The sequence below is a fragment of the Theobroma cacao genome, chromosome 2 (assembly GCF_053813885.1).
Source record: "Theobroma cacao isolate CCN51 chromosome 2, ASM5381388v1, whole genome shotgun sequence".
Taxonomy (NCBI): domain Eukaryota; kingdom Viridiplantae; phylum Streptophyta; class Magnoliopsida; order Malvales; family Malvaceae; genus Theobroma; species Theobroma cacao.
In genome coordinates, this window is record NC_142640.1 from 3,754,387 (window position 1) to 3,890,806 (window position 136,420).

The 136,420-nt window shown below is 36.5% G+C and overlaps 19 protein-coding genes, 1 non-coding gene and 2 pseudogenes across 40 annotated transcripts in view; 9 read left to right on the forward strand and 13 right to left on the reverse strand.

Moving 5' to 3' along the window:
• Positions 1–7,824: 7,824 nt before the first annotated feature.
• On the forward strand, positions 7,825–10,776 carry ADC2 (arginine decarboxylase 2). The gene has a single exon (XM_007041956.3). The coding sequence runs from the start codon at positions 8,332–8,334 to the stop codon at positions 10,528–10,530; it is 2,199 nt and encodes a 732-aa protein (XP_007042018.1). The 5' UTR covers positions 7,825–8,331; the 3' UTR covers positions 10,531–10,776.
• A 2,371-nt stretch (positions 10,777–13,147) lies between these two features.
• On the forward strand, positions 13,148–16,354 carry LOC18607683 (ubiquitin fusion degradation protein 1 B). Of its 2 annotated transcripts, none has more exons than XM_007041958.3 (10): positions 13,148–13,289; positions 13,679–13,732; positions 13,901–13,978; positions 14,154–14,178; positions 14,264–14,296; positions 14,404–14,525; positions 14,662–14,792; positions 15,120–15,343; positions 15,667–15,914; positions 16,032–16,354. In XM_007041958.3, the coding sequence occupies exons 2-10, from the start codon at positions 13,730–13,732 to the stop codon at positions 16,125–16,127; spliced, it is 960 nt and encodes a 319-aa protein (XP_007042020.1). In that variant the 5' UTR covers positions 13,148–13,289; positions 13,679–13,729; the 3' UTR covers positions 16,128–16,354. The 2 variants fall into 2 exon arrangements, with proteins under 2 accessions (XP_007042020.1, XP_007042021.1); XM_007041959.3 differs by lacking the exon at positions 13,148–13,289 and adding an exon at positions 13,328–13,521.
• A 526-nt stretch (positions 16,355–16,880) lies between these two features.
• Positions 16,881–20,840, reverse strand: SULA (NAD(P)-binding Rossmann-fold superfamily protein). Its single transcript, XM_007041960.3, has 13 exons — positions 20,651–20,840; positions 20,491–20,544; positions 20,214–20,289; positions 20,063–20,122; positions 19,721–19,839; positions 19,221–19,265; positions 19,008–19,086; positions 18,731–18,792; positions 18,560–18,662; positions 18,129–18,189; positions 17,802–17,872; positions 17,376–17,515; positions 16,881–17,273 (listed from the first exon to the last, which is right to left on the reverse strand). The coding sequence occupies exons 1-13, from the start codon at positions 20,735–20,737 to the stop codon at positions 17,166–17,168; spliced, it is 1,065 nt and encodes a 354-aa protein (XP_007042022.1). The 5' UTR covers positions 20,738–20,840; the 3' UTR covers positions 16,881–17,165.
• Positions 20,841–21,100: 260 nt separating this feature from the next.
• Positions 21,101–21,597, forward strand: LOC18607685 (30S ribosomal protein S31). The gene has a single exon (XM_007041961.3). The coding sequence runs from the start codon at positions 21,215–21,217 to the stop codon at positions 21,479–21,481; it is 267 nt and encodes an 88-aa protein (XP_007042023.1). The 5' UTR covers positions 21,101–21,214; the 3' UTR covers positions 21,482–21,597.
• A 749-nt stretch (positions 21,598–22,346) lies between these two features.
• LOC148763934 (uncharacterized) lies at positions 22,347–24,112 on the reverse strand (annotated as a pseudogene). The gene is made up of 2 exons (XR_016024577.1): positions 23,429–24,112; positions 22,347–23,061 (listed from the first exon to the last, which is right to left on the reverse strand). The product of XR_016024577.1 is annotated as an uncharacterized LOC148763934 (transcript).
• Positions 24,113–24,251: 139 nt separating this feature from the next.
• Positions 24,252–27,450, reverse strand: CIB22 (LYR family of Fe/S cluster biogenesis protein). The gene is made up of 6 exons (XM_018115267.2): positions 27,309–27,450; positions 27,166–27,207; positions 26,758–26,839; positions 25,851–25,906; positions 25,115–25,188; positions 24,252–24,504 (listed from the first exon to the last, which is right to left on the reverse strand). The coding sequence occupies exons 1-5, from the start codon at positions 27,438–27,440 to the stop codon at positions 25,147–25,149; spliced, it is 354 nt and encodes a 117-aa protein (XP_017970756.1). The 5' UTR covers positions 27,441–27,450; the 3' UTR covers positions 24,252–24,504; positions 25,115–25,146.
• On the reverse strand, positions 27,390–36,019 carry LOC18607688 (kinesin-like protein KIN-7E). Of its 11 annotated transcripts, XM_088803429.1 has the most exons (16): positions 35,232–35,487; positions 34,921–34,969; positions 34,734–34,844; positions 34,384–34,643; positions 33,919–34,008; positions 33,717–33,817; positions 33,502–33,615; positions 33,348–33,429; positions 33,190–33,257; positions 33,009–33,074; positions 32,799–32,923; positions 32,030–32,369; positions 31,108–31,212; positions 30,012–30,950; positions 29,581–29,897; positions 28,441–29,110 (listed from the first exon to the last, which is right to left on the reverse strand). In XM_088803429.1, exons 4-16 carry the CDS (start codon positions 34,610–34,612, stop codon positions 28,789–28,791), a joined length of 2,898 nt encoding a protein of 965 aa, XP_088659555.1. In that variant the 5' UTR covers positions 34,613–34,643; positions 34,734–34,844; positions 34,921–34,969; positions 35,232–35,487; the 3' UTR covers positions 28,441–28,788. The 11 variants fall into 11 exon arrangements, 10 of the variants coding, with proteins under 10 accessions (XP_088659555.1, XP_088659551.1, XP_088659548.1 ...); XR_016024576.1 differs by lacking the exon at positions 34,921–34,969 and adding an exon at positions 27,390–27,590 and having other exon boundaries at positions 28,325–29,110; positions 34,384–34,844; XM_088803425.1 differs by lacking the exon at positions 34,921–34,969 and adding an exon at positions 35,882–36,019 and having other exon boundaries at positions 34,384–34,844; positions 35,232–35,371.
• Positions 36,020–41,773: 5,754 nt separating this feature from the next.
• Positions 41,774–44,992, forward strand: LOC18607689 (B-box zinc finger protein 19). Of its 2 annotated transcripts, XR_001926661.2 has the most exons (7): positions 41,774–42,157; positions 42,644–42,740; positions 42,856–42,971; positions 43,071–43,316; positions 43,443–43,537; positions 44,105–44,347; positions 44,742–44,992. XR_001926661.2 is itself a non-coding variant. In XM_018115410.2 (6 exons), the coding sequence occupies exons 1-5, from the start codon at positions 42,065–42,067 to the stop codon at positions 43,530–43,532; spliced, it is 642 nt and encodes a 213-aa protein (XP_017970899.1). In that variant the 5' UTR covers positions 41,775–42,064; the 3' UTR covers positions 43,533–43,537; positions 44,742–44,992. The 2 variants fall into 2 exon arrangements, 1 of the variants encoding a protein (XP_017970899.1); XM_018115410.2 differs by lacking the exon at positions 44,105–44,347 and having other exon boundaries at positions 41,775–42,157.
• Positions 44,993–45,739: 747 nt separating this feature from the next.
• Positions 45,740–48,236, reverse strand: FBA1 (fructose-bisphosphate aldolase 1). The gene is made up of 6 exons (XM_007041966.3): positions 47,944–48,236; positions 47,127–47,396; positions 46,896–47,005; positions 46,699–46,789; positions 46,333–46,602; positions 45,740–46,225 (listed from the first exon to the last, which is right to left on the reverse strand). Exons 1-6 carry the CDS (start codon positions 48,118–48,120, stop codon positions 45,947–45,949), a joined length of 1,197 nt encoding a protein of 398 aa, XP_007042028.3. The 5' UTR covers positions 48,121–48,236; the 3' UTR covers positions 45,740–45,946.
• Positions 48,237–49,215: 979 nt separating this feature from the next.
• LOC18607691 (uncharacterized) lies at positions 49,216–51,381 on the reverse strand. Of its 2 annotated transcripts, none has more exons than XM_007041967.3 (2): positions 51,230–51,381; positions 49,216–50,083 (listed from the first exon to the last, which is right to left on the reverse strand). In XM_007041967.3, exon 2 carries the CDS (start codon positions 50,079–50,081, stop codon positions 49,332–49,334), a length of 750 nt encoding a protein of 249 aa, XP_007042029.3. In that variant the 5' UTR covers positions 50,082–50,083; positions 51,230–51,381; the 3' UTR covers positions 49,216–49,331. The 2 variants fall into 2 exon arrangements, with proteins under 2 accessions (XP_007042029.3, XP_007042030.3); XM_007041968.3 differs by having other exon boundaries at positions 49,216–50,091; positions 51,230–51,376.
• Positions 51,382–51,479: 98 nt separating this feature from the next.
• Positions 51,480–51,552, reverse strand: TRNAE-CUC (transfer RNA glutamic acid (anticodon CUC)). The gene has a single exon. It is a non-coding gene; the product is annotated as a tRNA-Glu (tRNA).
• A 2,962-nt stretch (positions 51,553–54,514) lies between these two features.
• Positions 54,515–57,702, reverse strand: LOC18607692 (endoglucanase 24-like). The gene is made up of 4 exons (XM_007041969.3): positions 56,897–57,702; positions 55,732–56,031; positions 55,484–55,645; positions 54,515–55,378 (listed from the first exon to the last, which is right to left on the reverse strand). The coding sequence occupies exons 1-4, from the start codon at positions 57,320–57,322 to the stop codon at positions 54,770–54,772; spliced, it is 1,497 nt and encodes a 498-aa protein (XP_007042031.3). The 5' UTR covers positions 57,323–57,702; the 3' UTR covers positions 54,515–54,769.
• A 3,430-nt stretch (positions 57,703–61,132) lies between these two features.
• On the forward strand, positions 61,133–64,980 carry LOC18607693 (uncharacterized). 2 transcript variants are annotated; one of them, XM_007041971.3, is made up of 4 exons: positions 61,133–61,341; positions 62,730–62,941; positions 63,670–63,762; positions 64,249–64,980. In XM_007041971.3, exons 2-4 carry the CDS (start codon positions 62,817–62,819, stop codon positions 64,790–64,792), a joined length of 762 nt encoding a protein of 253 aa, XP_007042033.1. In that variant the 5' UTR covers positions 61,133–61,341; positions 62,730–62,816; the 3' UTR covers positions 64,793–64,980. The 2 variants fall into 2 exon arrangements, with proteins under 2 accessions (XP_007042033.1, XP_007042034.1); XM_007041972.3 differs by having other exon boundaries at positions 61,133–61,321.
• Positions 64,981–65,982: 1,002 nt separating this feature from the next.
• NERD (GW repeat- and PHD finger-containing protein NERD) lies at positions 65,983–77,448 on the forward strand. 2 transcript variants are annotated; one of them, XM_007041974.3, is made up of 10 exons: positions 65,983–67,818; positions 67,905–67,984; positions 69,915–70,087; positions 71,423–72,344; positions 72,448–72,575; positions 72,998–73,057; positions 73,171–73,221; positions 73,588–73,658; positions 74,878–75,029; positions 75,117–77,448. In XM_007041974.3, the coding sequence occupies exons 1-10, from the start codon at positions 66,209–66,211 to the stop codon at positions 77,270–77,272; spliced, it is 5,403 nt and encodes a 1,800-aa protein (XP_007042036.3). In that variant the 5' UTR covers positions 65,983–66,208; the 3' UTR covers positions 77,273–77,448. The 2 variants fall into 2 exon arrangements, with proteins under 2 accessions (XP_007042036.3, XP_088659581.1); XM_088803455.1 differs by lacking the exon at positions 69,915–70,087 and having other exon boundaries at positions 67,511–67,818.
• A 757-nt stretch (positions 77,449–78,205) lies between these two features.
• On the forward strand, positions 78,206–80,558 carry LOC18607695 (uncharacterized). The gene is made up of 5 exons (XM_007041975.3): positions 78,206–78,510; positions 78,624–78,793; positions 79,350–79,413; positions 80,054–80,123; positions 80,243–80,558. The coding sequence occupies exons 1-5, from the start codon at positions 78,333–78,335 to the stop codon at positions 80,352–80,354; spliced, it is 594 nt and encodes a 197-aa protein (XP_007042037.3). The 5' UTR covers positions 78,206–78,332; the 3' UTR covers positions 80,355–80,558.
• An 881-nt stretch (positions 80,559–81,439) lies between these two features.
• Positions 81,440–84,345, forward strand: LOC18607696 (coiled-coil 90B-like protein (DUF1640)). The gene is made up of 7 exons (XM_007041976.3): positions 81,440–81,727; positions 81,987–82,118; positions 82,214–82,273; positions 83,452–83,528; positions 83,618–83,674; positions 83,773–83,839; positions 83,921–84,345. Exons 1-7 carry the CDS (start codon positions 81,587–81,589, stop codon positions 84,038–84,040), a joined length of 654 nt encoding a protein of 217 aa, XP_007042038.1. The 5' UTR covers positions 81,440–81,586; the 3' UTR covers positions 84,041–84,345.
• Positions 84,346–84,988: 643 nt separating this feature from the next.
• Positions 84,989–86,203, reverse strand: LOC18607697 (allene oxide cyclase, chloroplastic-like). Its single transcript, XM_007041977.3, has 3 exons — positions 85,795–86,203; positions 85,573–85,694; positions 84,989–85,481 (listed from the first exon to the last, which is right to left on the reverse strand). The coding sequence occupies exons 1-3, from the start codon at positions 86,024–86,026 to the stop codon at positions 85,080–85,082; spliced, it is 756 nt and encodes a 251-aa protein (XP_007042039.3). The 5' UTR covers positions 86,027–86,203; the 3' UTR covers positions 84,989–85,079.
• Positions 86,204–87,190: 987 nt separating this feature from the next.
• On the reverse strand, positions 87,191–89,128 carry LOC18607698 (cytochrome P450 84A1 pseudogene; annotated as a pseudogene). Its single transcript, XR_016024538.1, has 2 exons — positions 88,166–89,128; positions 87,191–87,962 (listed from the first exon to the last, which is right to left on the reverse strand). The product of XR_016024538.1 is annotated as a cytochrome P450 84A1 pseudogene (transcript).
• Positions 89,129–108,265: 19,137 nt separating this feature from the next.
• On the reverse strand, positions 108,266–109,942 carry LOC18607699 (GATA transcription factor 3-like). Its single transcript, XM_007041979.3, has 3 exons — positions 109,786–109,942; positions 109,375–109,670; positions 108,266–109,272 (listed from the first exon to the last, which is right to left on the reverse strand). The coding sequence occupies exons 2-3, from the start codon at positions 109,666–109,668 to the stop codon at positions 108,598–108,600; spliced, it is 969 nt and encodes a 322-aa protein (XP_007042041.1). The 5' UTR covers positions 109,669–109,670; positions 109,786–109,942; the 3' UTR covers positions 108,266–108,597.
• Positions 109,943–114,504: 4,562 nt separating this feature from the next.
• On the reverse strand, positions 114,505–120,161 carry LOC18607700 (subtilisin-like protease SBT3.9). Its single transcript, XM_018114500.2, has 11 exons — positions 119,569–120,161; positions 119,377–119,468; positions 118,902–118,999; positions 118,642–118,797; positions 118,402–118,513; positions 117,127–117,670; positions 116,382–116,479; positions 116,050–116,289; positions 115,596–115,710; positions 115,304–115,526; positions 114,505–115,219 (listed from the first exon to the last, which is right to left on the reverse strand). The coding sequence occupies exons 1-11, from the start codon at positions 119,653–119,655 to the stop codon at positions 114,648–114,650; spliced, it is 2,337 nt and encodes a 778-aa protein (XP_017969989.2). The 5' UTR covers positions 119,656–120,161; the 3' UTR covers positions 114,505–114,647.
• Positions 120,162–123,794: 3,633 nt separating this feature from the next.
• Positions 123,795–127,073, forward strand: LOC18607701 (SH3 domain-containing protein). Its single transcript, XM_018114466.2, has 10 exons — positions 123,795–124,043; positions 124,667–124,789; positions 124,867–124,936; positions 125,032–125,183; positions 125,404–125,505; positions 125,858–126,058; positions 126,150–126,212; positions 126,311–126,460; positions 126,553–126,627; positions 126,742–127,073. The coding sequence occupies exons 1-10, from the start codon at positions 123,984–123,986 to the stop codon at positions 126,856–126,858; spliced, it is 1,113 nt and encodes a 370-aa protein (XP_017969955.1). The 5' UTR covers positions 123,795–123,983; the 3' UTR covers positions 126,859–127,073.
• Positions 127,074–130,883: 3,810 nt separating this feature from the next.
• The window catches only part of LOC18607702 (squalene synthase-like), a 7,014-nt gene continuing 1,477 nt past the window's right edge, over positions 130,884–136,420 (reverse strand). Inside the window, exons 1-14 of one of the 4 annotated variants that reach the window (XM_007041985.3) lie at positions 134,847–135,192; positions 134,571–134,613; positions 134,212–134,301; positions 133,967–134,042; positions 133,753–133,822; positions 133,180–133,323; positions 132,971–133,075; positions 132,626–132,772; positions 132,389–132,464; positions 131,984–132,072; positions 131,704–131,795; positions 131,572–131,617; positions 131,425–131,492; positions 130,884–131,325 (exon numbers count right to left, since the gene is read on the reverse strand). In XM_007041985.3, coding sequence (XP_007042047.3) covers position 131,325; positions 131,425–131,492; positions 131,572–131,617; positions 131,704–131,795; positions 131,984–132,072; positions 132,389–132,464; positions 132,626–132,772; positions 132,971–133,075; positions 133,180–133,323; positions 133,753–133,822; positions 133,967–134,042; positions 134,212–134,301; positions 134,571–134,613; positions 134,847–135,041 — 1,242 coding nt within the window. In that variant the 5' untranslated portion in view covers positions 135,042–135,192 and the 3' untranslated portion in view covers positions 130,884–131,324. Of the gene's footprint in view, positions 131,326–131,423; positions 131,493–131,571; positions 131,618–131,703; positions 131,796–131,983; positions 132,073–132,388; positions 132,465–132,625; positions 132,773–132,970; positions 133,076–133,179; positions 133,324–133,752; positions 133,823–133,966; positions 134,043–134,211; positions 134,302–134,570; positions 134,614–134,846; positions 135,193–136,420 lie in introns of those variants that run through there. The other 3 variants (XM_018116283.2, XM_088803430.1, XM_088803431.1) reach the window with 3 other exon arrangements.

A 136,420-nucleotide genomic window follows, 5' to 3' on the forward strand; every position in this document is an offset into this window, starting at 1 on the left:
CTTAATTAGTGCACTGCCTCAATCGTCATTCAAGATAGTGGGAGGGGTTTCAGTATATTAGACCAGTCGACACATATTTGGCGATGAAACCAAGTACCAGAAAAAATTAGGTCACGTTTTTGTAAGCTTGTAAGGAAGCAAGGTTGGAACCCCACGTTAAATTCATCCTTATCTCTTCTGCCTTGGTCTGCCTTGTGCTTTCCACATTGCATCCTAGGCCACGTCTTGAACTCATCAGTCTCTTGTTTTTCTTTCTTTTTTGTGCTCCATTTCAACATGGTTTTTTCTTTTTTATCGCTTGAGTTTTCAATTTCAACTGCACTTATTACCTTGTCACGAAATGATTTCTTTCTTCCAGGAAACCTAATTCAACATCCATGCATGCATGCTTTGATGGTTTGGCTTCTATATTGGTACCATGTAGATGAACATGATTTTATCGTGTTTGTCTTTAATGGAACTTCTGCAAGCAAAGGACCAGTTTCTTTTTTTCACATTGATATAATTCGTACGTCTAGCAGGAAAGGAGTATCAGTAGACCGTAGTCATTCTTTCTTTACAGCTTATTATTTAGGGTAAAGTATCTCTTAATATTAGCCGGAATCTGTCTCTTTTTGGAGCATCATTAGTTTGTAGCCGAAAAAATATAGTATACTTTAGAACTTGGAAAGGGCGAGATTCACTTATAAAGAAATGATCACTTTTACTTCAAAATGTGTGGCAGAGAGATCTCAAGACAAGCGTCAATTTAGGTTAAGTCATTTTTAAACCCAACAAGATTAAAAGTACTGTTATTATATAAACACTGAAGCAGACATGGAAGATTGCATTGGATCACTAACCACAATTTCTGTGAAGGGGGGCGAAACTTTTGATCAACATCAAAATTTCGGTACCCTTGGGTCATCATCAATGCATTTACAAAGAGCAAGGGATAACGTTTGTCTGGAGATGCATCTTACGTTGGAAACCATGGCACTTTGTCTATATATATCTAGAAAAAGGTTCTTTCCCTTTTATAAATGCCGTTTTAATCGCCAGCATGAACTTGAAGTGCTGTTTCTTAGGTCATTTGCAAATTAAGGTTTCTACCTTTTTTTGGCCAAGAGGGTCGTGATTCATGGTAAAGTTGCTTTATAATTATATACCAAGTTGGTTTGGTGTGTGGTCCAACGGCCAGAAAGCCACTAGGAAATTGGTGAAGTGCCTTTTGAATCATAACGAAGCTTAGCCAAGTAGTATCCCCAGAAGAAAAAGGAGATGCATTAATTGGCCAACGAATCGTCAGGATGCTGAATGCAAAAGTCGATAGTTTACAGTTCTCGAGACGTCCAAAGACCACATAAGCTGTCCTTGATCATTTGTAGCTAATTCACATCGGCCACGTACATGCGGAAAAGAGTTCAACATTGCCACCATGCAATTTAGATGCCAAACCGCTCCCGTGTACTCCCTTTTTTTTTTTAAACCAAAGTGGAGGCCGGGCCGGGGGGAGGAGCGGAGCGGTCTCTTTTGTATTTGGTAGATGAGGCAGGACGGTTATGACATATGGCTGTCCTCTCCTTTATATTATTATTCATTTTTTATACAAAGAGATTTTTAATTAGTTAAAATTTAAATATTTTAAATGAATTTGAAACATTAAAAGTTATCATGGACTGTGATTTATAATTAAAAATCGACTGTTTTGTTAAATGAAATGTCTTTTTGCAAATGAAAATTCCTCGTATAACAAACGGATTCTTTTATTAGATTTTAAAAAAATAAAAAATAAAAATATTAAGGAGGAGTTTCACAGAAATACCAAAGCATTAAAAATTTGAAGTTTTCCATTTAAAAGTTTCGAGTCGTAGTTTTAGAAATGAAAATAAGATTTAATAGAAATGAAGTTTATATATATATTTTTTTTGTTTGTTTTGAGTGAAGGAGAGTGAAAAGGATAATAATATTATCTCTCTTTGTATATTTCCATTAAGGAAACTTGAATGATGATTGATGCATGCGTGATTATTGTAGGTTTAAAAGGAAAGGTTGTTTATATTATATATATGACCTAACCTAACCATTAGTTTATAAAAACTTTGATGCCCAAGCTGCAAGTAGGCAGGCTAGCATATGTTATTACTAAAAGTGTCACGTGAAAAAATAATCAGCCTTTTCTTTCTATTGAAAAGAAAATTCAACATAGGAATCAAGGTTTTTTTTTTTTTTTTGAAGTTATGATGACTTAATGCGTCGAGATCTATAGCATTATCATTGATTATTAATAATATATAGTTTTTATTTTTTATTTTTTGTTTAAATATATTAAAAACATTGGATTCTTGAATATACCACAAAAATTGTTTTTTATTCTTTAATTAAGAGCTTTTCAAGACCCAAAAAAGTCAAGAATATTCACACAAAAATTATTAAAAAAAAGGACCTTGCCGGATCCCATGTCTATGCAATCAAAATGCGTGAATTTTATTTATAATCAAGTAAATACCATTTAATTCATATGGACTCTAATGATAGTTGATTGATTATTAATCCTTGAAAAGTAATTACTCCCAAATCAATTTAAGAGATGAAAACAAATTCGAATTATTTTAATGGTGCATTTCTTGTTTTTGAATAGTTAAACCCAAATGTCACGTGTTTTGTTTTATTAAAATATCAAAAAGAAACAAAGGGATTATTACTTTTTTATTGGACAATTAGTAATTACATTGAATCTCCCCATATGATAAAACGGCTAGCATCTTGGTACATTTTTGTTATGTAGTAAATCGGAGCCAAAGTTCATAACATGTAAACTCGTATTTAGGAGTAAATATTCACTGCTTTCTTTTGGTCAGCAAGTGTATTTTCATTTCTATTTGACAATTAATACCGTCTCCCCGTTAAACATAATTTTCATAAGGAAAAATTCTATTTATATCTTTTGTGATTTTAATTTTTTTACGAAATTTTACAAATTTTTTCTTAATTAATATACTGTAAATAATTTATGTTCTCACAAAAAATTGAGTTATTAATTTTTTTAAAGAAATTATTAAAATAATCTCAATTTAAAATTAATTTATTTATTTACTTTTAAGAATGTTTTTGTCATTTTATTATGAAAAATTAACAGTATAATTTTTTTTAACAGAAATTGATCAAAAATTACTAATTAAAAAAATTCATTAAACATTAATTGTGAAAAACAACAGCAAACGTTACGTAATAAAAATTAAATAAGTAGTGTTTTGTTTCCCTCTCCCTAAGGGCACGCACACACGCAAAGCCAAAAACCAAAACGGTGGGATTCCGACAAGGGGAAAAAGACTGGAGAGAAGAATTAAATAATACACGCAAAGTTAAATCAAGCAGTGAATCGTTAATCATGAGCCGCAAAACCATGACTTTGTTTCCATATTTCCCCCTTATAAAACGTTAATCAATTTTTCATTACCCCGTAGAGTCGTGAATTAATCGCGATGGCATGATAACATAAATAGCGTGAAAGCCGCCGTATCTGCGATTACACGTGTCCATCGCATGGACTGTACCTTCAGCCCCCCACCCCTGCCCAACTTATAATCAAAAAAGGAAATTTCCTTCTAAAAATATAAAAGGATAGATAAATAGTTTCCCGGGGAGAGGGGGGGTTGGGTTGCGGTGTATGGACCACAAAAAAATAGGGAAATTACCTAATAGTAGCAATCAGGAACACTAATAAAATCCATACATTTTGGACCTTGGAGTTGGAGGACACCAATTTTGAAGAATCGGTGATGCATGGACTCCACCAACTCCTATCTCTATCTCTTTTCTTTTTTGTTGCTAGTGAGTAATGCAAGCACCCATTTTTATACAATTTTTCTGAAATAAGTAAGGCAACAAAAAAAGGAAGAAGATACGTTTTTGTGATTTCCTCGTGGCTTGATGATTTTATTTCAGGATTCAGGTTCTAGATTTGATCCAAGTGTCATATAATTGATACTCTAATAATATGTTTATGTTTATTTTTTAAATATGAACAAGGATTAGATTGAGGGTCAAAATCTGGAATATATCATTATTGTCAATGATGCCACCCACCAACTTGTGTATACATGAATTTTGTTAATAATCATGTTCTAAATGTCCATTTTTACATGTGTCTTTATGGCTATGGATGATTTTATATGTTAGGATTTTAATAATGTTAAAATTCTATAATTTTAAGATGCGGTTTGGTTCAATGAAACCTAGAAGCTTCAATTATTGATTCAATCAATATCTATGGAATCAAATTATACAAAATTTATTTTATATAATGAACAATTCAAAATAAGTAGAATATTTCGAGAATTTACATTTTAGGTAACATCAACAGCAAATCATGGATGCTCGAATCCAAAATCTCTTATATTGGACATTGAGATAAGATTTTTTTTATATAATGTCAACAAGTAACACATTTAGAGGTGTCATTATGATTGGGAATTGAATTATAAAGAGTGTGGCAGATTTTTCCCAGCGGGTGGTTTTTATCTGTTCCAAAATCACGGGTCTGTTACAGTCCAAAAAGACAAGAGAGGGGAGGGGAGGGGAGGGGAGCATGGGGATTGGTAGTGTCTCTTTAAATACTTCTTTCATCTTTTTGCTGGGTTTAAACATATTTGAAATCCGCAGTGAACCCCTAGAATCTAAAAGGAAGCCCCCACCTCTTGACCTTTCGTAAAATGGTGGCATTACGAAAATTACAGAGCAGATCCTCCGTCAACTTCTGGTCCCACTCCTCCCTGCATCACAGCTCCGGAATAACCGCATGAAATGGCTTTTAAGGGTTGCTTGGATTTCTCTCATCCTATCAGATCACCCCACGTCGGAAACACCTTTTTTCAACCCCCGGCTCCGCGTGGCAGACGTTGCAGCTCCACAGATCCTTCTTTTTCTCCCTCTATCAAATGGGAATGGAATCCGCAAAAGATCTTCATAAAATTATTATTTGGACTACTTCAAATGACATTAACTTTACGAAATAAATCAGAATATAAAGAAATTACCAAAAGACAATTGAACCCTTGATGACGAGATAATTGGTTAGGCAGATTTCAGTCACTCCACTTGATCCGTGTCGGAAAAACTAAACACATTAAAAACAATTCTTCAAAAACAAAAAACCATTAACTGTAAGCTGAGTTGTCGCCAATGATTAGAGTGCGTTTGGCCCATGTAAAATCAACATCGGCTAGGACACAATTAATTTGATACCATGTGACAAAGCCCAAAAATACACAAAAGAAGAAGGAAAAAAGTATGTATATTTCCTATTGGCTAAGCCATATTCCTAAGTCAAATGGTCAATTACAAAGAGTTGCGGGTAAAACCTGAATGTCATGTTCAACAACTGGTCCTTGGCACATGGAGCACGGTCTACTTGGTCCTCACGTTTGCATCGCCATTTTCTTCCCATTCGCTCTTTGTTCTTTTTCTTTGTCTTTTTTTTTTAACGGTCTTCTAAATACTAATCAACACTCCCACCAACTCTGCCATCGTCTTTAGCTTGCCACACCACCTTTGAGATTTTTCTCCACAAGGTGAATCATCCCCTGAAAAAATAAATTCCAGTTCTTGCCTCCACTCTCTTAAATTGATGGATATTATATTTTTTAAAGTTGGAAAGACGTAACCTTTATTTATCCTATTATTAGCTTCAAGTTAAAAATAGATAAATATTTAATTTAATAATAAATATACATATTTTATTATCAAAAAGTTAAATTTGAATTTAACTTTTTAAATAAAAAACATAAATAAACCGTTAAATCCAACATTTAGATGTAATACGTTGATACTTTGAAGTTTGAATGTACTATCATGCCCCACTAACTATACATATTGGATGTGAAGGGATAAAAGAAGGAGACAGGAGTAGGAATAAGATTAGATGAGTTATAATTGTGGGGGTGAGGCAGGGCCATCCCGAGGGCGTGACGGCATGTTATGTAGAGCCCCCTCCCATTATGATCCGCAAGATCAATCAAAATCAGGCTAAGTGTGCTGGGTTGGGGGCAGCCACAAAAAAGGATAAAGGTCAAATTTGTAACTTCGGATTTCGGTCAACCCAATACGCAAGCCCTGGCGTCGTATGGTTTAGAAAAGAAATTTTACGGTCACCGTCTAGATTTTATTGATAGACCAAATAAACCTGGCCAGGTGCAACCCTAGCCATAAAGAAGGCCAGAGACCATCAAACCTATTTAACGTGAAAATCTTGTTCTAGATCCTAGAAGGGAGAAAAGAAAAGGGGAGCGGGGTAGCTTTCTTTTTCTACTGCTTTCCATTGTTTCACTGATTAAAGCCTGTTGTTTCAGTTACAGATTTTGAGAGGCTTTTTGGTTAGTTTTTCTAGAGATACCCGACTGTCATTTTTAATGTAAGCAGTTACGTGTTTGATGCGCGTCAAATAAACGGCCGTCAGGTACGTGTCGAGGTGTCAACGTTTTTCGAAACAAATTTAAGAGTCGCAAAAAAAAAAAAAAAAAACTTGCAGATTCTCTCCCCGGGATAAGGTTACGGTCTTAACAGCAGATCATCGATTCAATGCGTTGCTTGACCCCACTTCATTTTCTCGCGAGTTCTTTCAATGTTTCGTTCTATTCTTCTTCTTGGAGCCCCGCTTGACATTGTCGACATTTTGCGTTTGAGGGTAATTGGCAAATTTAAAATTGATTTAATCCCAAATAAAGGGATAAATGAACCTATTGTTAGCAATAGCAAATATATATGGAATATTTGACCGAATTGTGCTGGACACTCATTCTATAAGGAAATATTTGAATATGGAAAAGATTATGATTTGGGTTAATAATATCTTAGCATGCAATAAATAAATTTAGAAAGCGATTTAATTGTTATCCTTTCAAAATTTGATGTTCATGAACCCTAAATTAGTATTTTTGCACCTAACATTCTATTTAAAGAATAGTTTAATACTAAACTATACTACAATTAAATTAAGATGACTGAAAAACATTATTTATTAGTATAAGATCTATTTGAATTAATCGTTTACAAGGGAATTGATAAATTTTAATTTTAAATTTATTCATTAATTATATTTTATTGATGATAAAAATATAAATGTAATTAAGAAGTCAAACTTTCTTTTCGTGAAAACATAGCATAACGAATATTTAAGGAATTTCTACCTTGTCAAGTAGACGAAGGATTGGACCAAAGAGAAGAAAAAAAGAAGGCAAGTCAAATTTAAAAAACGCAAAGTACATTGGACAACTTGTGCAATCCGACTAGGAACCAGTCCATCCACTAATGAGGGGTCCTAGAGGACTCCATTCCACGTGACGTCCACGTGCTTATCTCTAACAACACCTATTTAATTTTTTTATTAAATTTTATTTATTTCGGCGGAGAAAGCCAATCAATTGTCGACCAAATTAGCAAAGGGGCAACCATGCCAGTGACTACGTGTTACAATCGCATCCGTTTATGCAAATCCACATCACACGAAACTTCCGGCTGCTTTCCTCCCTGAAGACATCACACGATATTTTCACGCAAAAAACTCAGCTGCCAATTTCTCCTGAAGAGACCCCACAATTGTCAAGGCCACGCGGCAACTCGACGCTGATTAATCGTTACCAAGGGAATCTCAGTACCGAAAATAAATGTTAAAACTCAATAAACTAAAATAGTGCAAAAAAGAATTTAAAAAATTTTTTTTTTTGAGTGTAATGAAAATTGAACAGTACACGAGAAATTGACAAGATATTTGTGCGGGTACCCAAAGGCCTAGCCCGCAGCCCAAGGAAGCCCGCGAAACCCCCTATATAAAGGAGCATCTCCATTCATGCAATTCTCGCTCACTCCAACCTTCGTTAACGACTTCTTTGAAGATAACACCTAAACCCTAATTGTCCTCCGATTTTCCCTCCTTTTCCCAGAAAAATCAGTTTCTTTCGTCTTCCTCATTTAATCAATCTCATTTACTTTCCTCTTCCCTGAATCTCTTTTCTTAAATTTTCCATTTTGTGTTTTGAGATCTGCATGGTGAAGTTCTTTTTCGCAACATAAATTTTGCTGCTTTACATTAAAAAGAAAAGAAATTTTAAATTTTAAATCTGTTAAAAATCTTCTTCTGAAGGGTCGGCTGGGGATTTCGAAGTTTAGGGTAAAAAGAGGGTGTTACTCCGGTTGTAATAGGGTCTTCTACTGCTTCGTTTGAGGGGGTAGCCGGGGCCTCGGCCTCGGCGGGTTTTAAAGCCCCCACCTTTTGAAAACTATCGAATCTACCATAATTTTTTCCCTTTTTCTTTTTCAAATCTTCTTTTAGATCGTCGCGGATTTATTGTAGGGATGCCGGCCTTGGCTTGCTGCGTAGATGCTGCCGTAGCGCCTCCTGGCTACGCAGCTTTCATTGCCGGGGACAGCTCCCTTCCCGCGGCGGTCCCTTGTTCTTCTTCCATCACCACCACCACCGTTACCGCCGCCGCCGCCCCTAACTCAAACTCAACCCATTGGTCCCCTGCTCACTCCTCAGCTCTCTACCGTATCGACGGCTGGGGCGCCCCTTATTTTTCCGTCAACAACTCCGGCAATATCACCGTCCGTCCTTACGGTACGGACACTCTGGCCCACCAAGAAATCGACTTGTTGAAAATCGTTAAGAAAGTTTCGGATCCGAAATCGGTGGGCGGACTCGGGTTACAGCTTCCCCTCATTGTTCGCTTACCCGATGTGCTGAAAGATCGGCTCGAGTCGCTTCAATCGGCTTTTGAATTGGCCATCCAAGCCCAGGGCTACGAGTCTCATTACCAAGGCGTTTATCCGGTGAAATGTAACCAAGACAGGTTTGTTGTAGAAGACATAGTCAGATTCGGGGCGCCATTCCGATTCGGGTTGGAGGCTGGGTCAAAACCCGAACTTCTTCTTGCCATGAGCTGCCTTTGCAAAGGAAACCCAGAAGCGTTATTGGTTTGCAATGGTTTCAAAGATGCTGAGTACATTTCCCTTGCTTTGCTAGCAAGGAAACTCGCTTTAAACACTGTTATTGTTCTTGAACAAGAAGAGGAGGTGAATATGGTTATTGATATAAGCAAGAAGCTTTCAGTTCGACCAGTGATTGGAGTCCGAGCCAAGCTGAGAACCAAACACTCGGGCCATTTCGGGTCGACTTCAGGTGAGAAAGGGAAGTTCGGGTTAACAACGACCCAGGTTTTGAGGGTTGTTAAAAAGCTCCAAGATTCAGGGATGCTTGATTGTTTGCAATTGTTGCACTTCCATATTGGATCCCAAATCCCTTCAACCGCTTTGCTTCAAGATGGAGTTGGTGAAGCTGCACAGATCTATTCTGAATTAGTCCGTCTTGGTGCCGGCATGAAGGTTCTTGACATTGGAGGTGGCCTTGGAATCGATTACGACGGGTCCAAATCCGGTAATTCGGATCTCTCTGTTTCTTATGGTCTACAGGAATATGCTTCAGCCGTTGTTAATGCAATTCGGTTCGTTTGTGACCGTAAATCTGTTAAGCATCCGATTATTTGTAGTGAAAGTGGGAGAGCTATTGTTTCTCATCATTCTATTTTGATATTTGAGGCTCTGTCTGCTACTGCTCCTACTACCCCAGCAATGAACCATATTAACATTCCGTTTATTATGGAGGGGCTGTCTGAGGATGCTCGTGCTGATTATTGGAATTTGCGTGATGCAGCAATGAGACATGAGAATGAGGCCTGTTTGCTTTATGCTGATCAGTTGAAGCAAAGATGTGTGGAACAGTTTAAAGAAGGCACTTTGGGGATTGAACAACTTGCTGCTGTTGATGGGTTATGTGACTTTGTTTCCAAAGTGATTGGTGCATCTGAGCCTGTTAGGACATACCATGTGAATCTTTCGATTTTCACTTCGATCCCTGATTTCTGGAGTATTGGTCAAATTTTTCCTATAGTCCCGATTCATCGATTGGATGAGAGGCCTGAAGTGAGGGGGACTTTGTCTGATTTAACTTGTGACAGTGATGGGAAGATTGATAAGTTCATTGGAGGCGAAACAAGCCTGCCTTTACATGAGCTGGAAGGTAATGGTGGTGGTAGTAGTGGTGGTGCGAATGGGCGGTACTATTTGGGGATGTTCTTGGGTGGGGCTTACGAGGAGGCCCTCGGTGGAGTCCACAACCTGTTTGGCGGCCCAAGCGTCGTTAGGGTGTTGCAGAGTGATGGTCCACACAGCTTCGCGGTTACGCGGGCGGTGCCTGGCCCATCATGTGGGGATGTCCTCCGGGTGATGCAGCACGAGCCCGAGCTCATGTTCGAGACCCTCAAGCATCGTGCCGAAGAATTTTTTGGGCAGGACCATGCTAATAATGGCGTCAATGCTGCTTTAGCTAACAGCCTTGCTCGCTCCTTCCACAACATGCCTTACCTTGCGAAGGTGTCTTCCTGTTCGTTGACTGCCATGAATAACAATGGTTTTTACTATTGCAATGAGGAAGATTACAATGCTGCTGTGGAGTCTGGGGCTAGTGAGGACGAGCAGTGGTCCTATTGCTGCGCCTGAGGCAGCGTTGTACAATTTGCCTTGATGCATGGTTTGTCAGTCCTTGAATGTCTCGTTGTTTTAATTTTTACTTTTATTGTTAATTTCCATCTTTTAGTGAGCCAAAAATGTTATCAGACAGGGGCTTTTGCATTTGTCGGGAAAGAGGGATGGGAACCGAATCCACCCTTTTCTGTAAACTCGGGATCTTATTCCCTCTTGTACCTGTTTCTTTTAAGTAGACTTTCTCAGTTTTAGCTTTGAGTATTTCATTTTTGTTCTTATTCTCACTCCTCTGGCTGTTTCTCCTCTCCTCTATTCTTCATTCTTTGGAGGTTTGAGCCTATATGCATGTTACCATTACAATTTTCTTCCAACTGACTTCGGGTTGCTGATTCATGGTCTGCTTTTCGGAATTTTGGTTGCTTTCTCTAATCTCGTCTAGGGTCTTAATACGGTTGGCTTAGCTGGGTTTCCTGTTGTGTAGTGCAAAAGAAGTGTAAACGGGGGTCAGACCCTCGTGGAAAAGGTTAGATACCAAGATTATGAAATCATGGTATGTAGGGTCTGGGTGTCTTGTATCTTGTCCTTGCCTGAACTGCCCATTTGACCGCAACAAGAGCCCGACCGATTGCTTGAAGCTTGTAACCCTGTTTCAATTTTGAATTCGTTGAATAGAAGATGTTTTTCTTTTTCTCCCTCTTTTGCAACGAATGTGGGGTGTTCCATGCCTTTTGTGCGTTGTGAAGCATAGTTTGATACGGCCCTCCTGAAGTCCTTTCTGGTTGCATTTTGTTGACCACAATTTTGTGGGCTTCTGGTTAGCCTCAGGTCGGCATTTGTGGTTTAGATTGGATGTTGAGCTAACTTAATGGAATAATAGATATGAAGTTTCGGTGCTTGTGGAGTTGTGAGACACACAAACTTCGTGAAGCCAAATTCCTTCAAAATAAAAATATAAATTCTTATCACCTTGTAAAAGAGCAGTAGCTCAGGATCTTAATATAAAATTTGCTTCATAAGAGTAGATTGAGATGGGTCCAAATAGCAGTCACATGGTGAGTTAAATTAACCCAAGGTTGGAGAGCACAACTCTCAGGAATCTCGGGGTGGTTGTCTTTGGGATGATGCAAAGAAATCCGATGAAGATTGGAGATTCCAATCAAAACAAAGAAAAATGAAAATTGAACGTTTTATGTATAGGTGTTTGGTCACATCGAATATACGAATAGTTTTTTAATGAGAAACAATCAAGATCCTATGATTTTTCTTTATGGAATGGTTAAGCCTTAAAAAAGCTTTAGTTGAATAGGATTGTTTGCTTCCATCATAGGTAGTAGTTTTGACTTGGGATGCTTTCCATGCCTCTTGTGCTTTGCTTGTTAACATGAAAAAGTTTCTTCAAGTTTGCACAACTGCTCTTCCCATTTATGCTTCATGAGTGATTTGAGAACCAGATAAATTCTCTTTGTGGGTGTAGAGAGAATCAGACATCTAAAGAGTTGAACATTTGCAAAATATGAACTTTAATTTCGATGAGAACTTGGTATATACTTTTCCAAAGAAAGAAGAAAAGAATATTTTAGACAGAAAATATAGTTAGTACAATAATTTTTGAGCAGGTGTCAAATCAAGGATAAACAGGTTGCTACCTACCTGAATTATTGGAGAGATTACTTTAAACCTGGAAATAGGCATAACATTTATTATTGCCAAGTGCTAAGCATGGAATAAGCATAAACCGAAATATATGAAGCTTTTATAAGTAACATACTATGGTAATGGTGAACTGAATCCAACTACACTCGTGATATTTTTACCCCTTACTTTTGTGGCATGCTTTGACATCCACCCATGGACCAATCTGTTCCTTTTGAAAGGTCAGTAGCTGTTTTAGCAGGCATAGGGAAGAGCATAATCTTAGATATAGATTTGCTGAGATGTTTTCTGCCGGAATGTCATATCTTCCTCCAAGGGTTAAAAAGCAAAGCATGTAGGAATATTTGATGGGAGACGTATCACGGGGAGGCATTGCTGCTAGCATTTGACTTCAAAACAATGTACAAAGATATTAGATTCTTTCATGAGAGCTTTAACGCAGTGCTTTGATTCTTGCTAAGTGGTATGCTGAATCTGTTTTGAGTTTTGTCCTAGACCAGTAATAGGAAGGGGATGGAGATGCCTTTGTCTTTGCCTATCATGGTACTCGCAGTCAGGTTGAGGTCTAGTTACTGTGCATTTGAATATTTAACTCAATAATTGATACACGATGCTTTATTCAAATCTTTTTTTCAAAGTAAAAAAAATTGATTTAGACAGAAAAAGCTCGATCGATGCAAGTTGCTGGGTGATTCTGCAATGAACAACCAAGTTCCCTAAGCTTAAACATTTTAATTCATTGGGCATCTTCATAGTTAAAGGCCCAAAAAGTAGTCTAATCTCATCTCCTTATTTGTTTCCTTGGGGCCTTCTAAACATTCTCTTGGACTAATTTGGCCCAAAATGGAAGTACATAGTAGTGCTGTAGGCCCCGAAAGAGGGAATCAAGCCCAATATGGACCATCGAAAAGTTTGAAGCACGGCGGTTTTAAAACGGATACGTGGCGGAATATGATGTCGCGTGCAAGGAACGCAGATAAAGCGCATCTTAGGAGATTCCGTTCCCCCAGATTACGTAACGTTTTCCTTCCCTTAAACTCTTCAATTTCTCTTCACCTCACCGATCAACACACCTCGAAACGCCTCTCTCTCTCTTTTCTCTTCTCTCCGTTTTGTCTCAGGTATATTTACATTCTCGTTTCTCGACGACTCTTTTTGTCTGTTTCAATTTAATCTCAGATCTGTTCAATTTGGCCCTTTGCTTACCCTTCTTATCCCATGAATCAAACCCAATTTTCTTTTGGTAACGGACAAAATTGACTGATTGAAAGGATTAAATAAAGTGGAAAAAGTTTTAATTTTAGTTCAATTTCACGCCCCCTCCCCCAGGTTATATGAGCTTTCCCTTTCAAGGTATTTTTCCTGATATTATTTGCTGCTCTTTCGATTCTGAAGAGAAAGAATTGTAGAAGTTTTGTGCATATGAATATATTTGGACGATGTTCTTAATTTTAGTGAATTTATTTGTTTTTTTTTTTTTAATTTGAGCCGTTTGATCTTCTTCTTGTAGGGAACTTGAACAATAAGTTATCTGGTTTGACCGGCTATAAGCAAGTACAAAATGGTACGTTTCACATTACGTTTTTTCATTGGTTCGATTATCTATTGTTAGTGAATGGCTGAATGCTTTTTGGGTAATTGCAATTATTATTAACTCGGCCAGTAATTTTGATAGTTGGGGTGACTGTACGTACTAGTAATTTTTAATGTCTACTTTTGCTTTGTATTGCAGTTTTTCGATGGATATGGTTATCATGGAACATCCTTTGAGCAGAGTTATCGATGTTACCCTGCATCTTTTATTGAAAAGGTTCGAAAAGTAGAATGTTGTTTTTAGTTTTTTTATCTTGTCTTGCTACAGATTGCTGGTATGCTTAGTGATACTGTCCTATTCTGTTATTGGTTTTGTCAAACCAATCATACTTGATTAGTTATTTCCTTTCTCATGATTTTGATCCTATGCATTTTTCCTTGTCTCCCTGCAGCCACAAATTGAAAGTGGTGATAAAAGTAAGTTTTCTGACCTGCAGTAGTTGTAATATGTTCCTTTTACCGTGCAACTTTCCTAATATGTATTCTTTCATTGTTGCTTTAGTTATAATGCCTCCATCAGCCCTTGATCGCTTAGGTTAGTTGTTTTAATTGTGGCATAAATTAAACTTTTGCAATTAGTCTTGGTTGCTCCTAAGTCATGACCTTATAAACCAGAATGCTAATGTGACTAAAATTATGCAGCATCTTTGCATATTGATTATCCAATGTTATTTGAGCTTCGGAATGATGCTGCTGAGCGTGTCTCCCATTGTGGAGTGCTTGAGTTTATTGCAGAAGAAGGCATGATCTATATGCCATATTGGGTAGGCAGTGCATCTTTTGGTTTGTGCATGCTACACATTAGTAGTATTCTTGTGGCATTGCTTTAGGTCCGCTGAGATTCGAGAAACCTTCTACTTATCTGATTCATGCTGTGTTGTTTTCAATGGTTTCATGTAGATGATGGAGAATTTGCTCCTACAGGAGGGGGATATTGTGAGGGTGAAAAATGTGACTCTTCCAAAGGGAACCTATGTTAAATTGCAACCCCACACAAAGGACTTTTTGGATATTTCGAACCCAAAAGCTATGTGAGTGGATTATTTGTGAATAAATGTATGCATGAGTCTTTGATGTTTGATGTTCAGCTAGAAAGGGAAGTTCAATATTGAGATATATGTTGTCATCAATTCATGCTTGAATCATGTATGCTGACATTTTTGTGTAATTTAGCTTCATGTAAGCCAAATGAGTTTCCGTAAATGGCCTGGACTGGTGAGAAACATAGCGCCAAGAATCTGTTTTTGTCTCCAGCCATATAAAGTTGCTGTTATGGACTTTTTCTTTTTACTCTACGTGTTGCTATTCAAGTATGATTTATACTCTCATTTTTAATGTTACTTTTCTTTTTAATGCAGCTTAGAGACAACCCTGAGGAATTATTCCTGTTTAACCACTGGGGACAGTATTATGGTGGCATATAACAATAAGAAGTATTACATAGATATCATAGAGACAAAGCCATCCAATGCAATAAGTATCATTGAGACTGACTGTGAGGTAGATTTTGCTCCTCCCCTGGATTACAAGGAGCCAGAAAAGCCTCCTGTAGCTGCTTCTTCAAGCAGGGCACTGTCTCAAGGTGAAAACCTAATATCTTCGCTAGACATCATGGAATGGTTTATCTTGCTCTTATGTCATTGTTCAGGGTTTTAATGGTTATCTTAATGTGTTTGCTTTTCCTTTTTCATATTTTAAGGAAGTTACTTTTTAGTTACTATTTTAAGAAATTTGAATGTTTTTACAACCATGCTTAGTTGGGATATTTTTTTATCTTGTTGTAATCTACTTAATTCTTATTAATAAAATTTATGGATCTCTGTAGGTTAGTGCACTCAAGTTCATATAGATTTTTGTGATGGTTTATATTCTGTCTACTAAGGAAAACAATCTTTGTTCTTTCAGTTGAAGAAGCTCCAGCTGAGCCTGAACCAAGATTCAGCCCCTTTACCGGTGCAGGAAGACGCTTGGATGGGAAGCCTCTGAAGCAACAGCCTTCACCAGTTTCTTCCTCAGAGTCCAAAGACAAGGGACCTGCTGTTTCCAATGGGAAGAACAGCGAACCTTCTTCACAATCTAGTTCACAAAGTATTTCACGCCAGGCTCAGGGCAAGCTTGTATTTGGATCAAGCCGTCCTAAGGAAACAAAACAGGTACATGGTATTTTTACACTCTTCCTTTCATTAAGTTGCTTATGATTACCTAGCCTATGATATTCTCTTTTATGAAAAGAATGAAGATGTAAGATGGTTGTTTCTTGGATTTTGCAGGAATCTGGAAAAGACGCTAAACAGGAGCAGTCTCAAAAGAAAGAAGATCCTAAGTTCCAGCCATTTACAGGGAGAAAGTACTCATTAAAGGGTTGATTAAATTAATCCATAATTTGTTATGTTTACTGGCACTTTGTTGATTAAGGAAAGCAACAGAATTATATGTTCATCTGGGATGTTGTATTATCAAATGATTGAACTGTGGGTTCGCATGTCAAAATGAAGAAGGGGGGGTGGGGGGCCAAACTTATATTCCGTTTTGTGGTGAATCTGAAGAGTACCTGTTCAAAGAAAAGAAAGAGAATCTAAAAAATTTGATCTGCTATTGTTTGCACCTGTATTTATTGCTTGTAGGTCCTTTGCATCTTTATTTAGCATTCTGTTGATTTCTTGAATTTGAGGATCTAACTGCAGTGGTATACCGCCAAATGGATGTGTGAAGTACAAGTATGAAAAATATGTGATTGGGATGTTCTCGTTTGGTAGAAAAAAGCAGGTTAAGTGGAAAAGATTAGCCATACCGGTGCAGTGCTGCTGCCTGCTGCTCGAGTTTCTCATATCCTGGGGTGTTTAGGAATAAAAATAAGTTCTTGCCCCATGCAATTATACTCGCACCTCGGCCGCAGATTGTGATTGTTCCTTATTAAGATCCATGGTGCGGGTAACCTTTGTCCTTGTTAAGTCTTTTAGAACCCGATTGGCTGAGCGGCACGGTACGGTGGGGGTGGGTGTTAACAGCAGTTTTTGAGCCTCAGCACTCCAAACCCACAGTTTGTGGGTGGAGCCAAACGGGGCGTTAAGAGGTAAAAAGAGCTCTAATTTGGTCAGCAGCTGGTAGTTACTATGAGATTGTTGCGAAACAGAGCAACATAAATATTAAACACAGGAGCAATAGATGTTAAGGAAGGGATTTACAAGCACATACAATTATGCTGCCATACAATACAGCTCTTGCTTTTGAAGGACTGTTTGCTAGAAGATACAATCTAGGGAAACAAAGGGAATGACATATGGTAAATCACAATCTCTCTCCAGTATTAGAATTTTAACTCTGATCCTCTGGTGCTGGGAGAATCCTTAAACCCTCTATCAAAAAATAAAGAATACAATGCAAGCATATGCATGTCATATCTTCTAGCCTTGGGAAAGAATGGATTTAAGTGCATCCTTCACATACGAGTACTTGAATGGGAAACCCAACTCCTTGGCTTTTGCAGGAAGCACCTTTTGCCCCTCCAGAACCTGCAATAAACCCAATTGGATGTGTTTGGATGAATGTAGTTAGAGGGAACACATAAAAGAAGGAAACAGAAGAACAAAAAGAATTAGAAAAAATACACCTACCACTGAAGCACCTTCCCCTAATACTGCTTTGAGGGCAAAGTCTGGCACAGGAAGCCATGATGGTCGGCCCATGGCATTTCCCAAATGCTCACACATCTCTGACAATCGGATGGGGTTTGGAGCAGTGCCATTTATAACTCCTGACGTTTCGGCAATTAAAGCAGGATGATGAACCACAACCATTCTCATAATAATATAACAGCAAAGTGAATGAGCGTAAAAAATACACTCTTAAATGGAAAAATATCAGTGAGGACAGAACAAGAATCATGATCTAGCTGATACCATGTGGTAGTACGCTAATAGCATGATATAACAAAGCATTTAGTCAATTTCAATTCCGTTTTGCTTCTATATCAATGCTTAGTCAGCCTGATTTTGTCTTGGGAATTTTCAAATTAAGTACATTGATGCATAGAAGATTACCTTTATAAGATGGATTGCGTAAAGCTTCACATATCAGGTTCACTATGTCATCCAAGTGAATCCAGGAAAACCTATCAAGAAGAAACATGATCAACATGTTGACAGGCAAAAGCAATATGAGCAGAAGGAAATAAATCAACAAGGCAATTTCAACAACTATTTGACATCCTTTAAAGGTTCTTATATTAGCTGTTATAAGATCAGGAGTATAAGCATTTTAATAGCAAATTGATGAAAACTTTTCTTCAGAAATGCTGATTTAATGGTGCCTTAGCAGCATACATATGTCAAACATGAATAAGTTGTTTCTTTCAGATGATAGCATACCATTGCTGTCCAGAGCCCAAAGGTCCTCCAGCAAACATCATGAAGAGAGGGATCATTTTAGCTGCAAAGGCTCAAAGATGTAAGATTGAAAGGCACTTCTTTCTAATTTCTTAAAGTTGATGAAACTGGATATCAACATACTCTTAAATAACAAAGAAAGAATATGCATGTTTTGTTGTTCTTAAAGATTTTATCAACCTATGCAGCCGAAAAGAAAAACTTTCTAAGATAACCAGCTGAATGCATAAACCATCCTTTCATTGGGCCCAGTTAAAAGACACCAATGCCTTTGAGTTTGTTGGGAAATCATATCTAATTTTTCTAATAAGTAAATAAGACTAGCTAGATTGGCTGAGACTCCCTTTTGAATTTACTTATAAACAACGTGTGTGGGGGTGAGAGAGATAGAGAGAGAAGAACATCAGTTATACCTAGAGCACCACCATCTTTTCCAAGTACCACTCCAATGCGAATAAGAGTTAGTCTCACATCCTTACTTACTTTAAGCGCTGTTCCTTCCCATTCCCTACAAACCTGAGCAAACAAATTGCATTAGTAAAAGGCAAGAACAATGCTCGGCTAAGTAAATATTCCTTTCTTACCTGAGCTAAGTAATCATTTCCAGAGGGACTGCTCTCATCAAATACTTGTGTTTCACTTGTGCCTGAGCATCCAGGAAAGAGAAACAGATGAAATTAAGCATATTAGAGGAGCCCCGCTGCAGTTAAAGGTAAGCAGCATTTAATTTCTCATGCAGCAAATGGACTGTGTTTAACTTCTTAAAAACCTTATCAAAGCAATGAAAAAGTTGGCCATCCTAGATCAATGTTTCATGATAGTATAGAGGAAAAAAAGTAGTAAATTGTGCCAGATACAAACCATAATAACCAACGGCTGTTGCACTAACCAACACAGTAGGCCGAACTCCTTGAGGTGAATTATTTATCAAATCTACAACCTTCAAATTCAGCAAAAATGGGCAGTGAAAAAACAGTTAAGAGGTTGTAGAATGTTATTGTTTAAAAGAAAAACAATGATCTTTCAAGTGCTTCCAACATGCAGAGAGCGACAATGAACATGATAAAGACTAACCTTAGTAGTGACTCTGACCCTGCTTTGCTTAATTTCCATTTTAATCTGCAATACATAAAAAGAACAAAGGATTTATCCAGCACGCAAAGATGTATGAAAAGATGCAGACATATCCACTTTAACAGTGAAGTTGAGAGAGACGTAATTGGAAGAAACTAGAAAGTGATATTGATGCTTAATTTAAGAGTTGTTAAAGATTGAAGAAATTTCAACATCCGTAGCATCACTTAGCAGATGCCATCAATCAAACGAGTGAGTGTGTCAGTGTGTGTGTGTGTGTGCATCAGGCTGAGAATTGTGTATCCTTGGATTGTCTGAAACCTTTGACAAGAAAAGAAAACCAAAATAGATGAAATATAGGTCTCAAGAAGTGGGACCTATGCAGGAGGATATGATAGCAAATCATACATTGGGCAGAGCTAGTTTCCTAATGTGCTAAAAGCTTATGTCTATCTAGCAACATATATGAAAACTAGGATGAAAGATCTTCCAATACCAACCTCAGGAGACCATCTTGTGCTTATGGGCATTCCAGCCAAATTCACAACAGCATTTGATCCTTCAATGCAATCCTTCCACCCTGCCTCCTCTGCAATTATGATTCCTGGAAAGTCCTTGACTGCAAATGACAGGAGAACAAAGAATTAAGGGTAAAGAGGTGCACATACAGGGTATAATGAAACGACATGTAAGAACATGTATGTCTATGCATGCGTGTTAGGTATGTGCATGTAAACATCTGTATGTAAAAGTTCACCCTTTTCTGGCAATAAAATTTTTATTAACTTCTGCATGTAGAAAGCAATGTAGAGCAAAACCAAAGGTACTTATTACCTTCTTACCCGAAAATATTGACTCTGCTTTGGATCTTGAGCGTGTCAAGACACGAACATTATGATTGTCTGCATTTCAATTATATTATAGTTAAGTTGTGGGTAAAAGATCAGAAACAAATTAAATAAAATTGAAATGTTCAATTATAATTTTGGTTACCTGCATGCAGTCTTTGAACCAATCTTCTACCTATAAAACCAGTAGCTCCTGTCACTGATACTGTCATCTGATTTGCCTACAACAACCTACAAAGAGTCAACAAAATCTCCAAGGAACCTAATTGATCCAACATGACAAATTCACAACAACCAATATGAGCATGAAGCCGTATCACATTTGTGGACCCTGAAATATAATAGTAGTTCCCAAATCTTGGGAAACAAATATGAAAAGGTTGCTTTCAATTTAACAAAAGTGAGAATTTGTTAGAACAAACCTTCTGGGACTGAGCAGCACCACCAAAAACCCTGAATTTATTAGTCTCACCCACCTAAAAGAACACAACCAAAAATAAAAAGAATTACCACTTCAAAGAAAAACCAATGTATGTTAGAAGAGGGGGAAAAGTGGTGAATTTCAAAGTAGTCAGAACTTACAGAGAAAGAGTGAGGGATGTGAAGAGAAGGAGAGATGAAGTGAGTCCATGAAAGAGAAGTGGGACTGCAGAACACCTCCATTTTCATGGATTTTCTTTGCCAAGGAACCTGTCCTCTTAGGCTGTTAGCTGAAAAGAAAAACTATTTCATGCAATGCTAGTTTCTTGGTTAGATAAAGTATGCTTTTTTGTATGTTGAAGAGTTGAACAAAAAACAAGAGGTCGTGTTTAATTGGGAGCCACACCAAACCAAACGCCATCCCCTTCACCCGTTTCCTGGAGTGGACTCTGGCACTCGACTAAGCCAAACCGGACAGACGATTTCCTTCTAATAACTGACCTCTACCCGGAAAAATATAATTAAAAATCGTTTATTCCCATTGGTCCAAACCCGAAAACTTTGGACCAATGGGACATATTTGGACCCATGCTTGGTTCATAGCGAGCCCATTTTATTAAAATCAAAAGAAACAACAAGTCCAATTAACGAATAAATGATTCTAGGCTTCTATCGTTAGCCTCTGTCAGTGGTACGGTAAGTGAGAAATTGTGAGAAGACAAGAAAATGGCGATGATGCAATTGTGCGGCGCTGTAGCAAGGAGAGTGATGACGTTGCAGCGGCCTCCGCTGACATCTGCCTCGATGAGTGGGGTAGCGGCGGGAGCGCCGATCCTGTGCGGCAGAGGCGACAAGAAGACAAGGAAAGGGAAGAGATTCAAAGGGTCATATGGGAACGCTAGACCCAAAAAGGAGAAGATGATAGAGCGTATCAAGGATAAAGTCGAGGTTCCCAGGTCTACCCCTTGGCCTCTCCCCTTCAAGCTCATCTAATTTTTCTTTTTCTTTCTTTTTTCTCATGTTCTCTCTGTGTCGCTTTTGTAATAACTGTAGTAATGAAGCTAAAAATACGTGTTAATGATTATGACTCATGAGCAGAATTTGAACAATTTTGTGGCTGTTTGATTGGATGAGTTACTTTATTTTTCTGGGGTTTAAGTTTTAGGTAAGGGTTCTTGTTTATTTAAACTGTTACTGTGTATTAATTTCAAAGTTTATCTTTTTAGATCATCATTTTCCTTGTTAAAAGGTATTATATCTAGAATACAGAGGAGTATTTAGGAATGAAGAACCTGCTGACTGCTGTCAATGGTTGCCATTTGAAATTCCCCCATGCCTTCAATTTTTGCTTAAGAGCAGAGAAAACCATAATTGAAAATGCAACAGTTGTTACTGGGTTAAGGAAGCAGAACATGTTATTTATGTAATCTAATACTTAAACATAGATGGTAAGAGTAAACAAGGCTTTTTCATCGGTAGGTTTAGAATGGTTGAACAAACCCTGAATAGATAGATAGCAATCTAGAATTAATGCTTTTTGATTCCAGCAGACTTGCTGCTCATGTGTTAGAACTGGAATTTATGAGGGATATGATTTTTATGGTTGATTAATTCTGGACTGAAAATCGAAAGCTGAGGTGGACCTAAAACTTGGTTTGGTTAACATCATATCAATGCTTGATTCATGGTTTTAGCCTTTTAGGAGGAAAAAAAAGGTAATGGCTCAATAATTGAAGTCTGATAAGGATGTTGGAATTCAGAAAGGAAGGATATGAAATCAATGTCAAGGTTCTTAGTTGGTTTCGTATGCAGTATCAGATAGTGTTAATATAAAGCATGGCCTTGCATATTCAAATAATTGACCAGGGAAGATATCCCACTTAAAAGTTAACTTTAGTTGTAATCAGATTTTGGGATAGGATGTGATGCCTGAATATGGCTCTATACAGATCAAATCTAGATGGATATAGCTGTTATTTGTTTCACAGGATGAAAGGGCACCTGCTGAATCTAAAACAAAAGAAGAGATGAGAGATCATTCGTTTATTGACAATCCTCTGTGCTAATAAGAAGAATTTCCTATCCATGCTTCCAAAACATTGCTTTCTTATCTTCAACCTCTGCTTCTGTGTTTGAATGTCTGATGAAGCAAGTGTCTAGTCAGCAGGAACAAGCATCTCCTTCAGAGCTGAAGGTTCCAGTGGCTCAATTCTCCATTAATCTCAGTATTACCACAAGAAAAATGTAGGACAAGTAACAGTAATGTCAACGAAAACACCTAGCATCTGCATTGCAACTGTGATGAAAGCTGGTCTCTTTTTTCTCTTTCTGTTGTGAACGGGTCCACAAATCTAGTGCAACCTCCAAAACAATGGCGAGTCCAATGACGAAATAAATTAAGCCAAATAAAATAGTGGTGACTCCAATTGAAACCGTGAGGAGATAATGCTTGCTGTCTCCTGATTCAGTTGCCAGCCTAAATCCAGTATACATCGCCCATATGATCATGAGCATTGTGATTACAGTCATGAGGGCCTTGGCAATAGCTTTGGAGATAGTCCTTGTCTCCTGCCCTGTTTCATGGGAGAGAGAAAGGGGGTAAGTAGGCAATTAAAGCAATTAAGGTGGAGATGGAACTGCCGGTAAAAGAAGCTTGCAAGGCTTTCTTGGCATGGCTTCTCTCTCTCTCTTATCCTATTGCTTAGCAGTACTTTTAATTTGGTTTATCCCCTAAATTTGGTTGTTTCTATTTTCTATTCATCCCCGAAATTATCAAGTTCTGTAGTATTTTTTCCGTTATAAGATGTGTCTCAAAGCCAGACTTCCTAGAGACGTGAAATGTGAATCGGCCATGGGTGTAATGCATCGAAGCAAGACCCATAAAAGTGAAACAAACTAAAAATAAAAGCGTTAAAAGTACAGTTGTTTATATGTATATACCTTGATGTATGCCTGATAGCTTGGGCAACTGTTCTGATATATCCATAAACATGCCTGCCAGAATGGAAAGCCCGAGTACCAGAAACAAGAAGCCGAAGACCATCGTAGTGACTCCAACATGGAAAGCCCGGGCAGCAACGGCAGTGTATCGCCATGGTTCCATTGTCAGTTGAAAGCCCCAGCAGATTGTCCATAACAGCAAAGCCATTGTAACCAAAAAGCCAATTGCACGCAGCAATGCAGGTGTAGCAGTAACATACCTGCGTTTCATCTTCTTCATCCTCGTCCTCACCTTGTCATCATCCATCTCAGTTGACAAAATGAGACGGAGGAGCTTTGCAAATGGGGAAACTTGGTTTTCTTGTGTAACCCAATTCTAGGAATCACCCATGGACGTCGAAATCAGAGTCGCTTTTCATCGTTTTTGTTGGCTAATGCCAGTGGCAATGACTTGCAAAAATGTAATTTTCAATGAGGGCGGACAGAGTATGAAGGTTGCATGGTAATGGGCATACGAGTTCCAGCCCAGGATTTGTCATGTCAAGTTCGTTTTTGCCTGTCGCAATTACTGTGACCCACCAAATTGCAAAATTTGCAATCAGACTTTTATTACCTTCCTTAAAACATTTATGGTGTTTACCACATTAGCGTGGAGGGAATATTGCGTTTTGTATTGTTTTGTTCTATGGCCTACAGGGACGTTCTGTCCCATCTGACATGGTGTACATCGTTCCAAATTTAATTAACTTCAAAGGAGTCAAGGCATCCTAGATCCAAATGTTTCCTAATGGCTCAATTGCCAATTAAATAAAATACCCACGGAAGCCCTGAAGATGGAAAGATGCATAAAAATATTTTGAAGAATTCATCATGATCATCGTACTTCTATGCCTCAACAAGCATTTGATACCCTTCAATCTGAGCTATGATCTTATACAGAAACCCAGACACAAAGCAATAGATACAAAGGAACATCCACAAGAATGTTATTAAAGCTTTCATTTGCATTCACTTGAATAAATGCAAAGTAGATGCCGCCCTTGATCCCACATTAGACTCAAAAGGATCCTCTAGACCTGCATCAATGGAAAATTAAAAATTCAGACACCAAAGAAATAACCAAATGGGAAGAGCAGGAGAGAGACTCATTTAATCACTATCTATGCGATTCTTCATAGAATTTTCTCATCAGAGAGGGTGCGTAGGGAAGGATTGGCACCCTATGCAAACAGAATTGAAATTTGAGGAAAAACCATGTCACACAGTCCTATAAATTCGGTTCCAGGTGACAAAAGAGCACATTAATTACTTCCTCGATAGACTAGAATAATTTCAGGAAAATATATCACAAAAATCTTTTCCATTTCAAATCGAAAATAATTTTTTCCTACTTCCACATTACTTGATTTCAAACCTTAGCCATGCAACTTTTCTAAACTTACACATTTTCATGCTTACACCACTCTCTTCAGGTGCACAAGCTCCTTTCTTAGCATGCATATTCTAAGATATTGAAACAAGAATGTACTGTTTTTAATATAAATCCAAGAGATTTTTGCAGCTAAACTTTAAGGAAAGTGCTTCCAACCAGTAGCCAACCATTTGAGACAAAAGCTATCACCAAACTATAATTACGAAATCATACAATCAATTATGTAAATCTAAATAACAAACTATATGACTAACCTTTATTTATTGGGACAGAAAAGATGCATGTTTTAGTCATTGTCTTCTCGACCATAATCATATGCAATCTCAATCTGCATCAAGAATGAAAAATCAGAAATTTGGTGATAGGAGCTGACAGCACCAAAGATATCTTCATATGCTAGGTAAGCAACAACATAAATCAACAAGAAGCAACACAGCACATTAATATTTGGATATTTCAAGCCCATTATTGGACAAGATGACTTCCCCTTTTCCTTTTGTCCTACTTCCTCAAACAATATAAATCAAGTTTTGACACTTAGAAAGGTAAAGACAAAAACCAACCTACTTAAAAGGGAAAGATTTGTAAAAACATAGTGGCAATAAAGAGCCTTACTACCCACTAAAAAGTAGCTGTGAAAGACAAGCAAGCAGGCCACTTTAGTTACTTTTCTTCTTCTAGTCTGCAGTTTAATGGATAACTATAAAGAAGGGCAATGGCAGAACAGCAGGGAATGGAGCAATCCCAGATTTTCTGGCCAAAATACTAGAATTTGGAAACGATGTGAACAATACAGAAGAAGAAATATGAACAACTAGAGCACATATCTACTCTCATGCAAGAAAGGTCAGTTACCATAGAAAGGTTTAGACACTTGAATACTTCAATGAAAAGAAATGCACTACGTGCAACAAGAATTGTGGATAAGTGAAGTAACATGTGAAATATGAAAAAGAGCATAATGATTAGCAAGTGAATCATAACAATTACCCCAGATGGTGGAACAGGGTTTCGAGTAAACTTGGAACCACCAGGAGCCCAAGGAACTGCAAATGGAATATTATGTGAGCTTCAAACTGCATATTAGGTTTAAAACTGGAAATAAGCACTTCAGAAGAAACCTAGCTATATTTTCACAGTCAAGCAATAAAATGAAATAATTAAATCCACATGCCATAGCAAGAGCAAGATCTAAGCAGTCTGCACATTATGCATAACAAATAAATTTTACATGAACATTTGCATCAAGAAAAACATATTTCTTTTCATGTCAATGAACTTATCCATACATTTATGAGATCATGGGAAAAGCTTTGAGGATACCTTAACAACATTGAGCAACCAACTATAGTGTCATCACTTTTCCAGAAGTATTGCTAAAAGATATGGTGCACTGGGTAAGAAGCTCAAACGCTAAACATTTCCTTAAGATGGAAGAGGAACAGGACAAAATGTACAAAAGCATGTCAAGAATAACCAGCCATTGGTAAGCAGATACAAGATTTACAAGTGGAAAAGAGATGCCTCTAGAAATGAGAGGAGAAGCGATCAAAAATAGTGTGGTAGCATTTCTCCTCACCTATATCTGCAAGCCTTGGCCCTCATGTATCTTGTTTTTCACATTTAACGAAAGTTCACTGGCAATCAAAATCATGGAACTATCTACTGAGTCCTAAGTAAGAGTTATCAATAAGAATTCATTCTGTTTTCATAGTTTTGCGCTAGTTTCCTCTCCATTGTTTCAAAAACTAAAGTTCAAAAGAACCTACGAATCCCCAAATGCTTATACATGTCTCTTCAAGTCAAGTCTACACATCAGCGGAAAAACTTTTCATATTCCATTAATTCAAACTGAGACTCTCTTGGAAAACCACCAACCAACTATAACAGTACTTACCAATATAAGGATCAGGGTGCCGCCACTTATTGTAAGTTGCTTCACCATCAGCTATCATTCTGTCAATTGTGTCAAGATCTTCCTGCAAAAACCCACCAAACTGTATAATGCAGCATCAAAAACCAAACATTTCGATTACTACAATAATCACCATTTATATGAATCCTTAAGTTCAATGCAGGATGTCAATGAGCTCAAATTATCATCATAGAAACAAACATAGGAGCCCTCCCCCCCCCAAAAAAAAAAAAAAAAGAATTTACTTCAAATTACAGTAAAGAGAAAATTTGAAGACTAAACAAATCTTCATTCAAGATTTAAGTTAATTAACTAATATATTAATAAAACTTGTAAACCAAAAATTAAGACGACGAGACAATGTGAAAATGAGAAATAAGGAAGACAAACCACATGCTTGTTGGCTTCGAATTTCTCCCGCAGATCAGAGGCCTAAAATTAAAAAAAAAAAAATCAAAGATTGAATATTTGTAAAGAGAAAAATTAGAATGTGAACTGATGAGATCTTGGGAGATTGAAAAATAAGGATTTACATCTCGATAGAAGAGGTGGCGATGAACGGCCCAGTTGAGGGTGTCTTTGAGGGCGCGACGGTAAAGGATCCGAACCCTCTCTTTTTGCGCTGCTCTTCGAGCTAAGTACGCAGCCGTCGTGGCTCCGCTCATCTCAGTTGCTTTTGCTTTCTCTATACTCTTCTCCCTCAAATTCTACCCACTCGGCTATAGGTGGGGAAGCGTTGATCTTTGACTGTAGACGAACCGATCAATAATAGCAACGACGACGTATCACGGGTGTCTTTCAACGCAGCGTTTAACCTTTGAAATAAAGGGGTTTAGACATAGTTGATAATTTACAAGAAAAATAAACTTTTAAATGAAAACGTTAGACTGGATTTTGTGAAAGGAAAAATATATCATCCATCTTTTCTTTTTTGCATTCAATCTTCTGTCTAAAATTATGAAAAATTTATAAATTAAATTTTTTTTTGAAGAGAAAATACTGATTTAGTGTCAAGGTAATATAAAAAAGAATTTAACTTTAATCCGATCAATGTCAAACGCTTCCAAAATGTGACCGGTAAGATGATTGACAACGATTACCAAGTAAGTAGAAAATAATAAAAAATTTATAAACGTAAACGCTGTACATTCTATCAAATTAATCTTTCAAGAAAAGAATAATGATCTCGTGATACTGTTACGTTTTAATAAAGTTAGACTTTCTAACTTTGATTGACATGAAATTTAGCTTATACTTCACAAAAATAAATACTACATAGATAAATAACCTAGAAATTCCATGTAAAGAAATTGCATTAGGTTAGTTTACCATATTCGAGAATATAATCTAAGTCAATTTGGTACTTACTGATGCATGTATTTAATTAATAAAAAAAGTGTGATGGTTAGTGCAACTTGGTATTTACAAAGCTTAATAAAGTTACATTTGAGTCATCTACTTAAATCAATTATAAATAGTTCTTCAGTACTTGAAATACTGAATAAAATCCAACTGATAATTAACAAAGCTTAGGCAGCTAGCAATATACCGTGTTTGCTTCATGAAAAACGGCGGAGAAGGGTATCAGATTGCAGCATTCATCATTGCAATAAGGAGTTGCTAAAGCTCAAAGCTATCAGCCGGAAGGAAAGGGTAGAGAGAGGAGAAGAAGAAAGCAAATCCTATTCATTAATTGGTAACAAGCCTGACAGGCTAACAGCAAATCCAGAAAGCCACATTTCCAAAATCCGTGCTACTTGATCCAAGTTCACCTAGATATTAATACAGACTATCACGAGTGTAAAGAGATACATAGGAAACCAGAAAGCAATTTCATCAATCCCAGCTTGGCCTCTAAACCGTTCCAGGTTAAGATTTACATTTTTTACCACTCTATGATGGTCATCACAATCTGTCACAGTTTCAATCTCAAAAAGAATGCTATATGGCCTATAATTTTCATGAAATTACCTCTATGCTGTATACGTATATTTATATAGGCATAAACAAAGCTCACAAAAGGGACGCCATGCTGTTTTTCCAACCATAGGATCTCCGCCTTGGGCGTGGAGGAGTAAAGCTAAGCCCAAACATTTCCTTGAGGGCCCGCCCCTGCTCTACAAACCTAATCAGCTTTGCAACAATAGCAGCACTCTCTGTGACATGATTCATATCCTTGTTATTGCTCCACAACTGGTTGACCAGCTGGAGCCTTCTCTGCTTCGAGTTCAACTCAATGCCCCATTTGTGATACAGTTTCTGTCTCTCTTCTTCTGAAAACCTTTTACGCATCAGCTTGCTCAACGTTTGTCTCTCACGGCGAAGAGCTCTCACACTGCATCGACAAGTTAACAGATTAAGACAAGTTGATTTAAGTAGAAATTATATGCAAGGATTATATATATATATATATATATATGTTCCAGGAAAGTATACATAAAATAACATCCATGTCACAATGTAAAGAAAAAAACTTCAAACATTTACTAAGGCTGTTGTGCATTTTTCTAGATTTTCACTACTGGTTGGTTGGGATCCTCCCAATTACCATGTCCAAAGTATAAATACTAAGACAAGCACTAAAGCATAATTCACGGATATGCAACATCAGGTATCCAACACTAGATACTGAAACCTATGGAGGTTCCAGAGAAGAGAACTCTGCTCTGTTGACAGTTTCTAGACTGAGATATATATATGTCCTGTGTTCAAACAAGGAATGTGATAATATGTTGTGTGTTTGAACACATCACTGTTCAAAGTCCCTTAGACTATTGATGCTTGCAAGAGAGAGAAAGAGAGAACCTTGATGCCAGTGTGAGAGTCCGACCATCTTCTACAGCTTGATTTCCTTGAGAAAATGTCTCCTTGAGGAAGGTAAGTCTCCTAAGCTCTACCTCCATGTATATGGAATCAGTTGGATCACCTTTAAAGAGCAGGAAGAAATATGTTCTGTGAACCAAGGAAACATTGCAAGCTTGCCAAAGTTCAAATATTGCTCTCTGCTGCCTCTCAAATTCCAGGGGCCAATCCAGAGGGGTGCCTGATGCTTCATGCATTGGATCCAGTCCTACATCTTTCATACCCTTTCCAGACTCATCTGCTTCTAGCCCTGTGCCCTCCTAGGATGAGTGTATCAAAACATTTTCAAAGAAATCAAATTTCATGACACATGCCCAATTTCACATTTTAAATTTCCCCAGACATGGAAGGGAAAATAATAGGCATATTCTCACCTGACCATTGGCAAGTTGCTTCTTCAGTCCTGCAACAAAAGTATGAATGCTAGTAATATCCTCATCTGCAGAAGTCTTGATAGAAGCACACCCAAGAGAAGACTGAGAATTATTCCTGGAAAGCACTTCATTATTGGCACCATAATTTAATGAAGGAAACTTCTTTCCGTAACCTTCTGGTCTTCCAGGAAAGTTTTTCTCCAACCCATTGGGTGGGGTGCTTTCAATATATTCTCTGTCAGCATAAGGAAAAGATGTACCACCCATGACTTCTGCTCTACAACTCCAGCTCCTACTCAACTTCAGGCTTCTAGAACTTGACAAATCTGCTACCTGGGCATCTGGGGATGATTTATCAGGGTAAGAACTTACAAGAGAATCAATTGTCTTCTGTGCATGATGAAGTCTCTGCTCCAATGCATCATATATAAAACCATTTTGAATATGATTTGTTTCTCTACTTCCATTCATTGTGGTAGACATTGTTTCCTGGCCTGCCACATCTCCATCTCCATACAGTGTCAATGCCAATGTTCCTTCACTTTCACCATTGGGTAAGACACGAGATTCATAATTATCATCCCAGCCTGATTCTTCTGTCTCTATACATTGAACTTCTTTGCAGTATTCAACATCAGCAGTTTCACCTGGAGTCTCATCTAGGCTTCGCCCAGAATCCGATCTAACAAGCTTCTTTCCAATTGACAGAGGTGAGGAGGTAACATCAGACATTGAATGATCCTCATGATTGTTAAGAGGCTCATGATAGGGCTCTGCAAGATTACTCCCACTCTCTGCGTCATAACAATGGATCGAATTAAATTTTTGAACTCGCACATCCAATCGATTAGAATCAGCCAAACAAGATGATTCTGATGCTGAATAGTCATCATCCCATGCATCCCCTGCTTGTTGATTGAGATGGTAATTGATCCTTGCCTGATCAGAGAAAGGAAAAGAAGGGTTAGCAGCTGAAAATGGAGCTATTAAAAAGTAATTAAGCAATTAAAATTTAATGAACAATATAGCTATTAGGCACCATATTCAGCGAAAAGCATAACATGTAAAGATACAGAATTTAGGCAATAACATATACCGATTGTCCTGAATCTTGATCATGTCCAATCATCCTCAGCAAATCCTCAACCCGAGATTGAGCAAGATCACGTTGCTTAGTCAACTCTCTAATCTCCTTCTCCATCTGCAGAATGCAAAGCCATGTAATCAATGTTAGGCAACAAGTACCATGCAAATGCCTAAGCTTTCACTTCTATTGTTATGTCAACCACTGCAGATGTGATAATGCATAGGAAACCGGCTTTTCTGAGCAGAAGATAAAACAGTTTGCTTGCAGCCTAACTTCCACAAGCAAAAGCATCTATTTGCATGCTGTAGTCAAAATTTCACCTATCCTGAATCCAATTTTATATCACCCATGCTTTATAATTTTATCATCAGAATGCATGATTCACCACCAGGTTTATGTATCATGCTAGACAAGATACAGAGGAGTAGTTGCATAAATTGCAAATCTGTCAATCCATTTATTTTTGGAAAAACAACAATCAACTATGCTCTGTGTAGAGGATCCCATGACATCCTTCCTAATTTCCGAAAGGGAATGATTTATGTGAGATCTGAAAGAACATTTGGAACCTGTAGGAGTGTCCTTAAAATATCTACCAAGTGAAGTGTGAAAACCTATAAACACCAAGACACAAAATGCATACCAAAGACCTTGTTAAGTAACACAATTTATGAAAAGAACAAAAACTTTATTTTATTTTCACCATAGATAGGAACGAAGAAATACATTCAAAAGTCAAACCCCAGCATCCCTTCAGTCACTATTGAGTGCAATGCATATGACTTCCAATATAGTAAAACTTAAAGGATCACGCTGCAGGCAGCATGTCTGCAATATATATGTTATATGTGACAGAAATTATTTTTGTTGAGTTACACATAATTGCATGTCCAAATATATTTGCAGATGAGTTTTGAAAGCAAATCATAACCTTTTGAATCTGAAGATCTTTCTTTCGCAGCAAAGCTGCATAGTCACTGCTTGAGGGAGGAGGAGGGGCAGGAGTCTTGAGTTCACTTTCTAACCTGGCCACCTCTCTTTGTAAATGCTTAACTAAGGCCTTATCAGACATGACCACGTTGACCTGCGCTTTTGTACTAACTTCTTTTGCACAACAAGCAAACAGAAGAGTGTTCCTGGTTTGTTCAACATGGCTCCGTGCAGGGCTCAAGGTACATATGATGGCAGTCCTGGCATTGCCACCCAAGCATGGCTGCAGTATGCGTGTCAGCTTAGAATCTCTGTAATTGATATGCCCTTGTCTGCCTTTACTGCATCCATCATAGCACCGCGTTGATGAGTTTAGCAATCTAGTAGGTGACGATATTTTAACAAGAAATTGCCTTTTTTTAAATTCATAAAAGAATTCTGTATTCGGACACAATCTTGTGGTAAAATATTACTGAAACTAACGCAGACTAACAAACCGGATAGAAGGAACTAACCCTCAAAAATATTGCAAATAGTGATTTAAAAAATTAGATTATTGAGAAAAATTCAGCTCTGAGTCTAAATAAGCAAACCATCATAAAACTTTGCCCCAAATTCTCTGTTTCCTTTTAAAATTGAAAAACTGAAGGCTATAAATAACTACTTAAACAATCACACACCTATGCCCAAAGATTTATATATATTAAACAATTTGTTGCAGATGATTGAAATAAAAAAAAAAAAAAGTACTCTAAATATAGCCAGTCAACCTTAGCTTGCGAACAACAGTTGACAGAGTCAGTAAACTGCGATTTATATGGCAACCCTCTTTCAGTCTTGCCCCGGTGGATAATGCCTGAGATGCTCGTTCACTTCCAGCCAAATCAACAAAATTCTGCACTCAAATACCATTTTCATTATTTGAGAAGAACTACTTATTTAGTAAACTGCAAACGTAAAGTAAATTCCATGAGCCATACCACACTTGCTGAAAGGGTGGTTGAATTTTCTTTTCCTAGGAACTCACGAGCAGAGCTTTCAATTGTCTACAAAAGTTAGAAGTCACATCATGGTAAGCTCAAAAAGAAAATAAAAAACTCGACATCACTACACATAAGCTATTAGCAATTAAATGATCAAGCAACACAAAGAGAAGCATACCAATCTTATAATTTGATGAGATCTGGAGCTTCTCTCATTCAAGGAGGTCTCTCCTATCCTTCTTTGAGCTGCAACAGTGCAATGTATTAAAATATTAATAAAATTACATAGAGGTGCAACATCATCCAGTAAACAGAGAACTCTTTATGATGCTTTACCATCACAGATTGCCAGGAGTTCTTTCAAATGGTTCCAGTCCCTCAGTGGTTCCTCTGTGACTTTTTCCACAATGGTTCCTCTCTGATGAATAGAGCTTGTTAGAGCAACCATATATTCGATAAAATGAAAACTAATTTAGATGTTGGTATTCACCTCAGGATCATCACGGAGCCTAACTTGGGTGTTATCTGAGCTTAGGAGGTCTCTAATAGCTTCATTGTATATCTCAATTGCTGAGAACTTCAAAACAAATGCTCTCTCTTCATGCTGTAATGATGATCTCAGTATTACATAAAGAACGCCTTTAAGTAATAGGTATGGAAAAATGCAAACACGATGGAACTAAAACAAGTCAAAACTTTCATTACTCTGTTTATGTAGTCAAATATATCTGCAACAGTATACTCAGTTATTCCAGTCATGGTGTATGTCTTCCCACTGCTAGTTTGTCCATATGCAAAAATACTAGCTGGGGAACAGAAGGAAGAAAAATTGTTAGAGAAAGCTTTTTCCTCACCAAGTAGTTCATCAACAGAGAACAAACACCAAGATGCCGATACCCCTACTTACAGTTAATACCACTAACAACTGAAAGAGCAATCTCCTTGGCTCCTTCCTCATACACTTGCTTTGTTGAGCAGTCACCTCGAAATACTCTATCTGTCCCCAACATAAGAAGGAAGAAAAAAAAGACAGCAACATAAATAGAGATACATACAATGAAACTCTACTCATCAAAACTGCTTTCAAATCCCAAGCACATAACAGAAATAACTATTTTGAAGTTTGACGCTTTTAAATCTCATTATAAAACTTAAGCCAACAATGTAGGTTATATAAAAAATTGACGAGATCTCGATCATTAAGATGGCCTAGGTTCAATTCGCCAGGCACTTTACAGGAGAAATTTAGTATCCATTTAGCTATATCATAGTGAAAGTTTGAGTAAGAAATTAAGAGTCAGTTATCACTATTTTAAAGCAACAAATTTATTAGATCACAGCCAAAACATGGAAAAAGCAGGTATTTGCTCACCAAATTGATAGGCAGACGGGAATGTGGACCCTTCCCGGAGGGTGTTCCGATATAGGATAGTACTGTCATTGATGCACTCCCAATCGGCAACTTCATTTGCTACAATTTCCTTCTCACTCAAAGGCCTCAACCTCACCACAACCAGAATCCTCTCCTCACGAGCACCTGCCATTTGCCCCTTCTGCTCCTTCTCCAACTTCTTTAACTCTTCCCCACCAATTGCCCCCATTTTTCACGCTCCTCTTTTGTTGTTACTCACCCTACCACACGTTAAATCGTAAAAAGACCCATGAATACGCAGATTCTCAGAAAGAGAAAAGAATCAAACTCAAGAGGTCAAATACACACACTCAATCTTGCTTTCCTAAAAATGCAAGACAGTTTATAAGTTAACAACAAGGTTGTTGTGGCTGCCAAAGATGTATTAGGCCTAGGCCCATCCTTCCACAACCATAGTGTATCTGCAACAAGAAGCTAATCATGATTATCAAGCCAACTAACTAAAGAAAATGATCCACGAGTATAAAGACTAATTACGGGTTATATCAGCAACAACGAGCTAATCATAAGCTTTTATCCAACCAACCTGAAAATGATTTGATTTTTAAAGTTAAACATCAACTAAAACCAACATTTAAAAAATGAAAATAAAAAACAAATGTCAATCAAGCTGGTAGTTAAGATGAAAAGCTCCCTCCCTAATCTTCAAGCCTTCAACCCCCAAAAATAATCAATTTTTTAAAGGGAAAGAAAAAGAAAGAAAACTTTCCCTAGTTGTCACCAAGACACCAACTATGCTTAAATGCCAAGCAACGAAAATCTTAACTTTACTTCCTTTTTTTTTATACCTCAAATCGCAGAATGGCGGTTCAATTAAAAGAACCAAGAGTATCTACTTCAGTACCAAAACCCTGTCGTTTTCCCTCCATTATGCTCTGATCTGAAAGGGAAACCGCTAACCGTACTCTTCCTCCTCGAAACTCGAGCACTGCAAACACCAAACCGAATAAAATCTAAACAACGTTTGAAAAGACAACTGAGCTTGCTTCGAAGAACACAATAAAATAGGGGCATTTTAACGCAAGCCTCCAAGGTTCATTTATTTTTAAACGTTAGCGCTTAGTTAAAAAAAAATCTAACCGTTAATTTCTGAGATTAAAAACACTGAAAAAAAATTTACAACTGCCTCACGTACGAAAACAAAATACACTTGTCAATCTGTCCTTAAGCTTAAGCATAAACTAAATTAAATTCCTTCCTTTAATTTATTTAAAGGAAAAAAAAAGAAAGAAACGAAAAAAAAAGTTTTAGTGAAATGAAAGCTGCTACGAACTTCATCGACGAGGAACAGAGACGTGACTTGGAAGAGCAAAAATAGAAGCGAAATCAAAAGGTGCTATCGCTTTACGCGTGGAATAAAGTTGAAAACTGGAAGGATAAAATGGAGAATGTGAAATTCAACACAAGGGTTAAAATGGTGAAAAACAATAGAACGAACCGGAGATGTACGGAGCTTGATGGAACAGTTAAAACCGGCGATTGCATCAAAAATCGCAGGGAATGAGAGAGAAAGTGAAAGGGAGCGTTTTCTATTATCTGTTATAAGCGGTTTCTCTCTTGCTCTTGAAATGGGACCCGTGGTCCTGCGAATCTGATGCGACGTCAACGTCTTTTGAAGTTTCTCTTCCCTGCGCGTTTTGGACCAGCGGTGGGGGATGGAACATGGCCTGTGAGAGTAACTCAATGACGATTTTACCCTTGCTTTTTGTTTGTGGATTTCTAAAAGGGAAGGGCACGTGGCAGAAGGGAGATTGGCATCAGTTTGTCTCACGCCACGTGGTCTTTCTGGATTTGTCAGCTAGCTTCGCATCTCACCGTCCGATCGGTACTTTATTACCGTTAAGATCACCAAACAAACCGATATAAAATTTCGCTCTCCCATTTGTTGTTTCTTTTCGAGGAGTTCCGATATTTATTGGGCTGTTAAACTGTTTTGACCCTTTCATACTATATAGTATATGTTCATCCTATTAAATCTATTCAATTATAAAATTAAATCCTAAGAATATTTAAATATTTGGCATTTATGAGTGGGGAACTGAGATCTTGTAGTGGCAAATTATGAAACCCAAAAAAGTAGTAGGGTTCCAGCTGACTATGTTTGATAAAGTAATTGCAAAAGAAAACGACGAATTCCTAGAGCTAGGCTTGCCATTTTAATTATAAGGACAATAGTAACCTTGGTAGCAAATGAGAAATCATAGAATTTGACCCTCAGCCATAATATGATAATTAAAAAGGATAATTTGGTTTAGGTTGAAAGAAAAAACCTTGTTGAGTGGTTTCTTAACTTCCAAAATTTTGTTAAGGAGTGGGTGGGAAGTACGTTAGGTCTCTAATCACAACTAACAAATAAAAGATTAGTACCTAGATGACATTCTTTCAACGTGCAACCAAATTTGGCCGCTTCCCCTATAGATTTGATTTCCTAAGGATTGAAGAGTCCCAGCTTCGCATGTTGACCTCAATGAGGATTAATAATACAAGTTTATTTTTTTTATTTTTTTAATTAAAATTTATTAATTAAAACACCACTTATCAAAAAAATTTTGTTTTTCATTTATTTATATGACTTTTACTTTCTTAAACTGAACAGAAAAATCATGTTTGGCATGATAAAAAATTTATTAATGAATGATAAATTAATCATTATCAAATAATGGAAAAATGATAAATTTATCATTTTGATTGACAACTTAGTGACTTTTACTTGTATCTTCTCAATTTAAACGTTTCTATAGTAAAAATATTTTTAATAAACGAAAATTTTATTTAAGCAATGAGGAAATAGACATCCACAATAATAATTTAAAAAAATTGTCAATAAATCCAAATATTGCAACAACCATTGCTGTGAAAGTTACAAGGAGAAGAATTGACTAGAAACAATTGAAAAACAAAACGCGATGTAAAATCAAATCTAAATGACAAAAATGCCCCGATTCTCAATGGCGTAGATCACGGATCATCAGCTCATCACCTTTTTTGGCTGTGGATAGAAGAAAGTGTGGATCATAGCTAAGCAATTATGAAAGATAAAGGCATAACGGTGACAGGAGTCCTGCGCCGGTTTGTCGGTTAGATTAACTGCCAACTATAATGAGGTGATGTACTAAATGCCAGATTTCAAGATTATACAGGAATTTAATAATTTATATTTAATATATAATTAGTGTATAAAAAATTATATAAATTATTTTTTTTATAAATATATATAGTGTATGAAATTTATATATGGACATATCATTAAATATAAACTTCGAATAATTTAAATATAAAACTTTATTTTCGTGGGAAAAAGTCAAGCCTTACGACTCCATTTGTTCTTAATTTTCACCTTTTCTTGAATTGGGTCGAATTTTGAGCCGAAGACCAATTCCTTGAGAGGAAAATGTTAATGGATTGTCAGAGTTAGAGCAACCCCACTATGTAGCACGATGTTGGGCATGGTGAATGCTATAAAAGGAAGAAATTAAATAAGCAAATCTTTAAAAAACCCAAAAAAAAGAGAGGCAAAAATGCAGTCAAAGAGAATACTTTTGGATGTGATATAATTATAAGGTTGCACGCGTTACCAATTATTTGATGGGTCCGCCATGTTGGAGGAAGTAAGTCAAGTGCTTATAGTCTTAGAAACATACATGTGTTTTTTTTTTTTTTTTCCTATAGAAGAAAATTTTATTAGAAATAAATGAGGGTTTTTTTTTTTCAGTTTAGTACCACAATTGATTGTAAGAAATTGAATATGTTTCCACTTTTTTATGATGGGTTCATTGCCAACAAAGTTTTGGACTTTTAGTTAAGGCTGCCTATGTAGGGCAAAATGCAAAAGTGAAAGAGGATAAGACCCATGAAGCTAAAGTAATGAAACAGCCAGACCTGCAAAAGAGAGAACAGAGAACCTAACAAAGGGCTTCCAAACCTAATAAAGGTGGCCATTGTTTTGCAAGCTACACGAGAAGGATTAAGTTAATGTTAGTACGCAAAAACCTTACTCGTCTGCTTCTTCATTACAATCATTGATTGATCATAGGAGATGATCTCAAAGATCCCATTTTGAATGTTACTGACACAAGAAGCCGTAGAATCCAAGTTGGTGAAAAGTAAATTGAACTCTAAATATGTGAATATGACTTCATTAATGTGATTATTATGAGTTTCTGAAATATTAAAGAGTGCATTAAAAACCAGATAAGATTATGAATACGACAAGTCATTAGAGAAGCCTTTTCATGTGTTTATTGAGCATTCAACATTATTGCTTGAGTTCCAAGCAGAGCTCGAAAAAGGTTGCTGCCGAAACCAGCAGCTTGCTGACAACAGAACTCAAAACCTGTGATGTTCAAGTTAACTGAGCCTTTTGCCTGTGTCTCATCACCCATCACCAAGAATTTCATTTCTTTTTCTTTAATAAATTCTACCTACATTTTCGAAATTTTAATTTTTTTCACATGATATTTTATAATTTTTTAAAATTAATATTATATAAATATTAATTTTTCAATTAACACTTTATGAATAACATTTTCATGTATAAGTTAAAATCATTTAATTTTACCTAATAAATTTAATAAAATAATCTCAATTTATAATTAATTTATTTATTCATATTTAAAGATAATTTTGCAATTTTTATAAAAAAAATTAACAACTTAATTCTTTATAAGAATATAAATCGTCTATCGAATATTAATCGAGAGAAAAGATATTTACATGGTGTTAATTGAAAGGAGAAACATAATATTTGATGTAAAAAAATTGAAATCACAAAATGTATAAATAGAATTTATCCTGATAATAGCAACAAGAACAGATTTTACCTCTCCCAACAAAAGAGATTATAATTTCATATCATAACATTAATAATACAAATAATCCATGGAAAATCCTTAGATCATCATCTAAAGCATTATTAAAACTCCATTGAAAAAAGGTGGTAGTAGTTGGATATTCTTTTCAAAAGGTAATATCATAATCATTAACAACCATACTCATGAGCATTCCCCCCACCCAAAGGTCATGCCACGAATGTAGGATCTTAAACCAAGGTCTTAAATCATCCACTGATCAAACGGTGGAATAAAAGGTGGCGGTGCTGCTGCTCGAGCTTGACCACAAATTTTGGGTAAGATGTTCAATTCAAGGAGGTTTATTCTTTATTCTTTGGTGAGGCAGTCGGCCATTTCTCTTTGCACACAAAAAATATTAATCTTATCATCCTGTACTTATGAAACAAGATTTAATTAAGCATATAGTATTTATAATTATTTTGTACTTTCAATTCACCATGATGGCTTTCACTCTTGTGGGGTTTTGTTTAGAGTAGTAAGGATTTCATAATTCAGTTATGTCACTCTCTTATTAGCATGCCACCCACCATGATAGTTGAATATAATATTTAATTATGTTTAAATGAAAAAATTGACCATTTGAATTATTTAGGATTATTATGGTGAAAATGCCCCATCTATGATCTATAGCTTGAGCTTCTTGTTGTTGAAGCAGAGCTTGGCAAAAAATGATGAGGTGATCCATAAAAAGTGAGAGCCTGAAGTGAAAATTGCAGGCATGCAGCCCAATGTTTTGTTTTGTGGAGTTCTAATAGAAAGCCCAGCAGCTTGGCTGACCTAAATTGCATGAAAAATTAGTGGGCGGTTTAACACATGGACGGATCAGTCCTTGAGAAAAAGAACCCGTTCTAGTGCAGCCAACACTGCTACTGACCCGCATTGGAAGAAAAATTAGTGACTGCTTTTACCTTTGCTTTTACGTTATTGGTTTATATTTTTAATTTAAAAATATACATAATAATCAGAGAAAAGTTTTTATTAATAAATTCAAATTTGCTTCATATCTTCTTAAAAAGAGATTAGTGACATTTTAATCCATCAAATTATGTAACGTTTTGTAACACAGAATCTTTCACTTATAGAAAAAATAAATCGAATTTGATTCAATTTTATCTTGATTTTGATATATTTTATAAAATTCTCATATTTAATAAAAATTTATATTTATTCTGATATTATTTATCATCAATAGATGAAGAAAAACTCTTATTATATTCATGACGGTTAGACTTTTTTTTTCATTATAATTAAGCATAGCACGTTCCTTCTCAGGCGTAGATCCATAGAGTTTATGCTCTTTTGAAAGTCTTATCCGAAAACAAGTTTCTGAGGCTGTTCAGTTGTGCCAAAAAAAAGCAACGTGACCAGGGAAAGTAATGGCCTTAAAATGTGTGAGGGTGGGTCAATGCTGGATATGAAATTGGTGGACGAAAATTGATTGAGGGGAGCTTTCTTTGTTCCTTCCTCCCCTACCTTTCAAAGCTAGTGGCCACATGTAAGTGGCTGCACCACAATCCATGTTTTTAACCTAATTTTTTTTCTTTTTTTGGACTTTTTGGTTCTTTCGTTTCATCACACACCCATTTTTTTTTTCTATCTAAGCTTTTTTATTTGTTATTTTTGGTCCTTGTAGTCCCCTTGTCCTATTCCCCAAGTGCCAGCACACCTTCTCGAATCCTCATGAAGCCTATGTTTTTTGATTATTTTTCTTTGAATCTTTTTAATTATTTTCTTATTTAACCTATTGTTTCGATTTGTATCTAAAATAATAGTAGTAGATACCGAAAATAGACCCACGCGTCATGTTGTATCTTAATATTTAATTCAATAATAATTATATATCAGATTTTAATTATTTAATGTTGAAAAGAAAATGATTTTTTTTGTCAACTAGACAAACCAAATTCTTGCAAAAAATTTAAAAAAATGAAAAAGAAAGACAATCCAACAAGAGTAAAGGAAAAAGGGTTGGATCCATAGGATAAATGGTAATCTTATGGCTTCCCACCAAACCTTACAGCATAGAATAACGCTAAATTCTTAGAAAAGGCTGACTGCCAAGTCAGGCGAGTGGAACCCACCTACCAGGAGTTCCTGGGGCCATGCTTTCAAGCGATCTTCGTGTCTCTCACATCCTGAAGAAGCGCGTCGATAATTCTTAATTCTTTAAGGTCACCAGCTGAAAATATGGAATAGATCATGAGTCGACAGCTCAGCACTCGCAGATCTACTTTCCGCCATTGTTAAACCAAACCATACTCGCCTTCCTCTGCTGACACGTTTCCACTCTACATAAAAGGATTATTTAAATATTTATCTATATAAAATAAAGTAATAAACGAAAAAATTAACGAGTAATCCTTCATTTTATGAGTTTAAAAAATGAAAAAGGAAGAAAAAGAAGTAGAAGACAAGTGGCGAGTACGGGATTTACATACTGCAGCGAGTGAGCGTTGTTTTTTTTTTAATGTTTCTTGCCAAATTCTTTCTCGCAGTTTCTCAGAGACCTTGAAACAAAGAGTCTTTGCTTCTCTGTTTCCCAGCTTCTCTCTTTTACCAAAATCCTTTTCCTTTCAATTTGATCCTTTCTTGTTTCAATCTCATCGTCGTTCTCTCTCTCTCTCTGCTTGGATTTTAATGAATAATCATTTGCTGAATCGTTGAATTCCTGCTTGGAAAAATTTTGATCAGTTTTTCGCTCGGTGGAAGAATGCCTTCGAAGCGAAGAAAGGAGAAGTAAACGGGAAGCAAACAGAAAAAAAAAAAATAGAATGCGAACGCTTTGTGACGTCTGCGAGAGCGCCGCCGCTATCCTTTTCTGCGCCGCCGACGAGGCCGCTCTTTGCCGTTCCTGCGACGAAAAGGTCTCTTCATTTTCATTACTATTAGTATTATTAATCAATCTCTGCGTATTTATACACGCCTACTAACGCGTGTAGCCGTATAAGTATACTTGATGTACGTATAGTTTTGATTTAACTCGAACTTGACTTGAAACTCTGTATATTCCATAAAAATATATTCTTTAAATGTGCTCTCTTGAGTCAAAGTTGAGTTTTGGAATTGAAATCAATGAAGTCGTCTCTAAAATTAGATTATGTTTTTTGTAGTAATTCAATTAGAAGGCGTTAAAAAAGGGCGAAATCTGAACAGTAAATTACATTTCAATGTATATAGGAAGTTTTTTTTTTTTTTCTGTGCTTGCTTGATGAAATATGATTGGCGTGGTTGCATTGCATTCTCTTTCGCAAATTTTCAGCTCTAGTATTTAATATATTGTGTGTTTTTATTTTACTTCTTTTTTTTTTTTTTTGTTAAATCAATAAGGAAACTTTTCTGGGAGCTTTCAGGTTCACATGTGTAACAAGCTTGCAAGTAGACATGTGAGAGTTGGGTTAGCAGACCCCAGCGATGTCCCACGCTGTGATATATGTGAAAATGCTCCTGGTATGAAACGTTAAAAAAAAAAAAAAAGGAAGAAAAACTTTTTTAATAATGTAAATTATTGTGAAAACTTTTTTTTTTTCTTTTTGGAATTTTGTTGATTATTTTTTGTATGTAGCGTTCTTTTATTGTGAAGTGGATGGTAGTTCCCTTTGCCTGCAATGTGATATGATTGTACATGTTGGAGGTAAACGGACCCATGGGAGATATCTCTTGTTGAGGCAGAGAGTTGAGGTTTGTTACTCTATACAAGACCGGTTTTAATCTTTTTGGTTTTTAAATTTAGAAAGTCTGCTAAAATTTATTTTCTTTGTTTGGTGCCTTTTGTTGTAGTTTCCAGGGGATAAGCCTGGTCGTTTGGACGAACTGGGGTTGCAAACGCTTGATCCAAACGAAGTAAGGAAGGATAAGAATCAGCAGCAACCTAAGCTTGCAGCAAGAGAGAACCAGCAAAATCATAGAGTCTCTCCTGTTCCAGTGCTTGATGGTAATTCTGATGGGGATGGAAAGGTGGGTAATAAATTGATTGATCTAAATGCCAAGCCCCAACGAGTGCATGGTCAAGCTTCAACCAATCAGGTACTGATTTTCCCAATTTTCTGTCCTTTTCTTTTACTAGCATTTTTGTTCTTAACCTTGCGTGTTAAGCAGTGTAGTTAGATTTTTTTCAAACCTAATTAATGTAGTGACTGCTTCATGTTTAAGGAGCAAGGCATGGATATTTCGAGTGGCAATAATCATGACTCTTCAAGTGTGGTCCCTGTTGGATCCTTCAAAAGAGAGCCTGATAAGTGAGCTAGGTATGACTATTATCCCTAGCTTGAACTGTTTACTTGTTTAAGAGCATTGCTAAAGTTTGGTAATGATATTTTGCAGTTTTTTGTGCAAATCTCAGTACTTTATTTATAAATGCTTGTTATGTATTAGAATGCATGACCTAATATAAATAAAGTGGGCGCAAATTATTGCCCAAGCAGGTAGGCTTCCTCTCACATGACATTGCTTATTATTGCCAGGTAGCTCTTTCTGTGCTTTTGATGAACTGTGACTATAAGAAAGCAAAAGAATGTATCTCTAAAGCTAGACATTGCTTGAGAAATATTTCTTGTCATATTAGGTGGATTATGTGGTTTGTCCTCTTGGAGATCTGATTTTCTGAATGAACTTAGGAATTGTCAACTACGTGTGAACTGTGAACAGAGAAAAGAATATTCCTCCAATTGGTGTCTGTTTCTATATATGAAACATGTCCGTCATTGCGTGTATCTTGAGTATGCAGAGAAGTAAACGTAACTTGACATTCCCTGTAAGCAACTGAAACAAGAAATTTTTTCCTTCTGGTGATAGAGTTGACATTTGGTGTTCAGGTGGCGTTTGAAATACTTGGAAGGTTTTTCTGAGTAGAGCTTGACCTGTTGAGCAGTTCCTTCCTATTGAAACACATGAGAAACAGAAAGATTGACAATTAGCTGTTTCTGAGTTTTTAACCTATTGAGTAAGAATGAGCTTTTGTCTTGGGGGCAAGTTGTGCTAATATCTTCCAAGAAAAATTCTGTCAAATGCAAGTAAACTTCATGCAGGGTAAAAGTAACTTTTGAAGCCAAATGATGGTAACATCTTGTCTTCTGATTGCCTAAATTTATGCTGCTATTATTTGTCAGTAGCAAGGACAATAGTTTGCCAGAAAAAAAAAAAAATGTTTTGTAGCTAGAACTTTCCATGCTACAGAGCTTCTGTGGTACCTCTCAACCACTAACTTCCATCCATTGATACAGCTTCACATCCCAAGTTTTGTTGCTATCATGCCCGAGATTTTCTTAGTCAATTACATGGCCACCACATTTACTAGCTCATTTTCTTAGTAAATTATAGTTGTTTAACCAAGTATTTGTTTTGTAATACATTTCCCTCCAAATGAACACACATGCAAAACCCTTGTTTTCCACTCCATGGATGATTGTTTTTCTTGTCTAATAAATGTGGTCCATCACTTTTTGGGTGCAGATGTTGCTGGATGATCTCTCACATCTGTGTATTTCTTGAGGGCTTGCGGTCCTTGTCAGATATATCTTCCTTCCCCATGGGTTAGGCTTCTGTCTGTTCCATTCCTTGCACAAAAATGAAAACAGTTGAAGATAATTTTTACCCATGTACCTAAATCAAATATTCTTGCCTAACCGAGTAGTGAAGTTGTGACGTTTTTATTTGTGCCAATGGAAGTATACACCCTCGTTAATGTCCTTTTCAATTAAAAATTTCCATCAAAATTGTTGCTGGTGATCAGAAAGACAAGCCCGCATCAGCATGTTAAGTGAAAAAAAATTCACGAAGAACTAAGGTGAAACTTTTCGCTTCACTTGCTTCTTGTGAATTTCTTTGCATTTGTGATGAAATGCGGAACAAACGAACGGTGGCACGTGGTCATACTAAGGAATTTACCTTTGGTTCAGTTCCATTGTCAAGCAGTTCTGTTTTGCCTCAGAAAACACCAGCTGAAAATGGTGATATTATTAGTTTTGCTTACCGATATAAGTTAAGACTGGCAGATAAAACTTACTACTAGTATTTAGACATGACAATTAAATGCAATCAGAGTATGGATTGAAATCCTATGACCCACTTCTTTCCTTCTCATCTCCTAAAATTTCTGATGTGTTGGAATCCAAAAAGGTGTTCGCGATATTGTGAGAAGCAAAGCGTAAGATCAACATCTTCTATCGAATTCATTAAACATTCTAACTTTTCATTTTTCTTTTTGATGGAATGAAGAGAAAGGCAATTATTCTTCATTTTCTGTTTGCTTGGACCCAGTACTAATCTTTAAGAGAAACCAAAAAGTGGGCAGTTCGAACAATTCCGATCCATGGCATGATTTGTTACCAGAAGAGCAGGGCTGCATCTGCAGAGCATGTTTACTGAGGTGGATTGCGGTATAGCTGTAGCAAACAGCATCATGCAGGCTGAGAAATCGATAATGCAGGAATCAGAGTAGACCCAAATACTGGAGCTCAAAATGCACATTCTAGCATTTTAGTATGTGATGATGCATACATAATAGTCTCCAAGAAGTTTATTAAGTGGCTAAAAGTACATGTAATCAAGAACAAAAATAGTCTCCAGGGCTATAAAACCATTAACACATGTGAGAGAAACTAGCTAGATCCCGGTTATCTCCTTCATCTTCAAGCGTTTATTATCTCTTCTGCAGCTTAGTAGACGTAGCCCTTGACAAACATTCCTTTCTTGGCCTCCTCTGATTCTCCCTCACCGGTGTATTTGCCAAGCTGAGCAAGTGAGTTGGCCTTGGCACGGACAAGAAGTACCTCCTGAGCGGCCTTAACATTCTCGGGTCTGCCTCCCCATGTCTTCAAGCAAGTGTTCTGGAGAGCTCTGGCATAAGAGAATGAGACGTGCCACGGGTTGGGAGACTGGTTCATTGCGTTCAAGTTGAGGGTGGCTTCAACCTCAGATTGCCCACCAGACAAGAACTGCACAGCAGAAAAACAGAAATGGTTTGTAAACCATTAGTACTGGATTTACTAATTTACACCAAGCAAATCCTTGATTAGATCACAATGGTTGTAAAGAAATGTACCATGATTCCGGGGACAGCTGGGGGGATTCTCCTGTGGAGGAGCTTGAGGGTGTAGTCAGCAACTTGCTGAGGGGTGGCCTTCTCCTTGCATTCTGCTCCAGGAGTGACCATGCTGGGCTTGAGGAGGATACCCTCAAACATGACATTGTTCTCGGCAAGGTAGAAGAAAACCTCAGCCCAAACCTTCTTGGCTACTTCGAAAGTCCTGTCGATTCCATGCTCACCATCAAGCAAGATTTCTGGCTCCACAATTGGGACCAATCCACTGTCCTGCAAACAAAAAGCAGCAAAAATTTCTGGGTAACAATTCACAAGCACACTGTGATATAGAAAAATTCTCACCATAATTCTCATCTCTCGACTTACTTGAGAAATGGCGGCATAGCGGGCAAGACCCCAAGCTGCTTCTTTAACTGCCAAGGCAGATGGGCCGTTGGGAATGCTCACAACCGTACGCCTGGCCAATCAAAAAAGGCTAGTGTTAAACAAGATTGCTTTTTTTTTTTCCCTCTTTTTAACACTATCTAAATATGAGTGAGAATTTATCAAAAAACTGGGAGTACCATTTGGCGAAACGAGCACCCTGCTGGTAGTAGGCAGCTGTGCGGGAGGAAAGACCGTCAAGGCCCTGGCACCAGGACTCGTTGTTGGAACCAGGGAGGGGTACCAAACCCTGCATTTATCATCATCGATTAACCAGTGTTGGTGAAATTCTGATCAAACAAAATTCCATTGCCTCCTTAAACATCATATGTATGCGTAACTTGCTATGAGGTTATTGGCTTTGGCTTTACCTTGTCAACTTTGATACCAGGGACAATGTTTTGCTCAACAAGAACATCAACCATCTTTTTTCCATCGGTGGTAGATTGGTAGAGAGTCTCCTCGAAAAGGATAGCTCCAGAGATGTACTCGCCGAGGCCAGGGGCTGACACCAGAAGCGTACGGTATGCTTGGCGGTTAGCCTCAGTGTTCTCTAGACCGATTGAGGCAAGTCTCTTCCCACATGTAGCATTTGATTCGTCCATGGCCAAAATACCACGGCCTGGGGATGCAATGGTTTTCTACATCCAGAGGAAAGAAAGGAAAACGCACGTCAAATGGTGTGTCCTACATAGTTCAGAAACTCATTCACAAAAGTAGCAATATAATCTAATCAATAAAATTAAACCACCCAGAAACTACATAGATTAATTTATTTTACTTGCAATCTCTTTAACAGGATTGGTGACTTATTTTCCTTTTACACTTGTTTGAATTAATTTTTTTTTAAGTTCTTTGAATCACATATAATCTGAATTATCTAACTAGATAGAGTGAGCAGTTGCACTTATAAACTATTCTAACATGAATTCAAGATAATGTGTCGGACACAGAAACGTGTCTCACGTGAATATCTTGTCTTTTTAATAAACTTATCGTATTCATATATAAGAATATCATAGGAATACGTTAAAGTGACGCAAATTAGGAATTTAGTGTAGCATAGCTTAACTAAGCTAAGCTAATATATAAAAAGATGGTTCAGGAGATTAAATCTATATCGAACTCGAAGACTTAAATATTTTATATATCGTATAAGAAGAGTCGAGTAGCATTGAGTACACATACCGCGGTCTTAATAAGCTCATCAGCGTAGGAACTGGCACGGACGGTGAGGGCTGATGGGGCGGTGGGGTGGCATCTGACAACAGAAACTGAAGGCTGGCGGAGGTTTTGGCCCTTAACCCACTCAGACTTGTCCAGGATAGGAGAAGACTTGAGGAGAGTTGCGGAAGCTGATGCCATTTCTTTCTCTCTTTTTCGTTTGCTTTGATGGAGGCTAACCGCTTGAGCCTATAACGGGCTTCACTCTAACCTTATCTCCTCTCAACTTGGGGCTTCTTAACCACACATGCAAGTCTCACTCACTGTATTTATAGTTGTGCAGTCTATTGTCATGGGAATGGGATGTCACATTTGAGGCTGTCATGCGCCGGCGAATCTCGTGCCGCCATGTGTCTGATAATCTTGCACATTTGGCAGGCTGCATGCCTGGCTGATATGGACGGTGTTATACCCGCCTCGTAAAAGAATATGTTTAGAAATTAAAAGGGCTTGAAATGCCCCAGATTTTTCCTCTTCTAATGTCATTAGGGTATAGACAAATGCATCACATTCACTATGTTGTACGTCCAAATTAGACTTTGTTTGAGAGAATCCTCCGGGAAGTGAACATGAGGTTCTAATTTTGTTCAGATTAATGGCCATGGTTTTAAGTTTTTAGGGGTTTGATGAAATCGTGAACCCCATGTCGGACGGTTGACAGAATGCCAAGTCATCTTGTCCATTGAGATTTTTCAATGCCATGTAGACCACGGAGAATCCGTATCATCAGGTGGGCCATTGATCTTGTTGACCCCATTATTTGGCGTACATGTGGCTGATGGAAAAAGGATATGATCTGCGGTTAAGATTCACCAAAATGATAGTTTTGCTTTAGCGTACTGAGAAGCTAGAACCATTTTGTTTAACAATGTCTCCTAGTGGTTGGAATGCCGAGCAGCATTTGTGCAGACCTAATCAATACCCCACATCGTGGCCTGAGCTCGAGCTTGTTAAAGAAAACTGGGTTTTATTCTACGAAAACTGGGAAATGCTACTGCTTTGAGAAGTCTAACAAATTCTAAGTTAATGCTCTGCCTGTCGATTCTTGATGCAGACGGTGGCCTTGAAATGTGGCGATGCCAGGCTAAAATAAAATCAACAAAGCTGTCTTGGTGTCTAACTGTCTAAGGCATGTTGGGGCTTAAGCCGAAGTCGGGGTTCAAATTACTTGCAATTCTACTTGAATTGTCTCTTTCAAATCCTATGCAAAACGAAAAGACCATCTTAAGCCGATGAAACAACCAAACGCCTATTATCTCATTGTTGATGTCATGAGATCACAGCAGCATAAATCTTGGCAATATAACAAGCCTACATATGTACATGACTAGATTCTAATATGGACAGATAACTTAACTAGAACTTTTATTTAAAGACAGATCTGCAATGCTAGCAATCAAATTATCTAGCGGCTCATCTTTCAAGTCTTTCCATGCCATTGAATCTTCAAAAGTTGATGGCATTGATTGAAAGGAAGGCTCAGCAATAGCCTTGTTCAACTGTTTAATAAGACCATCTTCCTCGGCTGGAATGTCCAAATCCCAGACCCTGAAGATATCCACCATTGATGAATTCGTCTCATCTGCAGATAAACTCAATTCAAGTCCTAAATCAATAGCTTCACCCCTTCTCTCATCTTCATTGTAGGTAGGCAGGAAAGGATCTCCCCGAAACGTTTCAGTGGAGTCTTCCTGAAGAACTCGGGACCGAAAAGCAGTCCTTTTGATTGGATCACCATCAGTGTTTGTTTCACTGTCTCCATTAATTGGAATGACAACAAGATCATCATCAGTTCTTCTTGAGTATTTGGCAGTCTCTGCCTCCTCGGTGGAAGGAACTATCTTGATTTCAGTTCCTCCAGCAAAACCATCACTTCCAGTTGCAGAAGAGTCGAGTGACTCAGGTTGGTCACCAATGATCTCCAGCAAAACATCTTTGAAAGAGGTCCAGTTTCTTTCCAAAATTTCAGTATCTGAAATCAGACAAGAATCAACCCAAGCCAAATCCTCAGCAGAAAGCTTATCTCCCTTCTGGGTAGATTCCAAAGACTCAAGAATAACAGAGGAAACAGAGCCTTCTCTTGTATCTTCTTCTACATCCATTGCTACAAAACTTACAGCAAACAATGTCAATAACAGGCAAACAAAGACAAGGCTACACATCATAAAACTTCATCGAACAAAATATACTTGCTTCAGGTGCATAACATAGAACAACTATGATGCTTTCACTCAGCTAACATTGAATTTTACACATCAGACAACCGTATAAGCTAACCAGGTTTTATGGTTAGGTATACAACCAGAAAATATACTTGCTTCAGGTGCATAACATAGAACAACTATGATGCTTTCACTCAACAAACAATGAATTTTACACATCAGACAACCGTATAAGCTAACCAGGTTTTATGGTTAGGTATACTACCAGAAAAAAAAATTTGGCATCAGATAGACATGTACTCATCCTGTAGTGTACATATAACTATAAATAGCTGAAAACCACAAAACCGACTCCCCTCTTTAAATTTTCATCTAAAGCATTCTCCAGATAAACAATTTAAAAAAAAAAAACAATCCAGTTCAACTAAGGAAGGCAGCACACACACTTATTGAATATCGCAATCTGACATTTAAGTTTGATTTCAACTAATCAAAGTAGCAGATCATAGAACATTGCAGCAATCTTCTCTAAACAAATCCTAGCCAAATAGTAACCAAGCAAATTCATAATAATAATGGCCTCATCAGAACAACACAAGTTCCACCAAAAAGCTTTTATTCTATTTCATTTTTTGGGCCAAGAACAAAAATCATAATTCAAATAACAATATTTAAGAGCAGAAAATTATATTAATCAAGCAACTTTTCACATCAGCCACTACACCTTAACTTGAATTGATAAATAATGGAAATTAAAACAAAAAGGCCAAAACTGATGTCTGAATTAGCAATCAAATAAGTTACACTAATAGCAACAACTTAAAATAATGCATAATTAAATTAACGATTTTTTTCCATATAAATTGGCAATCTTTTTTGGTTTCTGAAAGTGGAGCATAAATCAAGGCCTCGTGGTAAAGGAGTAATTGATGGGGATGAAAGGCAAAAATTAATTAAAAAGTTTAAAGAGCCATTATAAACATAACCCCTAACGCAATACATGGAAACTCGAAGTTCAATACTTTGATAAAATGGGAAATATTGAAACTTTACAAGAGAAAAAGTTTAAGGCGGAGAAATCTACATACCAAATTGAAATGATTTTAGCAGATTGAAAACCCTAATTTGCAGGATAGGAAAAGTGGGCCCCTTTTATTGAGGACTTGAGAAGAACGGAAGAAGACTTGAGTTTGAGGGAATGGTGTAAACGTGGCGTTTCAGCAAGGCAACGTGTAAAGAATAACCAGCTTTCAAGCCTTTAGGAAGGGTAGCGAAAACGACACTGTTTTGAGTCAAGTTGAATAAAAGGGATATTCTATTGCCTGCAGAAAAATGAAGTTCCGTTGCCGGGACTTGAACCCGGGTCTCTCGGGTGAGAGCCGAGTATCCTAACCAACTAGACTACAACGGATGATGTGGAGGATGCTGGTTTAAGCATTAAAAGTTTTCTATATTTATTAATTATATGCCTTTTTTAATCCCTTTGGAATAAACCCATTGTTACTATTTACTAATAACTAATAACAGGCCCTCTTAGCCTGGATGGCTATTATTGATAAGCTCCCTACTAAAGGAAAGATCAAAACTTGGTATATGATTGATATTGTCCATATTATTGATAATGCTTGCGTGATGTTTTGAAGATGAATCACATGTGTCATGGTTGACTTCTAAGTTGAATTTTGAAAATGTGTTTGCATTAATGGGGTGGCATATTACGTGTAATTTTGCATACTTTTTAACTTTTCATAGTTAACATTTGTGCTGTTTATATGAACAAATGAAATTTATGTAATCTCATCTCCTATCAAGGTTTTTGTATATACCATGTTAATAAAAGAAGAATGATGACGAGAAAGTTTAGTTTGAAAAACCTATGTTTGTCTTTATTTTCGGACCATTTAATAGAGGTTATTTACAGAGATTTTGTTCTTATTTTTTGTACTTAACAGTCTATTTTCTATATAGTAATGTGGAGAAAACAAGTTTTACAGTAAATTTGAGATAATGTCATACAACTTGTAACATGACCATAGGTATTGGAGATTGGAATAATGAATTTGCTTAAGCACAACACAAACTAAAGAGGAAGGCATTTATCTCGATCATCCTCATACTATCTTGGAGTGCTTACATCTATACAAATTGCAAGCAGAGGAATGGTAAGCTGCACAAGGGAAAGTACGCAGAGAACACCATATGAGCTCACTAACAGCATTAAAGAGGCTATTAGACTAAGGTTAGCTGGTACTACAAGAATTGTTGATGGAAGAGACTCCGCTCAACATGGGGACTAAGTGACAAAATTTTCACTATTTAATGGTGCTTTGATAACTTATAATGTTATACTCTTTTACGCTGCCAAGGCAAAAATTGAACTAATCCTACGTACCATAATTGCAAAGTCATATAAATGGAATATTCTTTCTTTTTCTTTTAATCGTAGTGTACTTTGCATTCATTTTGCTCATTGGAAAATCTTAAGTAGTGCTTTTGGTTTGGCACCAAAAGGAAAAGAAAGGAGAGTTAGAGAGAGGGAGGGAAAAAGCCACAAGTTGTTCTTCTGCCATCTATGAACCACAAACCAGCTTGAGCCCTACCTAATCGAACCGGATATATCCACTGAAGCCCAGGGGCTAGAGTTTAGTAGGCTAGGCTTTCCCTGTAGATGCACATTCATGGACCCTGCTGTTGGGAATTTGAAAACATCATGAAGCCCATACACCAGGACCTACCGTCCTTAATATTATCTTGTCACATCTTCATTACCATCCTTTCAATCTTTCCAGTCTCCTAAATTCTAGTGATATCAATCTGTTAAACAAGACATATATATTCTCAAATAAATACAGAATTTGATTCAATAATGAATATTTGTAAGCACTTCACGTGACCAATATTTTATCAACAAAATAAAGAAGATGTTATAATTAGTCTGAACAACGTGCGATCTAGCGACTGATCGGCGAGCAGTGTGTCCCTTGTGATTCTATAGGCATACATGCCATTAGTGATTAATGGCATGCGAGCGATTATCTATTGTATATAGCTCACATGTTTCTTGTTACTACTCATCATTTAACAGCTAATATTTTAGATGATGAATCGAACAGAGAATGCTAATCAACAGTTTTAAACTTAATCATGACAATAGATTCAGATAGCATGGCACCATTATTCGAATTTGTTCCCTAAGGCATATTCTTCGCTTGGAATATACATACAAGACAATATGCATAACATAACAAGCAGGGGCATCCCAAGATTATGCCCTACCAACACATCACATTAATGGAAAATTTTCTTCCTACAATACATGACAAATATTAGGTTACACCGTCACAGGTACTTCGAAGCCACCATGTGTCATTTAACGACCGGTGATCGGCCCATAATTAGCCTAAGCCACCAATAAAAGTGAGATAATAATGAGGAAGGCAAGAATGCTGCTGTAGAGTACGGATCTATGCGGTGGGTTGCCGGCGAGGATCGATGACCGTGAGACCATTTACTATGGTAGGTGACTATAGAAAAACATGAATGGGGGGCCGGGTTAACTATCTATGATTGCACTTAAATTATGGTAGGTGACACATAAAATCAATGCCCCAATTGCTGTTGGATGGGGAAGAGTTGCTGGTTCATTGGAGTCCTCATGTAATGAGATAGTGTTAGTTCCATTGTTGTAGCTGTTTTTTTTTTCTTTTTCTTTTTGTAATTAATTTCTGACATAATTTATTATATCTTCAGAATTAATTAATTTTCAATATATAAATTGCATTTCCTGTCACACTTAAGTGATAATGAATCAAGGAAAAAGAAAAAGGCAATAACAGAGAGGCTGTAGGGTTGGCAATGGCATTTGTGCGGGAGCTGTACAATTATTGGTTTTTGAAATAGTTGGGGTCCCTAGTTCCTACTCATATAAAAAAGACAGAAGTTATAATGTTTTGGGTGGGTTTTTTTTGAGTTGTTTTGCTTATTAATTGGTCAGAAAATTTAGCTGTCTGTAGACCCTTTTTATTTTATGTAGATTATAACTGGGTCAAGTTGAAATTGGGATCTGGGTCATCCACTATATCCAACTTAATTAGCACTGTACAGTTTACAAGGCTTGCCTGCAGTCAAACTTGGTAGAATTGTATTTTTTTTATGAAGCATCAAATTTGGTGTAATCTCGTGATTATAAAAGAATCTTCAGAGCTTGGTCTTTTATTCGACAAGGAGAAAGAAAAGGAAAAAAAAATAAATTAATTTCATTTATAAAGAAAAAGATAAATTATTCTTTTAATTGGCAAGCATCCCATTTCTAATTGCCTGTATGAAGCATACAATGCTAACATTAATGTAATGCTAATTTATGGAAAGAAATAGAGAAAAAATAGTTTGATTGAGCAAACTTTGAAGGCATATTAGGATTTGACACCTTTGAAAAAAGATCTTTAATTCCCTTTCTTTCTAAAAAGTCACAAGGAGGTCTTGTGATTCGATATTTAAAAAATTTCTTGAACTGACTGGCCTCTGCCCTCTTTTTGCTTCACTCAAGATGAGAGACACCTTTTCCTACTTTGAAAACACCCAAAAAAAGGAAAAATCATTGACCATGTACAAAGCAAGTTGCTTTGGAGCTAGCTAGGGTTGGGATTAGCTGCAAAATAGGCTAATACACCAACAAATGGTGCATTAATGTAGGTAGTCGGCTCTGACTTCCTAAAATCAACTCTATCATCGCCATAAACGTCATCTTCTCCAGGCCCTCCCACTATAGCACCAACTAAGACGTTTGGGTTAGGATTCGTTGAATTAAAATAAATCGAACCCTCCTTGCAAGCGATGAATGCAGGATGATCCTTTACGGATGGTAACGAGGAGCCACGATGATGAATCCTTTGCGGGAAATAGTTGCTATAACCAACCATGTAAGACAATCCCATTGGATTATCACCTAGAATGTAATCGACTTGCTTCTTGGCCTGCATCCGAAGAGAACCCGGGCCAACCATCAGGTTCCCACAGTTGACTGTTTGTGAAGTGCGAGCGAGGTAATTAGCATAAACGAGGAGGAGGAATGAAATGGTCGTCGCATGTTGCAAGTTGCTGCCGCCAGGCTTGTAGATGAGGCCGCCAGGGGTGTACTCAATGTGGGATGATGATGAGTCGGGAGTTAATGTGCACATGAAGCTATCAGCCGAGGCTTTGTATGATTGTAGAGAGTACATATTTCCTTCTAGCACTTCCTGAAAAGAACAGGACGACCAAAGTCAATATCACATAGTTTTTACCAATTAAATGCTTGGGAAGACAGGGTTGTATTCGGGAAATTAAACGAGCTAAGCCTTGACCTTGGAGACAAGAACATTTAGACCAGCGTGCTTGTTGTCCCACCCAAATTCATTAACATTGTCATCCGCACCAAGGGTTTTGCCATTGTTTTCTATGTAATTAAGGTAAGAGTCATCTTGAGACGCCCTCCTTAACCATGCTGCTCCCCAAAGCAATTCATCCTATCCACACACACACAGCCCAATCAAATTAAATGAAACCAAATGTGAACATTCTTAAGCTACTTTTATCTCAGTATTTTACTTACTTGATACCCGCTAAAATCACAGTAAAAAGGGCACACCCCGTCTCTAATATTTGAGTTGTCACTATAAGCACCTCTAAAATTGTCAGCAAATTGGAAACTCTGAACGGCATTTCGTAACAACGTCTCGGCATATCCTGGGTCTACTGATCTGAAAGCCATGGACGAAGCTGCCAGAGCTGCTGCTGTCTCGGCGGCCACATCGGAAGCTGGATTCGGTGCATCCACGGCGTAAACGGTCCTGGCCGTGTCCATATCTTCTGGTCTCTCCCAACAGCTATGGTCTATATTTGGATCCCCAACCTAACCAACAGTAAGTAGCAGTAGGAAGATAATTAAACACCCAGACCATCGGAACTGTACATTGCTTGCAAGCTGGGCGCGTGGGGAGATCAAACGAGGAGTAGAGACATATCCTATCCATGTGGAACACAAAGGACGATAGGGACGGTAACTTGACCCATGCAATTCAACGACTTTAAGAAGAAAAAAATATGGTCCAGATTCCAGCTTTACATGAGTAGTTAGTGTACCAGAAGAGAAAATTGGTCTACCCCAGCATCAAATATTAACCAACAAGTTGAAATTTTTTTACTAATAAATAAGTTTCTTAAGCACAAGAACGCTTTGAGTTATAAACAAAACAGTCGCCCACGTGACCCCACCAACAAGCGTCAAACCTTAATTACACTCGTTTTAACACTATAAAAATAAGCATTCGTTTTTCTATTGACAGTAAAAAAACATGCCCTGTTACTTTCAGTCTTTGATTTAGGAACTGAAAGCTGACTTAAGACAGAAACAAACAAATTGGTTTGTTATTGGATTTGGATTAATGGATTGAATTAGATTACCATTCATTTACCGAACTTTACTCTGGTTTTTCTTTTATTTTACCAGCTCCCATTCCCACCTAAGATTTCAAGAGCAGGTGGCACTGCTAAATGCGCATCCGAAGAAGCAAAAGTAAGATTTCCAGGGCAAAATTGGTTAGAAAACGACAACCATGGACTAGAGCCACCAGCCACGTTTTACCCAGTCACGGATTAGTTCAACTGAAAGCCATCAGCAATGAACCCGAGTTTCCAAATTGCCCCCATTCAATTCAGAAAATCACAAAAAAAAAAAAAAACCGAGTACCATTACTAAAGTTAACAATGGATTTTACCTGAACGAAAATCCGGTTAGGCTGAGAGACAGTTTTCAGCAAATAATCAGTGGCCCAACGGATCGCCACCAAAGCATTTCTCAGCTCATTCGGCGGCATTAAATCTCCGAACTCAATCACGCTCCAGGCCAACATTGTCGTCGTGAAAGCCATAGGGAACCCGAACTTAACATTGTCACCGGCGTCGTAGTATCCGCCGGTTAAGTCCGTGTTATACATCCAACCGTCGCTCAATCCTGAATTAGCCCTCCATCCCATACGTTGGTTTTGTGGCAAGAAACCCGAACGTTGCCCCTCAAAAAACAGAATTGATTTGGACAATGCGTCAGAGTAGTCATGGTAGCTGGAATGAACCAAAGGGAATCCCGGAAAAATAATAAGCGAAATGAAAAGAAAAGGTTGATGAAACAGAGAAGAGAGTTTCATAGCTTCGAGTGGGGATACGGTTCTTTCCGTTGGGTTTCGTTTTTGTATCAGGAAATATGATCACTATTAGTAGGAAGTAGATTTAGGGAGGGTCACGAGCGAGAGAGTGAGTGAGGGAAAGCGTAGAAGAGCCGACACTGATTTGGGTTGTGTCAGTGAACTTCACATGCATCACAAACGCGAGTGCACAATTTGCTTGCAAGCTAAAAAAGGCCAAAGCAAAGGGAGAGAGGAGACCAGGACGCAGGGTCGTTTTGACCTGGGGTCCCTTCGGTTTACAAAACACATAAAGAGTAAGAAGCCGAAACAGGGATTATTAACTTTTATACTCTCAGATTGAAGGCTGTCTGTAACGCTCGAACGCTTTACGGATCAGGAAGTGGAACACTTTAAGGCCGAGTTTGGCGGCTCCGCCACGTTGCAGATTTCATCAACTTTAATTTATGGATTATAAGAAAAGGGCCAGCTTCCTTTCTTGAAGCGATCTTGTACAATTAATTTATAGATTTATATTTGATTATAATATCACTTTAAATATTATCATCTAATTAATAAATAAATTTAAAATTAGGAAATTTTTAAAAAATATTTTTAATTTTAAAAATATTTATTTTGAGAGATTTTTGAATATTTATATTTATACATTTATTGGATGATATTTTGCAGTTAAATGCTAGTATATAAATATTGTATCAAATACAAACCTTTAACTTCCTGTTGAAATTTTAATGATTTTAAATTGAATAGAAAGATAAATACAAATTAATTAAAAAAGAAAAAAATTGAAAATGAAGGAAACAATTAACTTGAGATTGAAATTAACACTAATCACATCATGTAACGATGAGAAATTACTCAAACTAGGGCTGTTTGTTTAGCTAAACAAATGGACAACTTTAATATAAATTGGTTCATACTCAAAATTTAAGTGTTATATAGTATAATTGCTTTGATTTATCTAATAAATATGTTCCAAATATAAGTAGCTAGCCCCTCAAAATCAATTTGTTTATGCTAATTAGCTAACATAAATTTCAATTGTTGGCCCTTTAGGTAGAAAGATGGATTAATATCTTTAAAAACTCTTGAACTATTTAAATAAATTTTTATTCTTTTATTATATTCAATCAAGTTCATACATTTTTATTTTTAGTCAAATAAACTTTATAACTAATGGTTGAATAATTATTATTAATTAAAATATCATATGTTATTTTATAACATATTAATATAATATACTAATATGTTCTAGTGGATAATAACGTGACATATTGATATAATATGATAATATAATCATATATAATTTTATTTTCAATGTTAACGTCAAGTGGATATAAAATGATAAAATATTTTTTAATTAATTATTAATAGAAGATAATGAATTTTTTAAAGTTTATTTAATTTTTTTAAATAATTTAATGAATTATTTTTCATATATTATATCTAAAAAGAATAATTGTCCAAATCAAACCCATGTTTTAAAACTCTAAACTAAATTGCAATTAAAACAACATTTGATTGCAGGCATTTTTATATTGCAATTGGAAATAAAAGCAAACAAACACAGCTTATGGGCTTTTCTGTGTGTGGTGCATACGAGGATTAAGTGAGCGTGGAGCCGAACACCGTTTATAAGAAAATAAAAATTTCGAGCGTGTCTTTGAATTTTGATGGGCAAGTGGGTATCCGAGTATGTATGGAGGGTGTGGACAAAAAGAGGTAGAAATATTCCTATCCCCCGCCCAAAGAAGACCTAAAGAGGCGGTGCTGGTGCTTTGTATGTACCCACCAATTTTTATTGCTTTTCTTTCAACAAAATTTACATTCCTCGTGACTTGTAAGCTAGTGGATTAGATAACTCAGAATTGAGACTAATTAGACACAAATAATATTGATGGGTAGGAATAAATTAGTGCCTTTGTTTTGAATACAGCCGAGACCTTGACAAAAGTAAAAGTGTTGGGCAGCGGAAATTTGTTTAAACTCCGAAAATTTTCCCACCATTTTGTAGATGTCAGTCTGTGCCATTATAATTCATAACATCTTTATTTTTTGTTTTCGTGGGAGTCGTATGACTAGCGATTGACGATTTGGACAGGCGAATTTTGCCTTGGAAGTGATGGAAATCAAAAGGCTTAGACAAGTTAATGTTGGTAGCCAATCCAAGTAATCATTCAAAGGATAAAGAGAGACATGTTTTCTTTTGGAGGGTAAAATGAGGTAAAGGCAAAAAAGATAAATCACATGAAAAATTTGCATCGGTGTTTCGTAACTGCATTGGAGGAGATATCAAAGTTGATGGTTGGGCGGTTTTCCAGATGACTGAGCATTAACAAATAATTTAATGCTACCAGGAAACTTTATTCAGCTTTCCGCCGTACTTGCTTTTGGTGGGGGCGAATGAGCTTTGCCACTGTATGAAGCAAAGAGAATTGGCTTATTCTAACTGTTCTTATCTAGCTGTTCTTTACCCTTCCCTTCAGGTTACATGACTTATTGAGCTGTCTATCTCCCTTTTTCAGGCAATCATAAATTATAAACAAAATTGCATACAAATAATATATTAGTATTTAAATATTTAATTTCTTAATTAACATATAATTTCTTTATTTAAAGAATAACATTCAATCTCTTTTTTTCAAATCCAAAAAATAACAGGTTAGATACAATTTGAACAAATCGAAACCAGTTTCATTGATTTTGTACAATGACAAACAATGTGTCATTTGCCCAACAGATGATTGCAATCAATTTCACATAATTCTCATTGCTAGTGAGGTAAAAATGTTTTTTTTTTTTTTTGTAAGAGTCTCAAACCAAATACAAAAATATTTCGTGACTCTATTCAAATTTGATCATTTAAGCCTTACAATCCATTTTTTTTTTAAAGACAAGCCTTACGATCATTTAAGTGTTTGAACATCTGTATTTATTTATTTGATCCCTCGTGTGGAGGATTTGAGATATTCTAAATTTTAATTTGAATTAATTACTGTTGTAAGATAATTTTATTTTATTTTTTAAAATTTAACAAATTATTGAGTAATAGGTGTCTATAAAAATGTAAGAATTCATTGATTGTAAGAATTAAATTGGAAGACTTTTTGTATTTAAACTTTTTTTTTGGGTTAATTCAATAGTTACGTTATAATATGGAAACGATTTTTATTTGAAAAAAAAATTATTTGAATCAAGTTTAAATAATACATGTATAGATTATTAAGTCAAATATTCGACTATAAATTATTTCGTAATTTAATTATTAAATAAGACAATTCCTACTACTTTTTATTTTCATCAATCATTTCCTTCCAAGCAAATTGGATTTTTTGAATATTCTTATATACAAGACGATGAACATTTTAAATTCTATAAGCAACTTTTTCAAGGTAACAAGCTTTATACGTGTTAATCTTATAAATTTGTGTTATAAAAATATATTGTTTTCTTATGCAAAAAGTACCGAAAGGTTAAATCATTACATAATTTTAAAGTATTAACACATATCTTATTATAATATAATTACAAAAAATAATAATTTAAGTATTAATTAAATAAACATGTAATGATATTCTAATCTTGCTTATAGAAGTTAAACAAATTCATAGCCAATTTATAGATAATAATAAGAAGAAAATCCTAGAAAATGTTTTAAGAGCCAACGAAAAGCCTCCACTCTGATTCAAGTTTGGGCCAGGAGGTTGAACCCAGATATATCTGATGGACTCCTCGGCCCAATCCTACCGGGCTTTCTCCAAGAGAAGCAAACTTTATCGGAAACTGAAGATACAACGGTTCTATCTTTCAACAGCCATTTCTGATTTTACCCTCGCTTCAGAAAGGACGCCTCTTATTAGCGGCTGTTGGTCCTCATCGAAATCCCACTCTCCCCAAGCGCAAAAATTTGGGGGTGGTCCGTACAGTTTTCCTTTAACATTTTTCATTTTCCTTCTCGGCCTTAGCCGTACGAAACGGTTAAACTGCGCCCAGTAACGTCAGGTTCTTACTTTCTTCTTTTGGTATTCCTTTGACTCTACTATTTGATTTCGTTTTGGTTCCTTCTGCTAGGGTTAGGGTATTTCTCGCTTTATCTTTTCAATTTCTTCTATGTTCTTTGGGTTTCGGTTAATTTTGCCCCGAATCTTGTAATTGCTGTTTTCGTGGTTGGTCTGCGATTGAAATCTGAAATTTAAGCTATATCTTCAGTTTGTATCAAATCATTGCTTTTAGAGGTTTGAATTTCTGTTACTACGATAATGGGTTACTATCATCTTTATCTTCATGCAAATTCGAGCAACATGAAATTAAGAGAAAAAGAAATGCTAGTCCCATCGCTTCACTCTTACAGCTGTAGGAGCAGGTTAAAATTTAAAAAGGTTATTGTTTCTATGAATTGTCAATGGTTTTGCATTTGTTGTTACGCTTAGTTGGTTACTCATATTTTTAAAGAGTCTATTGGCTTTTCTTTTTGTAAGGTTTGAAGTGTATTTGATTTATCTTTGTTGGGTTGAATATAATGGCATGTTACTAAGGCACTGACCTATTTAAAATGGTTGGTATTAAGATTGTGTCAATGGTTGTTACTAAGTCACTTCTCGATGTATGGAGAAGTGGGTATTTGTTGCTGGGTTTGGAGTCCTTGTGGGGAAGATAAAGGAGTCTGGGTGGGAAATAATTTCAGAGGATGAGGGTAATTGAGGAGGAGGCAATTCAGCAGAGGTTCTTAAACCTGGAAATGGAAATTTACTAGTTTGTTCCCTGGTTTTCACACGGAATATCTCCCTATGCAAACTAATAAACTGACTTTTTTTTTTCCGCTTTCCAACCACCTAGAGGGCTCCAGTAATCCCCACTTTTCAAATTCTTATTTTTACAATTAAAGTTGAAAGTCTCAGAGAGAAATTAAGAGCATGTTTCTTAGTGTATTTTCTATCTTATGTATTTCTCTTCATTCTCCTTGTTTTCTCTTTTGAGCCACGGCAGGTTTTCCTTATCGACAGAGAAACTCCTCTTCAATCTGCCATTACCTTTTTTCATAGTTAACAAGTTGCCTCCATTTTTCTCTTTTTATCATCTCTTGGAGACTGCCCAATGAACTTTGTCTGTCTAGCGTGGATGGATGGTTGTGAATTGGAGTTTTTGTGTCTGTTTATGACTTTCTGATGTATACTCGGGTGATGACTATTTTCAAGAGATGGTTGAACTTTTCATGAGGAATTTGGTTGAGGTGTGGGGTCATCAAGTGCTTGGTGCTGAGTTGAGTGGTTTGTAATTGATATAAGATGGGTTGCTTGTTGACTGTTATGTGTTTTACTCTTGGGATTTGGTGTTTATGTTTTGGAGGGAATAGTGAGAGGTTTGATATGGCTCATGGATGATGATGGGTGTGTGGTTGTACTGTGGACAGGGAGGAGGCAGCAGCAGTTAGTGTGTTGGTTGAGGTGGTGTTTTTGCTGATCGGTGGTGGTAGGTGTTGATAAACATAAGTTTGAACATGAGTTCAGACAGCCGGAGCCGAAGCAGGAGCAGGAGCCGGAGCCCCATGGATCGTAAGATCCGATCTGATCGCTTTTCTTACCGTAATGCACCCTACAGGAGGGAGTCTCGTCGGGGTTTCAGGTTTTCTAATTTTCAATCATTTAGTTAATTATCTTTCCTCAGCTAGTTAAGTGGCCTGAGGAAAGATGTGTTAATGTATCGTTCTTAAAAAGTTTTCTTTCTTTCTTTTAATTGTAATGTAAATCTTTAAAGAATATTGAATGTGATGAATCCTTAGAGAAAGGTACATGGGTCTGCATGTAATTTTTCAATATGAGCTATTTTTTTCTGGGAATTTACTTGGTCTCACAAATAAAGGAGCCCATTTTTCTCAAGTGTGTTAAGTCATGGCAGGAGAATGGAGACATTTTGGGTCTGCAAAATTTGTCACTCCATTTCAAACTGAAAATGAACCTATAGGCTATAACATGATTATGTTTTATGATTCAATAAGATGATGATTAAGAGCATATGTTGAACTCCCCTGGCTCTATATTAGGGTGTTCTTCATTATATGAATGTGGTGTTTATCATGTAATGTGTATGATCTTTTATGTCAGTAGTTTTTCAGCATGTTTGGCGTGAGGTTAGGTTTTTGTTCACTTGTTTCTTTAAGAGGTTTTACTTTGTTTTTCTGCTTTCTGCTGGGATGGGTATATCTCATAATTTTCCTGGTACTGAGCCCACTTTCCCTTTCCTTTCCTTTTTTGTACATTTATGCATATATTTTGTTGTCTGTCAGAATTTTCTTAAAGAATATTTATCTGCCAATCTTTGGAATATTAACTGTGTTTCTCTTTTATTTCCAGTCAAAACAATCTATGCAAGAACTGCAAACGACCAGGTCACTACGCTAGAGAGTGCCCTAATGTGGCAATTTGTCACAATTGTAATCTCCCTGGGTAAGAACCTTCTTCTTCCCCTGTGGTTAAAACGGAATCTTATAGATCTTTTGAGTTTAGTCAAGTTAGCAGTTCTTTTGTCTGGTTAATCTTTTATATGAAATTTTTATTTTCAAGGTGTCTAAACATGTAATTTTCTGTCAATAGTAGTTCTTTTTAGCTAGTTTTATCCTGCATTGGCATGCTACATATTTCAAATTTGTGTGTTTTTTGTGCTTTGTACTTTGGATTAATTTTCTCCCTCTTCTTTTGTTTCATTTTTTGGAATGAGTGCTTCAAGCATATAAACTAGGTGTAATTGTGGAAGTTCCAATGCTATATGTTAATTCCTTGTCATCTCTCGTCTTGTGAATAATCTTGTAGTGTCTTTTTTAAGTAGCTGCAACGCCCAGCTCTGCTGCTTTTATTTTAGGAGCTTATTCTCTTATTGATGGTTCTTGTAATTGTTGCAGAGCTGTTCTAACCATGCATGAACTATTTGAACAGGCACATTGCTTCAGAATGCACGACCAAGTCTCTATGCTGGAATTGTCGTGAACCTGGCCACACAGCTAGCAATTGTCCAAATGAGGGAATCTGCCACACCTGTGGGAAGGCTGGACATCGGGCCAGAGACTGCACAGCACCCCCAATGCCACCTGGGGATGTGAGGTTATGCAATAATTGCTATAAGCCTGGTCATATTGCAGCTGATTGTACAAATGACAAGGCGTGCAACAACTGTAGAAGGCCAGGTCACTTGGCACGTGATTGTACAAATGATCCCATCTGCAACTTGTGCAATGTAGCTGGACATGTGGCAAGGCAATGCCCGAAAGCCAACATTATTGGAGATCGAGGTGGTGGTGGTCGCAGTGGTGGTTACCGAGACCATCGAGATATTGTGTGTCGAAACTGCCATCAGCTTGGTCATATGAGTCGCGAGTGCATGGGCCCTTTGATGATCTGTCACAACTGTGGTGGAAGAGGACACATGGCATATGAGTGTCCTTCTGGGAGGTATATGGACCGTTATCCTCGGAGGTACTGATGACGCGGCTTAAGTCCTTGGCAATTAGTGTTATGCTTTACTTGTTGATTGAAGGTTTGGAACTAGATAGACTTAATTTTGGATTTTAGTGTAGTAATTGCTGGAGTCGATGTGAAACACTTATTATTTTTCTTAGAACATTATGATTATGGTGCATTGTTTGGAATAAAAGATTTATTACCACCAAACCCTGCTTGTAGATTCCTCAATGGAGTTTCCCTGGATGGATTGCATCCTCTGCCAATGGTGTCAAGTTTTGAAAGCAAAAATGCTTCCCCAGCATGGTTCTCCAGGTCTTTATAAGAGTTCCCAATCTTTCTTAGGCCTTTTGCCTATCCTGCATACAAAATTTGCAGGACGTGTGTAGTCATTGGCCTCTTGGTTCATTGGTTGCCAGGATTTGAATGGGGCTCTTTGCAGGTGGTGGTTTACATTTTGCCACCTTTTCCTTTCCACTGCAATTCCTTAGATGGAACAGCATCTGCTTCCCGAGATTGGCGAGTTGAATAGCTGTTAATGCTTGCTATGGTTGACATAGTAGGACATGAGTGTCTTTGTGATTTTGATCATAGAATGGATATTACTTGCTATGGTATTGAAATTTAATTTGATATGTGCTTGAGTTCCAGATGTTCAATTTTTTTATACTACAGACGATATTCCATTTTGTGATCATGTTCATGGCGTTGACTGAGGAATATTTGGGGGGCAAAGCTCTCTCAACTTAAAAACCGCCATAAAAGTTGTCCCTCTATTGGCAGCGAGTTCCGTGGGCAGTCTCTCCCAAGTCCATTCGAGAGAATAATGCCAGATCTTCAATTTTCAATAGCCTGATGTGATGGTCTTGTTCCCCTGAATATCAGTAGCCTGACACCAGGAGAATCAACAAACAATCAATGAGAAGCAACAGTGCTGGGTTTAGGAGGAGCATCTAACAAAGAGTTTGGATGAAACCATAAAAAAGGGTATGCAGTTTTAAAAGCCCGCCCAACAATCGCGGCCATCGCAAGGCCCAAAATCCAGTCAAGATTTGTTTATCAAAGGACCCGTGATCACTGTATAACCTCTGGCAGGGAGGATCGGCTTTCGAAAATTGAGGAGTCCAATAAAGCCGAGGGCCCGGGGGGTTATATTCGTCATTACGCCATTGCACTTTAGGACATAATCGTCATTCCGGCACTCACCAACAAACAAAATAGCCTAGCTAGTGTTTTTCCTCCTGCGCACGAAGGGGGCATCTCTCTTCCCTCTTACTCTCTATCTCTCGACCCCGATTCTTTCATTTCGCAAATTAAAACTATAAAAAAAAAAAACAAAAAACGACGCCCCTAAAGTTTTACCCCGTACTCAAAACCCTAGGGCTCTCAATTCTCTAGGGTTTCCCTCGATTTTTAATTTTCCTAATCTTTTTCTTCTATGGACACCGAGGAAGAAGAGCCTCTCCACGTCCCCAACGTTGAGTCTTCTCTTCGATTGGAAGATAACCCGGCGACTACAACTAGGGCCTCCGAGTTACAGCGTCAAAGCGCTGGGTCACAATGTGAGCTCGAGTCCGTTGCCGAGTTGGACGAGTCGCGACTACCTGCACCTTCAGCGGTTTCTCCTGTTGCTGAAAAGGAGGAAGAACGTGAGGGCAAGGGAGTTGTTGATGTGGCGGTGGTTCTAGCGCGGGAACCCGAGGCGGCGGTTCGTGATGAAGTGGGCGGTGGGGATTTGATCGCTGGAGAGGAGAAGGACGAGATGTTGGATGCTGGTGATGGAATAAAGGATTCATCTCCGATTGACGGTAATAGGGAAGATGAGGGTGTAGTTGACAGAGAGGAGGGCCACGTGGCACAGGAGGAGAAAGCTGACGTGGCGGAGGATGCGGCGGTGGATGATGTGATGGAGGAAATGGAGAAGGCTGACTTGTCAGACGGAGGTGGAACAGCGGAAGGGATTGAGGTGGCTGTGGCCGAGCGACAAGTTGCTGAGTTGGCTGAGGAGGCGGGAAATGAGCAAAAGGTGGTGGATGATGTGCAAGACCAAATTAGCAGCCCAGAGGATAAAGAGGTGGCTGGCGTGGCGGAGGAAAGAGGGATTGCTGAGGCAGCAGAGGTGGATGGTGTGACAGAGCAAATTGTGGTTATGGAGGAAACATGCGTGGCTGACGTGGTGGAGGAAAGGGGAATTGCTAAGGCGGCAGAGGTGGGTGTTGTGACGGAGCAAATTGGGGTTATGGAGGAAGCGGGCCTGGCTGACATGACGGAGAGAACAGGAATTATGGACGAAAGTGAGGTGGCTGGCGTGGCTGTGGAAAGGGAAATGCTGAAGGAGAAACAGGTGGATAACGAGGTGGAGCAAACTGAGATTCTGGGAGAAACAGTGGTGGTTAACATGGTTGAGAAAAGTGAATCGCTGGAGGAAAAACTGATGGTTGATGTTGCAGAACGATTTGGGATTGGGGAAGAAACGAGGGTTACTGACCTGGTTGAGAAAAGGGAATTGCTGGAGGATAAAGAGGAGGTTAATTTCGCAGACCCAAATGAAATTCTGGAAGATACAGGGGTAGTTGACATGGTTGAGAAAAGCCAAAGTTTGGAAGAACAATTGGTGGGTAATGTGTCTGAGCAAACTGAAAATTTAGAGGATACTAATGCAGTGAGGGAAACAGGTATGGCTGAAGTGGATACAGTGACGGGGGAGGAATCAGAGAAGGCAGAAGGTACGGAGACAGGAAATGTAGTAGAGGATGTTGAGAAAGCAGAAGGGACTGAGATAGATGTGGGAGATGGAGCAGAGGGAGTGGAAGCAGCTGAGGACACTGAGATGCTCGACATGACAGAAGAAGTAGAAATGGAGGCAGCAGAGGAGACAGAGGATGCAGAGGAGGTGGAGGATGCTAGTAAAGCCAGTGGTGGCAAGCGGAAGCGGGGAAAGAATTCAAATTCTAAGGTTCTGGCAAGAGCTCCATCAAGGAAGAAGGTGGAGGAGGATGTCTGTTTCATTTGCTTTGACGGTGGTGACCTTGTGCTTTGTGACCGCAGGTGAGCCTATAAAGGCTGTTTCATGCCAGTGTTACCTGCGGATTCATTGCCCTAATATTTTGCTTTCTGTGTTTGTCCCTCCGTAGGGGTTGCCCTAAGGCTTACCACACTGCTTGTGTTGGTAGAGATGAGGCATTCTTTCGAGCTAAGGGTAAATGGAATTGTGGTAAGTTGCTGTATTTCTGTCTGCACCCTTTAACTTTTAATATCTGAGTTTTATTTTGAGGTCTTGTGAGAAATGTTGCTTGTTATGGTAGTGATGTTTTATCTTGTATTATGGGAGTGCCATGTGCTTTAATGATTAGTTTTTGCAATTAGAGGAAAAAAGATTGATGTTTACTAGTTGGCTGATACTGATTTGGGAACTTGAGCACCTAAATCTTTGAACTGTGCCTCAGTTTCTCTGTTCTTATTTAAATTGCATCATTATTGAATTTTTTACTTCTTTTCTTTGCAAAAGGTTTGATTTACATGACAGTGAAGCTTGCTGGAGTGGGGCTTTTGTGAAGGCACAGGAAGTTCAATCTCCAGTTTTGCCCAGCTCACCGTTTAAGTTTTGTATTCTCCTCAAATTGGTTTAATGGTTGTCAAAACAACATTTGAAGCGTACTATCTTTCTGCTGTAATTAGGGGCCATCTATCATTCCATGTCAAGGCAATTGCTATTGGCAATGCCTGGATTTCTAGTGAAAGTACACGTTATAATTATTATCCTGGAATGTGATCATCTTTTATCCATTAGATGCCCCTGGCTTATGAAAAATTCAACAAGGTCTCAAAGGGTGAGCTGTCAAGTATACTCTCAGTATATTTGTAATACAACTTGTCAAGATCATGGGAGCATTTTGGTTTCCAGCCATGCTGATAGCTTTGTGTAGACGTAAGCACAAAACTATGCAACTGCTGTACTTTGACTTTATAAATGGGCGGGAAATCATAGCACCAGTTGTGGCATCTGCAACATGGTTGAGTTTCATGTATAAGTGGTAGACGTGCACTTGCATGCTCAATGTGCAGTAGGGGCCAATAATGATATATTTGGCATCTTCAAAGTTGTGAATGTCACACTGCTTAGTACTGTTCAAATTTCTCATGGAATGTAATGGGTGCTGAATTGGACTTTGGGTCAATTGTTTTTTTATGTAAAGTTGACTGAGAATAACTTATAGCTATCTTTACAAAGGCAATATAGATCTGCCCTAAATGCACTTTACTTGAACCAACAGGAAATACATGTCTTTTGTTTATGATGGCAATGCATAGAAAGGAATAAGAACTTACAATTTCAGTAACTTGTCTCAATTGATTATGGGGCTGGAGGATACTGTTTTGCAAGCACTGGGCAAATCTTTTGGATTAAGGTCTTACTTTTTCTTAGAAATTTTCATTTCTTCTCTTTTGTAACTTTAAGCAATGCCCTTTTCCTTGAGAAAGCTTAACATTTAAATTCTCATTAGTATGAGAAGGAGCAATAAGGAGTAATGTTTTTTATGTGAAGAAATGAAAGAAAAATAGTAGAAGGGAAACTTTGAGGGGGAATTGCCTTGCAATATTTCTTTAGTAAATTATTTCTTTTTTCTTGAATGAGCAATAGCCAGAACTGTTTTTATTAATTTCAGGAGACATTAGGTAAGGTAAGCCAGGTTTTGAGGTGCAATTTACTAGTGACTAACATGCCATGTGCCTGTGTGTATACGCTTTGAGTTCACCCCAAAATGATGAACATTCTATAGTGAGTGAAAATCGGGGTTTATAAAATGTGTATGTTCAAGATTATTCCATTTTTGCAGCTTGTATTTGTCAAACAGTTGCCTAGATTTTTCCATTTTATGTCTTGAGAAAGTAATAGGCAGGGTGTATAAGTTCTAGAATTCTTGATGATGCAAGTCTGCTTGTTCAAGGTGCAAGGGTGCATATGCAATTAGGGATATCTCAGAATTTGCTTCCATGAATTTCCTCTTGTTTGCCTGTATTTATGTCACTGCTTGGTTGGTTTTACGTTCTGTTACAGTGTTGCAGGCATGATATACAACAAGTCTATTACATTGTGTTTTATATCTCTATCTAATTTGAGTAATGTTCTTTCTGTGAATTAGGTTGGCATCTGTGCAGCAACTGTAAGAAGAATGCCTATTATATGTGTTACACATGTACCTTTTCCTTATGCAAGGGATGCATCAAAGATGCTGTAATCCTATCTGTTAGGGGCAACAAAGGCCTCTGTGAGTCATGCATGAATCTTATCATGTTGATTGAAAGGAATGAGCAGGTAAACAAAGAAATGTTATTATTATAATCTTTTATTTTTATTATTTTATGTATTTATTCTTTACATTTGCTATCTTCCTTTATTTGTACTTTTTGAAATATTGACAGCTTGATTTTTTTGTTGCACATTAAGTATGCATGACTCCTGCTGTTGTCTTATGCATTTGCTGTACATTTCCATAGTTTTAATTGATAGTTGGAAGCGGATGTTTGAAACTATTTCTCCACTTTTCTCGATTGCTCTGCTTTAGCTATTCTGTTCGAAGTTTTAGTTTCTCTTGATACTATTTTGGCTAATAGGCTTATGATTGTGTGGAAAGTTGTAAATATGTAACTTGGCAATTCATAGCCTCATCTTTCTTCTTTCACATAATGTCAAAATTATAAATATCATTTTTGAGATCATTTTTGTCCTCTCTGGGTGGTTGGTGGGGTGTGGGGTGCTGTGCATTAAGTATGTTCAACTTCTTGTGTTGTCTTCTTCATTTGCAGTATACTTCCGTGATTTTAATCGATAGTTGGAAGTTGATATTTGAAACCAGTTATGCACTTTTCTTGATTGTTCTTGCTGTAGCTATTCTGTTTGAAGTTTTAGTTTCTCTGGATAGTTTTTGGGCTAATAGGCTTATGATTGTTTGGTAAGTTGTAAATAAGTAATACGGCAATTTATAAAGTTGCCTTTCTTCCTTCACATAATGTCAAAGTTATAAATATCATTCTCGAGCTCTCTCTTTTCCTCTCTGGGTATTTGGTGGGGGTGTGGGGGTTTGTTGCAATTCTTTGGACATTCTGTTCACTGCAAATATTTTGGTTCTATTGTTTTTGCTGCGAGTGTCTCTTTTCGATATAGTCTGTTTAGTGGTCTATGTTTCTTTATTGCATGCAACTCTGGGCTGTAAATGTTTCATAATTTTTGAGAACAAATAATCATTGCATTTGAATTATTATGCTGTGTCAAGAAATTCTATACTAGCCTCTTGCCCTTCTTATTGGCATTGTTTTCAGTTGTAAACTTCAATTTCTGCTTTGTAAATGAAAGTGGACAAGACTGGACAAAATCATATGTTAAAATCTTTCAGATTGAGGCTAAAAGGGATATCAAGAAGCATGTATTCATGTTTCTGCTAATTCAGTAATTAAATTTAACAGTCATAGCCAAGTATTTTGTAGCTGTATTCACATATGATTGTTGATTCATTTCTTGTTTGGGGTTTTGGGGCTGTAAATTAGAGGATTTATTTTCACAAATACCTCTCCTTTGTTTTTCTCTTTCTTAAATTTATTGGAAATTTTCCCTTTTTTCATTCGCCATTGTTGTTTGTTGTTTATTTTGCAGGCACAAGTAAATTTTGATGACAAAAGTAGCTGGGAATATCTATTCAAGGATTACTGGATTGATTTAAAAAGGAGATTATCAATAAATTCAGATGAACTTGCTCAGGCTAAGAATCCCTGGAAAGGATCTGAAGGTCGTGCTGCTAAACAGGAATCACCTGATGAACATGATTTTAATGATGGTGGGGGGTCTGGCTCTGATGGTTCTTCTGGGAATGCTGAAGTAACTGCTTCCAAGCGAAGAAGGACGAGGAGTCAATCAAAGTCACGTGCAAGGGAGGGTGATTCACCAAGCACAGTGACAGCTAGTGGTGAAGGGGCATCTACAGATGAAAGTGCTGAGTGGGCATCAAAAGAGCTTTTGGAAGTTGTTATGCACATGAGAAATGGTGACAAATCTGTTTTATCTCGAATGGAACTAAGTCAACTTATACTGGATTACATTCAAAAGCATAAACTTCGAGATCGTCGCAATAAGTCTTATGTCATTTGTGACACAAGGCTTAAAAGTCTGTTTGGGAAACCAAGAGTGGGGCATATTGAAATGTTAAATCTTCTTGACCCCCACATCTTTTTCACAAAGGAGGATTCTCAGACAGATGAAATTCAAGGGAGTGTTGTTGATGCTGAAGCTAATCAACTAGAGGCTGATTGGAACTCTGATGCTATGACTAAGACTGGAAAAGATAAGAAACGTAAAACACGTAAAAAGGGTGATGCAAGGGGACTTCAATCTAATTTAGATGATTATGCTGCCATTGATATGCATAATATCAATCTAATATATTTGCGACGTAATTTGGTGGAGGATTTGATCGAAGATACTGAAACATTCCATGACAAGGTTGTTGGTTCTTTTGTGAGAATAAGAATATCTGGTGCTGGTCAAAAGCAAGATTTGTATAGACTAGTGCAAGTTGTTGGTAAATACTTGGATAACTGTCTATCTTTGCATGTTTTTGACTTCAATACACTAGTAACAAAATCTCATAAGATTGTTAAATGCATTAACTATATGCTGTACAGGTACAAACAAAGTTGCTGAAACATATAGAGTTGGCAAAAGAACAACTGATTTTCTACTTGAGATTTTAAATTTAAATAAGACAGAGATCGTATCGATTGATATTATATCAAATCAAGAGTTCACTGAGGTAATTATTAGCTGAACATGGAATTACATGTTATTATTTCCTTTTGTCAATTTCCATCTGCATCTTTGATAAGGGGAGTTCTGTATCTTTTTCTCTGAATAAAGTAAATATGATCTTATCTGAAAATTTTTAGTTTAGATATTGAGACTTTGCTTTTTAGACACTTGTCAAATATATCTGTGTTAAAACTTTTTCATAAGTTATCGCTTAGACACTTAGAGGCTTGTTTAATTTTATTTCTTTTGCTTGTAAAAGAAAATCTATTTCTCTTGTTCATGAAGCAAAATAGAAGGCATCAAAATATCAGCAGTATTTTTAGCGTGTTATATTATCAAATCATGTTGGGCCAGTATCTTGTTTTGTTTATTTATATTGAAATCTTATTTCTTTTAAAAATAATGCTAAGTTGCCTGATCTGTTAGGATGAATGCAAGCGGCTGCGCCAGAGCATAAAGTGTGGACTTATCAACAGGCTGACTGTGGTAATTTTTCAGTTTTAGTTTATCACATTTTTATATACTATTGAATAGTTATCTTTGTTTTTCTTTTAAATTTCATTGGGAGTCATTTTTAGAAGATTAATTGGTTGCTGCAGGGAGATATACAGGAAAAGGCCATGGCAATCCAGGCAGTCAGAGTCAAAGATGTAAATATCTTTCTTTTGAACTAGGGTTATTGTATATGTGTATATATGTAGACACAAATGCACACATACAATATTTTTATCTGTGGAGAATGTTTAATTAGTATGTTCTGCAATCTTGAAATGCATCACGTACACCATTACCTGTTGGCTAGTCTTGATTAAGTATGATATTGTGTACAAAAAAGAAAGGTATCTGAAAAAAAGTAAATTTCTAAAATATGGATCATATGCAAAAATGGTTCACAATCTTTGTTAATCCTGAAATTGATCCTCTTGACTGGTTTAATTGGTATGTTAATATCAGTATTTGTGGCCTTTTGTTTAGAAAAAAAGAATAATTTGAGTTCCTCTGTTATCACAATGCAGTGGTTGGAATCAGAGATAATGCGTCTCAGTCATCTTCGTGATCGAGCCAGTGAAAAAGGACATAGAAAGGAATATCCTTTACTCGTAATTTTATTATCTGTTCTATTATCCAACAGTTGGATGCTTGTCTACATTTTTTTTATGGCTTATGGCATTCTTCTGACATTTGTTGTGGTTTGCTATGAGGCTTGACTGTGATTTCTGGATTGAGGGAAGGGAGGAGTGGTAGCCTTACCCTTGTTCAGAACATCTTTACACAGAAAGGGGGAGATATCCTCCCAAAACCTTAGAGACCTTTATTTTTTTTTCTCCAAATTGGGGAATTTGGTGGAGAAGGTTTCCTCGATAAAGGTACTTTCCTGTTCAGACAAAATTGCTCTTATTTTAACATTTTATTATTACTTATAAAGTATATAATTGTCAAAGAATGCAAAAATTTATCAATTTTTTCTGGTTCCACTTGTCAATCAAACAAGTTTGGTGATGTACCCCTCCCTTTCCTTGCCCTCTGTGATTTTAAGCAATCCAAAGAACCGAAACCTTACGCTCTCTTTCTGTTTCCTCGCCTCCCATTCCCTCATAGTTATGAAGCATAATGTTAAGGATGTTTATGCGGCTACTGAGTGTTTAATGATCCAATAATCATGGTCACATATTCTTACAAGGGACTTCAAGCTTGCTTAAGCTTTTTAAGTGATAGATTCAATATGCTAAGATAATTTTTTGAACAATCTAAGCTATCTATGTGAATAATAAAGGTGCAGTTTGCTGTAATTCAATGCTTATCAATCTCTATCTTTCATGTTCAATTCATGGTAATCTTTGTGCTAGTCTTCCTCTCTATTGTTCTATTAGTTTGGTTAGATTGTGGTGGGATTCATGTTTAGTTACAGTTGTTTTTAAACCAATGCCCCTACAAACTCTGTGGTGTGGGTTGTCAGTTTCTCTTTCATTTGAAATCTAAGCCCATTTGTTTTTGGTTTTGGCCTCAAAAAAGTACTAATACTGCATAAGCCTCATTGTGTGGGCAATCTGAAAAAATTGTTGTTTGCGTTGTTCTAAATAAAAAACTGGAAGGACTTCTTGAATGTAGCTGCTGTAGGATACCTTTCATACGTCTGAGTGATGAATTGAACTTGTAAAAAAAAATAATTTTGAATCTAACTATAATTAGAATTTCATATTGGTTGCTGAATTCGTCTAAAGTTTCTATGTGCATAATATATTTCTTTCTAATGAATTGGCTGTTTGTGTCCAACAATTTCAATGTATTCCTTGACTTGTGTTCACGCTTAGAGAATGTGTAGAGAAGTTGCAGATTTTAAAGACACCTGAGGAGCGACAGCGTAGATTAGAGGAGATTCCAGAGATACATGTAGACCCTAACATGGATCCTAGTTATGAATCTGAAGAGGATGAAGGGGAAGATGATAAGAGACAAGGTCCTCTTTACCTTGTCAAAATTTTCAGTGTCCTCTCTTATGTCTTGTATTTGCCATTCAGTTTGACAATGTTTTAGGTTCATGCAGATAACTATATGAGGCCAAGAGGTAGTGGCTTTAGCAGGAGAGGGAGGGAGCCAATTTCTCCCCGGAAGGGAGGTCTCAGTTCCAGTGATTCTTGGAGTGGAACTAGAAATTATTCTAGCATGAATCGGGAATTAAGCAGGAACTTATCTAATAAAGGACTTATGAGCAAAGGGGATGATTCTGTTGGAGCTGGTGAGATGGTGAATGAAAATTTATGGAACCTAGGACGGGAGAGAGAAACACAACCAAACAGTTGGGACAAGCCAAAAACTGCTTTGAGTTCAGAAATTGGCACTAGGAATACCCACTCTGTTGTAACACAGGAACCTTCTTCAAAGGTTGTGTCAGAAATTTCACCTACACCTCTATCTACAGGAGTAACGGCTGCTGTCCAAATTAATGAAACGGAGAAGATTTGGCGTTACCAGGATCCATCTGGCAAGGTCCAAGGACCATTTTCAATGGTGCAGCTGCGGAAATGGAATGACACTGGATATTTCCCTGCTGAGTTAAAAATTTGGAGAACTACTGAGAAGCAAGATGATTCTATACTTCTGACTGATGCTTTGGTTGGAAAGTTTCAGAAAGACCCTCCAGTAGCAGATAACAGCTTTCCAAAGGCTCAGGTGGCCTTGTATGGGAGTGGTGTTGGAGCAACCCTGAAACAAGGAATGGAAAATCAAGTTGGAGAAAGATCAAGGTTTGATCAGAATCATGTAGCTTGGAGTCCTCAGCGTACTTTGAGTTCATCAGGCCAATCTGCAGTAGAAAGTTGGAAATCTCAAACTGAAGCCCCTTCTTCCACAGGCAGACCTGCCCCATCTTCACTTGAGATGCCAAAGTATTCTCGAGATGCATGGGGCTCTGACACAAATCTACCTTCTCCCACTCCAAACCAAAATCCCAGTGGTGGGGCAAAGGGACAAGTGTTTGAAAGCAAATGGTCACCTACTCCTGTTCAGTCATCAGTTTCTGTTTCGGTAGCCAATTCATTCCGAGGAGCTACCTCAGGGCTGCAACCTCCTACTGTTGTTTTAGAGAGTGGGAGCCCAGCTGCTCCTGTAGTGCATTCTCATATGGCAGTGTCAGGTGAATCACTCAGGACACAGGTCAACGCTCAGGCTTCAATTAATTCAGGTGCTGATATGAAAAATGTAGGTGTATCTCTTCAGAATTTGGTTCAACCTGTGAGTTCTCATAATCCTTCTCTTGAAACTCATGGATGGGGTTCTGGCTCGGTCTTGCGGCAAGAAGTAGTTGCTGCATCCTCTATACCTGCAACCGGAACTCAAGCATGGGGAAATGCTTCAGCTCAGAAGCTAGAGCCAAATCCCTCACTTGCCATGCCTCCTCAACCTGCTAGTTATGGTCACTGGAATGATGCATTACAATCTGGTCAAAATTCTGCTCCTTTAAGCACAGGAAATCCTGCTGGACATTTTCCTACTGGCCAACCAACTATGCTGGCGTCAGATTCTTGGAGGCCTACTGCTCCAGTTCAGTCAAACGTTCAGCTTCCTGCTCCAACCAATCTACCTTGGGGTATGGCTGTTGCAGATAACCAAGGTGCTGTCCTGAGACAGGCACCAGGAAATCAGAGCACTGGTTGGGGGCCAATGCCAGGGAATCAAAACATGGGATGGGGGGCACCTGTACCTGCAAATCCAAATGTTAACTGGGGAGCTTCTAGTCAGGGATCAGCACCTGTTAATCCGAATCCAAGTTGGGCTGCACCTGGCCAAGGACAAATGCCAGGGAATGCAAATTCAGGTTGGACTGCTCCTGGGAATGCAATTCCAGGGTGGGCACCACCTGGCCAAGGCCCTGCGGTTGTTAATACGAGTTCTGGATGGGTTGCACCTGGGCAAGGGGCAACACCAGGAAGTGCAAATCCTGGTTATGTGGCGCCCTCTGGAAATTCAGGCATGTGGGGAAACGAACAGAATCACAACGGAGACAAGTTCTCGAATCAAAGGGATAGGGGTTCTCAGGGTGGTGATTCTGGGTATGGTGGGGTCAAACCTTGGAGTCGACAGTCATTATTTGGCAGTGGAGGTGGTTCTTCGAGGTCTCCCTTTAAAGGGCAGAGAGTGTGCAAATTCCATGAAAGTGGGCACTGCAAGAAAGGGGCATCGTGCGATTACATGCACACTTAAATTTTGGCAATCTAGAGCAGCAAAGAGTAGCTATATTTGTACAGTAAAATTCCATTTAAAAATTTCCTAACGTTATAAGATCTTTGGATGATTTATACATGTAAAAACTTTTGTAGTTTAGCACCTCTTGTTTTCCTTATGACAATGGAATGCCAGTCTAACTCCTTAGTCAATAATTTCCATCCTATTCTGATATCAGTTAGTGTGAAGCGGCTATGTTCGATTACTAAACTACAAAATGTGGCTCTAAGTGCCGAATGGAGACTGGACGGTGCTATCTAAGCTTCTGGTTAAGCACTTGCCATGGCGAGGTCGAGGATCATGTTTTCTCTATTTTATCAAATGGGCCTGAATCCACTTATTCTTCATTTTGGTCATGTCTAGTAATTAATCAACAGTCGAATAAGACAAATTTGCCAGCTCTAGCCTCTAGGTGTCAAGTGATGGTTGACCTTGTCTTTAACAAGTACCCGAGCAGACGTTTTTTGGAGACAAGTCGATCAATGCCTGTTTGGTTTAATTTTTTTTTAATTTAAAAATTATTATTAAATTTTTATAAAAAATAATAATTTTTAAAATTAAATTAAGTGTTATTTGATTTGATTTTTTTTAATTTAAAAATTTTTATAAAGCTTTTAAAAAAAATTTTAAAATTAAATTAAAGTTGTTTGATAAATTTTTTTTATAAGTTATAATTTTGATGAAAATTATTATAAAGGATTTTTTTTAAAAAAATAATATTATAATTATATTTAACATATAAAGATATATTTAAAATAAAATTAAAAAGTTTTTTATATTTTTAAAAAGAAAAGAAAAAAATTATGTTTAAAATTTTATTTAAAAAAATTTTTTTTAAAGATTTTTTAAAATTTATGTTTAATTTAATTTTTTTTTAAAGATAGATAAGTTGGAAAAAAATAAAAATCAAACAAGCACTAATTCTTTTGAGCCCAAAAACGAAGGGCCTAGGACGAGCCGGTATCAGTAGACCAATCTCCTCCTCCGTCATTGTAACATACAAGACGCAGAGAGATAATCCTAACGATCAAAGCCAACGATGAGCAACAAAGAAGACGCAAAGAGCGAAATCCAGAATCCAAACCCTAATTCTTCAAACAATCAAAGCCAAGGATCCAAGGGGAAATCATGCAAAGGATGCCTTTATTACTCTTCGGCTCTTAAATCCAAATCCCGAAACCCCACCTGCGTTGGCATCCCTAAGACTCTCCAACAAGGTCTCTCTCTCACACTCTTTTCTTATGTTTCGTTTGATTGCTTTGATTTATTCGATTTATTTGTTGAAATTTTGGAAAAAAAAATGATATGTACTGAATGAAGCTTATGATAGTACCCAGCTACATGATTGGGGAATCTGAGTTGGAAGCTTCCAAGGAAGGCCGCACTCTTACAGATTTCAAGTATGCTTGTGTTGGTTACTCCGTTTACTTAGATAACAAAGATTCCTCAACTGATCAGGCTCATAAACCAGTTGAATTACCATTCTGTGTCGGTCTCGAGGTATTTCCTCTCGTCTTTTATTTCTTTCTCCTCCTAAATGCATATATTTTGTATTTGTCTAACTTGTAGACTGTGAGTTTTGGCAACGTATTACTACTAGTATATTTTGTATTTGAATTGCTTGGAGGTTGTGAATTTTTGCAACAAATTCGTATACGAGGAGGGAGGGTGTCTATTGTCTATTGATTTGTATGTTGCTACATGCATACCTATGCTCAAAGGGTTTAGGACTCAGTTGGAGGAAATCATCAATTCTCAGTCTATATGAATATTTATGAATTTCAAATTTCTTATGTGGTTAGTTTGCATTCATGTCAGGTGATTTGTAAATTACCTATTAAAATAGTGGATATGGCTACTCAATCATATGTTGATTTACCTGTAAAAAAAATCTAGGTTTTCCTAAATGGTGAAATGGATGATGAGCATTATCTCACATATTTTCAATAGATTTCTTCCCTTATAAAATATGTTTATATAAGTGGTTAAATTCTTATCTTTATGTCTGTTATATTTCTGTCAAATCATATTCCACTATGGTTATCTGTTGCTTCAGGTATTGTTGGACAGAACACCTGCATCTGCTGACCATATTCCTGCCAATATCCATAAAAGCAAAGGTATTGAAGTCATTCAGTTCAAATTTTGTCTTTTTTTCTTTTTTTAAGGAAGTTGTGAGAATAAAGTTACACCAATAATATACATCAAGTCCTTCCCTCTTTGCACTAGTTCTTGCTGGAACTTGCTAGGAACATATTCTAGATGTTATCTCTTGGTGCATGTTATTTGTGGATGATATAATCGTAGCAGAGGAGACTGAGGCTGGAGTTTATTACCTGTTAGAAATCTGGAGGATTACCTTTTATAGTCTAAAAGTTTTAGGTTAAGTGTGACCAAAAACGGGATTCAGGAATGCAATTTCATTAAGAAGGTAGAAGCAGAGATGATGGAGTTTAATTGGTGATCAGAAAGTTTGTAGGAGCAACAGTTTTTGTTGTTTGGGTGTGGTGATTTGTTTGAAACATCTTCTGAAGAGGAGATATGTGATGCAGAACAAGGGAGGGAAAAAGAGAGAGAAATAAAGAATAGAGATAGAAGAGAGTGGGAAAATAGTTAAATTTAAGGGTAGGGAGATAAGAATAGGGGCAGACCGATCCAGGCAGTCTTCCACCAATTTGATTCATAGGATTTGAGCTGGAGATGAGTACTGATTTATGTTCTGTTCTAATAATGTGGTCTTTTATATTTGCTCTTTTATAGAAATCCACGGACATCCTCAACCTCAAACCCACAAGTCAACGCAGTCAATAGGAGACGAGTACTATAACAGGCAAGCACTGATTGAGATTGGAAATTCTTGATGCGTAAAAGATAATTATGTGTTTCTGCCTAATATATATTATCCAATAAAAGACCAGAATCCTGAATTGTTGATTACTGAATATACAGGTTTAAGAGAAATGCGGGGCTTGTTGCAGCAGGTGTTGTCAAGAATCTGAATAAAATTGGAAACCGCATAAAAGAAAGTCTGGATGACATTCTGTACAGGCGACCAAAGTGAGATTGCTGAGCACAATTATGATATATACTTGAGAGGGAAGCTTAATACAAACTTATAATGATTCTACTGTTTTTTTGTCTCCAATTTGAATTAAATCAAGTACCCTCTCTTCAGAGCAGGGGGGAAGAAGGATTTGACTGTTGTAATAAACACCTTTTACTTGAGTATATGAAGTCACTCCAACAATGGGAGCCTGTTTATTTACATAGCTCAACCTTTTGATACTATAATGAACTGCCACCTCCAAAGCAGCTGTAATTGTTACAAAGATAGCCCTAACTTCATACTGAGACCCTGCTAACTGCTAGGAAATTTCTAATGTTTACCACTGATGCATAGAATATTCATTGCAATTCTTATGCTCTTAATTTCTTGTAATTAATTCATTGCATGCGAAGAATGCGTTTTGTTTTCAAGTTTAGCCTTTAGATACTTCCTTCTTAATGCATATGATCTTTGCAATTAAAAATGGTATAAGAATTTTTTTACAAGAAAATTTGCATCCGAATCCATTTTTTCTCCAAACAAAAAAAAAAATGAGGCATGGTGGGCTGAAATTTTTGACTTTTTCATTTAGCTATTGTTTTCCCACTCCTTCGTAAGTGTGGTTATGTACAAATAAACGGATAATCATAAAAGTTTACTAGGTAGAAATAAAAATATAAAAAATAACTATTTATTTAATTTTATTACGTAATTTAATTTTTTTTAAAATATATATATTTTTTAAAAGATTCGATTAATTAAAAAAAAGGGAAAAGAAATAGAATTGTAAACAAAAAAAATAATTCTTCTTTAGTCATCAGGACTTTGCAGCAATTTCTTGTACTAGTAGTAAAAAAAAAGAGAAGAGTAAGGTGCCTACTTCTATTTAAACTTTTGGATGAGAAGGTGAGCAGCGGGTGCGTTTTGGGCAAGCAAAGTAAGCCTACATAAAAGATTAAAAAAAAAAAAGCCTCCCCAAGCAAGCAGTTGTGCTGCCCCAAAATTTTCAACTTTAACTTCCTCCTCTTCAACCAACCTTCTCATCATAACCCCGCGTGTTCGCCGCCTGTAGACATATTCGTATTGCCTTTCAACTCTTCCCCGCGCCCTCTTTTCTTGATTCCTTCTGTTCCTTCCTTCAATCTATTTACTTGCAAAAAATATCGAGTTTTGCTTCTTTTCTGTGAAACCAATTTGCATTGATTTTCCCTTGTCGGTAGCGGATTTTTTAGTGATTCAAAAAAAAAATGAGCGCGTGTAAGCGCGTGGTTCAGTTAGGGTTTAATGCGCATTCAGCTTCCCTAATTAACAGGTTTAGATATCGGCAGATTTCTCAACTCGTTAAGTCCAACGGAAAACGTGCCTTTCTCGTCGATACATTGGCTCTGGTACTTTTTTTTCTTTTTATTTATTTATTTATTTTTCTTAGAACTTGCTGTTTGGTTGCCGAGAGAACTGAGAAATAGAGTTGTAATAGTAGTTTACTTATGAAAATCAACGTGAGATAGTAGGTTTAATTCGAGTAGATTTTGGTTTTTTTGTTGAAAACTTTTGGTTGATTTTTTTTTTATATATATTTCTTTAACCTAGTAGAATTTTTCAAAATTAATTTTTATTTTTTTAATTTTGAGTTGTTTTATCATATAGGTTCGAAGTTTGGAAGCACAAGGTGTGCCATCAAAACAAGCGGAGGCAATAACAGCAGCAATAACTGAAGTGTTAAATGACAGCTTGGAGAATGTGTCACATTCTTTTGTTTCAAAAGCAGAAATGCAGAAGGCAAAGATGTTTTTATTTGTTTCCATTGCTTTTGTTTTCTGCTCTTCAATCACTATCGTTTTTAGTGTTATTTTTGCTTTGTTTTATTTTTGTAGACCGAGATGCTTCAGGAAGCCAATTTATCCAAGTTTAAGTCTGAAGTAAAAAGTTCTCAGGTACTGTTAATCTATAGCAGCAGTTTTTATCATGTGTGTATTTCATATTTAGATCTTGTCATTTGACTGAAACTGTACGCTTCAATCAATCTCTTACAGACTTTAGTATTTGGGATTCTCTACAAATGTTGTTATTGGCAGAAACTATTTGTTGTCACAGCTCATTTGATTTGAATTAATGATATCATGGCCATTTTTTTTTTGTGTGTCAACTTTCAGTGTTGCTAGTTCTGAGGCTGGGTTAGGCTTAGGGTACTTGAGCTTCTAATTGCTATTTTAGTACCCTTTTGTCCCAGCACTTTCTTCTCTTGCATTTCTTTTTTCTTGATGACGGCTAAGGTGTAGAAAAGGAAAGAGGTGAAGGAGAATATGAAGATGACAATTAACAAATCTTGTATCAAAAGTGAAGTGTAGGTTAGAGAAGAATACAGGGAGGTGTAGTAACTTGAAATCAGATGGATATTTTAAAGTTTAGGTCAAAGATATTTCAACAGAGGAAAACAATGAGGTTTTGGATCTCATATGCTTAGCAATTGATAATATATGAAGTTTTTATTCCACAAGTTATTCTAAGATGAATGAGTATGGGGATGGAAAGGGTTTTTTGGTAGTTTTTCCATTAGATCAATTTTGAAATTGCTAGCCAATTGAGACAATTTGAACTCATAGTAGCAAGGTTTTTCATATGATTAGACTTCATAGTAGTTCTCTGTATCAGTCTATCGATATGCACCATTATCTATAAATTTATTCCTAATCAGCAACTTCATCCATATATCTATGCACTAAAATTTTTTATCTTTAATTATTTTAGTTAATTTGGTCCTATCAATCTCACTTGGTTAAAATATTTAATTGTTGGGACCTGATCATTGCCTTCCCTCATTCTATTGTTGTACTACTGATGATTACTTTAGTTGAGATTGTTCTGTTATTGCTATGGTGGAGCATGCCCTTTACAAGCTTAGTGTTATTTGATGGCCATTAGATTTTATTCACTTTTTCTCATGTAAATATGTGTTTCTCAGAATAAGCAATTCTAAATGTTTTTTTTTTGTTTGTTTTTTTTAAGTTTTTGTTCATATATTCTGAATTGTCATTGATAGTGGACTATCAGATGGATATACTGCAAATACTTATAGTCCTGTGGTTTCTTATGAGTTTTTCTTTTATTGCAGGAGCATCATTTTTCTATGCTGCAACGTGAAACTGAAAAGCTTCGGGGTGACATAGAAAAAATGCGAAGTGAACTAAGGTATATTGTATGGAGTATAATGGAAATGGTTTCTTACTTTTTCTGAATATTTTGATGACTTGATTTTATATAATGGGTATCTCAAACAGGTATGAAATTGACAAAGTCACTGCTGGCCAGCGTCTGGATTTAAATCTTGAAAGAGGGTAAGTAGACTTAATTTTAAACTGCTTTCCTGCATGACCGTAGTTACTTTTTTCAGTTGTTACAATCATTTATATTCTTAACTCTGAACTGAGTTTAGGCGAATACGTGATGAACTAGCCAATCAGAATGCGGAAACTAACAACCTGACAAACAAGCTAGATAGGGTGAGCTTGTTTATTTTGTTTGAAAATTTGTGTTTAGATGCTGACATACAATATTAACCTTATCCTTTGAACTGTCTATAGGAAATTCATGCTTTAAGAGCCCAGTTGGAAGCTGCAAAGTATGATGTGATTAAGTACTGCATAGGTACCCTTGTTTCCATATCTGCAGTTGGGCTAGCTGTAGTCCGCATCCTGATGTAGCAGGACATTTGTTTTTAGTAATGCCACTTATATAAATCTCAAATTTCATTCTTTTTCTGGCAACTGGATTTCTGGGGAATTACTTGGTTGATGGATCCCAGTTGATCTGGAACAATTGTTAGTGCTTCTTTTAGAATTAAGCACTACTTATTGTGTGTAACTCTGCTTACTTGGTATGATTTTATGCCATTCTAGGAAGGTAAAGGAGATATTGTAGCATGATCCATTCTTTTTAGATCATGTAAAAGATTTCTTTGCATCCTTCTTTCAAGTATGATCAAAGCAACAAATTATTGGTCAGGCAATGGTGCGAATTTATCACTCAACACTTTAAAGTTGGTCTTTCATGATTACTTTGGGCTACTTCATATGCATGAATAAAAATATGTTTGAAATATGTCAATGTCAATGTAGTAGAATTCCAAAAGTGAGATTATTACAATTAGTTTGCTTGATTTTTTGTGTGAGAATATTTGATTATAGTGTTAATGCGGGTAACTATGATCTCTAGTTAGCATTTGAACTATGCCATTTTCTTCCAGCCTTGCAGCTGATAGTATTGTGGTTTCTGTTTTGACATATTATTTACATCTCCTTTTGTAAGACTAATCCAAATGCTTGGTAAATAAGAAGAACGTATATGCTACATCAAAGGGTCAACGTGTAGAGTCAAATTTTTAGTTTTATTGGCTCTTTCTTGGATATGGAAAAGTAAACATGATAATGTTGACCATTTATTCATGAATATGATATATACAAGTGCCAATTTAAGTTGTGTGCCCAAAAAATAGAAAAAAAACATGCTGTATATCATTAAAAAATTATTTAAATTGAAGAATGTATATTAGAAATGGAATTGTGCTTACCGTGTTAGTGTCCATGAACCAAAAAATATCCGTAAGCAGACCATGGGCAAGAAAACAAATTATTTATTGCCAATCGCATTGATTATCAAAACAAAGGTCGTGGACAAGGAAAAAGGAGAAAAATAACCCATAAATTCTAAAACAACCTTTACTTGAGATCATGGTTAACATAATTATTCAGTGAAACTAGCAATGGTGGCATGGGGTTCACAAGCTTGTGCAGCAGGGCTGGGCTCGACTTCTAGGTTGGGCTCAACAGGCTCCCCAAGCAGCTCCTCGGGGAGGTCTGCAATGCCCTCCAAATAGAAGCTATGGTAGAGCTTGAGAGGGAACAGAATTTGGTGCAGCCTAACCCGGCCGATGACCCCAAGGAAGATCCCTGTCCCACCAGTCACAGCCAGATACGAATCCTCGTAGGTCATGTAAGGTCCCTGCACCGTCATGTGACCGTAGTCGCCGAAGTAAAAGCTGGACAACGCCTCGTAACGCTCTCCATTCTTCTCCGGTTTGTGTTGGACCAGAATGCACATCCCCGATGTTATTCCTATCCGTTTCTGCATATCCCCCGTATACAGCTGTAATAAAATAACCCAAAAAAAGAGATGAGGAAGAAAGAACAAAGTATTAAAATGGGAAAAAGGAAACAGAGAGGACGAAGAAAGTTACTTTGTTGCTAAAACAGACAAGATCACCTAGAGACTTGACAGATTTCTGGCTCAAACTTAGATAAGCAGGACTCCCACGATCTCTCTCGTTTATCTCATACACATACAGTTCTTGGACTTTGCCTGCACAAAAGAAGACACCTAATCAGAAAACCCAAAATGATCATTATCACATGATCAAACACACACACACACACACAGAGAAAATGATACGAATAATTACAGGGTGTTGAGTTATTATTAGATGGAATGGCGTGACTTTTGAAAGTGAAAGATGTTTTGGGTTCTGAGAAACTGTTGTAGTTTGTGGAGGAAGTGAAAAGCTTGGAGCTGTTACTTAAAGTTGGGTTTGTGATCAGCTTGAAAACTACAGGCAACAGTGATTTGGTCCGTGAAGAAGAATGTGGCTTCACAGAAGGAGATGTAGTTGCCAAAGCAGAGGTTAAAGAAGCCATGGTTGATGCTTTTCGTGGTAGCTGTTGTGAGATAGAAAGTAAGTTAATTGATGAGAAATTGAAAGAAAGTGTTGGAGAGGTTCATAGTATATAGACGAAGAGTTGGAGTTGTTTTCTGTGAGGTAGAGAACTTTAACTGTATGGATGACGTTACAAACTGTGCATGGATAGTCGAAAAGAAACGTCCATCTTCACCTGCAAAAGTATGGATACTACTTATCTTTTAGGCAGAGGCAAAAATGTGAACGAAACTTTGGTTCGGTAGTTCTTGAAGAACTCATCAACATATATATATATATATTTCAATATTCTTTAGAATTTTAAATGCATACTAAGAGCGGTTATGAATAATTAACATGATCTTTACCTTAAATCACTAAAAAATTTAGGTATGATACTTTAAAAAAATTTTAATTTTTTTTTTATTTTTTAATTGCATTCGATCAAAATTTTATATTTTTGTTTTAAATCAATAATTTTTTATAACTAATAATTGACTAGTTTTCGTTATTCAAAATAATATTTATCATTTTATATTTAAATTACATTAAAATATCAAGCTAACTTGTCATAGTGGAGGTTGAGATTGTCATGTGATCATGTGTTAGTTTAACTAACATCAGTTTAATTAATCTTGAATATATATTTGATTTAAAATAAAAAATAAAAAATTTATTTAAATTTTGATAAAATATTTCCTTTAATATATGTCAATGATTTGTTAATTAATCGTGAAGATATATTTAATTTAAAATAAAAAATAAAAATTTATTTAAATTTTCATAAAATATTTCCTTTAATATGATGTCAATGATTTGTTGATTTTTGTAATATATACATGTATGTTCGTTTCAGGTACATGCATAAGGGTTACTATTTAATCAAATCTCCTTGAATTTTGATAAAATATACCCAACAAAATTGGTAAAAAAATACTTGATTTGCCTTTCATCCTTAAATAAGTAATATATGCTTAAATTAAGCAAAGTTTTAGCCAATTTTTACCCATAAATAAGCTCAATTATTTGCTATTTGATATATGACTTAAGTTGCTATTGATATATATCAAATGTATGATAAAACTATCTTACATTAAATCAATTTTCTAGATTAACTTGTACAAAACAAAACAAATGAAAAGCTACCAACATTTTCTTTGCATAATTAACTTAAAAAGAACAACATAGAATAATATTTATGACTAAACCCATTTTCATCCATACCCCATAAGTCCATAGCTTCAATTAAACTTCTTGCTTCTGTTTTGCATGTTTTGTCCACTACCACTTCTTCAACCCCATTAATTTTCCAGTCCAGGGAATGGACAACTCAACCTGTAACTCGGCACAGCGACGAGTCGGCTCGCTCGAGGAGCAGTGAGTCCAAACAAATCGTTCATGTCAAGCTCGCTAGGCTTCATTCCATCAGGCAACTCCCAATTAAAGCAATGAAGCAAATGAGCCACACTTAACTCCAATCCATATAACCCCAGTTGCATTCCCGGGCAAGACCTCCGACCCGACCCAAACGGAATGAACTCAAAGCTACTACCCTTAAAATCAGGTGCAGCGTCATTCAGAAATCTACTTGGTTTGAACGCATCCGGGTCTTTCCATGAAGACGGGTCACGCCCGATAGCCCAAGCACTGATCATTATACGCGATTTGGCAGGTACTCGAAACCCGGCAAGGACGGAGTCCACAGCCGTCTCGTGGAGGAGGAGAGGGATTGGTGGGTGGAGGCGTAAGGTTTCTTTGATGGCACATTTGAGGTAGGTTAATTTTTCAAGGTCGGATTCATGGACGACTCGGTTCAACCCGACTACATCGGCGAGTTCTTGCTGGACTTTCTTGAGGTCTTCGGGGCTCTTCATTAGCTCCGCCATTGCCCATTCTATTGCAGATGCCACGGTTTCAGTTCCACCAAACATTACGTCCTGTCATAGACGTAAATATAGTAGTTGAATAAAGAAATATGCATGCATATATAAACAAATCACTTTATTTGGTAAGTAATTAATTAGAAATTTATTGAAATAGATTTGATAGCTTTAACTGTGAATATCATATCATCACCCAAATAAGAATAAAGAAAGAAAAAGTGGTAAGCATGTTTCTAACATTTAAAGTAATTCTTTACCATGATAATAGCTTTGATGTTATCCTTGGTGAGCCTGATCGTAGGCTGGGACGACTCGTCATAATCTCCTTTGGAAACATCTTCGCTGTAAAAAGCCATTAATTCATCTACCATGTCTTCCTCTATGTCATGATCTTTGCCATATTTCTTTCTCTTTGCCAAATGTTCATCGATGATGTGGTCAATGAACCCATCCAGTGATGCCCGAGCCTTGACTAACCTCTTGCGAAATTCTTTCCCATGAATCCACCCCAACCATGGGAAGAAATCTGCAAAATTAAAAGCTCCAAAAAGCTTGGAGAATTCTTGCAAGATTTTGACAAACTCATCTTGCCCGTCTCGTGAAAGCGACCCAAAAGCTGCCCTGTAAGTTATGTTCCTCGTCAAGGCAAACACCAACTCGCCAAGGTTAACAGGGGAACCCAGTTTCTTCATCACGGTTTCGACGGTCGAGCCCACTTCTTCACGTACGGAGGCCCAAGACTCAGCTCGTTTCCGACTGAAGACCTTCATGACACAGATCTTACGCATCTGACGCCAAAACGGGCCGTAATTGGCAAAGGCCATATCAGCTCTATCATAGGTCAAGTAGATTATGGCATCGTTTGCGGGCCGATTTGAGTATATGCTGTCTTGGGTCTGGAGGACCTCTCGGGCCATTTCTGGCGTAGACACAGCCACTATGTGAAGCTTGCCCATCCTAAGGTGGAGTAGACCGCCCTGACCGTACTGTTTGGCTAGCCGAGCTAGCCCACGATGAGTCAATTGGTCCATCATGTTCATGTTGCCAATAATTGGGTACCCTTTAGGGCCTGGAGGGTATGCGACTTTCCTGCTGCGGCACAACACGAAAATGAAGAAAACCAAGAGAGAAAGAAGAAAGAAGATTGATGAAGATTGAAGAGATGCTAGAGTTTGCAGGAAATCCATTGAAAGGATGAATTCTACACAGGTTTATGGATATAATTTGCGAGAGCTAGCCTTACACAAAGGGACTGAGGTTGAAATTTTCAAGTGGGAATATAATATAAGGCCCTTGACACTTGCAAATTAGTAAACTAGTTAAGAGTGGAGGCTGAAATAAGGAAGTAGAAGGATTATGGTAGCTTTCTTTCTACATTTGGAGGTTTATTTCTTTTTAATTTGATTTTTCCATTCCCACTATCTTCAAGTCCAAATAACTTTTGGGCTCCACTAGGCTGGACAATCATTCCTTACTAACAATGACAATCACTTTCATCAACAAACAATCTATCCTTTCGTTGTTATGGTAACAATCACAAGGTGACCAGCTGTTTCCAACAAAATACCATAGGCACAGAGTCAATTTGGAAAATTTAGCAAGCCCAGAGTGAATTGCCTAGCTTGGAACAAGCCATTTTTCTTGTTTGCTTCTTTTACAGATTCTTTTTCTCTTTTTATTTGCTTCCTACATTGATAGGTGGAAAACGTGCTAGATTCTGTTTGGTGAAAAAAAAAAACTAACTTGTTTAATTAGGTCCTTATGGTTCTAATAAGTAATTGTTTCTAATACCAATTGTTACGGTTCATATTAACTCACCAACTCTAGTGAGTATTGTTCATTCTGAGTTGTTAACGTCTCGTAGATCGAAGATAATGTAAATTATTAAATGCACAGTCTTCATTAGGACCATAACATTGGATCTATTTAGCTGCTTGTCATAGAAGGATATATGAATTAAGAGCAGCATTTTGTTGATGGAAACTAAAGAATATCTTGTGGTAGTAACAGAAGGAGATGAGTTGGCATTCAACCTTGTTGCTGTCATTATTAATTCGCCTACCATTGATGGTTTTAGCTTACCTTTCTTTCTATCTTAGGAAATCTTCCAATGATAACTTAATTAGTACTATATATGATTTTTTTTTTTTTATAATTGAGAGAGAAGGGATTTGAACCCTTCTCTTTAGGCAAAAGAATTATGCATAAATCAATTAATCAAATGTTCGAATGCAATAAATTAAAATTTTAGTACTATATATGATTTGATCTATCAATTTTACTGTATTAGTGGGACAATTTGTTGGAATATGGTTTGTGACCAATGACATTTTTTGTTTTAACCATGCAAATTGATCAGCATACGATAACCTTGATCAACTAATTTGCTACTATGATGACCAACAAATTTAGAAAATGGTCATTACAATTTCTATAAACAGGGGAAAGTCTTCCTGCTCATTATTCTCTTGCAATCTGGCCAAAAAACCTTGCCTATTCTCAACCTACCCGGAGTTTCCTTTTTGCCTAACCCAGACAATCTTGCCAAGAATCTTGCCGTGTTCGATATGATGTATGAATAAATTAGAAGGAATTGGGGTTATATTAACAGCATATAAGAGACAAGGAATCGAACAACTGATACTCTTTTAAACTAATTGATGCAAGAGTTTCACTGTTTATTATACTTGAATTTGCACTAGAGGTTCGAGATGAGCTGGTTATCCTGGAGATGACGATTCTGATCAGCATTATACAATCAAAAGCTTAGCTGTTTCGCATCTTAATTAAAAAAAGAAAAGAAAAGGAATAAAAGGTCAGTTGTTTCCTCAGGACCATGGCCTGATATTCTTTAGAATTGTACCCCCCAAGCCCATCGGTTTGTCAAATCTCAAATCAAATCCACTTGCTGCATGGTGTGTCCTGTGTCCATTATTCATATGTTAACAAGGCGCAGTCCTTCAAACAAATAAATTGTCTCCTTTTCTCGTACTTTTAAACTGTGTAGAAATCTCCAAATCTTAAGCTCTACGGTACATAATGTTTCTATTGGCCCAAACCCTGAACGGAATCCCAATTTGTTCACAGCCTTGGTGTCGTGACGTGCGGGTCCGGGAACCCGTCCGCCAGACGCGAGGCGAAAATTAAAATCTCAAAGTGTGGGAGTCGCCACCAATCTTTTTTATCTAGGTGTGATTGGTCACCTATTAACTCGATTCTTAATCGACGAAGCCCTAAATTAATTTTAGGTCCGTCGAAAGAACGAGAACTGGTCCACGTTTTTTAGAGATGGGTTCGGGAGTGCGATTACGCACGGAGAAGGGTTAGCACCTCCGTGACGCCCGTTCTACGAACGGTACCATTTAATCTTAAGTTATCTTAATATAGCCTTTTCTTAGTTTAATCCCTATTTTATTAATTAAATTTTTATTGAATTGTCAGACTGAGTTTTTCACTTGGTCTTACGTATGCATATGATGCAAGCGTAGAATGATGTCGTGACTTGTTTATTTTATATGATGGAGTCGGTAATCTTTTATTGGAAAATTATTCGAAGACTATCCCAACGCTTTGGTGAAGTCTCGAAATTCTCTTCACCTAGAGATATCCCCGGAAGAACTCGTCTCTACGAGCTCCTCGGGGAAATCCCATCATCGGGATTCCCGCGCCATATGCAAAGTAAGAGTGACGTGCAATGACAGTGTAAAATGATGGTATCTATATGCACGCGTTTATTGATTGTTTAAAAAATTTTGGTTATTTATTTATTATTTATTATTTATTATTTATTATTATTTATTTATTATTTTTATATATACTTTATTTTTTGGTTATTTAAATCCATGTTTGTTGTTGGTCAATTTTTACTTGTTTACAAAGCTTATCTAAATAATCAATTAATTAACTTTTAAATGATTAATTTAACTTTGTTTAGTAATATTTATTTGAATTAACAAAATCTTTCTACATATATTGTTTTCTAACAATAACTATTTGACTTAATGGGTTTTGAAATCTAGAGTTCAGATTTATCCCGACGCTTCGGTGAAAATCCGTCTCGAACTTCGCACCCGAAAAAAATAGGAGAATGAACAAGAAAAAAATTTATTAATTAATTAAATGAAAGATTAGAAAGTACTTAGTTTTTTTTAATATGTATAAAATAATTAATAAATAATAGAAATGGGTCTAAAAAATGAAAAGAAATAAAAAAATGAGAATAAAATATAATTAGTTGTAAAGGCAAGAGAAAATAAAATGTTCTAAGTATTTATGAATATATAAAATGTACAATATAATATTAAATTACAAGTATTAAAAAATCAAGTGGTTAATTTGAGTTAATTCAATAATAGAATTCTGCTTGAAAAAGGGGCAAAGAGTTGCCTCTTTCGGGTGGATGTTTTTCGGGTGCGAAGTTCGAGACGGATTTTCACCGAAGCGTCGGGATAAATCTGAACTCTAGATTTCAAAACCCATTAAGTCAAATAGTTATTGTTAGAAAACAATATATGTAGAAAGATTTTGTTAATTCAAATAAATATTACTAAACAAAGTTAAATTAATCATTTAAAAGTTAATTAATTGATTATTTAGATAAGCTTTGTAAACAAGTAAAAATTGACCAACAACAAACATGGATTTAAATAACCAAAAAATAAAGTATATATAAAAATAATAAATAAATAATAATAAATAATAAATAATAAATAATAAATAAATAACCAAAATTTTTTAAACAATCAATAAACGCGTGCATATAGATACCATCATTTTACACTGTCATTGCACGCCACTCTTACTTTGCATATGGCGCGGGAATCCCGATGATGGGATTTCCCCGAGGAGCTCGTAGAGACGAGTTCTTCCGGGGATATCTCTAGGTGAGGAGAATTTCGAGACTTCACCAAAGCGTTGGGATAGTCTTCGAATAATTTTCCAATAAAAGATTACCGACTCCATCATATAAAATAAACAAGTCACGACATCATTCTACGCTTGCATCATATGCATACGTAAGACCAAGTGAAAAACTCAGTCTGACAATTCAATAAAAATTTAATTAATAAAATAGGGATTAAACTAAGAAAAGGCTATATTAAGATAACTTAAGATTAAATGGTACCGTTCGTAGAACGGGCGTCACGGAGGTGCTAACCCTTCTCCGTGCGTAATCGCACTCCCGAACCCATCTCTAAAAAACGTGGACCAGTTCTCGTTCTTTCGACGGACCTAAAATTAATTTAGGGCTTCGTCGATTAAGAATCGAGTTAATAGGTGACCAATCACACCTAGATAAAAAAGATTGGTGGCGACTCCCACACTTTGAGATTTTAATTTTCGCCCCGCGTCTGGCGGACGGGTTCCCGGACCCGCACGTCACGACAGATGGCGACTCCACTGGGGACTTCGAGAGTCAAGCCATTAATTAATCATAAGTTATCTTAAGCCTTAAATAATTTGTTGTTTTCCCTAGCATTAATTTTGCATATTTTTGTTTAGTGCATTTATTTATTTGTTTGTTATTATTACTTCACTATTTTAATAATTGCGGGAAATTTAGGATAAGGGGAATGTGAAATTATTGATCCAAGGTCGGTATATTCCTTCTCACACATCGACACATCTTGCATTCATGCATAAGCCTTCCACCCGGGCTTTATCCTTAATTAGGAGGGAGTTAAGTAGCTACGCTCTCGTGAGGTGATAACCTCCGCATGGGCTAGTGAAGACTCCCACTCAAATCGAACCTAGTCCGTTTGAAGCCTGTAATGGGTGAGGATCGGGGTGCCTTACTAGTCCGTGTGGACGACAGTGAGGAGCGATTTGGGAACCTTTAGCTCCATTTTCAACCCAAACTCAGCATGTAGAATACCGAGAGTCGCCTTTGCTTAGGTAGAGCTTCACCCGTGAGAATATACCTTTTGACTAGGTACACATGAAGGAATTTTCATAATCCCCTTGTTCTAAATTCTTCTCCGCGAATAATAAAGGTATCAGGTTACTAATTACTTTCATTCATCTTTTGGAATTTTTGTTTGTAGTGCTAACTTGAATTTTTTGTCATATGCATATTTGCATCATAATAGGAAAAGTATTTGTCACCTGACAACCATTAACAGAGTAGATCCAATTGCATACATGGAGTCGTCATGGCCATCCTCCAGTTACGATGGAATTTATCAAGTGACTCAGCATATGGCGAGTACCCAACAAAGTGAAGGAGATTGCTTGTCAAAGGATCACTTCTCATCACTACCTGATAGGGTCCACCTTGATCTCAAACAGAACGACTTCACCGATTTGCTCAACATATGGGATAAGTGGGGGGCTACCACTCGGGCAAATTTCGATAGGAAATATGGTCACATTGCTCGACTCCTTAAGGTCCAGGTAGATGAACAGTTGTTGAAGGCCATTGTGCAATTTTGGGATCCGTCGTATAGATGTTTCGTGTTCAATAAGGTGGATATGGTCCCCACGATCGAAGAATACTCGGCTCTCTTGCAAATCGATCTCGATAATCCGGACAAGATATATTGGAGAGGACAGAAGACCGGACACAGGCGAAAGTTAGCCAAGATGATGGGTATTACTTCGGTGGAAGTTGATCAGAACCTAAGGAAAAAAGGGGACAATGAATGTATCCCGTGGAGTTTTCTACGTGGTTATATCATGAAGCAACGAGACACCGAGCAAGGACAGCTTGTGATGGCCTTGGCAATTTATGGGCTAGTGATCTTCCCCAAAGTTTTGGGACATATAGAAGTCGGAATTATAGACTTCTTCGAGCAAGTCGTCAACAAGGCCAATCCTTCGCCTTCTATTCTAGCGGAAACTCTCAGATCACTGAATTACTGTCGAAGAAAAGGTGAGGGACGATTTGTGGGATGTGCACAGCTTCTTTCCGTCTGGATAGTGAGTCACTTTGAATGCAAGGTCGATAAGTTCAGAAAGCCATTTCATCCGCAAACCGCCCCTATCAGAGAATTTTGTGAGAGTGAATGGCCAGAAAATAGGACTAAGGAGCAATGGATCTCTAGATTTCGGGAACTCATGAGTGTGGAAGTGACATGGAGAGCTCCGTGGATGCCGCATCACCCGGTCTTGTACAAATGTGGAAACGAACCTTGGGTACCGCTAATGGGGCCATGGGGAGCCATCAGTTACGCCCCAATTATGGTGAGAAGACAATTTGGGTCAGAACAGTTTGTACCGATGACACACCGACTTAATACTTTAGAGTTTGCCTATGGAGAGCCGGGTTTTCTGAAAAGGATCGAGGAAATTGCGCAAGCTTGGAAGAAAACTAGCCGAGTTGATCAAGGGAGGTACACCGATGAAGTGACTACCGGATATCAGATATGGCATGACCAACGAGTTAAGGATGTGGTATATCCGAAAGAAGATGCACTACGTGGCCCAGTTGATCCAGAACCACGAGACGCTTTGCTCGAAAGTGAGTTGGCTCGAAAGAAGTCCGAAGCTGAAAATGCCAGTTGGAAGCAACGGTATGAAGACCTCCAAAAAGAGTGTGAGAAAATGAAAAGAGAAGTAAGTGAGCAAAGAAAGAAAGTCCGAAAAATGGAAGGGAAGTATGAGAGCCTGAATGATAAGTTTTCTGCCACAACCAGTGAACTTCAAAGGGAAATACAGGTGAGAGAAAATCAGGGCAATGAACTTCAAACGCACAATGATGGGTTAAGAAGACAAGTGCGATTTCAACAAGAGTCCATCCAATTACTAAGACAGGAGTATGAAGAGCTCGAATGGGTCATGACGACTTACCAACAGGAATATGAGCGCCTCAAGCAACAGAGCACCAGAATCCAAGAATGGGGTGAATCTTACAGACAAGCTTATACAGAGAAGTACAACCAGATGGATTACTTGGTTTGGCAAATGAGGGAGGTGGCTTACAAGGCGAGAAGCATGGCCTGGAAGACGGACATATTAAGAAGCCAGATCTTTCCAGTTGGAAAACATGAGCAACAGTTGATCAAGTATTTAGATGAGGTGTATAACCATTATAATAAGATTGGCGAATATTTCTAGATGGCCTTTGAGTTGTAATCTAAGACAAATATCTTATGCAATGGATGACTTTTGTTGTTGGGTGTCATGTGATGAATACTTTTAGTACATAATCATTCATACATGCATAAATCATCATTTCATGGCAATAAGTATTTTCATTTAAAAATAAAGATAATGGGTTCACTCATGCATCAAATACGCATCTAATTCATGTTTATGATCAATAATAAGGTTCCAAAATAGCTCGACCACCTAAGCCAAGTGATCAACGTGTTCATAATACGCGTCAATGAGCAAGGATCATGGAAGAAGAACAAAGAGAGCGAATGGACAGAATGGAAAGAGCTCAGGAAGAAATGAGAGAACAGTTAGCAAAGATGATGGAATTGATGATGAGTCTCAGTAAAGGAAAAAGAGCGATCGAAGAGCCAGCTCCGTCAGAAAACCCACCAGCACAAGACAGTGGAAACCAAAGGGAAGATCCACCCTATCCCCCAGGGTTCACTCCACCACATGCCCAAACCTCTCAAAGGGTCCACCCTCAAGTGATCCCACCCGTCTATTACAATGCACCACCCCCGCTAGGCCATCAACCGATTCATGGGCAATTTGGGCCCTATTCTGGGATAAATCCTGCTGAACCAATAAATGTCCCAGATTTAGACGATCCAAAAGAGCAAGAAAAACTAAGAAAGGACTCGTCACAAACAGGGGAAAATGAAAAAGACCAGAAAAAGTATGATCTGCTGGAAGAACGTCTTCGTGCTATCGAGGGAGTTGATAGGTTTGGTACCATGGACGCAACCGAGCTATGCTTAGTGCCGGATGTATTGATCCCTGCCAAGTTCAAGGTTCCGAAATTTGAGAAATACGACGGAACAAAATGTCCCATGGCACATATTACTATGTATTGTCGGAAGATGGCGGCATAGTCTCACGATGATAAGTTACTGATCCATTTTTTCCAAGACAGCTTGACTGGGTCAGCTGCTCGGTGGTACGTACAGCTAGATCGAAACCGTATTAAGACTTGGAAAGACTTAGCAAGAGCCTTCATAGCCCAATACAAGCATGTGGCTGAATTAGCCCCTGATCGTTTGTCATTACAAACTATGGAGAAAAAGCAAAGCGAGAACTTCAAGGAATATGCCCAAAGGTGGAGAGATACAGCAGCGCAAGTTCAGCCACCTCTCACTGATAAGGAGATGACTGTTTTGTTCATAAATACCCTCCGAGCTCCGTTCTATGAGCGCTTGATCGGCAATGCCACGAAAAACTTTGCAGATCTGGTCTTATCGGGAGAAATAATAGAAGGAGCTATCAAAAGCGGAAAAATTGAAGGGCATGAAGTTGCCAGCTCAAAGAAAGGGAGTACGCCCAAGAAGAAAGAAGGGGATGTGCAAGCAGTCGCTCACGACAGCCAACAAGCCCACAACTTTAACCCATATTACCCGTACCCTCCATACCAACCCTTCTATCCGCACATAGGCAACGTCACACAAAACCCATATGTGTACCAACCCGTCCCGCAACCAACATTTCAAACCAATGTTCTTCCACAAACTCCACCACCAAGACCGGTAGCTTCAACCAATAATCCTGGCAATGGTCAAAGAGGACCTAGAACTACCCTAGAAAAACCAAAGTTTGATCCTATTCCAGTCCCTTACACTACATTGTTGCCACAACTCATAGAAAATCGACTCCTTGCTCGAACCCCTTTAGAACCACTCTGACCACCTTTCCCGAAATGGTATGACCCGAATGCACATTGTGATTACCATTTTGGAATTCAAGGGCACTCCACCGAGAATTGCACTGCTTTAAAACACAAGGTCCAAGCGCTCATTAAGGCAGGGCTTTTAAATTTTGCCAAAAAAGACAGCTCGAGTGTTGATGGGAACCCGTTACCTAATCATGGAAGACCGACTGTGAATGCCATACATGAAGGGATGATTCGAAGGGTGAAAAAGGGTATTGATGAGATTCAAACGCCGATGGATAAAGTGTTTGAGGCGTTGTCCAAAATAAATGTCATCACTCCAGAACCCATCGACACAAAGGAATTGGGGCATGATCTCGCTTATTCTTGCAAATTTCATATGGGGGCAATTGGGCATTCCATTCAAAATTGTGATGGCTTTCGCCGTAAGTTGCAAGAATTGATGGACTCATCGGTAATTGAGTTTTATGAAGGAGCTGAAGAGAATTTGGTCGGAACCATAAACGGAGACACCCCAGCTGAAGTGGCATCAAGTTCATTCGGGGCAAACAAACCTAAACCTCTCACCATCTTCTATGAAGAAAACAGAAGCCCGATGAATGATACGTCCCCAACTATGATCCGAAATGGTATCACCATCGAAGTCCCCAGCCCATTCCCTTACAAGAGCGATAAGGCTGTCCCATGGAATTATGAGTGCAATATTTTGGGCACAGCTTCATCCGCCCCCCAAGCATCTTTTGAAGACCTAACTGGTGTGGGGGGTATAACGCGAAGCGGGCGATGTTATTCCCCTGAGGTAGCAGAAAGAGTTGGAAAAGGGAAACCATCACAGGGAGAGGGAGGCCTAAAGAAAGCAGATACCGTTGCCAAAGACCAAGTTGACGAATCCGTAGTTGCCCCGAGCAGTGAGGTCAAAAATCCTGTCACCGAGAAAGAAGCGGGTGAATTTCTCAAGTTTATCAAACACAGTGAATACAGTGTGGTAGAACAATTAACCAAGATGCCCGCTCGCATCTCGTTGTTGTCTTTACTGTTGAATTCGGAAGCACACAGGAACGCACTGCTCAAAGTCTTGAACCAAGCTTATGTGGCACAAGATATATCAGTGGAAAAGTTAGACCACATCGTGGGGAACATTACAGTGGGAAACTTCATTGCCTTTAATGATGAAGAAATACCATCGGGTGGTCGAGGAGGTAACAAAGCGCTGCACATCACCATCAAATGCAAGGACCATGCCGTACCTAGGGTCTTGGTCGATAATGGTTCAGCTTTAAATGTCATGCCTCGCTCTACTTTAACCAAGTTGCCAGTAGATGTGTCGTATATGAGAACCAGCCGCATGGTTGTGAAGGCTTTCGACGGGACCACAAGGGAGGTGGTAGGAGACATTGAACTACCGATAAAAATCGGCCCTTGCATTTTTGAGGTCCAATTTCAAGTCATGGACATTGCCCCGTCATACAATTGCTTGTTAGGGCGTCCTTGGATTCATATGGCCGGAGCCATACCATCTTCCCTTCACCAAAAGGTTAAGTTCATAGCTGAAGGCCAACTGATAAGTGTATGTGCGGAAGAAGACATACTGGCTATTCAACCATCATCTGCTCCCTATGTAGAGGCAACAGAAGAAGTCCCAGAGTGCTCTTTCAGATCTTTTGAATTTGTTAATGCTACTTATGTGGGGGAAAGAAGAGTGATACCGACCCCTCGTTTGTCAGTAGCCACTAAAATGGGAGTTAAGCAGACTGTGGGTAAAGGATGTCGTGCTGGTTTGGGGTTAGGAAAGAATTTACAAGGAATTAACCGTCCTCTGACTCCAATGAAGAACGAAGAAAGGTTTGGTTTGGGGTATAAGCCTACCAAAGAAGAGAGAAGGAAGCTGACAGCTCAAAAGAAGATTAAAAGGATGGCTCAACTGGAGGGAAAGGAAGAAGAATTCGGGGAACGGACAATCCCACACCTATACGAGACTTTTCGCTCTGCGGGTTTCATCCATCCCGAAGCGCCATCAATGGTCAATCAGGTTCCACGGATGTTTGGTGAGCTATCAATTCATATGATCAGAGATGAAGAACCTGATGGGAAGATCCCTATGGTGTATCCAGTACTGCCAGGAGAGGAGCTAAGCAATTGGACAGCCACGGAACTGCCCATCATCTTTAAGTCTTCCAAAATGTAATGAACAATTTATCTAAATGCCTATGCCCAATGGTGTTAAGATTAATTTCCTGTTTAAGTAGGGCTTTCTGTTACCTTCATCATTTGAATAAATGACAATGCATAATGTGTTTCATAATTCATCAATCTTTTTGCATATTTCCTTTTATCTATTCTTTTAGCCAATAAATACTTGCCCATACACCCGTCCAACTTTACCTGTTTGCAGGTCTTTAAAAAATGAACACGAAGACAATCTAGACAACGATTTGAATATCGATTTTGAGATAATTCCGAACATTGATGAATTGAAAAATGAAGAGGAGGTGGATGACTACAGCTTACCCCCTGATTTGTCGAGAATGTTGGAACAGGAAGAAAAGGAGATTTTACCTCATCAGGAACTCACGAAAATGATTGACCTCGGAAGTGGGGAAGAGAAGAAAGAGGTTAAGATTGGCACCTCGCTGTCATCCGATGAACGGCAAAAGCTGGAAGAATTGCTCCATGAATATGTGGACGTGTTTGCTTGGTCATATCAGGACATGCCAGGTCTTAATACTGACATGGTTGTTCACAAGTTACCTTTGGAACCAGATTGCAAGCCTATTAAACAGAAGTTGAGAAGGATGAAGCCAGAGATGTTGCTGAAGATTAAAGAGGAAGTAAAAAGGCAATTCGATGCTGGATTTTTGGAGGTGGCTAAGTACCCTGAATGGGTGGCTAATATAGTTCCAGTTCCTAAGAAAGATGGAAAAGTTCGAATGTGCGTCGACTATAGGGATTTGAACAGAGCGAGTCCGAAGGATAGCTTCCCTTTGCCACATATTGATACTCTTGTGGACAACACTGCAAAACATGCTTTGTTCTCATTCATGGATGGCTTTTCTGGTTACAATCAGATTAAGATGGCACCCGAAGATATGGAAAAAACAACGTTCGTGACCATGTGGGGAACGTTTTGTTACAAAGTAATGCCATTTGGATTGAAGAATGCAGGCGCCACTTACCAAAGAGCAATGGTAGCTTTGTTCCACGATATGATGCATAAAGAGATAGAGGTATACGTGGATGACATGATTGCAAAATCTCATACAGAAAGGGATCATACTGTCAACCTCAAGAAACTGTTCGAGAGATTGCGGAAGTTCCAGCTCAAGTTGAATCCGGCAAAATGCACTTTCGGTGTAACCTCTGGGAAATTGTTGGGGTTCATAGTCAGTGAAAAAGGAATCGAAGTGGACCCGGATAAAATACGAGCTATTCAAGAGCTACCACCTCCCAAAACGCAAAAAGAAGTGAGAGGATTTTTAGGGAGGCTGAATTACATTGCTCGATTTATATCCCAGCTCACCTGCAAATGTGATCCAATCTTCAAGCTGCTTCGAAAACGAGACCCAGGAGAGTGGAATGAAGAATGTCAAATAGCCTTTGATAAAATCAAAGAATATCTCACAAATCCACCGGTGTTGATGCCACCGACGGTCGAAAAACCTCTCATTCTGTATTTGACTGTGAACAAGGATTCTATGGGATGTGTATTGGGACAACATGATGAAACTGGGAAGAAAGAAAGAGCCGTATATTACTTGAGCAAGAAATTCATGGAGTATGAGTCCAAATATTCTGCGCTCGAAAAGATGTGTTGTGCACTAGCGTGGACCGCTCAGAGGCTCCGGCAGTATATGTTGTATCACACAACATGGTTGGTGGCGAAATTAGATCCCATCAAGTATATTTTTGAAAAACCCTGCCTGTCCGGAAGAATAGCTCGATGGCAAGTACTATTGTCTGAGTATGACATTATGTATGTGTCCCAAAAATCAATCAAAGGAAGCGCCATCGTCGATTTCCTTGCAGATCGAGCTAATGAGGATTATGAATCTGTAAGTTTCGACTTTCCAGATGAAGATTTGATGGCCGTCTTGCATATAGAAAAGGTTGGTCCCAATGAACTTAATCCATGGAAGGTGTATTTTGATGGGGCATCCAATGCTTTGGGGCACGGAATTGGGGCAGTGTTGATTTCTCCAAATGGGAAGTACTATCCAGCCACGGCGAGATTGAATTTCAATTGTACTAACAATATGGCGGAGTATGAGGCGTTGGTACTGGGATTACAAGCAGCAATTGATATAAAGGCTGATGCGATAGATGTTTACGGAGATTCGGCTTTAGTGATATGTCAAATGAAAGGTGAATGGGAAACTAGAGATCCAAAACTAGTTCCATATAAAAAGCTGGTTACAGAATTAAGCAAACAATTCAAAGAAATCAGCTTCAACCATTTGCCTCGAGAAGAGAATCAGATCGCTGATGCTTTAGCCACCCTCGCAGCGATGTTCAAAATAAAAGAGGCGGCCGATGTACGCCCTTTTGATTTAGAAGTCCGTGAAGTCTCCGCACACTGCTTGAATGTTGAAGAAGAGGTTGATGGTAAGCCGTGGTATCATGATATCATGCAATACATCAAGCACCAGACATACCCTGAGAATGTCACGGATAATGACAAGCGAACTCTTAGAAGGTTAGCAATGGGTTTCTTCCTTAGCGGAGAAGTGCTCTACAAAAGGAGTCGAGATCAAGTACTCTTGAGATGTGTGGATGTTGCGGAAGCCAACAAAATAATGAAAGAAGTCCACGAAGGAACTTGTGGAGCTCATGCTAATGGACATATGTTGGCTAGACAAATTATGAGAGCTGGTTATTATTGGTTGACATTGGAATCAGACTGCATAAACTTTGCTCGAAAATGCCACAAGTGTCAAGTATACGCTGATAGGATCCATGCTCCACCAGCCCCATTGCATGTTTTCACAGCACCTTGGCCATTTTCAATGTGGGGAATGGATGTGATTGGACTTATTACGCCAAAAGCTTCTAATGGACATCGAATCATATTGGTGGCCATCGATTATTTCACGAAATGGGTAGAAGCAGCTTCCTATGCCAATGTGACACAAAAAGCGGTGTGCAAGTTCATCCAAAAGGAGATCATATGTCGGTATGGGCTTCCAGAAAGGATCATTACGGATAATGCAAGCAATTTGAATGGTGCGATGGTGAAGGATGTTTGCACTAAATTCAAGATCAAGCATCATAACTCGACAACTTACCGTCCGAAGATGAACGGAGCGGTAGAGGCAGCCAACAAAAACATCAAGAAGATTGTCGAAAAGATGACTGAAGTTTATAAAGACTGGCATGAGAAACTTCCGTTTGCCCTACATGCATATCGAACTTCTGTGCGTACCTCCACCGGGGCAACTCCGTACTCATTAGTATACGGTGCAGAAGCAGTCCTACCTGTTGAAGTAGAAATCCCATCATTGAGGGTGTTGATGGAAGCGGAATTGGAAGATGCTGAGTGGGTCCGCTCCCGCTATGAACAGTTGAATCTGATTGAGGAGAAAAGGCTGGCGGCTCTTTGTCATGGTCAGATGTACCAACGAAGGATGATGCGAGCATACGAGAAAAAAGTTCATCCCAGGCAGTTCCGAGAAGGAGAGTTGGTTCTCAAGAGAATACTCCCTAATCAAACTGATTTTCGGGGAAAATGGATGCCGAATTGGGAAGGGCCATACGTGGTAAAGAAGGCTTTTTCAGGAGGAGCTTTGATTTTGGATAACATGGATGGGGGAGATCTGCCTAATCCAATAAATGCGGATGCGGTGAAGAAGTACTATGCCTAAAAAAAAAAAAAAAAAAAAAACGGAAGGGGTTCGTGTTGAAAATCCGAAAAGGGCGGCTCGAACCTAAGGGAGGAGGCTCATGCCGAAAACCCGAAAAAGGGCGGCTTGAGGCCGAAAAACAAGAAGATAGAATGGAATTTGGGGATGTCAGCCTAAACACACCATGGATGGAGCTCCACAATTTCACAAAGAAGGGGAAGCTAAGGAATCTGCAACCTACAGATTTGATCAAAGCATCAGTCAAGGACAATTCTTGAAGTCGAGTATCAGATTGTTTGCTCTTAGTGGTCTGGGTGTTCATTATTTAAAAGATCTAATGTCTGCCCTGTAAATTCTGTTTACCTTGAACTATTTGATTCCTCATATATGAAGTTTTTCTTCGCCTCTTTATTTCAACTCTTTCGTTATTTACCATCCCATGATTCACATAGTGATTGTCATAGAAATGAATGATGATTGGTAAAAGAAATAAACTAATTAAACAAGAAATTACACCCATTGTTCAGCAAAAGACTTAAGGATGAAAAAAGAATGACAGAGCCCTGAACCAAAGGCAGAGCCAGATGTCAAGAGAGAGGGTACTTAAAGGAAAATTTGGAGTTACCTGAATTCTACAGGAGGAAAGAAAACAGGCAAAGAAGATCGAAAGTTGCAGTGAAAAATCGGATGAAGCAAGAGGAAGGTCTTGGAACCTTAATGAATCGTAAACATGAAAAGCATTCAATCATGTCAATCATGCATACATGCCTAGCCATGCACTCGACAAGAATCAAAATTAATTCATGTCCCAAGCGTCGAAAGTAGAAAGTCACTCGACCTAAAGGGTTGAGATTGTAAAACTTCAATGGAAAGATTTGAGTCTTTTCATTTCATGTTATTCCAATTAAGTCAGCATTAAAGGAATTTCAATTTTTAGATCGAACCTGTTGTGAGATAGGTCGAGCCTAGATTAAGTCTAGAAATTTTTAATTTTGTTTAAATCGAACCTGTTGTGAGATAGGTCGAGCCTAGATTAAGTCTAGGAATTTTAATTTTCTTTAAATCGAACCTGTTGCGAGATAGGTCGAGCCTAGATTAAGTCTAGGAACTTCAATTGTTTAAATCAAACCTGTTGTGAGATGGGTCAAGCCTAGATTAAGTCTAGGAATTTTAATTTTGTTTAAATCGAACCTGTTGTGAGATAGGTCGAGCCTAGATTAAGTCTAAGAATTTTAATTTTGTTAAATCGAACCTGCTGTGAGATGGGTCGAGCCTAGATTAAGTCTAGGAATTTTAATTCTGTTCAAATCGAACCTGTTGTGAGATAGGTCGAGCCAAGATTAAGTCTAAGAATTTTAAATTGAATTTGTCCTAACATGGGTCAAGCCCAGATCAAGTCTAGAAATTTCGTTTTTGTTTAAAATCGAACTTATTTTGAGATAAGTCGATTCTAGATCGATTTGATTAAACCAACTGGCTTCAAGATAAGCCAAATGTGGTGTCTACGTCTTTGCACTATCCTTGATTCTCAAGAATGCGCAAAGAGGGGCAACTGTAGACACATGAATTTTAAAAATAAAATAAATAAAATAATAAAAAAAATAATAAAAAAATAATAAAAAAATCGGGATGGCTGGGCGTACGCCCAGCCATCCTGTCGCCGTCCCATCCCCCACCCACTACGCGGGATGGGGTTTCTGGCCACCAACCCCAGGGGTGCCAGAACCCCCCCCTCACCGGGTTGTCCAAAAAATTGGACAACCCGGCTCTTTAAAACCCTGCAAAAAAAACAAACAACGGTTAGCCACAACACGAAAAAAAAACCAAAAAATCATCAAGAGAGTTAACCACAGAAACAAAAGCAAAAAAAAACAAACACAAAGCAAGAAAAGAAAAAAAGAGTTAGATCTGAAAAATGGAAGAGAGAAGCGAGAGGTCGGTGTAGAGAAGATAGAGAGAGTGGCGGCAAGAGAGAGAAGGAGAGAGAGGAAGAAAGAAAAAAAAAGTTTAAGAAGAAGGTAGAGAGAGTGGCGGCAAGAGAGAGAAAGAGAGAGAGGAAGAAGGAGGAAAAAAAAAAAAGAAAAAGCTTGAGGAGAAAATAGAGAGAGTGGCGGCAAGAGAGAGAAAGTGAGAGAGGAAAGTGAAGAGAGGGAAAAGAAAAGAAGCTTTTATAGCTAGGTATAAAAGACCAAAACGGCGTCGTTTTGGAGCAATTTTTTGAAGCCAAAAACGGTGCACTTTGAAGGGGATTAAGTGGGCTGTTGCAGCGGGCTTGACTTCCTCCTTGGGCTAAGGCATTATTGGACTATTCGAGCCCAAACCAAAAAGCAAATGCAGCAGGCCCTTTGGGCCCAGGCCGAATTGGGGGAGACCTTTGAAGCCCAGTGGAGCTTGAACCCATTTGGAGCATTGGGTTAGGTACAACCCAATAGGTATTGGACTTCATTAAATAATGGTTTGGGCTTGAGTTATTGAAAATGATTGTTTAATTTCTTGTTTAAGTGTTATAATAGTTTTATTATTTTTTGTATTGTTTGAAATTTATGCATATGAAAAATAAAATATATGAAGGCTAAAAAATGAAATTTTTAATACAATAGATAGCAGATGTAGTAAATTAATAGATATGCATGTATAAATATATATATATATATATAAACATATAACAAAAAATAGGAGAATGAACAAGAAAAAAATTTATTAATTAATTAAATGAAAGATTAGAAAGTACTTAGTTTTTTTTAATATGTATAAAATAATTAATAAATAATAGAAATGGGTCTAAAAAATGAAAAGAAATAAAAAAATGAGAATAAAATATAATTAGTTGTAAAGGCAAGAGAAAATAAAATGTTCTAAGTATTTATGAATATATAAAATGTACAATATAATATTAAATTACAAGTATTAAAAAATCAAGTGGTTAATTTGAGTTAATTCAATAATAGAATTCTGCTTGAAAAAGGGGCAAAGAGTTGCCTCTTTCGGGTGGATGTTTTTCGGGTGCGAAGTTCGAGACGGATTTTCACCGAAGCGTCGGGATAAATCTGAACTCTAGATTTCAAAACCCATTAAGTCAAATAGTTATTGTTAGAAAACAATATATGTAGAAAGATTTTGTTAATTCAAATAAATATTACTAAACAAAGTTAAATTAATCATTTAAAAGTTAATTAATTGATTATTTAGATAAGCTTTGTAAACAAGTAAAAATTGACCAACAACAAACATGGATTTAAATAACCAAAAAATAAAGTATATATAAAAATAATAAATAAATAATAATAAATAATAAATAATAAATAATAAATAAATAACCAAAATTTTTTAAACAATCAATAAACGCGTGCATATAGATACCATCATTTTACACTGTCATTGCACGCCACTCTTACTTTGCATATGGCGCGGGAATCCCGATGATGGGATTTCCCCGAGGAGCTCGTAGAGACGAGTTCTTCCGGGGATATCTCTAGGTGAGGAGAATTTCGAGACTTCACCAAAGCGTTGGGATAGTCTTCGAATAATTTTCCAATAAAAGATTACCGACTCCATCATATAAAATAAACAAGTCACGACATCATTCTACGCTTGCATCATATGCATACGTAAGACCAAGTGAAAAACTCAGTCTGACAATTCAATAAAAATTTAATTAATAAAATAGGGATTAAACTAAGAAAAGGCTATATTAAGATAACTTAAGATTAAATGGTACCGTTCGTAGAACGGGCGTCACGGAGGTGCTAACCCTTCTCCGTGCGTAATCGCACTCCCGAACCCATCTCTAAAAAACGTGGACCAGTTCTCGTTCTTTCGACGGACCTAAAATTAATTTAGGGCTTCGTCGATTAAGAATCGAGTTAATAGGTGACCAATCACACCTAGATAAAAAAGATTGGTGGCGACTCCCACACTTTGAGATTTTAATTTTCGCCCCGCGTCTGGCGGACGGGTTCCCGGACCCGCACGTCACGACACTTGGATGTGAGTTTGACGTCTCTACACTCTTCAATCATTGATGTAAACATTGTTTAAATTCACTGCAAAGGATTCAATCAAATCATATGATTATGGTTTAAGAGTAGCATTGAGGGCAGCCTGCCTTTTTGACAATTTTCATTCTAGCTTGGATAAACCCATTGCATTCCAAGATTGTTCATTAGGGAATAACTTTTGGACAAATTTTCAAAAAGGGGAAAGGAAATCAAGCTTTGTAAAACTCCTTTTAAAAAAAAAAAGAAACTCCTTTTGATGAATGTACAAAATCAGAGCTTTTATTGTGCTCATATCGAGAACCCCAACTCCAAAGGGAAGAATATTGCCGGAAATAAACTAAACCAAAGAATGGGCATTTTTTTTTTGTTTCCAATTCAATCAACATCAAAGGCCGCTAAGACCACGTTACCCCACCAAGTGTACCATTTCCCGATCGTCACTGTGGTCCACTGAAAATGGCGTTAGGAGACACACTTGACTCTTGACCTCTTCGCTCCTTGCTCAGGGTCAGGGCACTTGCACCGAGTCAGCACCCATTAACCCATTTCCATGAAAAGAGAGAGAGAGAGAGCATTCCCCTTTGATTCAGATATTTCAACCACTTAGGCCCTCACCGAAATGCCCAATCTCCCCAGCTTTCGTGGTCTCAAATCAAAGCAACATTATTTTATTATTGTTGGGTACCTAAATTCTTTTTTTGCCCCCCAGCCCACCACAACCAGTCGCCTTTTGAAATGTCAAGAAGCGAAGTGCCAGCTGAACCATTTTGAACGTGTCAAAAACCTCTTGAATATAACGCTTTCAAGTTTCAATCAAAGGGAAAAATCATAAACAAGTAATCCATATTAAACTAGTCTAGTCTAATGGTAACAATAATCTTCTCTAAAATTCTCCCTCCTCGTTAAACCTGCAAATAAATGACCAAAAAAAATCTAAAAGAAATGAAAACCTACCTACCTACGATAAGTAACTAGACCTGCAATTTTCTACAAACCCTAAACATAATTAAGAGTATAAGCCTAAAAAAGAAAAGAAACTAAATCAGTTGAACCGAGTTCAACCGCGGTCACGTGAACCTATCCTGCTATTTCTAACTTCAAAAACTCGGAATCATCCGGGTCAACTCAGGTTCCTGTCCTGCTACCTCTTTCCTTTTCCTCATTTCCAAAACTTTCCGGTGGCTATTTGAGTGAATATCACCTGAAAAAGTCGGGCTACAAGCCGGTCTATACTCGGGAAAAAGCCGACCGGACTTGTAACGAACCCCGCAAGCATTGCATAAGGTTTTGGCACCAAGCGGACCGGTTCGCCACTGTGGAGTCTTTTGAACTTGGCAATGACTACACCTCCGTTGGAAAGGGTTCCCACTTGACAATCCACTAGCTTGAACCGCCGGTTTTTTCTTTTGTTTCTTCGTCGGCGGTTCAGTGAAATCATTAGCCAAGTCCGTCTCTTGAACATTAGCAGAGGTCACGGAAAACCCCGAAGAAGTACTTGACGATGTTATTGTCGAGGACGATGACTCAGAAAGAGGCATTGACCCAACAGACCATGTCCGGCCGGTTGATTTAGCCCTTTTGCTCCTTGCTTTGGATGGAACCGTTGATGAAAAGCTCGGCGTTTTCATAAACACCAGCTCTGGTTCTGTTTCAAACAGAGTTTTTGCATGGCCATCGCTTTGCGGCTTAAAAACAGGGCATAATATAGGGAGCTCTGGAAACGAATCGTCCACAAAATGAGATACCCATTCAAGCCCTGCTATTTCATCATCCTATAAAAACATCAAATTTAAAAAAGAAAATCAATTTTTTTGCATGCAAACAAAGGGGAATTTTTATTTATTTAATGATAAAATTTAATTAATGAAAATTACCGGCACGGAGAGCTCGTTGGTGAGAAGAGAATCAAAGGAAAAACTGCTAGAATTAGAGTTACTATCATCATCTGCTACACGTTCTTCAGAGGAAACGGAAAACGAATCTTTTTGTTCTTCTTCTTCAAATTCTCCATTATTAAAATTTAAGAAACAGTCAACGGAAAAATCTTCACCGGGAGCGGCGCCGTTCATATACAAAATATCATCCAAAGCAGCATGCTGGGTCCTTTGCATGGCTAGTTCTCCCCTTACACTCGATTTCAATGCTCTCGCTTCCATGCAGTACTCCATTTCTATACCCAAAGATAAGATTTTCCAATTAAGTTGCCAAAATCGTTAAATAGTTAAACCCTTTAATTTTTGAAACAAAAGAAAAGGGATAAAGGATTATATAAAATGATGATTTACCTGATAAAGATGAAGGAGGAGGAGGAGAAAGAAGAATGAAAGTAGGAAACTGATGGCAAGGCAGGAGTTGGTTGAGGCCTGTTCGTGGGCGAAACTAATGCTAGGAGTTAATGGTTTATCTTTTTATTTCTCTCTACCAATTTTTTTTTATTTATACAAAAATAAATAAATATATTGGGTCTTGTTAAAAGAGCTTGACTATTGTGGGGTTGGCCTTGTTTGGACCGAATCCTTAATTTTCCACATAGATTTCTTTGATTTTTCGATTGTTTCACGCTTGACTAGTTGTGCTTATACTTATATATTAATATAATGTTTGGTCCCTTCCAATAATGCGAAAACCAAGATAGTTTTTCTAATTTCACTAACTGTTTTTTGAAATTTTAATGGTCAAAGCCGCTTGATTTGTTCTCGATGGGGGGATTAGGGATTGATGATTGGTCTGTGAGCCGAGATAGTGACAGGCGGCTTCTAGGCTCTAAGATAAGTTCAAAAACTACTATAAATCCGTAATGGAACCATCCTTGAAAACGCCATCATTTTGTGTTTTTTCTGGCCTTTTTGTCTTCGAATTGACACTCGATTTTCAGATTATTTACAGGGTTGGATTGCTTTGCCGCGTTAATCTCGGCCCATTTTCGGTGGATTTTGCATTGCCATTCCCGCTCCTACTTTTCTAATTTTGGGAGGTTCTTTAAGCAAGCGCCAGCAATCAAGCGTGTACGATCCAACGGAAGAGAAAGCCTTAGGATTTTATATCGGACGGTTCACGACTTCGAGTGGCGCTCACGTGTTGGTACATCTGTGGGTTCTTTGATGTCGTGGCGTAATTGCGTGTACATAGTTCACGCATGCAAAGCGTGTTGCGCTGTGGACTAGAAACCAGCTGGATTATTATTTGACAAAATGAATCTCTTAATATAACTTAATCCTCCGTTTATTTCGCAGAAAATTATTTTCTTAGCAAACAAATATTTTTTAGTCAAACTGTTTCAAAAAAATTACAATTTGGGGGATAATTGATCTTGTATTTCATTTATTATTTCTAGTAGGAGAAAAATATGTAAAATGTGTATATCTTTATTATTATAGTCTTAAATATATTTTAAAGATTATTATTCCTTTAAAAGAGTTTAAAATTTTAAAATTCCAATTCTCTCTATTTATCTATATGTATAATCTATAATCTTTATCTATATATTTATATAATATATATAACTATAGATATTGTAAAATTTTATAGTTGAAGAAAATAGTTATATTTATTTATTATATTCTTACATTTTTATTATTATCAATATTAATAAGATTTATTAAATCTGTAAAAAAGAATTATAATTGTATTAAATAATTTCCATATGTTTTTCTTAATTGAGTAATTTATAAATTAATATCACAAAATTTCAATTATATAATTAAAACATTAATTATTTTTTATATAATTATCTTTTATTCATAAATAATTGAACTTATATTTTAAAAATATTTATATTTTATATAATTAATATCTATAAATAAATAAATAAAACAAATATTTCACTCACAAACGCGTGACAATATATATTAAATTTTTTAATTTATATATATAAATGAATGTCTTTGGTAGAATATTTATATTATTATTTAAAATATTGTAACATGTCATGTGAATGTATCATTAAAATATTCGATCTTATTATTAAATGAGAATTTATCTTAAAATGAAGGTTATTCTCTAGAGAATTCCAAAATCATCAAAATTGATTCGTATCAAACAATAATAAGAACTATTCTAACGATATTAAATAAAATAGAGAAAAAAAAAAGCATTGTTATGGGAAGTGAGAGGTAATATTAATATATGCAAAAGGTCAAACGTGGTATCTTATGCTTTTTTTTTAACTTAAGGACCAAATTGTGAGAAATCAAAAATGGCCTTGGCCAAAACCCAAAAGGAATTTCTCTTTTTTTTTTTGGTTAAATTGAAAGAAAGGCGGCTAAAGGAAGAAATGTCCACGTAGATTTCGTGTTGGGAACATAATTTACAAAAGAAACCGGCCGACCGTTGACGAAAGAAAGACTAACAAATAGTCCACCAGCTGAACGTGGCGTTACAGGCTTTTTGTATCCATTTCACTTTCGGTAATGCAAAGGGAAATGGACAACGGAGCATCATCGGCATGCTGCCGTTTCCGAATATTTTATTAGTCTTTTGTTTTGGCTGCCAAATGCCCAAACGACAATTCGCTTACGACTGCACTCACGTGCATGACATGCTCCCCCCTCTCTCTACTGTTTACTCTCTTTACTCGGCTTATCTCCTTCATTTCCATTAACAATCTCAAAATGTCAAATGCTTTATGTGATTGCTGGTCAACCTCTTAATTATTAGATTCTAAATTGAAAACCCCAACTCAAATGATTGGCTTTTGTATAAAAAACAGAGAGTATTTGGTTCTAATTTAATACTTCCATTTAATCTTATTTCATTTTTTGAGATAAAATGAGTCGATAAAACTCAATTTTAAAATTGTTATCCGAATTATACATATTTTTATCATTTAAATTAAGTCAACGTTATTATTATCTATGTATAAAAACAAAACTCAAAAAAAGAAAAAAGAGTTATCTATGAAACCTAAAAGGGAGAACATTATGATACCTGACATAGGAATATAACTATATACGATAAGCACAAGCGAATAAAGAAACAAACGGGTAGATTTGGGATTAACCTAACAATTTAAGTGTTTAATTGAATGAGGATTGTATCACAGTTCTCAACCACTTGGAAGTTAGGTCAGAAGTTGATAAGGCATTTTCACTTCAGAAGTTTCTGAAACGATGAACTTTCATCAAATAAGCCGGCAATTATTTTGTCTTCAACACAAAGCAAAATTGGGTATTTTGTTCATAGTATAAACTAGATGCTAGTTTATGTCCTACATATACCTTCAAGTTAAAACTTTGGTTTTTTTTTTATAACCTTGTAAAATAGAAAGAAGAAATACACCCATAATTACTACTATATAAAAATTATAATTTATATAGAGTACGACTTATGAATGACTCTTATAGATGTAGAAAATATAATAAAAGAATTCTCTCGTTACATTGATGTTGAAATTTCAAAATTTTAGTTGTTTTTGTAATGATTTAGAGTGTAGCATCATTGATTGAATCATTTTTTCAATCCATCATCAAAAGGTGAGTTCAAGTTACTAATAGTTACTGACTTAGGTTTTAATAATTGCATTTAAATCCGATATGAAATGAGATATCATAATTTCATTTACTCAAATTTTTAATGTCTTCAACCACACATCTCAATCATAATCAAGACCCACTCTACAAGATCAAAATCTCATTAACACAATGTGAAAGTTTGCATCGAATTAATATATATTATTTGAAAATTCACATCGAATTAACACATACTTTGATACTAATTATAATGATACACTTATCAATGCCATATATCCACAAACAATATTTACTCCACAAAGTAAATATCTCACCAGCGTATTGTGGAAGCGCATACCAAATTGACATATGTTCTTATATCAATTATAACGATTGAAATCCTAATAACTTTTCAAGTTTGCTTGTACCATGCAATTCTTAATGACTGACTTAAATTATTATATAAATCTGGACAATTATATTTACATTTAATGTAAAATGAGATATTATAATTTTATTTTTTTGAAACTCAAAACTTAATTTAACTCAATTGGCTGTTTCCTAGTCAAATTTAATACTTAAAAGTAGTGAACTAAAAGCCCATTATATAAATTGTACTTTGTTATCCATTGATTCTTCCCATGTATATCTTATTTGACGGCTACTTGCATATACCCGTTGTGGTTGTTAATTAAAGTCAACAATTTTTAAATTTGATCCGGTTTGGTTGTTTACCAAATTTTTGATCCACTCCTTTTACAAATTCTTGTCATGTGATTTTGCTGTGAATAATTCCAAAACTAAACTCATTACTCACCTGACCATTTCAGCAAAGCGACTCCATTTAATTCTGCAAGAAAGTCTCCCCTCCTCCGCCAGTCTCTTCTCCTATTAGTGACAACATTATTCTCAACTGTGACTAATATCCCAACTGAAATAAATCTATCTTATGACCCTATATATTTCTCCATTACTTTAGCTTTCAAAAGATTTTCTATCCCTTTTCTTTTTATCCTTTTGATAATAAATAAAGTAATTGACTGAAAAGGTAATGATTAATTAGATCTCAATCTCTTAATTTTCAATTTTGATATAAGTAAAACCTCGCACGTATGTGTATATCTCAGTGGTAGATAATTTGATGACTAGGGACGTAAAATAGAGGTGTAAAATGCTGAAAAAAAAAAAAAGCAAAGTACTTTAAGCCTTTCCCCTTTCCCTTCAAATTGACAGATAATAGCATCAGCTAGTTTATCTATGACTATGGACCCACGTTGCATAGTTTCACCTGTTTTTGTTGAAGTCCTTTTAAGTTCATCTTTATGAAAAGCTGGTTCCCATTTTTAATTTGGATGTCTACTTTATCACCACTACCGGACCACTACCTAGTTTTTGCACCATGTTAATGCATCATCAAAGAGAAAGCGTATTGCTCTCCCATAATCATTCGTCATGGAGCAGATGCAACCAACACGCTTGCTCAACGACCCACATCCACATATCCATAATGGACCCGTGTTCAAGCTTTTTCTTCTCAAAAGAAAGGAAAAAAACAAAGGCCCTCAACTTTGCTTTTGTGTGTATTGAATCAGATCAAGTACACTTTGAAGGATGCCAGCAACCGGACAAGGAACAATTTACAATTATTGATGCTATGAGTTCAAATTTATTCAGTGATACAAAACCTATGGCAGTGAGGGTCATGTTTCCGTGTAGAAATAATCGTTAATGATAATTCGAACAGTCAGGGGAATCCTTACTACGTGAATACCATCTTCCCAGTACAGGTTTCCAAATGAGTACCTTCCTTGAACTTTAAGTTGTGAGCAGATGGTAACCTTAAACTTCAGCTTCTTTGTTGTGGAATTGAATGACAAATTTGATGGCTTGACGCTTACGTGAGTGCCTGCGGGAGCTTGAACACGAGCAAAGTAAACAGAATTTATTGGACCAACATTTGTAACTGTTCTTGAGACGGTCAACCGCTGCTTAAGCTCAGGTATAGTGATGGAAGGCAAATTTAGATTCAGAAGGAACTTGGCTGATTTACGACATGGGGTGCGAACCCTAGTCATTAGGCTGATGGCAGTGCTGTTATAGCCCATTGCATAAAGGAAGCAGACATAATCGGAGATTTCCATGTCATATATGAGACCGGGAGATAGAGCTTTATTTGGATCAACATGACCACCCCCATAGTCAAATGGGTCAGCCTGCTTGTGGGGTGCTCCCTCAGCTACAGTATTTTGGCCATATTCATCCGTCACAGAAGCTTCGCAAGCCAAATGAAAAGAGAAAAGTTGCATTAACAAGTTGTAAGAGCAAACCAAAATCCCATAAATTTTCTGTGTCTTACCTGTTGTTACTAGTGCAGACTTAATTGCTGCAGGGCTCCACGTGGGATGGATACCTTTGAGAAGAGCAACAATGCCAGAGATATGGGGACAAGCCATGGAGGTTCCAGAATCGAGTTTAAAGTTAAATGGAGATGCTTTGTTTTGAGGTGAATCTAGTGGCTTGGAGGAAGAAGCAGGGGACCAGGAAGCCAATATATCAACTCCTGGAGCAGCAATGTCTGGCTGAAGAATGCAGTGACATGTTAATAAAAAGGGCCTTGTAACTTCTCTTAAGAAAAAGAATGCCAATACCTTCAACACAGATGGTGAAAGGGAACTGGGTCCTCGTGATGAGAAATACGCTACTTCTGGGGCTAGCTGTTGCCCTGTAACCGTCTTTGAGAAGCTAAACTTGACTACAGGATTTCTGTTTACACGAAAGGGTTCATTACATAACAACATAATGGCCTTCCAATGGAATGTCAGGACCTAGGGTTCAAGTCATATCTGGAAGACATGAAATTACCCCACAGCCTGGCTGTTGGCGCAGAAAGATGCATAAATTTGAAATATTTCAACAGTTTGCAGTTGGAGACATAATCATATATAGCTTATATGCCTACTGAATGAGACAACTAATAATGTGGATACTTTTCTGGTCAAGTTTGCTCTCTATAAATGAGGAACTGCATCCCTCCCTCCCCCCAACCCCGGACAAAGAGACAGAGAATAAAAAGAAAGGAAAGTCCTCTAGTGTTAAAATGACCTGCTTGCCGCGATGTATGTCAGCAGAGATGTCCCAGCGGCAAAGTCCAGTTGGACACAGGGAAAACTCCACGGACAAGAAACATCCTTAGTAGGAAACTGAGCAAAGATAACACCAGCACCCTTAACCTTGAGTACAGATCTTGAAGCAATGGCAGCTGACCTCTGTGACCGAGATTGGAAACAAAGAACTATTTTTCCTCTTGCTAAAGTGGCATTCAGAGTTTCCAAATCACAACTTCTGCAAAAGTATACAATATCAGAATATTCATTCCTAACCAGTATTCCGGATTCCAAAATTCATCTTGACAAGAACATCCGAACGAGTCTTACCCGGCACTGTTTTCATCTACATCTGTGGCTGCAATATCTTCTCCATACACAATAGGATGAAACTTGTTTACTTTCCTTCCTGTATAGAAAGACTGACCCTGTATGAAAAAATAAAAATCATAGCTAAATAACAAAAGCATAAATTTGTATTTATACTTATAATCACAAGGAATTACAATTTACAAACTAAATATGATAGTTCAATAACAAGCTAAACATGAATATCTCAAATGCATTGTTCCGCTGTGCCAGGGTCACATTTAAATGTTCTCACATGACATTAGAATCAACTTAATTTCTAAAAATTTCAACAGAAAAGCTCCTAGTTGATCAAATCACCTTCACTAAAAGATTATGCATATTTAAATCAAATGAAATCAGATTTTATTTTAATACATTTCTCCTAACAAGAAGATGGACCAACAGACCTCAGCAAGGGAAGTTGAACTAAAGTTTCATGCCCTCATGGCAATATTAGCAGGCCAGCAGAATTTGCAACAGGAAGCTGCTTTGAGAAAGTGGTAAACTGTTGTATCTCTGTTGATGTTAAATTCATTTTACTTACATCATGAAGCCAAGAATATCCAAAAACTACTATCAATCAATAAATTTATTATTTTTTAAGCAATTTTTTTTTGGGTCTCATTATTTAGAATTTCTTTTCCTGGTTAATTAACGTGTGATTGTCATATCAATACAACTTTGCACAAAATTTTCAATCTTTTAGAAGGAAATTACACATTACCACAACAGTTTGGTTGTTTCCCATGGTGACCACAGAAGGGAAATCTCGATCAATGGTGCTTGCAGCGACAGTTATAACCCATGGAGCAGTATTAATGACAGTTTGAGGATAAGGACCAGAGTTGCCAGCAGAGCATACAACAGATATTCCTCTTGCTACAGCGTGGAAGGAACCAATAGCCAATGTGTCATCAACATAGGTGGAAAGCGGAGGAGGTGAGCCCAAAGATACTGAAAGAACATTGACACCATCAAAGATTGCATCATCAAATGCCGCAAGAAGGTCAGCTGAGCTACAGCCACCAGTAGCCCAACAAACTTTGTAGATAGCTAGCCACGATGAAGAAGCACCTCCTCTGGCTAACCCTTGGGCTAGTCCCCTAAAGTTTGCATTTTCTACTAGAGCACCACTTGCAGTAGATGAGGTGTGACTACCATGGCCCGAAGCATCTCGAGGAGACATGAACTCAACCCCGTCACTTGGATCAAGCTTTCCGAATTCAGCTTCATACCCTTTAACATACCAACGCGCACCAATAATTTTCCTGTTTCAAATACGCCATAATTAGACACCTTATAATTTAGCCAACATCAACAGTCAACGCTACATACAGTTCATATGAACTAGGATATATTAATCTATATTTAAGCATTTCCCTAGACATAACAATGACAATGAACTTAGAAACATCAAAGATAATCCGGTCCTACTGTATAAGCTAAAAGAATTTGGCAACATATTCCAAGTCAATTGCAAAGTTACTGACAATGGAATAGCAGTTGGAAACAGACCGCTGTTTCAATAAACTTAAACCAAATATGGCATCAAACTGCAATTTTCTTTAAAAATCTGGTACTAAAACAAGTGTGACTGAGAGGAGAGATTGTTTCATAAGAAAAAAGATTCTTGGATTCTTGGAAATTTTAACTTGCAATATTCTGTAAGAAGTAAATTCTCCTATTTTGAGACAAATCAGACCAAAAGCACAGAAGTAAAAAATTCTCAAATGCATGACAGCAGCATTCGAATGCTTTTATGCTTATTACAAATGATTTTAGTAGTGAAGTACTCAACTTTGTTACTTAATGAGGATGCTTCAGGCAACAACTGCCAAAGGCAGCATGATCCACCTAATTTTCTACAGTTCAAGCCAAGGTTCAAGAAATTAAATTGAGGTCTAGTGATACGATATTGGTCTGATCCACAAGGACAGAAAACATGGCTGATTAGGAAAAAGAAAGAATAGTATGAGCAGTGGTCAAATTGTAAGAATACCGATTGCAGTGGGAGCGGTTAAATCCTTCTCCTTCCTGGCATATCCCTTTCCATCGAGATGGAACCTTTCCCATGCCCTTATCTTTGAAGCTTTCAGACTCCGGCCATATACCTTCTCACCAAAATTTATGAAAAAAAAACAATTGTCAACCACTACTATAGATAGCTTGGTTTTTTATTTTTTTGTTTCATAAAGAAATGAGAAAAGTAAAAAGGTAGACAAAGCATTTCGAGACTGACCAGTATCCATGACACCAATGATAGTCCCAACCCCTGAATGGCTCCTTGAAAGAATCCCATCCACAATTTGAGGCTTTACATGCAGGAAATCCCAGCTTCTAGTGGTGTGCAGACTTAGAATTCTATTTGGAACTACACGAACAACCCCAGGGACATCTGCATCAATATGTAATGAGACAGAAAATCAACTAAAAGACCCGTTTGAGATAAAATACTAAAGGAGAAAAACAAGAGTTTACAGTTCACCAACATTGTTACACCTGCAATAAGCTTGGCTTGAGACTGACTGAGGACTGCAGCAAATCCTGAAAGCCCATGTTTGTAGCTGTATAAAATGGATTCCTTGGCAGATTCTTTGCTGTTCAATTGAGATCAAAACATGTTATTTTCTATTTTCAAATAAATAGGTCTCTTGTAGTCTTCTTGACAGATGAACTTGTCAAAAAGAAATTTTGTTCATTCATGTAAGCAAAAGTACAATTAAGATACATATGAGTAAAGGGTGCAAATATAATCAGACAGTAAGAAACACTGAAGTGCAACTTATGAACGAAATGCTCTTAAGTGTATGTATATTGGTATCAAACAAATCAATTATGTATCAGTAATGAACTTATTGGTACTAGTTTCCTTCAAATGAACAGCTTTTAACATTTTTCTTTTTTTAATTTGAATGAAGATACTGAAAAGAAAAGCTAATGAACAACTTCTGCTAAAGAGAGTTGAAATTAAAACCTTCCAAGAATGTCTGAAAGAATTTGATGATGAGAATCCTCCAGTAGATTTGGCTGATCAGTATGTCTCTCTCCCATATATACAATATAAACCTGTCAAAGAAACAATGAACCTATGAAAAAAAATGCAAACCATAGATGATCACAAACTGAAGCAAAAAATTGAAATAAAAATTAAAGAAAGAAAACCTACATTGCTTGCAGCAAGCGCAAGAAAAAAGAAAGAAGGTAACAAAGCAAGAACAACACCACATGCCCGTGGAGAAGAAAAGGAAGCCATGAGAGATTGAGAGTCCTGGAAACAAAAAATACATATATCGAAGACAAAGGCTATCAAAGAAGAGTAGCTGATTGCTTAAATTGGTGAGGGGAAGAGTCGAGAGAAGTGCGGGGACCGCAGGTCCGCAGTGGATACCTGCTCCACTGCTACTGTCATTTACGCTTAAAGGTGCACTGGGTGCACGATAGATATGCCTTTTTGTCAGTCATTTAAGGCCCTGTTTGTTTTGTTTGCAATCTTCATAGTCATCATGATTTTGAAGATGGAAGCTTTCGTTTGTCTGTTTGTTCTCATTGGTCTTCTTTTATTTAGTGGGAAAATACATAAGTGGAAGAACAACCGTTGACTTGAACTTGGGTTGACTGAATTTTCTCCATGAACGAAACAATGGGTTGGTGAAGTCGCTTCTGTTTGATCTTCTTCTGCTCTTCGCACTTTGCTAATAACACTAAAAGTTGCGGAAAGAATTCAAACGTTTTCTTGTATCTGAGTTCCCTGGGAAGCCCCCGAGGACCAAAGTGCATGCACTTGTGCGAAAGATGGCATGCAAAAACGTGTTGCCCGCAAAATGACAGAAGTAGTTCTGGATTTTCCAAGATGATATGTTCATATTTTGATCACATTCAAAAGGAAAGTTATTTGTTTTAACTTTTTCCTGGAGACTGAAAGGTGTCACAACTCTAATGGCTGCAACTTGCTAACACCTATGATTTAGTTCAAAACTGTAACATTCCACTGAATAGTTTTCTGATTATCAATTATTATAAGCTTGCCGTTGAGCAGACGAAATGCGTTTTGACTACTACGGTTTTAAAAAATGTAAACAGTTCAATAGTAATACAAGTACATGTTTAGGTATGGTAAATTAGTCGTTGGTTCAATTGATGAAGTGATTGTACGGTGTATTGTACTAAAGATTTTAAATTATATTGCTTCATAAAATAAAATAAAAAAAAAAACCAGAAGAAGGTTTATACAAACGAGAAGCGTCACAATGTACTTTAAAAGCATACTAACTATGTAAAAAAATTTAAATAAGTTTTATTATTTTATTATTTTAAATTAAAATTTTATATTTTTATTTTAAATTAAATAAGTTCTTATAAGTAATTTTTGATTAATTGATATAAATCAAAATTTCAATTGTCATTTTAAGTCACGTGATATGAAAAATGAAAAATATCACATAATAATGTCATAAAATCAAATCAATATGTCATGTCATTATCTATAATGATATGTTAATATGTAATATCAATATCACGTTATATAAAATGATAAGTAAGTTTTAACTAATTATAATTAATTTACTATTAGTTATAAAAATATATTTAACGTAAAATAAAAATATTAATTTTTTGATTAAATGCAATAGGAGAATAAATATTTTTTTGAATTTTTCTAATTAAATAATTTTAGAATTTTTTTAGATATTATGTCAAAAAAATAATTATATTTCATTTTCATAAAAAAAAAAAGAGGATTTATCCAAATGAGAAGTATAATCTACTGTATACTCTAATTGTTTAGAATATAATTCAATTTCATAATGATATTTTAACTAAACTAAAATTAGTCTTATATTCTACAAAATAGTTTTTTATTTTGAATTACAATTTTTTTGATAGGGATAAGAAATCTTTTATCCAAATGAATCCAAATGCATGGATCACACAAGTGAGTACTACTTTTTATCTTAATAAATTGATATAAAAAATTTAATTTCAGCAAGGGAACATTAAATTCAATGATTAATACACAATCCCTTATTACAAAAACAAAATTCGAAATCTTCTTTTTCAAATAAAAAATTAATTCTATAATGATAAACGAGACAATTAAATTGATATGAAAAAAAGAAGGCTTTTAAATTAATTATGTAAAGGAATCATGTTAACATTGAAAAGTTAATGTCATGAGTGCACCACGAGCATGTGGCCATCTCTATCAAAAATAGAGATAATATTCATAATGATTAACCAAATTAATTAGTTTCGTGACTACAATTGTGTGTTTTGCATTGAATCTAGATTAATAAGTGTTATGTTTATGGATCTATATTTATATCTTGTACCATAGGCCCATTGATGAATTTGTTTACTGCTATCGATTTTTTTTTTCTTTTTGATAAAAGAAAGAAGGGAGACACCAAGAATTTGGGGCATTTATGTTATCATTCCTTTTTCATGAAAGAGTTTAAAGAAACAAGACTTAATATCCAAGCCAAATTGAACCTCGACACTCAATTGAGTTTGGATAGCACTCGATTTTGCTTTACACGTAAGTAATTGAAACCCCAAAAAGAGATGTTGGTCCTCACTGGCTTAGCTTGTTCAAGGTTGTCTTGTATCGTATCAACAATTCGAAACATTAACCCTGTTTTCTTTTCAATTGTCAAAATATCATAAATTTTTTGTTTATAATTGAGAGAAGTGGGATTTATACCTGTTCTTTAAGCAGAGAATCATGTATTAATCAATAAATTCAATACTCGAGTACAGTCAAAATTTTACAATTGAAATTCATATTCTTATTGGATTGCCTAAATTCTATAAACAAAATAAAACCTAAATTTAAAACTTAAAACTTCAATTTTAAAAGATTGTTAGAAAATAAGTAGTTATATTTGGATAAAAGATTTTAATTTGATGTATTATCAGTGTATGGATTTTATACATATCAATAAGTCAAATGTTGTTATATTGTTAATAAATAAATTTAAAATTTAGAAATTATTAAAAATTAATATTCATAATTTTAAAAATATTTCTTGTGAAGATCTTTTTAAATTTTTGTTTTTGTATATTTATGAAATAGTAATGTGGAATTAAATGATAATATGTAAATATTATACATTGACAATACATCAAATATAAATTTTATTTCGAAATGATATTTGACTTTTTTAAAAATAAATTAACATGTAGGTAACATTTGCATGTCCTTTCTAGTCCATGGCAATTCATAAATATTTTTTTATGTTTTTTTTAAATGTAAAATAAATGCATGAACCAAACATTGGAATAATGTCACAATGGTAATTCAAATTCATAAACAAAACTATACATAGTTATTCCTATCGTATTATATTTTCACAAAGTAGTCACTTTATTCCCGTCCGCTTTATGTGTATTCTACCATCCTGCAATGATGTAGAAAATTTAAAAAGAAAAAAAAAAGAAAAATGATAATAGATTTATCTTATATATGTTAGTTAAAATTGGTTAAAGATATTTGACTAAATACCCAAATAAGTTTTCGAATTATGTCAAAAAAATCAATTCAACCCTTATCTTTTTTATTACGATCAGATAAGTCTTTAAATTTCTATGTCGAGTCAAATAAACTCTTCTCCTTAACCATTGACTAACTTCCATAAGTCAACAATACATGCGACACTTTTAGACCATATCATCTATCACGTGATGATGACGTGACATTAAATATTATTAATTAAAATTTATGTGTTTATTTTTTTATCTATTTACTCAATCCTAATCAATAATATTTAATGTTATATCATCTGTCATTTGGCAGATAATATTTAATAAAAGTGACACATGTACCGTTAATTAATGAAAGTTAATCAACAATTAAGAATAAGAGTTTATTTGATTCGAAATAAAAATTTAAAAATTTATTTAACTGTAATAAAAGGATAGGGGTTGATTTGATTTTTTTGACATAATTCATGAGTTTATTTGAGTTTTTAACCAAGATATTTTTATCCAATTACATTTTTATGCTATTTCAATCTAGGTAGAAAGTCATTACAAGGGAGAGTTTAATGATAACTATTTTAATTTCAAAATATCATTTTGTGAAATAAATGATATCATAAAAAATAATAAGGATTCCCCTAATTAAACATGTTATTAAAATTTTCAAATTAAGACTTAAAAGCAATTATTAAAACTGAAAAATGGAAGGGGATTATTAAATCAATTGCATTCCATTTAAAAAATTAATTAATGGATTAAGAAGAAAGAGAAATAAAAGTTTATGGAAAACTAAATTGCGAGATGGGTTCGTTTGGTATTTGAAAATTCAAAACAAGATGAAAGAGCTCAGGAACAGTAAAATGAGAACGTGTTCACCATAACAACCTACGTCTCGTCTTAAAATATTTTTCAAAATCAAAGCAATGCAAAATTTTGCCCACGGCAATACACCAAAAAAAGCTCATTGAACCACCACCCTCCCAAAAGCAAAAAAGAAGTACCCAAAACACATCCATTCGACGATTTCAATTCTCTCTCTATTCTCTATATCGCTTTGTCGGTTTCCAGCTCTGCAAATCCATCTAAAAGCGCCAATTCGTCCGGTGAATGGAGGCAATCAGAAAACAAGCCACGCGGTTGAGGGAACAAGTCGCCCGACAACAACAGGTCTCTCTCTCTCTCTCTCTCTTTATCCGCCTATTCAAACCCTAATTTCTTTTTTCTTAATTTGCTTTAGATCCTAGTCAACGTCCATTTCTCAACTTCATCCATGATCTGTCTCTAAAGTTTAAAGTTTCGCTAATATTGTTTTGCGTTTTGTCTTCGATTTGATTTTCTTGTTAATTAGATTGATTTTTTTTTCTCGCATCTCGTTCGGTTATTAATTAAATACTGGATCTATTACATGGAAATTACAGCGTTTGTGATTCTTGAGTCGAATCAAAAGAATGTGGAAATAATTAAATATTGTGCGAATATTAAACGGAAAATGATGAACTGATGGAAGTGATTTTATCAGCTAAATTGAAATTTGAAAGTTATCGGGTACTTTTTTTAAATAGGATTATATTTCAATTGAATGATCAAAAACAAAATGGATGTAAAGTATTGGAAATTTATTGTATGTTGAAGTCATATAGAAATTCCTTAGTATGTTTTATTAGTTCTGGATTGCTATTTACCAGCAGCTTAGAGTATTGTAGTTCAAATGCTTGATATACTCTTGGTTTTGTGAACTTCTCCGCTAAGTTTTGCTGACAAGGATGATATTTTGCTGAATGTTACTTCAGGCTGTCCTCAAACAGTTTGGTGCCGGGGGATATGGAGGGTCAGACAATTTAGTTACTGATGAAGCAGAACTCCAGCAACATCAGAAACTTGAGAAGCTTTATATCTCAACGCGTGCTGGCAAGGTCGCTAATTTGTTCTGTTACATCAACTCTTGTCTCTCATGTTCTCTTCATTTACCTTGGTCAATTTTGTTTTTCAGCATTTTCAAAGGGATATTGTTCGTGGTGTAGAAGGATATATTGTGACTGGATCTAAACAAGTGGAAATAGGTGAGTTGGTGAAGCATTTTTTGATTTTTAAAAGTCCACTTTGAATTCAGTGAACTTGTCATTATTGTTCTTTTATGTAATTATTTTTTCGACAGGAACAAAGTTATCTGAGGATAGCAGGAAATATGGTGCTGAAAATACTTGTACCAGTGGCAATACATTATCAAAAGCTGCATTGGGTTATGGACGTGCTCGTGCTCAAATGGAGAAGGAACGTGGGAATTTGTTGAAGGCTCTTGGCACACAGGTTTGTTTAAAATTGTTATTACCAGAACATAAAATCCTAAAAAGTTAGGTCATTAAGTTCATAAATCCATGGAAGAAGACTCCTACATAATTTGGCTGTTTGATTCACCTGTACATGGATTCTTCATTTTTGGCCCTTTCTAGATATTCTTTAACCTTTTCCCTAATTATGATAGGCCATTCAATCATATGGGTAATGTATTGAATTTTCTGATTTTTAGGTAGCTGAGCCATTAAGGGCAATGGTAATGGGAGCTCCATTGGAGGATGCACGGCATCTTGCTCAGCGTTATGACAGAATGCGACAGGAAGCTGAAGCACAGGTTTTATAGGCTACTGTTATCTTACTGATTTATTGGATGTCCGCTTGTTTTTATTTCAGAGGAATATATATATTAATTCACACATATATAGTTCTAAACAGTTAGGTCCATGATGTGAAACGCTTGAAGCCCTCTAATCTGTCGTGAAGATGGGGCTTCATTGCAGGTCTATACATGCTATTTGTTCTCTAGAGAGTTGTTGAGAGGATATTCCCTTTTTATCTATAATCACAATGTATTATGGAGTAAGGGGAAATACTTGCCCTTTGTGCTAGATGATTATCATGGCCTAAATTTGAAAGGTTGATTGTGCTACAAGTGTGTATTTACACCCTCTCTTTGACCTAGACAGGCGATTGAAGTTTCCAAACGCCAAGCAAAAGTGAGGGAAACACCAGGAAATCCTGAGAGTGTCATGAAATTGGAATCTGCAGAGACAAAACTGCAAGATCTAAAGTCAAACATGGCAATATTGGGAAAAGAAGCTGCTGCAGCAATGGCCGCTGTTGAAGCTCAACAACAGAGGTTGACACTTCAGAGACTTATTGCTATGGTAATGCACATGTAAATTTTAAATTGGATGACATGCTGCAGAAAATTGATTCTGAAATTTTATCCTACTGTCATTTTATTTGGGACTGAAGGTTGAAGCTGAACGTACATATCATCAACGAGTACTTCAGATACTTGATCAGCTTGAAGGCGAGGTATGCAGTTGTGCTCTGAATTCTTTTTGTCAATATTCTTTCGCTGCAGATGAACTAATAATATCATGACTACATGATTTCCTCCGTGTTCTCGTCAGATGATGTCAGAGCGGCAACGAATTGAAGCACCTCCTGCCCCAAGTGTGGACAGCATGCCTCCACCTCCATCATATGAGGAAGTTAATGGAGTTTATGCTTCTCAAACGCATAATGGCTCAACAGACTGCATGGGATATTTTTTAGGCGAGGTTTGTAACTTGGTCATATATACCATTGGGCATGTGGACTACCAAGTTGCTGCAATCTGTATGATGGCTGACTAATTGCTGTATTACTGCAGGTCATGCATCCTTATAATGGTGAATCTGACGTGGAGCTGAGTTTGTTGGTTGGTGACTATGTAGTTGTGCGAAAGGTTTAACACTCGAGTTTAACAGTTTTATATGCACATATGATTTCAGTGTCTTGTTTTATTTCCTTCTGAACTTTATGCAATAAGGATTCACGATCTAATCTATACTCTTGGCAGGTGACAAACAATGGCTGGGCCGAAGGAGAATGCAAGGGGAAAGCAGGTTGGTTCCCATTTGGATACATTGAAAGAAGGGAGCGTGTTCTTGCAAGCAAAGTAGCAGAAGTTTTCTAGAGTTCTGTGCTTGTTGGCGTCTGCAAAGAGGATTTTGCATGTGTGTACCTTTTTTGTGCTATATGAATTCAAAGGTTGGGAGTGTTATCTCAAATAGAAGAATTCTTGTTCTGGTCTAATTTTGATATGTAATATAGATACCAAACTCTTTTCTTTTTTCCATCAATATGTGAATACATTTTTATATTTCTATTTATTTAATTTTTTTTAAGTGACATGAGTTTTGTCCCTAATTTGTTGCTATTCGCTGATTGATGAGTGAAAAGCTCTCCTTTCGTATTTATGTTGATTTGTCTATGTTCAACTTAACAAAGCTTTGGACCGTTGGAGCTTCCTGCACCATAGATTTAGGTTCAGGTCCCCACTCTCGCATATGACGATTGAAATTATAGGGTCTTCGCCTCAATCAGCTAAACCGGTCATGAACTCTGGCCCCTCGTCGCATCTTGTCTGTTCCCATCGACTTTCATGAGATTTAATATGAGAATATTAGTTTTATATTTGTAAATTTGATATACCGTAATATTTAATATCAAAAAGTAAAAGAAATTATAAAAAATATATAAAAGTCCATATTTAATGTGTCATATTTCGAAATGTGACGGCGACTTTTTATATATCGGTAAAAATATTGATTCTTCCAAAGTTTATCAATGGATATAAAAATGTCAATAAATATTAATAAAAAAAAGAAAATAATGAAAATTTGTAATGAATATTGAAAGTTTGAAATTAAATTTCAGTATATATCCATACATATTTTAACGTTATAATATAAAAATTATAGCAGAGTAAAATGCTACACAGTGTAGTAGCGAATTTATGTTGTGTAGAAAATATAAATAATAAAATATTAATATATTGTATTATACATAAATTAAAATTAGAGAAATATGTAAGTTATCGATACTAACAAATAACTACAATTGATGTGATTAATAATAAAAAAATGGTACACCGAATATTTGGAAGTTCAAAATAAAAGTTTAAAAACTTAATCGAACGTAATAAAAAAATAAATATATATTTAATTTTTTAAAATAATTTAAGATTATGTCAATTAAAAGTTTTATATCCTCGTCACTAAAAAAAGCAACAAATAATAAAGATAATTTCAAGTTTTTTAGTTTTTACAAATTTTCATGGATATTTATTGAAATATCAAAAATATTTTTGTATATATCTTCGATATATTTCAAAATCCATCATTTTTTAACAGATTTTCACTGATATTTTTAAATATTTTTAAAATTTCTAGAAAACTCAAAGTTAAATATTTATAAATAATTTATCATACAGATAAAAAATTAGATATTTATATATCATAACGATGGATATTTAATTTTATGAGTTCATTCGATTCCTCTTAAATCCTTCACGTGAATTAAAGAAGCTAGTTCGTGATTTAATGTGTCAAGGCACAAATACTAAGAATGGTATTTTGAAATTAAAACATTGCGTTTTAATTGGGTATGATGAGCATGGTATGAGTGGACGATATTTAAGTGGGGATCAAGGACCACTCATATAAGGTTGATTTTAAAAATTAAGACTGTGGATCAATTTATGCTTTCATTGAATTGGTAACAGTTTGATGTGGTTTTAAAGTCGACTATAATTTTTAAATTTTCTAAAAAGTAATAATTAAAACAATACTATTAATTATCATAAATGTAAATTTAATCAAGTAGGGTGCTAAGTTCATAAATATTATTAGAAAATTCATACTTTCATGTTACAATTTATATTATAATTCATTTCTTAATTCATTGTTATATTTTATTACTTTTAAAGTCTTAATAATATTATTAGTAATCCTTTTAATTATTCATTAATTATTTGTATTGAAAATAAATGTTTTCAAGTAAATATCACTCTAATTTAATAGTTAATATCTTTAAGAAAAGCAACTTTTTTTTTTTAGAGTCCAAATCTGAAGAGCATGTTTGGCCTGATTTTTTCTTAACTTAAATGCTATTATAAAATTGTTATGAAAAATAATAGCTTTTAAAATTAAGTTAAAATTGTTTGATAAATTTACTTGTTATAAACTCATTTTTATAGATAAGCTGTTTGGCAAAACAATTTATATAAACTTTAATTTTGGTTAAAAATTACCATAAAGGGTATTTAATAAAGAACTTTCTATTAATAACGAATTTCTTTGTTCAAAATAGAAAAAATTAACTTTATTTTTTATCTATTTAAAATAAAATTTTGAAAATATAAAAAGTAATTTTATATAACATAAAGTTTATAATTAATAATAAATTATAAAAAAAGAGTTTCACAAATAATTCATAAGTAACACATAATTCATAAATAACTCGTAAATTAATGATTTATATTTTCCATAAATACAGTAGCTATTTGGTTGCCAACTCTATCCATGTAACTATCATCCAATACTTTTATAGAAGTACATGAACCCATTTCTTCATCATTACTTCTTTCTTATCACTTAAATCTGGCAAGGAAATAAAAATGAGTTTATTTTTTCCTTTTTAATTAATTGTAGTGCGAAATTAAATTCATCTGCACTCAATCTTCTCTCATTTTGTAGAGATTTCAAATCTCGAACACACTCTGGAATACTATATTGTCCTATGGGTTGTGATGACATTGAAATTTCAACACTTTTAACTGCGCTATGACTTTTTGTTGCCTCGCACAATCGTTCAAATGTTCTTTGCAAGCTTACTGTAATTCCAGTTTTTGTTTTACCCTTTGCCACTTTTTTTCCTATTTCTTCTAGCACCATTTTTTTCCTCTTCATTTGAGTGTTTACTATAGTACTGTCATCTTCATCACAATTGAATTCTTCAGCATCAAATTCAGCACTGTCTTGTAACAGAATTAAATTTGTAGATTTGATATTATCTTCAATTGGTATACTTATCACTGGTGCCCATGCATTTTGACTAGTGGCTACTGTATCCCCAAATATAAATTTCAATTCATCAGCATGTTCCAACCCTTAATACCAAAATTTAGCATATTTTGGATTGACCTACACAAATATCAAAGAAAAAAAGCTTTTGAACAAGGCACATATGTAAAATAATTTATAGTAGATGAAATATATAAAATTTAAAAAACTTACTTTTATTTTGGCTTCCCATCATGTGGCATCAGCTTCAATGGTTCCTGTCTCATGGTTCCAACCCAAACCTGTTTCTTTGCCCTTCAATCGTTTCCATAAAGTTCATTCATTCTTTAAACTATCCAATCTATTTTTCAATTGCTTTTGGGTACAGTTTTTATTAACACGAGTATTAAATTCTTGTACTACAACTTCCCATCTTTTAGTTCTAAATGAAATTTTTGATTTTTCACACTTATAAATCTCATCCATATAAACTTGAAGTAAGATTTTAATAGTGACCAAATCCCATTTTGCATTATGTTTCGGTTTATCTGAAATTTCAAAATTAAATGGAGGCATTTCTTGATTAGCCATGAACTGCAACATGATATAAAAGTAATAAATATTATGCCATCACTCAAATAATAAGACACCCAAATTTATAATGCAATCAACAGAATTAAAAAAATGAATGTTACTATTTAGAGGAATGCCACGAGTATTTTGTTTTTCCCTCTCTTGCTTTCAGTCGCCATCCGTACAAGAAGAGATAAGATAGCTCTTGTTACTTCCTTTTTTTTTTTTAAGTTTTATTTGAAAAAAAAATTACGTTCTTTTAAAAGCTTTTTATGAAATTCTATTTAACACAGTTTTTACTTTTAATAATAGATAAACTAAAAATAAATCAGACCAAATGAACACTAAATATATTTTATATATTTTTCAAATAATCATTAGTTTAAAGTCAAATTCAAACTTGATCTTGCAATCCAATCTAGCAATTCAAGGCGAATAGGTAAGTGTATGGGATCGTGAGCCTATTGATCCTAAAAATTTTGATTAATAAATCAACCATCAAGTCAAAAAATCACTTAAAATCAATCTAAAATTGTCATATTTTAAAACTTTTAAATAACAAATTACCCGTCAAGTCTCGATATTCAAATAACCCATCAAGTCACGAATTCACTTAAAATGGATCCCAATCTATCCACAGATGACCATGGATCATTAATCACCCTTAGTTTGGACGGAGTCGAATGGACATGTCTTACAATGAAGCCATAGAAGATTATTTTGCTATTTCTTTCACAAATTACAGAAGGAAAATTGAGAAAATGGATTTACTAATCTTATCTCCCGATTCTTTTTTATTCATTTTTTGGGTACACCATATCCCCTCTTCTATGGTTGAAAACTAGCTCGAACTCCTTTCCAAGGATAAAGAAAAAGATCCAACAGCGTCATAGCTTATGCTATTGTGTGCTTGGACGGTAGGAGCAACATCAAATGTACAGTAAACTGTAGCTTCTTAACATTGTATACAAACATAGGAAAACAACTTCAGGAGACAATACATGTATGAGGGTTGAGCATGAGTCCTGCGCAAAGGAAAACAAGGAGAACAAAGGGGAGGGGGGAGTTAGTGAAGGGAAATATTTACTAGACTAATCATTTCATTATTCACTAATTTAACTTACTAGTTATTTGGCCACTTGGGACTAAGATTAGCCATAATGATGGCCAATATAATGAAAAGCATGACAGCCTGCAATTTGGTTAAATAGAATAATCAGTAAATATTCTTGGAATATCACTGAAGGATGCAATGTGTCACAGTAACTCACCAGAAGAGGAGTATAATTGGACTGATTCTGAATTATGTAAGATTTCCTGGTCAAACCCATATAAAATTGTCAAGAAAGAAAAACGAAAAAACAAGGAAAAAAAATCACATAATAATTGAAACTTTGACAAACCTTTTGTTCAGGACCCCTGAGTCCCTGCAAGTTTTCAGGATTAAATCAAGTCTGCTCAATGTTTTTTGTGCATTAGGATCATTGTTGTCAACCTACAATTGCCAAAGAAGCACCTTTGCTGTAATAAAAAAAAAAAAAAGAAAGACTAGAGGAAATTTGAGAAACATATACATGCATGAGAAAAAATTGAAGCAGGATTGGATATGATGCATCCAATGACCTTCTCCTGGTTGGTGTGTAAGTTGGTATGTCTTATCTAATATTAAGAAGAATCACATACCTTGGCTTTCAACATGCAAGAAAAATCATAGAAAGCACCATAGACATCAGCCATTGTGTTTGTTCGGTCAATGACTTTCGCAGTGAGACCTGAAAACATAACCAAGATAAACTGAACATCAACCTAACCTAACATAACTGGTTTACTGTACATTCCCAGGACCAAAATTTAAGATGTAAAATGGAATAATGATCACAGGTCATTCCATCACAGGTTGACATAAAATGAGCAAAGCACCAAGATCAGGTTTATTATGATTCTATTTATGTAAAAAAATTTAAATAAATCTTTCAAAATAAAATGAAGCAAAGAATTCCCACTTCACCACTTTCTCCCCTTCAACATAAATGTCCATGGCTCAAGTTTAATCTCCAAAGAAAACAATTCCAAAGACTAATATCTTACCACGTCTCATTTTCACAACACCTCTGAAGACTTCAATGTTGTCGTAGCACAAGGCTAGTGTTCCAATAGCCATGATCTAGTAAAAGCAAGATCCAAGAAATTTGAGACAAACATGAACAGGGCATGAACATTAGAAATCAGGTGCTGATTTAATGCACTTCTAGCAAAAGTTAGAAATGACATGCAACTCAAATAATATACAAGACTGAAGACAACTGAAGAAATAGTATCTCCAACCTGAGGGATAGCACAAAATCGAAATATTGCAGGATCACGTAAAGCAGACATGTACTTCAGGCAATCATCCACATGTATTAAAGCATTAGTGACCATGTCATTCAAGCACTGCACTGCCTTGACTGAGTTTTCCTCATATTTCAAATCCTACAGGTGAAAATATTATTTTAAGAAACACAAATTTGAAAAGATATTCCAAAAACTAAATTCATATACACCAATATCCACCAGTTGGAAAGTTACTCAAACTTGATTGAAATTTGATTGTAACTTTAAACTGAAAAGATTGAGATGCCAAATGGAAGTTAGGACAGAAATTGAGATAGAATATGAACGGAGGCATACCTCAAGTTTGCTGACATATTTACTCCAAATCTGGCGAGGCCAAAACATGCGTGACTTTGGTATCTCATTAATGTCTTCTAGATAATCTCGGATAATATTTGTTTTCTGTCATTTTGTTAGATCCAAAAGGCATGGTTTTAGAATCAAATGTTAAACAAACGTTGACCAGGCATGAAACATGTTGATTCATTTATATATCAGAGCGATACCTGAAGAAATAAACCCATTGAATTGGAGAGCGAATCTGAAGCCAAATCTTCTGACCCAGAGGCATGGAAAAGTTTGGACAGACCTAATCCAACAAGTCCTGCTACATAGTGACAATATTCATCATAGTCATCAACTGTTTCTACCTGCAATAAAAACACAAGTTCCTGGAATCACATATAAGATAATATGAATACATTTAAAAGCTGAATTCTGCAAAACATAGTGTAAATTTAGTGGCTGAGCTTAAGGGATCAAGTTCTCATATATGGTAGGAGACAGTTTAGAAGAGATCAACCAGTGTTCAGTACTTCATAAGTGAACATTTGGTTTATGAATATTCAAATAGCTTAAGCTCGAAAAGTTTTCCACGTTTATACATCCAGGTAATAAGTCAACGCCCTATAACTCGTGAAAACTATCTCATGGAACATGAAAATCCATGGGATAAAGCCTTCTGTAAAATCTATTTGTTGAGTAAAATAGAGCCCTGTTCCTTCCCACCCCCAACAGAAAATCAGTGTTCATCAGAAACAAGGCAGGTAAAAATATAAATAATACATGCATGAACAAACCTCCTTGCAAATAAATTTTGCCATCCCTGCACCCATTCTTTTTGTAATGTCCTCAATTGCCACCTGATAACTGCAGAATCAATTGAGAACTATTGATTATTTGTCAAAAATCCATAAGCAAAAACAACTTGAACCACGTCTTTAACACAAAGATATCAATATCACCTTAAATTGTTGGTAAACAAATAAGATCAAGAAAAACTTAATAACTGACCCTTTTTCAAGCTCCAGAAAAGCAGTAGATACATGATGAAACTCGTCCATGAGAACTTTGTAGTGCTTTGTACCACCTGAAAAGAGAGAGAAAGCTATGTAAGCAAGTGAACAAAGATTCTATTCAACAGGTAAATTTCCAACAAAAAAAAAAAGCCACAAATTCCAAAGAAATGTTGATATTCCAGAAAAATTACAGACAAGAACCCCCTCACCGAAGGAGAGGCAAAATTTCAAAATGCTCACATGAAAAGTGCCAGTCACGATTATATATGTGACGATGAAAATCTATCAGTATGGGAACTTTGACATCTGTTGCTATGCTAGTGTCATCCTCTGCAGGAAAATCCATCAGAAAGGGTCAAACCCATCAACATGTTAAACTGAAGAAAAGAGAAAACCTTGTTTGTTTATTTGACGCCATAAAAATAAAATAAACTTGTTCAAGATTTACATCATTTAAACACAACCTAGCATTTGATGGAGCCATTCTGTAGAAATGGTTTCGTAATGCTTTAGAATCAGTGTAAAAACATATATGATGGGGAAATGACATTTAAGGAGAAAACAGAAAAGGGAAAGGGTTAAAGATTTCAAGAACAAACCAACGGTATCAAGGGCTCGAAGAACCAAATAAAATATGCACACCTGCAAAGCCACAAAATGGTATATTTAAGATTAGAAAATCAGAACATTGTGAAAAGAAAAATTGACAGGCAAAAATCAAAGCAACAGGATTGAAGAATTATTACTCTACCTGAGGAATTAATACCCATATAAATGTCAATAAACAAAATCATTAACAAGGAAATTACAATCAAATAAAACGGCATATAAAATTCAAAGAGAATTCAACATCCAAAACAAAAGTCGATGCTTACGGCGTTTCTAAGCTTGGTGTCAAGCTGTTGAATAACGAAAGCGAAACTACGAGAAACTTTGAGAAGCATAGAGAAACAGAAAGCCCAGTGAGGCTCTGATGGGATCTGTTTCTCCGCATGCCTCGCGGCCATTTTCAGCTTGAACAATGGATAAAAATCATCTGGGTTTCTCACAAGCGCTCCCAAACTCCCCATTCGTTTGAAAAAAAGAAATTCTTCGAAATCAGATCCAAAACAACAAAACGAAATCCGGGTACGTAAAACCAGGCACCTTTAAAGAGTGAAGAGAGAAGAGAGGTTGTGGGATTTTCCTGGGGATATCAATTGGGTTTTTGTACTTGATGTAAATTGATGCCTGGAGCTGGTCTTTTCTGGCGTCCGTGAACTGGCAAAACAATGGTGGAAATTAATGTGGTTGCCAAACTTAATTGATTTTTATGGTAATTATCTTTTGGTGGGCTTTGCAAGCTGAGTTTGTGAAAATGACCTGTGAATTTCGGTTATATATTCAATTTTTGGGATGTCGACTTTCGATTTCTTTGTTTTATTTCTTAAATTTTGAATGGCCTGATTCCGTTGACGAAACGAGGGATCCGAACTAAACTAGACACTGTTGAAATATCGAATAGAGTTATCCAACCATTTGGACTTTCAGTCATTCAATTTGTTGGTAATTCTCTAGTCAATTTTTTTATTTTGGGTTCTGTTGAACAATTTTGGTCAGACATTGAGCCGTGTTTGGATGTGTATTTTTTTAAAAAGAATAATAATACATAAAAAAAAATCTTTTGAACTATTTATAAAAATTTAAACAAATTTTTTATTTTTTTGAATTAAACTTTTAAATTTTTAAATTTTTATTTTGAATTAAATAAATTTTTATAGTTAAAGATTTATTAAGAAGTCAAATCGTTATTTGTTATTTTTATATTATATGATAATAATATGACATATTAAAATGTCATAATAATAATGACATGATATGTCATGATAATATGATCGCTTGATATTTTTATTTTCATATCAACATGACCTTAACAAATGTTATTTTAATTAATGAGAATTAATTTATTTGATTCAAAATAAAAATATAAAAATTTGATTAACTTAATAAAATAATAACAACTTATATACATTTTTGAAAATAATTTAAATTTTTTTAAAATATTATGTCAATAAAATATATGATTACTATTGCTATACATGAGAAACAAATGAGAAAGAGTAGGGAGAAAATGATTATTTGTTTTAGATTATTCATAACTTTTTCCATTTTGATGAACTATTACTCTGTTACTCTAATCCCAATGTATTTTAAACTTTCAACACTTCAAATTAGAAATTCAAACCATGGGTTTTCATCCAATAATTTTATATGTTGCTTATCTCTTTTTAACCTTCTTAATATTTTATGTATGATCTTTCAAAGATGAATGAACTTAATTTTCATAAGTTCAATATAATTAAGAATCAATAATAAAGTTTATCAACTAAATTAATTGACACTTTAATTAAGTTCCTTCTACTAAGGAGGGGAGGCTAATCTCAGGTGGCAACTGGCAAGAGCTGGCTTT

Bases quoted from the DNA above. Each gene is read 5' to 3' on its own strand.
- ADC2 (XM_007041956.3), top strand. From the start codon at position 8,332: ATGCCGGCCTTGGCTTGCTGCGTAGATGCTGCCGTAGCGCCTCCTGGC.
- LOC18607683 (XM_007041958.3), top strand. The intron at 14,179-14,263 runs GTAAGTTTTCTG...TTGTTGCTTTAG, and splicing joins AATTGAAAGTGGTGATAAAA to TTATAATGCCTCCATCAGCC. The intron at 15,915-16,031 runs GTACATGGTATT...TGGATTTTGCAG, and splicing joins GTCCTAAGGAAACAAAACAG to GAATCTGGAAAAGACGCTAA.
- SULA (XM_007041960.3), bottom strand. From the start codon at position 20,737: ATGAAAATGGAGGTGTTCTGCAGTCCCACTTCTCTTTCATGGACTCAC. The intron at 20,123-20,213 runs GTAACCAAAATT...ATTGAAATGCAG, and splicing joins GGTTCAAAGACTGCATGCAG to ACAATCATAATGTTCGTGTC. The intron at 19,087-19,220 runs GTTAGTCTTTAT...CTGAATTTGAAG, and splicing joins GGGTCAGAGTCACTACTAAG to GTTGTAGATTTGATAAATAA.
- LOC18607685 (XM_007041961.3), top strand. From the start codon at position 21,215: ATGGCGATGATGCAATTGTGCGGCGCTGTAGCAAGGAGAGTGATGACG.
- CIB22 (XM_018115267.2), bottom strand. From the start codon at position 27,440: ATGAGCGGAGCCACGACGGCTGCGTACTTAGCTCGAAGAGCAGCGCAA. The intron at 25,907-26,757 runs GTAAGTACTGTT...TTCCATTTGCAG, and splicing joins GCACCCTGATCCTTATATTG to TTCCTTGGGCTCCTGGTGGT. The intron at 25,189-25,850 runs GTAATTGTTATG...TTCTTGATGCAG, and splicing joins ACCCTGTTCCACCATCTGGG to ATTGAGATTGCATATGATTA.
- LOC18607688 (XM_088803425.1), bottom strand. From the start codon at position 34,612: ATGGGGGCAATTGGTGGGGAAGAGTTAAAGAAGTTGGAGAAGGAGCAG. The intron at 33,818-33,918 runs GTAAGTAGGGGT...TCTGTTCCCCAG, and splicing joins AGTTGTTAGTGGTATTAACT to CTAGTATTTTTGCATATGGA. The intron at 29,898-30,011 runs GTGAGAATATGC...CACTCATCCTAG, and splicing joins AGCAACTTGCCAATGGTCAG to GAGGGCACAGGGCTAGAAGC.
- LOC18607689 (XM_018115410.2), top strand. From the start codon at position 42,065: ATGCGAACGCTTTGTGACGTCTGCGAGAGCGCCGCCGCTATCCTTTTC. The intron at 42,158-42,643 runs GTCTCTTCATTT...GGGAGCTTTCAG, and splicing joins GCCGTTCCTGCGACGAAAAG to GTTCACATGTGTAACAAGCT. The intron at 43,317-43,442 runs GTACTGATTTTC...TTCATGTTTAAG, and splicing joins GTCAAGCTTCAACCAATCAG to GAGCAAGGCATGGATATTTC.
- FBA1 (XM_007041966.3), bottom strand. From the start codon at position 48,120: ATGGCATCAGCTTCCGCAACTCTCCTCAAGTCTTCTCCTATCCTGGAC. The intron at 47,397-47,943 runs GTATGTGTACTC...CTCTGGATGTAG, and splicing joins ATGAGCTTATTAAGACCGCG to AAAACCATTGCATCCCCAGG. The intron at 46,603-46,698 runs GTAAGTCGAGAG...TTTTGTTTGCAG, and splicing joins GCTATGCCGCCATTTCTCAA to GACAGTGGATTGGTCCCAAT.
- LOC18607691 (XM_007041967.3), bottom strand. From the start codon at position 50,081: ATGGATGTAGAAGAAGATACAAGAGAAGGCTCTGTTTCCTCTGTTATT.
- LOC18607692 (XM_007041969.3), bottom strand. From the start codon at position 57,322: ATGAAACTCTCTTCTCTGTTTCATCAACCTTTTCTTTTCATTTCGCTT. The intron at 56,032-56,896 runs GTAAAATCCATT...ACTGTTGGTTAG, and splicing joins CTAACCGGATTTTCGTTCAG to GTTGGGGATCCAAATATAGA. The intron at 55,646-55,731 runs GTAAGTAAAATA...GTGTGTGGATAG, and splicing joins GTGATTTTAGCGGGTATCAA to GATGAATTGCTTTGGGGAGC.
- LOC18607693 (XM_007041971.3), top strand. From the start codon at position 62,817: ATGAGTTCAGACAGCCGGAGCCGAAGCAGGAGCAGGAGCCGGAGCCCC. The intron at 62,942-63,669 runs GTTTTCTAATTT...TTTTATTTCCAG, and splicing joins GAGTCTCGTCGGGGTTTCAG to TCAAAACAATCTATGCAAGA. The intron at 63,763-64,248 runs GTAAGAACCTTC...CTATTTGAACAG, and splicing joins CACAATTGTAATCTCCCTGG to GCACATTGCTTCAGAATGCA.
- NERD (XM_007041974.3), top strand. From the start codon at position 66,209: ATGGACACCGAGGAAGAAGAGCCTCTCCACGTCCCCAACGTTGAGTCT. The intron at 67,819-67,904 runs GTGAGCCTATAA...GTCCCTCCGTAG, and splicing joins CTTGTGCTTTGTGACCGCAG to GGGTTGCCCTAAGGCTTACC. The intron at 72,576-72,997 runs GTAATTATTAGC...CTGATCTGTTAG, and splicing joins CAAATCAAGAGTTCACTGAG to GATGAATGCAAGCGGCTGCG.
- LOC18607695 (XM_007041975.3), top strand. From the start codon at position 78,333: ATGAGCAACAAAGAAGACGCAAAGAGCGAAATCCAGAATCCAAACCCT. The intron at 78,511-78,623 runs GTCTCTCTCTCA...AGCTTATGATAG, and splicing joins CCCTAAGACTCTCCAACAAG to TACCCAGCTACATGATTGGG. The intron at 79,414-80,053 runs GTATTGAAGTCA...GCTCTTTTATAG, and splicing joins CAATATCCATAAAAGCAAAG to AAATCCACGGACATCCTCAA.
- LOC18607696 (XM_007041976.3), top strand. From the start codon at position 81,587: ATGAGCGCGTGTAAGCGCGTGGTTCAGTTAGGGTTTAATGCGCATTCA. The intron at 81,728-81,986 runs GTACTTTTTTTT...TTTATCATATAG, and splicing joins TCGTCGATACATTGGCTCTG to GTTCGAAGTTTGGAAGCACA. The intron at 82,119-82,213 runs GCAAAGATGTTT...TTATTTTTGTAG, and splicing joins CAAAAGCAGAAATGCAGAAG to ACCGAGATGCTTCAGGAAGC.
- LOC18607697 (XM_007041977.3), bottom strand. From the start codon at position 86,026: ATGGCTTCTTTAACCTCTGCTTTGGCAACTACATCTCCTTCTGTGAAG. The intron at 85,695-85,794 runs GTAATTATTCGT...TCTTTTGTGCAG, and splicing joins TAATAATAACTCAACACCCT to GCAAAGTCCAAGAACTGTAT. The intron at 85,482-85,572 runs GTAACTTTCTTC...ATTTTATTACAG, and splicing joins TTGTCTGTTTTAGCAACAAA to CTGTATACGGGGGATATGCA.
- LOC18607699 (XM_007041979.3), bottom strand. From the start codon at position 109,668: ATGGAGTACTGCATGGAAGCGAGAGCATTGAAATCGAGTGTAAGGGGA. The intron at 109,273-109,374 runs GTAATTTTCATT...ATGTTTTTATAG, and splicing joins CCAACGAGCTCTCCGTGCCG to GATGATGAAATAGCAGGGCT.
- LOC18607700 (XM_018114500.2), bottom strand. From the start codon at position 119,655: ATGGCTTCCTTTTCTTCTCCACGGGCATGTGGTGTTGTTCTTGCTTTG. The intron at 119,000-119,376 runs GTTTTAATTTCA...TCAATTGAACAG, and splicing joins CTTTCAGACATTCTTGGAAG to CAAAGAATCTGCCAAGGAAT. The intron at 117,671-118,401 runs GTATTCTTACAA...TATTTGAAACAG, and splicing joins AACCGCTCCCACTGCAATCG to GAAAATTATTGGTGCGCGTT.
- LOC18607701 (XM_018114466.2), top strand. From the start codon at position 123,984: ATGGAGGCAATCAGAAAACAAGCCACGCGGTTGAGGGAACAAGTCGCC. The intron at 126,213-126,310 runs GTATGCAGTTGT...TGTTCTCGTCAG, and splicing joins TTGATCAGCTTGAAGGCGAG to ATGATGTCAGAGCGGCAACG. The intron at 126,461-126,552 runs GTTTGTAACTTG...GTATTACTGCAG, and splicing joins TGGGATATTTTTTAGGCGAG to GTCATGCATCCTTATAATGG.